This window comes from Macaca thibetana, chromosome 6, assembly GCF_024542745.1.
Source record: "Macaca thibetana thibetana isolate TM-01 chromosome 6, ASM2454274v1, whole genome shotgun sequence".
NCBI lineage: Eukaryota > Metazoa > Chordata > Mammalia > Primates > Cercopithecidae > Macaca > Macaca thibetana.
Window position 1 is genome coordinate 175642316 of NC_065583.1, and position 121896 is coordinate 175764211.

Genomic DNA, 121896 nt, shown 5'->3' on the forward strand with positions numbered 1-121896 from the left:
GGAACCCACCCCAGACAGGCCATTGCTGGGCAAGGCTCTGGGGGTTGGCTTGACTCAGGGTCTCAGTCCCAGCGGCCATTCCAGGGTGGATTCTGGGGGGCCCAAAGGGGGCAGCCCTAGCCCCTGGTTAGGGACCCGGAGAGGTGAGGTGAGGCCCCCAACACCGGGCAGGAGAGGTGGTCCCGGCAGGTTGCCTGGAGCACACCCTCTGGGGAGGTCCTCAGGGCTTGTGTTGACCACCAGGGCCAGTGCCTGCTTCCAACAGCATGGCGGACGTGCGGGACTGTGCGCCCCAGGTGCTAGGATTGTGTAGAATCCTGAGTTTCTGGAACCATCTGCCTGTTGCACCAACACCGGCTCCTTCCCCCATGCCCTTCAGCTGCTGCTGAGGCGGAGGTGCCCCAAGGAGGGGCCCAGGAATCCCCCTGTGCCAGTGGTTCCAGGCCCCAGCCTCCGGGTGACTATCAGCAAGGAGCAGGACAGCCGGGAGGGATCGTGTCCCTGCACATCCCCGTGGGTCCCAGCGTGTCCCCACGTGTCCCCTTGCGAGCCGGGACGTCCCTGTGAGTCCCTGTGTGTCTCTGCGAATACGGGTGCTGAGCTCTGAGTCTGTTTTGCTTTGATTCAGGCCTCCATCCCCCAGTCCAGGCCTTGCTCCCGCCCCCAGCCCTCCCCCTGAAAACACCGCCCCTCCCTGACCTCCCAGGGGGCCCCCGGCGGCCCTCGGACCACCCTCTGAGGTGAGGTTCCGTCCGGGACCCCCGGGCTGCTCCAATGCTGTCCCCAGGGCTCACTCCCTGAGCCGCCTCCCTGCTCAGACCGGCCCAGCCACTCCCCTTGGCCGGAAGGAGACTGCATGGGCCGTGCTGAGCTCAGCCTCCTCCTCTGCCCGCTTCTGCCACCCTCCTGCCGCCCTCCGCCCACCTGCATGTGCTGGGTTTCCCTGGCAGGGGCTCCGTGCACCTGTCCAGGTGTGTCTGCTGGAAGCTCCCACTGCTCCCTCTGGGCAGGCACAGGTAAGAATGCAGCACGCCCTCCCTCCCTGCTGCCCCCGCCCCGGCCGAGGAGGTGAGGGGACACACGTGCGCAGCCGCCCCGGCCGAGGAGGTGAGGGGACACGCGTGCGCAGCCGCCCCGGCCGAGGAGGTGAGGGGACACGCGTGCGCAGCCGCCCCGGCCGAGGAGGTGAGGGGACACGCGTGCGCAGCCGCCCCGGCCGAGGAGGTGAGGGGACACGCGTGTGCAGCCGCGGGCAGGGCTGTGGGAGGCCCCAGGTGGCCTCTCCTGGGGTGGGGTGGGGGCGGGCTTTCGCTCAGCCTCTCTTCCTCTCACAGTTCAAGCTCTGGGAGGGCCACGTCTTTGCTCCCCGCCCAGATACAGATGCAGGCGCACCCTGGGTCCTCCCATCCTCGCTGGGCATCGAGCCAAGACAGGAGGTGCCTGCCCAGGTCCCTTGTCCTGAGAGTGCCTCCTCCCAGCCAGCCTTGCCCAGTAGGTTCCTGCAGGTTAAGACTGAAGCAAGTGCTGTGGCTTCTGGAAGATGCTGGAGGGTCCTGGGCTGCCCAGGAGGCCACTTGATGGGAGCAGTGGAAAAGGGGCCCCCACAGTTAAGACTCCTGTAACCAAACGGGTGCAGTTCTGGGTGATTTTCCGCAGATTTTCTGAACCACATCCAGAAGTAAAGTTATGGAGGTGATATCAAAGCTTCTTGGGTGTTTAAACTTCCTCTTTCAGGGGAAAATGCAGAGGTAGCTTTGGCTGCCCCAGCTGGCGAGGGCATCCCTTGAGCTCTGACCCCTGACCCACAGGCTCTTCACCTGGGAGTCAGGTGACAGCTTCACGCCCAGGACACAGTGGGCTGTAAGGTTTCCAGCTCTGACGGCAGCAGGGCGTTCTTTTCCTCTTGAATCACCAGGTTTCGGGTCAGCGGTGTCAAGAGCCCGGCTCCAAGGTGCCTCTGCACGTAATCTCAGCTGGGATCTTTTCTTCCTGTTTAATCATGTCCAGAAATTACATCCCACCAGGGTGACCGCTGTGACTTTCTCTGTGAAACAGTGGGTGCCCCGGGTGTTCTCGTGTTCATCCGCGTGAGGGCTTTGGAAGCCTTGCCAGGGATGCCTGAGCAAGCGCGTCTCTCGGGGCCTGGCCGATGCCCCAGCTGGGCTCCTGGAGCCACCCTCCACCCTGTCTCCCAGGACGCTGTGGTTTCCCTGGTCCTGGTCCTGGACATCACAGGAAGGCTGAGGGGGCCAGGAGGGGAGGGCGCCTGGTTCTGTCCCTTACGCCAGGGGAAGCCCGGAACTTTCTGTGGCCCTCGTGGGCCTGGGGTCCCCTGGGACACTCCTGGTGGCCCTGTGACCACCTCCTTGCCTTGGGTAGCTGCTGAGGCTCTGTGAGACTGGACCTTGGAGGTGGGGGTGTTACCTGAACGTCCTGCGCACCTCTGACTTTCACTTGGAGCCAGGAGGCGTTGCTCCCTGCAGCAGCTCAGCCTTTGGGAATGGACAGAGGGGCCGGCAGCAGTGGCCGCTGGCTGAGGGAGGCCTCTTGGAGGGGTGTCCTCATGTGTCAAAGAGAGATGTGGCTGTCCCCGTGGCGAGGCAGGCCCTGGGCAGCAGCTGTGACCGAGGTTTGAGGAGAGGGGCTTCTAGAGGCCATCATACTTGGGATCCCAGCGGTACCCCCAAGCCTTGCAGGGGGTGGTGGGGTATGCTTGGCCATCAGAGAAAGCTGAAAGCAGAACTCAGTAGAAGTCGTGTTTGACGTGCGTGGGGATGGTGCACGTGGCAGGGAGCGGCGTGACTAAGGGTTCAGCTTGTGTGGGTGGATGGTGGGAGTGGGTCTGGTTTCCGCATGTGTGTGCACATACGTGTGTATGCAAACATGTGATCCGTTCTAGGAAAAGGCTGGGAGCCGTGTAGAGACCAGGCAGACTTGGGGCCACTCCTATTGGTGTGCATGCATGCACACACACACATACATGCACACGTGCTCTGCTGCAGCCTGTCAGGACTGGTAGTCACAGGGCAGACCCGATGCCCATGGGCCACCAGGTCTGTACCAGTCTCACTGGCCACCGCACCTGCTGAGCCTGTTATTTATCAAATATTTACTGAGCCCCAGTGGTCTCGGTGTGTTGGGGGCTGGGCGGCACTTTTCCTCCCTATGAGAAGACGAATTCTAGAACCTTCCATCAACCACATGAGGAAGGAAACCCCTGTTGGAGGCTCCATCTGTACCTCGGTATGCTCCAAGGTGTCTGGGTCGGCGTGAGATGTCCTGTCCTGCCTCCATGCGTTGCTGCTGGCTTTTGTTAGTCTGAGTCCGGCTTCACTTCCTGGAGCGAGGCCACCGGTTTCCGCTGGGCCTGACTGCCCCGTGAGAGCTCCAGTCCTGGGATTGGGATCTTGTGCTGCAGATCAGCGGGAGTTTACCTGGCAGCTGGGATTCAGCAACCCTGATCCCACCGGAGCTGGCGTGGACTTCCCACCAGGTTGAGACCACAGGTGCAGGGTGGGGGGTATGGTTCCTCAGGCACCCACCTCCCAGCCACGCCTACTCCCGGCCTTCCTTAAGGATGAGATCTGTTTCCTAAGTGAACTTGCCCCAGTGAATGCGTGAGAAGCTAAATGACACACATCCTACATTCACTGGTTCTGGAATAACCAGAGATCACGCGCCTGTCACCACCTCCCAGATGAAAACCAGGACGTCGCAGCCCTGAAGAATCCGAGCCACTCTTGGGACGCTTTCCGGGGTGTGGGCATCTCGTCATGCTTTATCTTCCCTTCCTTGGTGACAAGTGCTAATTTGATAACAGGAGTTGTGCAAGATTACTTCTTTTTTAAAATTCCCTGGAATACTTCAATGTAACTGGTATTATTTCTTCCTTCAGTGTTTGGAGGAGTTTACCAGTGAGTCTGTCAGACCCTGAAGGTTTTATGTGGAGAAGGGGGGCAAGGTTAGATCAAGGATTTATTGTCTTCATGATACATAGTACTATTGAGAGCTTGTGTTTCTTTTTGTATGGATTTTGGCAGGTTTTGTTTCCCAGAGAATTTGTCTATTTTATCTCCATTTACAAGATCATTATCACAGAGTTATTTGTGGTGTTTTTATATCCGTAAGTTTCCTCGGACTGCTGTGATTACCACACACTGTGGCTTCACAGATATGCCTTCTCTGTCAGCGGTGGAGAAAGGAAATCTGAAGTTCAGGTGTGGGCAAGGCTGCACGCCCTCCGGAGGTTCTAAAAGAGGGTCCTTCCTACCCTGTCCAGCTTCTGTGGCTCCAGGCATCCCTGGGTCTGTGGCCCCATCGCCCCAGCCTCTGCCTCTGTTTCTGTGGCCCCTGCCCTTTGCCTCTCCTCTGTGGCCTCAAACCTCTCCATATAAGGACATCAGTCGGTCAGGCGTGGTGGCTCATGCCTGTAATCCCAGCACTTTGGGAGGCCGCGGCTGGTGGATCATGAAGTCAAGAGATTGAGCCCATCGTGGCCTACATGGTGAAACCCCGTCTCTACTAAAAATTCAAAAATTAGCTGGGTGTGGTGGCACGCGCCTGTAGTCCCAGCTACTTGGGAGGCTGAGGCAGGAGAATCACTTGAACCCGGGAGGTGGAGGTTGCAGTGAGCCGAGATCGTGCTACTGCACTCCAGCCTGGCGACAAACTGAGACTCCATCTCAAAAAAAAAAAGACATCAGTCATTGGATTGAGAGCCTACCCTACTCCAGGATGACCTCATCTTCACGATACGATCCCATCTGCAAGGACCTACCACCCAGTCAGGGCCATTCACAGGTACCCATGTTAGAACTTCAACATATCCTTCTGGGGGAACCCAGCTCAACCCACTCCACTACCTTTATACTTTTGCAGGATCTGCAGTGGTGACCCTTCCCTTAAGCACAGTTTCAGCTGCATCTTACGGTTTCGATAGGTTGTATTTTCATTATAATTTAGTTCAACAGGAAGCCAAATACCGCATGTTCTCACTTACACGTGGGAGCTAAACGATGAGAACCCATGGACACATAGAGGGGAACAACACACCCTGGGGCCCACGTGAAGGCAGAGGGTGGGAGGAGGGAGAGGATCAGGAAAGATAACTAATGGGTACTGGGTTTAATACCTGGGTGATGAAATAATCTGTACAACAAACCCCCATGACACAAATTTACCCATGTAATAAACATGCATATGTACCCCTGAAACTTAAAAGTTAAAAAACAAAACAAAACAAAAACAAATCAGAAGAGAAAAACTAAACACTTCAAAATGTTTTAAAAAGTGAGTAACATCTCAGCCAGGCGTGGTGGCTCAAGCCTGTAATCCCACCACTTTGGGAGGCCGAGATGGGCGGATCACGAGGTCAGGAGATCGAGACCATCCTGGCTAACACAGTGAAACCCTGTCTCTACTAAAAAAATACAAAAAACTAGCCAGGCGAGGTGGCGGTGCCTGTAGTCCCAGCTACTCAGGAGGCTGAGGCAGGAGAATGGTGTAAACCTGGGAGGCGGAGCTTGCCTTGAGCTGAGATCCGGCCACTGCACTCCAGCCTGGGTGACGGAGTGAGACTCTGTTTAAAAAAAACCCAAAAAACAAAAACAGTGAGTAACATCTCAATTATATTAAACATTAAAAAGAATAGGCTGGGCGCAGTGGCTCACGTCTGTAATCCCAGCACTTTGGGAGGCCGAGGCAAGCAGATTACCTGAGCTCAAGTTCAAGACCAGCCTGGCCAACACGGTGAAACCCTGTCTCTACTGAAAATACAAAAAATTAGCCGGGCATGGTGGCCCATGCCTGTAATCCCAGCTATCAGCAACTTGGGAGGCTGAGACACGAGAATCACTTGAACCTGGGAGGTGGAGGCTGCAGTGAGCTGAGATCCCACCACTGCACTCCAGCCTGGCGTGAGACTCTGTTTCGAAAAATAATAAATAAAATAAAAAGAATAAGTGAATTCATGGGTTAATATTGTGTAAATATACTATGTGTATATTGTTAAGAATTAGCTTAATAACATGGGTGATTTTTTGGAAACATTAACAATTAAATTAATGAAGATATAACAACGCAGGCAGACAGGCTGGAGTGCAGATAGGCTGGAGTGCAGTGATGTGATCTCAGCTCACTGCAACTTCTGCCTCCTGGGTTCAAGTGATTCTCCTGTCTCAGCCTCCCAAGTAGCTGAGATTACAGGCATGTGCCACCATATCCGGCTAATTTTTGTATATTTAGTAGAGGTGGGGTTTCGCCATGTTGACCAGGCTGATCTCAAACTCCTGACCTCAGGTGATCTGCCCCCCTCGGCCTCCCAAAGTGCTGAGATGACAGGCCTGAGCCACTGCGCTGGGCCCAGGTAGACATTTTAACCATGTTTGATATATTTCATATTTTATCATTTGTCCAAAGTAATTGGGATCCAATTAGTCAAAGTTATAAATAAATTAGAAGAGTCTCCCGCCCTAGATAAACTTTCCAAAACCACTGAGATCGGGGCATTTTCCGCAGTACAATTTCTAACGTGCTGACATGACTGCAGATTCGATGAAAATACTACAATACCATTATTATGTATTATTTAGCATGAAAATACTAAAATAAACTTTAAAAGTGTGCCGTTTGACTTTACTTGTTTTTACCCATGAAGTGATGTTTCTATATGAAAGTTTTAGAATTAAAAAGAATTCACACACACACACACACACACACACACACACACACTCTTTAGTTTAAAACATTATCTCATTCCGATCATGGCTCACTCTTCAGCACGTGGGTTTCTCGATGTGCTGCAGTTTCCCAGGCCCTGGGGGATTTTCCGTTATCTTTCCGTGGCTGCTCTGTGCTGCGTTCCCAGCTGTCAGAGCTCCCCTCCCAATCCCGTGGTGCGGAGTACAGGCTGGGCAGTGGTTGGGTGTATTTCCACGTAGCTCACCATTAGGTCAGTCTTGCTCATGTGTTGTTCAAATCTTCTTTATCTCCAGTGATTTGTTTTACCAGTTACGGGGCGAGGTATCTTGAAATCTCTAGCTGTTCCCTGGAGCAGTGTCTGCTTCTCCTCCACTTCTCTGGTTTTTGCTGAAGTGGGGCCGTCATCAGGGCGTGAGATTCGAGGCCTGGTCTGCCACCTCGCTTCTCCGGGTAGTGCAAGCATGGTGTCTTTTCTCTTGATTATTTTGGATGAAACACTTTTTTTATTACTCCGTTTTCTCCCTGTGTTCGCTTGGTAGCTGTGTGTTCTGCTGTTCTCACGGTCATTGCCCTAGCGTCTGCCCTGCACAGACGCCCTTGACGGTCCAGGTCCACTGCGGTCAGGGACTCCAGGGCCTCCCTCCCCCGTGCTGGACACTGAGTGTTTAATGCATCCAGCACCGCAAGGCTCTTCACCTGCCCCGCCAGTCCGTGTTCTCTGAGCTCTGGATTTCAGCGTTTCCACCAGGAACCATTTTCCGTCCACTTGGGATAAATCCTCACAGTCGTCGTTTGTCTGGAAATGTCTTGATTTTGCCTTCATTTTTGAAGGTAGTGTTTGCTGGCACAGAGGTGGAGGCTGCAGCTGTTTCTCTGTACTTCGGAAGCACCCTCCCTCCCACGGTCTTCTGTCCTCTGTGTTCTCTCTGACCACTGCACGCAGCTACTCCCTCATGGCCAGGCGCTGGAGTTGCAGATCGTTTTGGTTTTTGTTTTTTAAATGTGCATTCCTTTTCTCCTCGAAAGCACAGTGAGGGTTAGGTGGTCTTTAAAATACTTTTCTCTTGGCTTGTGGGCGCTGATCTCTATGCTGAAGATCTCTGGCCTGTGAAGTGTGTCCCTTAGGACGGATCTAGCTGTTGCTAGTTGTTGGGGCAGATTGACTTGCTGTCAGCTGTGGGTTTTGCATTGCGAGGTCCATGGAGGTCGCTGTCCTTCAAAAGCAATCAAAACTTATTTTTAAAATGTATTTTTAACTTATCGCCCTGAGAAAATACAAATTAATGATTTGCAGTATTTGTACAGATAAGTCATTCTCCGTTGAGAGCGATGAATTTAGCAGCGTATTAGCCAGACTGTTCTCGTGATGTAAGCCAAATATTTAAGGTTTCAATGAGGCAATTAGACCAAGCGAGTTATCTCAGAAACTTAATCAAACATATTTCCTCTTCTCTCTTCTCTTAATGAAACAAACGAAGAAAGTCAAGAAAGAGAAGTGGATTTGGATTCCGTTTGCCAAGCAAAATCTGAAGCTTAAACCTTGAGGATATGCTGCACCAGTTTGCAACACTGTTTGATGGAGGCCCCGAGTCCGGCTCCTTGGCTGACACACACGACGTGTGTCCTCCAAGACCAGGACACTCAGAGAAGCTGACCGCGGCCCCCGGCCCCTTGGCGGGGAACGTCCACTCCTGTGCGACAGTCTCTGGCCGGCCTCGTTGCCTTGCTGAGCGGCTGCGCCTCCGTGGGCCGGGGGCCAGGTTGGGCAGCTTTATTCATTTATCTGGGGCCTTTGGCGGGGGGAGGCTGGACAGCTCAACGCATTTATCTGGGGGTTCTTTTGCCAGGAACCCCAGATGTGGGCTCTCATGCGCCTCCAGGAGCTGGTGGTGGTACCCGGCAGGGCTGTGCTTGCAGGGGCTGGGACCCAAGGGTTCGAGGGCCCAGGAGTGGACCCCTCCCCTCCTCGGAACCGGGGTCCCTGCGACCACTCCTGCTCTGCACACCCAGTATGCCTCTCTGTGCGGCTCCCGGAACCCACTTCCCCAGAGGGAAGGTGAACCCAGGGCAAGCCACCGCCTCCCTGGGGCCTCACAGAGTGACCTTGGGCACAGGCCACCCGAGACCTTATCCGAACCAAGTGTAAAAATAGGACAGAAATCACTGCCGGGAGCCAGAACGTGCCCTGCTTATCTTGGGCAGTGGCAGCGGCTCAGCCAGAACGATTAGGAGGTATTTTTGGCCAGATGATGCTGGTGTAGCCACCCCAGGTAACAGGACAGAGGAGCGTCGGCAGAAGGTCAGGCCCCGCGCCCCCAGGCAGCCACGGCGACGCCCCCAGTTCCTCCCAGAGGGCTCGTGCGTGCGCACGTGGGGTGCCTCACACATTTTACACATTTTCATTTTTACTTAGATATATACCTTTGAAGTTGTTAGCCAGCACTCTACAGAGGGGGAATAGCAACCCTCGTGCCCATCCGTGCATGAGTGGGTGAACAAAACACGGCCCATCCACGCAGTGGACACTTGACAGCAGAGAAAAGGAAGGAGATGCTGGCACGGGTTACAGCACGCAGGGGCTGTGTGGACGTCGTGCCGCAGGGCCCTGTCTGATCCCCTCCTGGGAAGTCCCTGGAGTTCCCAGATCTGTAGGGACCAAACACAGAATGGCAGGTGCCAGGCTGCGGAGAGGCCTTCAGTTTGGGAGGGCTCTGGAGACCGTCGGTGAAGGTGGACGCACAGCTGTGGGAATGTTTCTTCCGTCAGACACTTAAAGATGGTGAAAATGGCAATTTTACATATTATTTTACTACAATTAAATGGTTTTTTTAGAAAAAGGAAAAAGCAAAGTTAAAACTAATAAACATGTTTACCAGTTATCTGAGCTGGTGTTGAGAATCCAAGCCCCTTGAGGTGCCAAGTGCAGGGGCAGGGGCTGTGCCGGGCAGCCAGAATTTTTATCCCCACACTGCCTGGATGCTGGTGAGATTCTGACACCCCCAAATCCCGCCTGTGGAATGCATTGTGCTGGGAGGTGCAGCGGCTGTGAGCATCTGGCCAGCACCCCGTGGTGTCCCCGGCACACTGCCGATGGCGAGCGTCCCCGGGCGAGGTGGCGTCTGCACGTGCTCCTCCACGTTAGTTGGTCTTGGCCCTCTCGTCCAAAAGCTCAGTGAGATACCCGCACACCTCCCACAGCCCTGGAAGAAGCCACTAGAACCAGCCTTGGTACCTGCGAGGCTGCGGGGCCGGCGCATTTGATGTTATGAGCACAGTTGTTTGCTGTTGTCTGGGTCCCCCACACTCCCTGATTTTTCATCGGCTCCATTAGAAGTGGGTGAGGCCAGGCCCTCTGCGGCCTGTGTCGGGTCCAGGTTTTCTCCTTCTTCCTGGACTCATTCGAATTTCCTGGCAGGAGGCATCTCCCAGTCTAGAGAGACCTTTCATGCAAGACCTTTCACGCCCAAGGACGGCTTCGTCGGCCTTCACATTTGGCCAACAGCTCATCTGTGTCTGGCGAGGGCGTGGGTCTGGGTCACGCCTGTTTTTGGTGAATCCCTGGCGCTGCTGTCGGGAAGACTCTTCTGCCGGGTCTGCACGGCTGCCAGGCCTGCCCACGACGTTCTCAGACCGCACTGAAACGCTTCCCCGCGTGGGGTTTTCCTATCTCTCTCTTCGAGGGGCTGAGGCCCATGGACTCCCCGTCATGTAACCACCCAGTGGGTTCGCCTTGCCCGCTGCCCAGACAGAGCTGATTGATCAAGACAGGGGAATTACAGTGGAGAAAGAGTGATTCACGCAGAGCCGGCTGTGCGGAGACTGGAGTTTTATTATCACTGAAATCAGTCTCCCCGCGCATTCAGGATCAGGTTGTTGTTGTTGTTGTTGTTGTTTATTTTTGAGACGGAGTCTCACTCTGTCTCCCAGGCTGTAGTGCAGTGGCGTGATCTCGGCTCACTGCAAGCTCCACCTCCCGGGTTCATGCCATTCTCCTACCTCAGCCTCCCGAGTAGATGGGACTACATCTACGTAGTGATGGGCTCCCAGCCCATCACTATGCCCGGCTAACTTTTTGTATTTTTAATAGAGACGGGGTTTCACCGTGTTAGCCAGGATGGTCTCGATCTCCTGACCTCGTGATCCACCCGCTTCGGCCTCCCACGGTGCTGGGATTATAGGCGTGAGCCACATGCGCCCGGCTGGGATCCGTTTTTAAGGACAGCTTAGTGCGTGGGGAAGCCAGTGAGCCAGGAGTGCTGATTGGTCAGGTCAGAGATGAACTCACAGGGAACTGAAGCTGTCCTTCTGCGCTGACTCAGTTCCTGGTGGGGTCACAAGATCAGATGAGCCAGTCTATTAATCTGGGTGGTGCCAGCTGATCCATCTAGTGCAACAAGGGTCTGCAAAACATCTCAAGCATTGACTTTAGGAGCAGTTTAGGGAGGGTCAGAATCTTGTAGCCTCCAGCTACATGACTCCCAAACCACAATTTCTTTAATCTTGCGGCTAATTTGTTAATCCTACAAAGGCAGTCAAGTCCTCGGGCAAGAAGGAGGTTTATTTTAACTGTAAACTAAGTTCCTCCCAAAGTTAGTTCAGCCTACGCCCAGGAAGGAACAAGGACAGCTTGGAGGTTAGAACCAAGATGGGAGTCAGGTCGGATCACTTCCACCAACGGTGATAATTTTGCAGACTTGGTTTCACTAGTTGCTCCGTTGCTCCATCTCGGGCTGGCAGGAACCCCTTCCCTGGTGCCTCCCCGGTGAAGGCTGTGCCCCCACCCCTGCAGACCAGGCCCAGCTCACCCCAGCCTGCTCAGCAGTCTCTCACAGCACGCCCCCCACCAGCCTCCTGACCCATCCCTGTGGCTCTGGGGTTTGAGCAGGACCCACTGCGGCTCTGAGACAGAGCCAGCAGATCCCTGATCTCATGCTGTTGCCGGGGTTGGGGGCATCATTGACGAGGGCTGGCCTCGTCCTCTATACCCAGTTCTTTATGACGTCTGAGAGAGGATTGGCCTCGCGTGTCCTGGGCTCTGCTTCCCTTTCCCAAGGGCTGTGTGGCTGCCAGGTTGGGAGGTTCTGAGCCCATCGGGACCCTGGCACGGCCTTTCCCCCTGAGCTGACAGCAAACATTTGCCCACGGTTTACTGGAAAGAAGTCACCTGTGGAGCAGGAACGAGAGCTGGCAGGGGGTGGGTGGGCTTCTGGGCAGCTTGGACTTCAGAGGAGATGCGAACTTCCCTGTGTCCGCAGCTCACAGGCGTCTGAGTGAGATTCTGAGTAACATTACGTGAGTAACACTTTGAGAGAAGGAAAGCCGCACACGTGGTCTAAAAATCCTGGAGCCTCCTGAGTGAGGGGCAGAGTGTGTCGGCCTTGTCCACGGAATCTTCCAGAGGGAACTTGAGTGAAGACTCGGTGTCCGTGAATTACAGGACTGAGAGCTTTGTCGCTCAAGCTTGACCTTCTGTTGGCGTCACTTACAGTCTCAGACACAGATGGTCTCAGAGGAGCTCTGTTCCGGGGGGAGGCCCTGTCTGTTCCCAGATTCAGCTCCACGGGATGTGCCCCTGCCCAGCAGGCATAGGAGCCGGGAGGCTCAGGACTCAGGCCCCATGTACCTGGCCACTGTGCAGACGGGCTCCCCAGCACCAGCTGAGCCAGGCCCACCATCCACCAGGCCCAGGGCCCCACCCTGAGCAAGCCGGGGGTGCAGAGGGTGGAGGCAGCTTGTGGTGCCTGCCTGGGAAGAACCAAGCATTGTTTGCAGAACCCTTGGGACAGGGCTGCATCTTCAGTGGAGATGCGGCCGTGGGCCTGGGGCTGTGGCTGGGGTCTTCTATCATCGCTATCTACCACAGCTCCCTTCAAGCCCCCACAGGTGGTGGCGGATGTGGGGCTTTACGGCCACCCTGGCCATGGGCAGAATTCACAGCCCTGGTGGGACTCCTGGGCAGGGAGAGTGCAGGTCCCACAGGCGGCTGGAGCCTCTGCTTCTTCTGCGGGTGTCCACGCACCCCACTCTGCCAGGAGAGGCTCAACACACTTAAAAAAAAAAAGTTTTGTTTTTTAAAAATCACTTTAGCCTTGGGTAACTGGGGCCTCCCTTCCCTCTCCCCTGCCCACTTCCCATTCACCCTTCTCCTGCTTCTCCTTTCTCCCCTCTCTTCTAATCTGCCCTACTCCCTCTCTCCCCCTACTCAGCATGGGTGCCAGGCCAACAGGCAAGCACCTGGGTGGGTGCCCAGCCCTGCCAGGCAGAAGGCGGGTGGCTTTCTGGTGAGAAGGAGTGTGGGGCCTCCAGGGCCAGCCTCCCCCAGGTGTTCCCTTCCCTGGACACGGAGCTCTCCACGGACGCTCTGCCCACTGACCCCACCTGCATCCTTCAGCCCTGGAGGTGCGTCCTGCCTGGTACCTAACAGCAGGTTCCCAGCCCAAAAGGATGCAGATGGCACATCAGGAGATGAGCCCCCCACCCTAACAGGAAAGCAGAAGTGGACTGGGGGGACCCATGGACCTGGGGAGAAGCTCCGTGTGCAGAGGCACACAGACACCTGGAGGCAGCCTGCACCTGGTGAGAGCCCTCCCAGGCCACAGCTCTGATTCCAAGCCATGGGCACAAGCGGCCTCCTGACTTGGAAGCTGGCATTGAGCGTCCATCCTAATCAATTAGAAACTCCATGCCAGGGTGGCAGGCAGCAGGGACTATTCCGAGAATCTACAAACAGAATGTAACCACCATTGGCCACCTTCTGCACTAAATCCTAGGGTTCCCCTGGCTATGTCCTGCACACGGCCAAGAGGCCATCTCAGACGACCAGGCTCACATCATAAGGACGTGAGATTGCCTTTGAAGAGGCTCCGCTGGGCAAAGCTGGACACCAATGCTTGGAAAGGGCACTAATGGTGATCGACTGAGACCCACCAACGTGTTTCATCAGTGATGTATAAATACACTTGGGAGATCGTCAGGAACCAATTCACCACTGTGAAAACCAACAAGTGAGGGAGAGGCACCCTCGCCCTGCCTTTCCTATGGGCACCGTTATCCGGACGGCCAGACGAACAGGATGAGCCTCTCCCTCCAGTGAATTCCTGACGAAGCCACCGGGCACTGAAAAATCACTGTTTTGCTCCACGAATCTGTCATTTCAGACATCAAGCACCAACGACTGCTGACGGAGGGGCTACCACCAGACAGCGCGTGGCTCCCTCTGAGAGCAAGCCCCTGGCCTTGCCAGGGGACTGGACCCAGATCCCAGCAGTCCCCTGCCTCCAGATGCCCACTTTCAGGAGACACAGAGGCCTGCACCAAAAGATGCAACTCCAACCCAGGTCTCGGGCACCTCCACATGTCCGAGGGCCGGTTCCTACAACAGGTGCCATGTACAGAAAAGGACAGAGGGTTGGAGGTAGGTAGGAAGAGAGCACTGAAAGTCACACAATGCACATTTAACCCAAGGCTGCAGTGTGGGAGGACATACATGGGCGTGGAAACCCACAGAGCGAAGGAAGGAGCCACCAGGCCCCTAGGGATGGGCTATTGACAGGATGGGAGGGGCCTGCAGCGGCTTCTGGGCTCTGGCAAGGTTCTCTGTCTTGACCCGCGGGTGCTTACAGGGTGCTGATCTCTGTAATGACTCACCTAATTAGAATGCAAAAGGCAGACCTCACCCCCTACCCCAGGCCTCCCATAAGTAAGATCTAAGATTTAAACAAGAGGGAGCTTCAGCCATGGCCCTTGGTCCTAGTCAAGATTTTGTAATTACTGAGAAGACCACCCTCGGAGCTGCTGCAGGACCCTAAACTCCTGGGCCTCGGTTTCCTCCTCTGTAAAATGAAGCTGATGAGTCCCTGAGTCCGGGCGCTGGCCCTGGCCATAGACCCTCCAAACCAGCTCCTCTGAAGGTCCACAGCCAGTGTGTGGCGGGCAGCCGTCCCCACAGTCCAGGGGTGTGAAACAGAACTTGTACGTGCGACGGGAGCCCTGCACATCTGTTGCTCCTGCTGGCATCACTTGGGGAGGCCTCGTGCCCACGCTGAGCTCTGTCTAACCTTCAGGAATAGCACTGAGTGGCAACCAGGGTTGAATGTGCAGAAGCCCCTGTTGGGGTGACTGAAGAGAGGGTTTACCCAGCACCCTAAGTGTGAACCCTATAATTGACCCCATTGAGCACTTCTGTTCCCACCCCCTGGATCTTTTCAGCAAAGCCAGCCCTCCTCGTGAGGATACCTGGGGCCAGCCCTCCTCGTGAGGATGCCTGGGAACCATTTTATCTTCTGGGGAGGTGGTTTCCCACCTTCCATCCCACTGACCCAGGGAGACAGCTGACCTAGCACCACCCACAGCCCTGAGCTCCCTTTGGTGGGAGGTGGGGTGAGAGTGTGGACCAGGCACAGCTCCAGACACCCAGGCCAGAGGTACCTTCACCTCTGCAGAGGGCTGGTGCTGGATGGGGGACATTCCAGGAGGGGCCCAGGCCTCCAGCTTCTGCCCAGAAGAGCCCATGGGGCAAAGGGTAGAACCCTGGGCCATCCCAGGGCATGACTGGCTTTACTGGAAATGGCTGGAGAGGTTGGGCTTGCATTCCTTGATCCCACAGAGCCCCGTGATCCCACAGCCTGGAGGCCATCACTCTCATCCAGCTGCCTTTTAGGATTAGACAGGCATGCTGCTAAAACATGGCCAGGCCATGCCCATTTTCCATGTGACAAGAGGCTGTGGCCATGTTTGCCCACACCACCTGTGTTTCTGCTTTGTTGTTGTACAGCAGTTGTGGGTGATTACGAATAAAGGCTGATTCATTGCACCTGTGTGCCATAGCATTTTAGCCCAGTTCTCCATTGACGGACATCTGATTGTTCCGTTTTTCATGAGTCATTTGTTGAGAAATGTGCCAGGTGCTGGCCGGTGGTATCTTGGTGTACGCCTGGCAGGTTCTAGAACTCCACCTTCCCTGCACCACCCTGTGAGCTTCTGGAACATCTCCCAAGGAGGGAAGGGAGGGTTCCAGGGCAGGGGCCGCAGGGCACTCCTGGGATAGGCGTGGAGGAGACTGGGGTCTTCGTGGGTGGTATCTGTCATGGAGGGGGACACTCCCTCTACTGGGTTAGGTCCCTAACCTGGAGCTGGACCAAGGTCCAGAGGACCCCATCCCCAGACTATCCAAGACTCCTTCCACAGGAGATGCCTTCGCAGCCAGGCTGGGCTAGCCATGAGCCAGGCTAGGAGCCCAGGGTCTGAGCGGGTGTTGACCGCCTGGAGTGGGTGGGAGGACTGTGTGGGAGGTGGTGCTGGAGGATGGCAGGGGGGGCAGGGGGCTGGAGCAGGAATGGGGGGCAAGCAGGAGGGGGTGCCAGGGGGGGCCAGCAGGAGGGGCCCAGCAGGAGAGGGTGCAGGAGTGGTGGGGGGGGTTCCCGCAGGAGGGCGTGCAGGAGGGGCAGGGGGCTGGAGCAAGAGCAGCGGAGGGGTCGGGGTGGGGGTAGGAGATCGAAGAAGGGGACAAGCGGGGGGCGCAGGGAGGGGGGCAAGCAGGAGGGCGGCAGGGGGATGGAGTTTCCAGCAGGCGGGGCAGGGGGCTGGAGCAGGAGGGGGTGCAGGAGAAGGAGAGGGGATTCACTGGCTCTGCGAGGGTCGGGGGCGCAGGCAGCGAAGGCCCAGCGTCCTGGGTCGGGGCGGTCGGGCGGACGCAGCCTGGGTTGGGGGTCCCTGCGGGAAGTCGCCTGGCCCAGTTCCGCCGCGGGCCAACTTTTCTTGGGGCCGCGGGGCCAGCAGGTGAGGTCACGTGGCTCGGGCGGGGCGGGGCGGTCGGGGCTGGTCGGTCGGACCCCGCCCCTGCGCCCAAGTCCCGTGGCGTCGGCGGGAGCGGCGCAGCGCGGGCCGGGCCGGGGCAGGGACTGTGGGCTGCAGGCAGCCATGCCCACCAACTTCACCGTGGTGCCCGTGGAGGCGCGCGCCGACGGCGGCGGGGACGAGGCGGCCGAGCGGACGGAGGCGCCGGGCACCCCCGAGGGCCCCGAGCCCGAGCGCCCCAGCCCGGGTGAGCGCGGCCGCACCTGGCCGGACAAAGGCCGAGCGCCCTGAGCGCGGGTCTGGGCCCTGCATCCGGGAGGGGAGGTGGGCGGCGCGGTGGGGGCTGTGGCCGCGGCGGTGGGGCCGGGGTACAGGAGGCGCCCCTTCCCGCGCCCCCACCGCCTGATCTTCTCGGCCCCCCACGAAGGCCCCCACCCCACGTTAGTGGCAGGGCTGGCGGGCGAGGGGCTGTGGCCAGGCTCCGGGTACCATCGGCTCGGGTGGGACCGGGGGCGGAGGTGTGGACGCCGCTGCTGGTAGCTATGGAAACGGGGAGGGGCCGGACCGCGGCTCGGGAGGGAGCCCGGGCCCCTGGGTGGTCCCCGGTGGGACAGGGGTGGCGGTGGAGACCCGGGCGGTTCGGGAGCCGGGGCGTCCTGCGTCCCCCGCGCTCTCCCTTCCCCTGCGCCGCGGCCGTCCGGTCCCACTAGCCCGGGCCGGCCCGTCCTGCACCCGCCTGACCCTGGAGGAGCCGCCCACCCCCCAGCGGCGGAACAGGAAGGACTGCGCCCTGGCTGGGGAGTGGGCGGCCGCCGGGGCCTTGCTCAGGCCGCGTCCTCCCGGTTCCGGGAATCTGGAGGTTTCTAGCACTTTCACTTTCTCTGGGGGTTGGGGATGGGACTGGGGAGAGAATCCCCCAGCCCTGTTCCCTCCATCCTGGCTCCAAATCCCAGTTACTCCCGGGATCTCAGCCCCATCTAGAAAGCGGAGGCTGTTAGGCCCTTCCCTCCAGTCTCTGAGAAGGTGATGGGACTCAGTCCAGCCGCCACCCCGCGTGCTGGCCGTGCCCGCATGTGCCCGGGTCTCATGCAGTGGGTGGCAGCCTCCCTGTTCCCTGGCAGTGGAAGGAAGGAAGGTGAGGTCTATCCAGGGACAAGTCCGGCGGCAGACCCCAGATCCTTCCTAACCCACCATCCCCGGCAGGAAAGGCCAGACATCCCCTCCAGGCAGTTTAGGAACCCAGGGACACGAGTGGGGACCCACCGTGAAGGCACCCACCGAGGCGGGTGAAGAGTGGGCTCAGCTTCCTCTGCACGGAGGCCAGCCCAGATCTTGGAATTGGTCAGGCTGGATGCCAGGCTCAACACCAGGTGAAGTGCTAAGCAGGGTCCATGAGTCCAAACCCCTTCTCTCCAGCCATCAGGGCTGAGTGAGGAAGCACCAAGGAGGGTGGGCTCTGACCTGGTCTTTCTGTGTGAGCTTTATAGCAACGCCCCCGAAACGCACTCAGAAGGAGTCTTCCCGCCTGGCCGGCCCTTTCTCAAGGCTGATCAGGTTCACTTTTGTCTCTAGACTGTAAGTGTCGTTTGCTTTTAAGCCAGAGGGAATTTTGTGCTTGTTTGTTTTCTTGTCTCTTCTACTCTCAAGGCTGTTGAGCGGTACCCTGGGCCTCTGTCTGCCCGGGAGGCAGTGGCCCTGCCGGCGCACTCAGGTCCTGCTACTCAGGTCCTGCTACAGGCGTGTCAAGAGGCTCCCTGGCCCTTCATGAAATCGGAAACAGGAGGGAACGGGCCAGGTGTGGGCTTCTGGACACACTTGAAGGTGGCCTGTGGTGTGAGCTGAACTTGGGAGATTTCTCCGAATTGGCAGAGAACTTGCACCTGGGGCTTTTGTGCTGGCCACGCTTCCTCTTCCACAGAAAGGGCCCGGTGCCCAGCCACTGCCAGGCTGTAACGGGCATGCAGCTGCCCTTCGGAATCCACTTGATCACATCCTGATCTTCAGCCCACAGAGGTGTGGCGAGGAGTCCCGTGATGGGCACAGAGCCTGGGGAAGGAGGCACAGGCTTTGCTTTTTGGTGGCGGTGGTGGTGGTCGGGGGCAGGGGTCCTGCAGCAGCCGGAGCTGCTCCCAAAGGCCTGCTGCATGGGGTCCACGCCACAAGGTCACAGACCAGCTCCAAACCTGTCCAGCCACGGGAGTTACCGGCACCCAAGCTCTTCCTGACTCCATTGCCGTTCCCTCGAATGGTCCATGGAGGTACCATAGAGGTACTTCTGGGCTGGCGCCTGGGTGACGGTGAAGCAAGTTTGGGGGGCCTGGTGGGTTGCTCCTGGGCACTGCTAGGTGGGCGTGGAGAGGGCGTCCTGAGCCACCCCAGCTTGAACAGGGGACTCGGCGTCCTGAGCCCGGGTTGGGGGTTCGGGGGGAGGAGGGGTAAATGCTGCTGCCCAGGCTGCCTGGCTCGACCCAGAACCCAGCAAGGCCGTGTCTGCCCAGCCTGGCTCCAGGAGCCTCCTGTCCCCGACCCCTGCAGCTTCCCTGCTGCCTCTGGCGGAGCCTCTGCGGGAGGCGTCCTGTTCCCAGGATGGGCACTGTGCCCTCAGCACTTCTTCGGACAGAGCTTTTATTCCTGGTTTTATTTTTATGTGAAATGCCTCGTCTTGAAGTGATGGGACATGTTAGCCCTCAGTTTCTCAGTGGGGTGATTTTTCGAGTAGGAGGTGGGAGGACACTGCTGGGGGCCGGCTGTGTCTTGAGTAGGAATTGGGGGGACACTGCTGGGGGCTGGCTACGTCTTCAGTAGGAGATGGGGGGACACTGCTGGGGGCCGGCTGCGTCTCCTCTGACTTCAGGGTGGGTTGGGTTTTATAACTGACTTGGGGGAGCCCACTCTTCCTCCGTGACTACATCAGGGTAGACTCGCTCCTTCCCAGGTTATACGGATGCGTCGAGGGGTGTCGGGACCCAGGAGACCGTGGGAGGGGTGGGGAGGGAGGGCTGGCCGGTGCCCTGGCCTGTCTGGAAGGTGCAGTGTGCAGAGCCTCCGGCGAGGCCCCGCAGGCCCGGACCACCCACTCTCTAGGAGGGACGTCCACATGTCCAGGGCTCCCTGGGCTGGGAGAGGGTGGGTCCTGCCTGGCACCCCCAAGTCTCCCACCCTCAGCTGGGGCTCTCCCGGGTTTGCCGGGAGCTTTTCCTGGCTCGGGCGCCATTTCCCTCTTTGGGTTCCGTTTCTGAGATTTTCCACTGTGGCTGAGCTCGTGTTGGTTGTCCAGGGGCGGTCTCGCCTCCCTCTGCCCCTGGCCGCTGACAGAGGCCCGGTCGCACAGTCAGCGGCCTGCCTGTCCCTCCTGCTCCAACTACCTCCCGTGTCTGTGTTGGGAGTGCCCTCCTGAAATCTTAAATCTTAGGATAACAAGAGCTGCCACTTCCCGTCCCTACTCAGAAGGCCGTCCTGGGCCATCCTTGCCTGTTGGGTGCTGGGTGCCATGCTCTGCACTGGCCTTGGGAACGGCGAGACGGTGCACGCCGGCTGCACTGATCTGGGGTCCCCTTTGGGGATGCAGGGACTTGGGGGATCATGCATTACATAGGGGGACCATGCACAGAGCATCCGGGTTCCGTCCTTCTGAGTAGGGACGGACAGCTCTTGTTGTCCCCAGATTTCAGGAGGGCGCTCCTGACACAGACACGGGAGGCAGTCGGAGCTGGAGGTGACAGGCAGGCCGTTGACCCTGTGGCTGTGCCTGGGAACCCCTGCAGCAGCTGGGCACCACCTTGTGGGTATGGATGGTCATGGATATGTGGTGGGCAGGCAGGGAGGCTACGAGACATGCATTTTGTGTATCAGCTTCCCTTTTTGAAACCCAAGGAAACAAAAGATACACAGGAAGGTGGTGGCTGCTGGGTATCTAGGCTGGGGCCTGTGCTTCCTCCTGCGCCTGGTATACTCCCAGGCTGTCTCCAGGCAAGAGGCCCTCCTTAGCAGGCATGCGGTAAAGTGTGGTGCCTTCGATCAGCTGGCCGGGCGCATGTGTGCAGTCACCTGTGTGCCTTGTGAGTGTGCAGGTGTATCCATGTGTGAGTCATGTGCTTGCACCATGTATATGTGCACATGCATGTACACACGTGTGCACACATGAGTGCACTGTGCTCTTGCACAGCTGTGTGCTGTGGGCATGCTCGCGTGTGCGTGTGTGCGTGTGTGCGTGCACGCGTGTGTGCGTGTATGTGTGTGTGCGTGCACGCGTGTGTGCGTGTATGTGTGTGTGCGCGTACCGTGGCAGGTAGACAGGGACTGGGGCTTCCTTCGCAGCAGAGGGACACATGGCATTGGGTGTCCCTCTGGATATCCGTTCCTTTCCCCTGGGCTAGGCCGGTCAGTGAGTGGCCAGCAGCTCCCCCTCTTGGTGTGGCCTTATGTTCAGGTCTGAACCTGCTCCAGGGCCTCTGATCATGTGAGGAGACCTTTGCCTCGTGGACTTGGTTTCCTGTCTTGCAAAGCTCCCCAGGCCTCTCGGAGTGGGCAAGGCCAGCGGATTCCACAGTGGTTTTCTGTCTCGTGTTGGACACCAGATCCCCTACTTAGAGTGGGTGACTTCTCAGTGCCTCTCCGGTGGTCTGGATGGCCGTTGGGAGGGCGGTGCCAAGAGGAGGGCCAGGTGCTCAGGCCTGGTGCAGGGGGCTGGTCGGGGCTGAAGCCCCAGGCTTGCTGGGGATCAGTGAATGTCGGAGACCTTGCCAGGCGGGCTGGAGTCAGGCAGAGGCACCTGCGGGACCCTGAGGGTGAGTTGGGGGCTGTCCTCCCTCATGCCTGGCAGGAGTGAAGTCACCTCTGTCAGGGCCTCTGCCCTTTGGACGTGGGGCCACGTCCTGCAGAGCTCCTTGGACCTGACCCAGGGATTCCGGGATGGCCCAGGCTCCTGCATGGGGGATGGGTGGCCTTTGTAAATCACGGAAAGTGACCTAGGTGGGCCTCAATCACTTGAGAGGTTTATTTGCCAAGGTTAAGGATGTGCGTAGCACAGAACCACGGGAAACTTCTGTGGTCCGGGCTTTTCTTCTCAAAGAAGGCTGGGAACTTGAATATTCAGAGGGTAAAGCGTGCGTATTAGGGGAAGAAAGAAAAAGAAGAGGGAGGGCAGATAAGAGGCAGGCAGCATTTGATCAGCGTTCACTGAACCCGTGTGTCACACGTGGGGGTAGAGGAAGAACCCCTCACGCCTCACACTCAGTGAATCTGCACATTTACCTACGACACAGTCACCACAGGGTGCGTGAAGTGCTCAGGTATGCGTTTGCCTCTGGTGAGCAGAGCAACAACTCCTGGTTCTGTCCTTGGTCCCGCACCGTGAGGATGAGCTGTCGTTTCCACGGTCAGGGTGTGTTTTGTTGCAACTGCTTTAGCGTAAGGATCCTGTGGGCCCCAAAATGTGAGGGAGGCGTGTAGCTTCCTACCCAGGAAGAAAACAGAAGGCAGGTTGCGTGACCCGTTTCCCAGCGTGACTCTTGCCTGGGACTTAGTGGGTTTGGTCCTGAGATCCTGTTTTCCTTCCATACCTTGGACCAGCGAGCCGTCCCAGGGCTGCCGTCCTCGGGCACTGCAGACAGACCCTGACGTGGCACCGCTGGGCACAGCACTGGGAGTGGAGGTCAGCTCAGGGGGACATCCCAGCCATGAAGGGCACGAGTGGAGCTGACGCACCAGTGATCGATTGCCTCTGTGGGGCCGGCCAGCTGCCCGGAGGGCTCTCCTGTTACATCTCTGTTGGAATATGAATTTTCTTTTTTTTTTTTTCTTTTTTGAGACAGAGTCTTGCTCTGTCACCCAGGCTGGAGTGCAGTGGCACAAGCTCAGCTCACTGCAATCTCCGCCTCCCAGGTTCAAGCAGTTCTCGTACCTCAGCCTCCCGAGTAGCTGGGACCACAGGCGTGCAGTAGCACGCCTGGCTAAGTTTTATATTTTAAGTGCAGATGGGGTTTTGCCATGTTGGCCAAGCTGGTCTTGAACTCCTGGCCTCTAGTAGTTTGCACACTTCGGCCTCCCAGAGCACTGGGATTACAGGAGTGAGCCACCATATCTGGCCGGAATATGAATTTTCTAAGCTGTGCCTTAGACCGAGGTCTGGAGGGCAAAGTTTGATGTTTGATGTTAAGTATTAACCACAGTTCCTGGCTGGGTGCTTTTGATTTCAACCATCTCCATCAGCTGAGTGTTTCTGGGGGCGGCTCCCAGAGTCATTTTGTGATGGCCGCGTGGTGGGTGGGGCAGGAGTCCCTGGGTGCTGGGGAGTGTGAGACCCGCCGGGGCCTTGAGCGAGCGGCAGTCTGCTCCCTGTGGGGCCTGGTAACCCTGTGGAGCCTGGCGGAGCTGGGCATGGACGGCGTTCAGGAGTGGACCAGCTGGTCTTCAGGGCACTGGGCTGGGCTGGGGGCGTCTGGGGCCTGGTGAACAGATGACTGGGGGCCCTCCTGGTAACTGACACGGGGGGGGCTGGTCTTCTTTGGTCTTCCTTCTCAGAGGCTGGGGAAGTGCCGCCCAGGGACAAGGGCAGAGCACAAAGGGTTAATACCTTTCCTTTGTGAAGAGGAGGGAAACTCCCTTTTGGGGGCAGAGGCCTGTTCTGTGAAGATAAACCTCTGGCTTCGATGCAGCAGCCTGAACGATGAGCTGCCTGGCTGGCCATGCTGTCCAGGCCCTGCCTCTTCCCTTGTTCGTGGCCGCTGACGCCCCAAGGGTCCTGGAGCCTCTGGCCGGGAGTGCCGGGGAACAGGCCTACAGCAGGGTCCCCTTTGGCTGGTCGGTGACTGCAGGACCTCATCCCTGCGGGGAGGGGTGTGTGCTGCTGTTGCAGAGGTCTCAGGGTCTGAGGTGCTTGCGGCCCTGGGCTGTGACGCGGGCCCCCAGCCTGCCAGCCAGTGCCTGTTTCCGCTCTCTCCTTGGGCAGTTTCTTTTTGAGGAAACAGTTGTGGGGAGGAGAGTGCTGTGTCTGAATCACGTGTGAATCAAGGGTGGTTTGTTTCCTGCGTTCTGGGGTTTTCTCGGGCAGCACCCCACACGCACCTCCCTGGTGGGCCACTGAGAAAGGGAGGAGGTTGTGCCTGGAGATAGGGAGGCTGGTGGAGGCATCGCGATCTCAGAGGGGATTAGGCCAGCTTCTCCCTGCAGAAACTGCCCGTGAAGGCACCTCCCAGGCCTGGATCGGGATGGGTCAGGGTCTGACACGCAGACTCTCACTGCCTCTCTGGCTGGAGGGGCTGCCCTTCCTCTGGCCGGGACACTTGTGTGTCTGGTCTTCGCCCTTCCGTCTGCACCGCCTCCTTCGCTCTCGGAGTGAGGACACAGGCCGGTTGGACAAGCCCAGGAGGCTGCTCCCCAAGGGCCCAGCCCATCAGGATCTGTTTACTGACCATAGAGTCTGCATTCACTGTGTTGATAAGGTGTCGGAAAACTAATCTAGAGTGAAAAACAGACCAGAACTTGCCTCTGTGACTGGGGGCCTTGGCTGGGGAGGGAGCTCGGCTCTGTGGGGAGTGGTCCTGGGGTCTGGGATGAGAGTGAGGCCTGTGTTGACCCCTGGAGTCAGATTGCCATCCACTGTGCTGGTTCCAGTGGCTCTGGGAAGTTAGGGGGCTGGGGCCTGAGCTCAAGGCTGGCCATGGACAGCCGCACGCAGCATGCCCGTGTGCTTGGTTGGCGTGTCTGGCTGGTGTGTCTGCCATGGCCTGGAGCCGTCCTCATGGTGGGGTAGCCCCGCTGGCCCTTCCAGCATTCCTGTCCATTTAGACCCAGTGCACAGGGGATGTCCACCTTGTACATGTGCATTCGCGAGGAGGATGTTAAAGTGATCCTTGAACATTTGCTCCGTGCCTCAGTTTCCCTTGCCAGGAGCCAGCCTGTCACGAGGGTGGCAGTGGCCATGACCTCTAGTCTCCTTGGCTCTGTCTGCAGACCTCTGGCGCCAGCGGGTCGGGCCTGGGCTTTCAGGGAGGCTCAGAGACGCCCTGGGCAGTCACTGGGGAGGGATTGAGTGGAGTGGAAATCAGAGGAGGGAAGCGCGCCAGGCCAGGCCCCTCCTGGGTCCCCTCCACGCCACCAAGGGTCCCGACCGCAGCCCAGATGGAGCCTGTAACAGGAGCTGCCCTGGGACGGCCTGGCAGGTGCGCTGGGGCCCTGCCTCTCCCGCCTTCCTTCGTCTCTGCCCCTGCAGGCTGCCTGGGCCCCGAGCCTCTGGCACTAGGGGACCCCGTGGCCCCTCCATGGCTCAGACGTCACTCGGGCTGCTAAGGGAGGAGGCTGGACCAGGACCAGCAAAGAGCCACCTGACAGAGGGTTCGGGAAGTGAGTTCACCCGAGGCCGCCTTCCCACAAGCAGGCGTGTCCTTTAGATGGAAGGACTGTGGTCCCAGTGTGTGCCTGTGTCCTGGGCACCCCGCCTCATGGGTGGTGCAGTCTGGGGGCTGTAGCCCCTGGGACTTTCTGCAGATGTGTGTGCTGCAGATATGTGTATGTGTACACGTGTATGTGCGGGTGTTTGTGTGTGACTGTGACTGTGGTAAGGGTATGCACACGTGAGTACAGGTGCGTGTGCAGGTTTGCGAGGTGAGTGTTGTGTGTATGGATGAGTGGGGTACCGTGTGTGCGTTTGAGTACGGGTATGGAGAGTGTCTTACGTGTGAGCATGTTTGCATGTGCACGTGGAAGTGCCTGTCTGTGCATGCGTACCCATGCAAGTCTGTGTGTGTGTGAGTGTGTGTTTTGTGTGGCGGGTGTTCATGTGTGTCTGGCCGTAGCTTGCCAGGACCTTCCAGCCAGGCTTCCTTGCTCCCAGTGCCTCTTACGGTGAGCTGGGATCTCCTGGGCTCTCCTGGTTTACAGGATGCTGGCAGTGGTGTCTGCACAGACCGTTGGGAGGAGGGCCCTTCGGGAATGGGTGATGAAGGGCCTGTTTTTGCCTCAGAAGGCAGCACTGCTTTAGCCAGAAACTTGTGCTGGAAGCTTCAGCGCTTACCTGAAACCCCCGGGTCCCAGCCTGAACACTGGGCGGTTCTCATCCTGTGCCCCCGAGAGCCTCAGGTTCTGGATTTTAGGGGCAGAGGGAGGGCAAGTGTCAGGGGTCATCAGCTGGCGTTCGGGTCCTGGAACCCAAACACACTGTACTTTGGTGCCTGGTGCCATCACCAGGAGCCCGGCCTCCAGGCGGTGGGGGTGGGGGAGTGCTCCTGGGTCTGCGTCTTCACAGGGAGCCCAGCCTCCAGACAGTGGTGTGGGCGGGGGGTGTTCCTGGGTCCATTCAGTTGCGGGCTGTTCCCAGAGGCCATGTGGGCTGATACCACTGGGTCACCACGTGGACTGATGCCACTAGGTCACCACGTGGGACTCATTCTGCTGCAGGTGTCCCTGTGGCTCCAGGGGAGGGTGGCCCCCTGGACCCAGGGGACACACAGAGCCAGGCCTGAGCACCTCCCGGAGTGCAGGGAGCCGGGAAGCCTGGACCTGCTTGTCCCCTGCCCCGGGCCTGGCGCCTCTCTGTGTGCACAGGTCCTGTGCCGCCTGCCACTGCTCTGCAGGGCTGGGGAGCTGGACAGACCACCCACGCTGGAGGGCAGGAAGGGGCGGAGGCTGCCGGACCTGACTCCAGCTTCACAGCCCCTCCTGCCTGTCAGCTGCTTCCAGCTCTAAGAGGACGTTCCTGGAGCCCTTTTCGGAGAATGGCTGTAAAATCCCAAAACGCAGGAGGAATAGGGGGAGGGATGAGCCACTGAGAAAGGGAGGAGGTTGTGCCTGGAGATAGGGAGGCTGGTGGAGGCATCTCGATCTCAGAGGGGGTTAGACCAGCTTCTCCCTGCAGACACTACCCGTGAAGGCACCTCCCAGGCGTGGATCGGGATGGGTCAGGGGTCTGACACGCAGACTCTCGCTGCCTCTCTGGCTGGAGGGGTTGCCCTTCCTCTGGCCGGGACACTTGTGTGTCTGGTCTTCACTCTTCCATCTGCAGCCGCCCCCTTCCCTCTTGGGGTGGGGACACAGCCTGGTTGGACAAGCCCAGGAGGCTGCTCCCCAAGAGCCCAGCCCATCAGGATCTGCTTACTGACCACAGAGTCTGCATTCACTGTGTTGATAAGGTGTCGGGAAAACTAATCTAGAGTGAAAAACAGACCAGAACTTGCCTCTGTGGCTGGGGGGCTTGGCAGGGAGGGAGCTGGGGAAGTGGTGGGAGGCTTTTGGTAGGTCCGGTGAGCAGGGACAGGCCTTTGTTAATGCTTAGCAGATAGATGTTTTCTTGCCCAGGTGGCCGCAGCCAGAGAAAACTCAGCAAAGTGGCTCCAGAGGGCCACAAGGCTGCTCAGTGTCGGGGGCTGGAGGCCGGGCAGGGGCGGTGGTGGCCACTGTGTGCTGTGACATGCGTCCATGGGGTGGATCTGTGTGTGGATAGCTAGCACTGGGGGCGCACAGGATGTCTGCCCACTTGCTTACCTGAGGTCATTTTCATAATAAAATTAAGAGGTAGAAAAAACAAGATGAGAAAAAACTGACCTATGGCCAGCTCTCCAGGCCAAGGCTCGACCTCGCTGCCTTCATGGCTGAGGAGGAGAGCGGCATTGGTCAGCCTGGTGTGTCTGGTTGGGAGGGCTCCTCCAAGGTCTCAGGGGCCCACCAGAGGCCGTGGTTCTGGGGCCTGGACCCAGGCCGGGCCTGCTGGCCAGACGCTGTCAGTCCAGGGCCTGTCTGCTTGGGCAGGTCCTGTTGAGACCCTGGCCCCTGGGGATAGGTCAGCCTGGTGCATGGGGTTCATGAAGACACCAGACAAGCTGTGAGCAGAGCTGCTGCTGGAACTGCTTTAAACCTGGAGGGACGGGCGCTGGTGGCACTGGTCAAGGCCCTGTCCCAGCACAGGTAGGCAGGGCGGTTCACCCAGTGCCAGCTGCCTAGGGCCGCTTGGGGCAGGTGAGCAAGGAGGGGCCTCTGGGGAGAAGGCACTGAAACAGGCTGTTCCCAGGGACGAGGTGGGCCAAGGCCAGGGCTGTTCCCAGAGCTGGGAAGATGTTGGGATGGACGGAGCAGGAGAGCAATGCACACAGCTGTGGGGGAGTGGCCACGGGCGGTGGGGGGCTCAGCTCATTGAGGGCTCCTGGTGGGTGCTCACCACGCAGAACCACACCCCTCCAGGCTCGTGTTTCACCTCCTGTTTCCCGGTGTCCTTTGGTGTCCTTTTCTGTCCCAGGACACGTCCAGCATCCAGCGTGACAGACACCGAGTTCCCAAACCTCCTTGGGCTCCTCTTGGCTGTGACGGTTTCTCGGACTTTCTTTTTTTGATGACTCTGGCAGTTTTGGGGAGTCCTGGTCCATTTCAGAGAACGCCCCTCAGTTGGGAGGTGTCTGGTGTTTTCTCTCGTGGTTAGCCTGTGGCTGGGTGTTTCCGGGAGGAAGACCCCAGAGGACAGGCGCCCTCCCTGTACACGGCGTCTGGGCACACGCGTCAGCCGGACTGGGCGCCGTCTCCCCCTCCGTTACCCATGAGTGCAGCTCACCTTCCTCTCCCACCCCAGCCAGGCTTCTGGACCCTCATTCAGGGTTTGGGGTCTCGTTTTGGTTCCCGCTGTTGGATCTGCAGATGGGCTTGCCTTTGGGGCCTGCCGTGCTGTGGATTTGGGGGCTGCTGTGAGACCATCCAGCCTTTGAAAGGCTGTGGAAAGATAGATGACAGCAAGCGGCTGCAGGAGGCCCAGGGTCCGGGCGGCCTGTACAGGGGCTTCTTTCCCCGTGACTCTGGCCGGGTCCTGTGGATTTTTAATTCTGACGGCGTGTCTGCAGAATGAAGCACCGTACAAGCCTCGACAGGCAGCACGGACAGTACCAGCCCCTGCCGTCCTGATGCTGCCCGAGGGCGAGGGACATTCGTGGATGATTCACGGGCTTCATGAGCTATTTGCAGACATCCGCCCGAGTCTCCTTCAAGGGGAAATTCCTGAGCGGCCGCCTCGCCTCGCTGTTCTCTTCCGAGGCGTGTGGGAGCCCAGCCGGCCTGGTGGGAGGAGAGGGTTGAAATGCCGTGGCTGCTACTTCTCGCCCTGGATGCTACTGGCTGAAGGTGCCTTCTTTTAAAGCCTTATTGATCACGTTTCTCAGTGATAACAGGAACCATCACGCACGGTCAGGGTGCGAAGTGGAGCGGCCCAGGCCTGGGGGACCCTGGACTTCCTGCTCCACACTCCTGCCCCACACACCCGCCTGAGGGACTGTGGTGTTAGCGAAGGGGCCGTTCCCATCGCTCCCGACTGGTCACATGGTTGTTTTTTTTTTTTTTTGAGACCGAGTCTCGCTCTGTCGCCCAAGTGGGAGTGCAGTGGCGTGATCTCGGCTCACTGCAAGCTTCGCCTCCCGGGTTCCCGCCATTCTCCTGCCTCAGCCTCCCAAGTAGCTGGTACTACAGGCGCCCGCCACCTCGCCTGGATAATTTTTTGTATTTTTTAGTGGAGACGTGGTTTCACCATGTTGGCCAGGATGGTCTCGATCTCCTGACCTCGTGATCCCCCCGCCTCGGCCTCCCAAAGTGCTGGGATTACAGGCGTGAGCCACCACGCCCGCCTGGTCGCATGGTTTTAAGGTGTCCCGAGTTTTGCTGCACTTGGTTTTGGGGAGACCATGAGCTTGGCATGAACTGAGATTCCTGAGTCAGCCTTTCTAAACTGTCCTGGGCAGGCCACTGCTGTGATGTAAAATGTGAAAGGAGCAGGCCTTTACAGGGGTTTCTGTGAGGTGAGTTGAGTATTTCAGTCCTTAAATGTGGAGACAAATCAGAAATGGGTTTGTCTTCTGAGGAGGCGAGTTAGGTGGGGGTCGGTACCGTGGCTCATTATGTGTCCTGACCGGAACCGGGATCAATCCTCTGACCTGCCGAGATGCCTGCCGTCCCCCAGGGGAGACGGACCGGGTCGGGGCGCTGCCGTCCCCCAGGGGAGACGGACTGGGTCGGGGCTGGGTTGGTGTCTGTGCCGCTCCTGCCTGAGGCTGGGTCGGTGTCTGTGCCCCGCTCCTGCCTGAGGCTGGGTCGGTGTCTGTGCCCCGCTCCTGCCTGAGGCTGGGTCGGTGTCTGTGCCCCGCTCCTGCCTGAGGGCACGCGGTGTCTGGGTGCTGTTTTTTGGCCCACAGGGTGGATTTGGCTGGGGACACTTGATCTGGGTTGTTGGGCCATCCCTTGCCCCCGCTTCACCCAGCCTGTCAGAGGCCACCTGTGCATGGCGCCTGGGCAGGGGCACCGCCGAGGCCTGCCCTGAGGGTTAGACACTGTGGGCCGCCCGGCAAGAACCCTGCCCGTCTCACCCTCCTGCACCGCACACCCAGTCTTTCCTGTGTGTCCGTTTGTCCTCTGAGGAGCTTTCCGGTCATCATGAATGTGCAGAATGACGAGGGAGGAGGTGCCATCCCAGGCGAGTGGCCCTATCCCCAAAACACAGGCAGGGCTCGGCCAGAGGAAAACTCGCTGCCCTTCACAGCAGCCAGGCCTGCCGATGTCCAAGTCCAGGCCAGGGGAGCGCAAGGGACACAGCTGGGTGTGCAGAGGATTAGAGAGGTGGCTGGGTGTGCAGAGGGTTAGATGAGGGGGCTGGGTGTGCAGAGGGTTAGAAGGGGGCTGGGCGTGCAGAGGGTTAGAGGTGGGGCTGGGTGTGCAGAGGGTTAGAAGGGGGCTGGGCGTGCAGAGGGTTAGAGGTGGGGCTGGGTGTGCAGAGGGTTAGAGGTGGGGCTGGGTGTGCAGAGGGTTAGAGGCGGGGCTGGGCATGCAGAGGGTTAGAGGTGGGGCTGTGTGTGCAGAGGGTTAGAAGGGGGCTGGGCGTGCAGAGGGTTAGAGGTGGGGCTGGGTGTGCAGAGGGTTAGAAGGGGGCTGGGCGTGCAGAGGGTTAGAGGGGGGCTGGGCGTGCAGAGGGTTAGAGGTGGGGCTGGGCGTGCAGAGGGTTAGAGGTGGGCCTGGGCGTGCAGAGGGTTAGAGGTGGGGCTGGGCGTGCAGAGGGTTAGAGGTGGGCCTGGGCGTGCAGAGGGTTAGAGGTGGGCCTGGGCGTGCAGAGGGTTAGATTGGGGGCTGGGCGTGCAGAGGGTTAGAGGTGGGGCTGGGTGTCCAGAGGGTTAGAGGTGGGCCTGGGCGTGCAGAGGGTTAGATTGGGGGCTGGGCGTGCAGAGGGTTAGAGGTGGGGCTGGGTGTGCAGAGGGTTAGAAGGGGGCTGGGCGTGCAGAGGGTTAGAGGTGGGGCTGGGAGTGCAGAGGGTTAGAAGGGGGCTGGGCGTGCAGAGGGTTAGAGGGGGGCTGGGCGTGCAGAGGGTTAGAGGTGGGGCTGGGCGTGCAGAGGGTTAGAGGTGGGCCTGGGCGTGCAGAGGGTTAGAGTGGGGGCTGGGCGTGCAGAGGGTTAGAGGTGGGGCTGGGTGTGCAGAGGGTTAGAGGTGGGGCTGGGTGTGCAGAGGGTTAGAGGCGGGGCTGGGCATGCAGAGGGTTAGAGGTGGGGCTGGGTGTGCAGAGGGTTAGAAGGGGGCTGGGCGTGCAGAGGGTTAGAGGTGGGGCTGGGTGTGCAGAGGGTTAGAAGGGGGCTGGGCGTGCAGAGGGTTAGAGGGGGGCTGGGCGTGCAGAGGGTTAGAGGTGGGGCTGGGCGTGCAGAGGGTTAGAGGTGGGCCTGGGCGTGCAGAGGGTTAGAGGTGGGGCTGGGCGTGCAGAGGGGGGTTAGAGGTGGGCCTGGGCGTGCAGAGGGTTAGAGGTGGGCCTGGGCGTGCAGAGGGTTAGATTGGGGGCTGGGCGTGCAGAGGGTTAGAGGTGGGGCTGGGTGTCCAGAGGGTTAGAGGTGGGCCTGGGCGTGCAGAGGGTTAGATTGGGGGCTGGGCGTGCAGAGGGTTAGAGGTGGGGCTGGGTGTCCAGAGGGTTAGAGGTGGGGCTGGGCGTGCAGAGGGTTAGAGGTGGGCCTGGGTGTGCAGAGGGTTAGAGGTGGGCCTGGGCGTGCAGAGGGTTAGAGGTGGGCCTGGGCGTGCAGAGGGTTAGAGGTGGGCCTGGGTGTGCAGAGGGTTAGATTGGGGGCTGGGCGTGCAGAGGGTTAGAGGTGGGGCTGGGTGTCCAGAGGGTTAGAGGTGGGGCTGGGCGTGCAGAGGGTTAGAGGGGGGCCTGGGAGTGCAGAGGGTTAGATGAGGGGCCTGGGCGTGCAGAGGGTTAGAGGGGGGCTGGGCGTGCAGAGGGTTAGAGGGGGCTGGGTGTGCAGAGGGTTAGAGGTGGGCCTGGGCATGCAGAGGGTTAGAGGGGGGCTGGGCGTGCAGAGGGTTAGAGGGGGCTGGGTGTGCAGAGGGTTAGATGAGGGGGCTGGGCGTTCAGAGGGTTAGAGGCGGCTGGGTGTGCAGAGGGTTAGAGGGGGCTGGGCATGCAGAGGGTTAGAGGGGGCATTGGATTTTTAACAGTCTCTTGGGTGGCGTTTGAGGCATGACGTCCCTGGGACGCACTCTTGGTTCGGGTCTGACCTGGCTGTTTTAACCAGGTGGAAATGTTTGTGCGTCTCCCGAGTGGGCACGTCCATCCTGCTGAGAGCACACTTGCCGTGGCCTCCACAGAGACCAAGCGACACTCTTAAGAAAGCGAGGGGAGACGCGTTCTCTTCAAAGGCTTGAAGGTGGCCGGGCACGGTGGCTCACGCCTGTAATCCCAGCACTTTGGGAGGCCGAGGCGGGCGGATCACAAGGTCAGGAGATCGAGACCACGGCGAAACCCCGTCTCTACTAAAAATACAAAAAATTAGCCGGGGCCGGGCGCGGTGGCTCAAGCCTGTAATCCCAGCACTTTGGGAGGCCGAGACGGGCGGATCACGAGGTCAGGAGATCGAGACCATCCTGGCTAACACAGTGAAACCCCGTCTCTACTAAAAATACAAAAACTTAGCCGGGCGAGGTGGCAGGCGCCTGTAGTCCCAGCTACTCGGGAGGCTGAGGCAGGAGAATGGCGCGAACCCGGGAGGCGGAGCTTGCAGTGAGCTGAGATCCGGCCACTGCACTCCAGCCCGGGCTACAGAGCAAGACTCCGTCTCAAAAAAAAAAAAAAAAAAAAAAAAAAAAAAAAAAAAATTAGCCGGGCGCGGTGGCAGGCGCCTGTAGTCCCAGCTACTCAGGAGGCTGAGGCAGGAGAATGGCGTAAACCCAGGAGGTGGAGCTTGCAGTGAGCCGAGATCGCGCCACTGCACTCCAGCCTGGGCGACAGAGCAAGACTCCGTCTCAAAAAGACAAAAAAAAAACAAAACAAAAAAAACAAAACAAAACAAAAAAAAAAAAACAAAGGCTCGAAGGTTGTAGTCATGGTCTGAGGCTGCTTTTGGTAACAAGAACGTGCTGGTGGCTGGTAGAACATGCTCATGTGTTCAGTGCAGTCCCTACGTGGGAGGACCAGCCATACCCCGCTGGCGTGCTCCGTCCCCCTTTTCTGTGCGTCTTTGTGTTCTGGACTCATCGTCTGTGTTACTTTAGTAAGCAGTGAAAGGACAGACTCACGCCTCGTTGTCCCCACGTGTGGGGCTTTGTCGTGAGGCCGCTGGTGCACAGTCGGACACACGGATCCCAGGTGTGACCCTGTGGCGGTTACATGGTTATGTTTTCTAAGTTTAATGAATTGCTCGATATTCATCCAACTTGAACAAGTTGTTGCTAGTGCTTTTTTCCAACTGCATAGATTGCCTGTAGGAGGCTTGCATGTGTGTTTTTTGAGGTGTCCTTGGGGCCTGATAGGTGTTGCCATCTTCCCAAGCAGGCTGTGCAGAGGAGACACCGAGGTGAGCAGTGGTTGTTGCTGCTGGGAGTGTTGGAGGTGACGGGAAGGATGTTGGTCTCCTTGGTTTGAGTGAACGTGCTTGCTGTGTACACATTTTTCCTACTTGCGCGGTTCGTAGAAGTTCAGATAAACAGTGGTTGCTTGCTGAACGCAAACGTAGTTCCATGCTAAGACCCCAAACACCAGTCAACCCGTGCTTTCCAGAAGGGATGTGGGCCGAGCAGTGGAGCCCCAAGCTGCCCTCCTGGTGGAGAAGGGCAGGCAGGGCTCGGCCTCCAGAGCCGCGCACCCTTCCTGCGGGGAAGAGAAACTTGAACCCAAGCAGCTGTGACTTTGTCCAAGGTTGTATGTGGGGTTGGCTGCGTGGGAGGGAGAACCTGAAACCCTCGGGTCCCTCCCTCCCTCACTCCTTTCTTCCCTCCCTCTCTCCTTTCCTCCGTCCGTCCCTCCCTCCCTCCAAGAACAGCTGTACCAGGCTCCTGGTCCTTCATCTTCCATTGACTCCCGAAAGACTCACCAGTCACCGCTGATCTCTCTGTAAACAGTCGGCCATTCTGTCCAGACAAAGGGCCTGAGCAGGAATCCGCTGAAAACATGGGAGAGGAGTGGGGAAGGGCCCTGGATGGGGCTCATTTTGGAAAGACACCTATAATCCTTGGGAAAGACATTTAGACGTATTTTCTTAGTTGAATGTATTTGTAATTTTTATTTTAACCTGATTTTCATGGAACTTCAGATTTCAGAAAGGTTGCAAGACCAGTGTGGAGAACACCCACCCGGCCTTGGCCTTCGTTGCCCAAATATCAACCTCCTGCCGTGTCGGCCGTGTCCCTCCTGTTCCCCGCCCCGCCCCGGGTCTCCATCTTTCACCCTCACGTTGTTTCTGAACGGTTGGGAAGAAGCAGCTGAGTGGTGTCCCCCTCACAGGTGTGTCTCCTAAAGGCAAGCACGTTTCTTTCGGAATCTCTGCAGTGCAGTCCCCGGAAGCAGGGAGTTAATGATCACACACGAGATATCTTTTTTGGATCTCACCAACTGGCCCAAACACGGTCTCTAGAAAAAGAAAGTCTGAGGTCGTGCGTGCACTTGGCCGTCTCTGTCATCTGGAGCTTCGTCTGTGTTGTCTCCCTGATGTTTTTGAGGGGTGGGGCTGCTGTTCTGTGGTGCTGGCCTCTCTGTGGTGTGTCCCGCGGTCTGGGCGTCTGCAGTCGCTCATGGTCGCACCAAGGACCTTATACCCTGAGGGCTGTGCTTTCCGCCGTGGGCACCGTACTGGGAGCACGTGCTGCCCGCCCGCCCCGGGACGGCGATGCCCTCTTTGCTGGCATGGCCGGAACCCACCACTCCTGCAGCTGGTGCCTGTCAGCCAGCCAAGGTGGCCGCCAGTGGGCTCTGGCACATCTGAAACATACCATAGAAAATGCCCACCCTCCCCTTAGTGTTGTTTGCCACAGTGATGAGCTCTTGGCCTGCCCTCCTCCAGCCACCTCGCATCCTACCTTGGCCGTTTCTTCTGGACCCTCAGCGTCCCACACAGTTCTGTGCAGGGCTAGGGTGGCTGATCAAGGATGGGCTGAGCACCCCTAGGAAGGGTCCCGGCCTGGTCGTTCCCAGTCTGGGGGGCTGGTGTGCAGCTCATGGGGCAGAGGGCCCTGGGGTGCACGGGTGGGTGTGGGTTTGATGCCCTTCAGCTCCTCACCGTGCCTGGCTGGGGCATGTGCATTTGCAGACCCTGTTCTCCTGGTCATGGGCTGCTGGCTCGGGGGTCCCGGGCAGGCTGTGGTCTCTGCAGTGGCTTGTGCCGAGTTCCTTGTGCTGCTGTGACAGTCCTTGATGATGGGCAGGCTGTGGTCTCTGCAGTGGCCTGTGTCAAGGGCCTTGTGCTGCTGTGACAGTCCCTGATAATGGGCAGGCTGTGGTCTCTGCAGCGGCTGTGCTGAGGTCCTTGTGCTGCTGTGACAGTCCCTGATTCCCTGATGATTCCTGAAGGGCAGGTGATTCATGAAGACAGAAACTTCTCAGAGTTTTTGAGGCTGAAAGTCTCAGACCAAGGCCTGGGCAAGTTTGGGGTCTGGTGAGGGCCCTAGGTTCCCTGCCGTGTCCTCGCGTGGAGGGTGGGAGGGTGGGAGGGTAAGAGAGTTCTACTGCTGAGGGCTGGGTGTAGGGACTTTCATCCTTTCCATGCCTCACCACCTCCTACAGACCCCACCTCCTACAGACCCTGCCTCCTAACACCGTCACATGGGCCACTGGGCCTCAACTCGCCAGGGAGCCTCAAGTCCTCCTCCGCCCCAACCCCCTTGCTCATGCCCTCGAGCAGCTGCTAGGATCTACCCCCTGGTTCCAAGCCCTGGGCCCAGCCCCCGGAGGGGTCACCAGCCCAGCCTTCTTGAAAGATGCAGGAGTTGGGGGCTCATTTGCCTGGAGAGCCCGTGGGCGGCGTCCTCGACAGGGAAAAGTGGGAAATCCTCTGTGTCCCTCAGAAACGGCGGGTTAAGTAGCAAGGCCAGGAGGTGCAGCCTTGACTTTTGAAAGTGAGAATTTTGCCCACATTTGGCTGAATGAGAGATTTTCAATGCCAGAGGGAGGTGCCCTTGCCCTGGGCTGAACAGCTCACTTGCTGAGGCTTTCAGGGGCTTTGTCTTAAATGATAATGTGTGTGGGGGCTAGCATGTGCCCTGGGGCTAGCGTGTGTATTGGGGCTAGCGTGTGCCCTGGGGCTAGCGTGTGCATTGGGGCTAGCGTGTGCATTGGGGCTAGTGTGTGTCCTGGGGCTAGCGTGTGCATTGGGGCTAGCGTGTGCCCTGGGGCTAGCATGTGCCCTGGGGCTAGCGTGTGTCCTGGGGCTAGCGTGTGCCCTGGGGCTAGCGTGTGCATTGGGGCTAGCGTGTGCCCTGGGACTAGCGTGTGTCCTGGGGCTAGCGTGTGCCCTGGGGCTAGCGTGTGCATTGGGGGCTAGTGTGTGCCCTGTGGCTAGCGTGTGCATTGGGGGCTAGCGTGTGCCCTGGGGCTAGCGTGTGTCCTGGGGCTAGTGTGTGCTGGGGGCTAGCGTGTGCATTGGGGCTAGTGTGTGTCCTGGGGCTAGCGTGTGCATTGGGGCTAGCGTGTGTCCTGGGGCTAGCGTGTGCATTGGGGCTAGCGTGTGCCCTGGGGCTAGCATGTGCATTGGGGCTAGCGTGTGCCCTGGGGCTAGTGTGTGCCGGGGGCTAGCGTGTGCCCTGGGGCTAGCGTGTGCATTGGCAGCTAGCGTGTGTCCTGGGGCTAGCGTGTGCCCTGGGGCTAGCGTGTGCCCTGGGGCTAGTGTGTGCATTGGGGCTAGCGTGTGCCCTGGAGCTAGCGTGTATCCTGGGGCTAGCGTGTGCTGGGGGCTAGCATGTGCCTTGGGGCTAGTGTGTGCATTAGGGCTAGCGTGTGTCCTGGGACTAGCATGTGTCCTGGGACTAGCATGTGTCCTGGGTCTAGCATGTATCCTGGGTCTAGCATGTATCCTGGGACTAGCGTGTGTCCTGGGACTAGTGTGTATCCTGGGACTAGCGTGTGTCCTGGGGCTAGCGTGTGCCCTGGGACTAGCGTGTGCCCTGGGGCTAGCGTGTGCATTGGGGGCTAGCGTGTGTCCTGGGGCTAGCGTGTGCCCTGGGGCTAGCGTGTGTCCTGGGTCTAGCGTGTATCCTGGGACTAGCGTGTGTCCTGGGACTAGCGTGTGTCCTGGGGCTAGCGTGTGCCCTGGGACTAGCGTGTGCCCTGGGGCTAGCATGTGCATTGGGGCTAGTGTGTGCCCGGGGACTAGCATGTGCCCTGGGGCTAGCATGTGTCCTGGGACTAGCGTGCACCCTGGGAAATGCCCCTTTCTTTGGAACACAGATATGTGGAAGGAAGGGGTAGTGTCACCCTTAGCCACGGTTTGGAGGTGACAGCTGGTGGGGACCAGGGCCCTCCATGCAGGATCTGCGGTTGGCCTTCTGTGCCTGCTTTTAGTTTCTTCTATGCTGACTCTGAACTGTTTTCCCCTCACCAGGAGATGGAAATCCAAGAGAAAACAGCCCATTCCTCAACAATGTTGAGGCGGAACAGGAGAGTTTCTTTGAAGGGAAGAACATGGCACTTTTCGAGGTAACTTATTGGAAGAAGAAGGTGCCAGGGCCGTTGCTTTGATGTGGAAAAGTAAAGGAGCCCCTGGGGGCCCCCAGGCCGGGGCCTCCCACAGGACTGGACACCACGTGGAAGGAACTGGGGCCTCCCTGTCCTGAAGGCCATGGAGGGGACCCAGTCCCGCACCTGAGCTGGGATGTGGTCCTCGACGGGCGCCTTCTGGGGTCCTTCCTGGATCGAGGGTGTTCCAGCCCCACGGGAACCTTCAGAGCTGCTGAGTGCTGGCCATCCCGGGGTCCCTGCCATGGGTGGGTGGTCCCACTCAGTGAGGCCTGGAACCCCGGCCTCAGACTCAGACCTCCGCCCAGGTGTCCAGGCCTCTCTGGCTGGCTTCAGACCCAGGGGCGCAGGACCGGGCAAGAGCCTGAGCTCCACAACCTGAACATGGGGAGGCAGCCTGGGGGCCTGTGGCGAGGTGAGGGCCGCCTGTGACCCATGTCCACGCCGCACAGGAGGAGATGGACAGCAACCCCATGGTGTCCTCACTGCTCAACAAGCTGGCCAACTACACCAACCTGAGCCAGGGCGTGGTGGAGCATGAGGAGGACGAGGAGAGCCGGCGGCGCGAGGCCAAGGTACTGCTGCCCTGCCCATGCCCGGCCAGTCCCCACCCCGTGTGTCCTGGTAGGTCAGATCACGCCGGCAAAGCAGTTGCTTGTCAGAAGAGTTGCCCTAAGCAATAGTGTCGTGGCCCCGTCCAGCCCTTTCTTTCTGGGAGGACTTGATGGTGCCTGCCCTGCAGCTCCGGTCCAGCCCTCTTCCCTCTCCACTGTCCGGGAAGCATGACATCCCCCACACAGCTGGGCGGCCGGGTTCCCTGTCGAGAAACGAGCTTGGGCTGTTTTGTTCGTTCTGCGGGAGTGGCCCTGTCCCCTGCTGTGGAGAGAAGTCTGAATGGTTCCGAGAGGCCGGGACGTGGCCCCTTTCAGAGGGTGCTGTGGCCTCCGAGCTCCCGGGGGGCCACCCTCCTTTTCGTTTCCTGTCCAGGACACTTAGCCTGGTAGCGTTTTCCCTGCAGTTTTATTCCTTGAGGATTTGTTTCCAGGAATCCGTCCTAGGAAACGAGGGGGGTGCAGTGGGGATTCCGTAGAACGTTTTCCCCTGGGTGGTTTCTGTGGGCGACGAGGTGTGGAAACCCCTTGAGTGTCCTCTGGAGGGTTCTGCCGTCCCCTGCGCAGACAGGTTGCCTGAGAACCACCCTGAGGCCTGACGCCCTGAAGTGATGCTCACAGGCGAGAGAGACCCCGGACCCATGTTGGGAAAAGTCTCATGGGCGGATGAAACAAACGCTGTCCTCGCTGTGGGGGTGCGACAGGTGGCTCAGTTTCTTCTCAACTCCCTCTGCTGTTAAAATCTTCCAAATACGTGTGCATTGCTTTAGAATCATAAGATACAAAAAACAAACAAAAAATCCACCGAAGGAAACCGTGCGGCGCAGGCTCCGCTGTGAAGCCAGGCGACGTCCTCCCCCAGTCTTGACACAAAATTGTCATTTCCCGAGTCAGCCCTGAGCCTGTGCCCCACTCCTTCGGCAGACGGCTAAGGGCATGCATTGGCTTTTTAGGATGATTTTTAAATTCCCCTGTTATTTTCCCTAACTTTCTAACTCTAGAAATACTCTCAGGAGACCCCTGTCTTCTCAGGAGGGAGGGTTTTGTGGCACCAGGTAGGGGCCAGTGAGCAGGAAGGAAGGAGGGGCTGAACCGGGTGCCCACCAGGTCCAGGGAGGGTGGCCCCCCGGCTCTGACCTCCACCAAGTGGGGCGTCCCTCGGCTGGCCCCCTGCCCTCCCCTGCATCTGCCTAGCCTGGGCTCTGTGCTTTGCGTCGGCGCCAGCCCTGAGCGCCTCCTGCCAGCGTCCAGTGTTCAGCTGACCTGGATCCCACACAGCGATGGGGAAGTCAGGCCCCTGAAGATTTCTCTTTCCTTCCTTTTACTGTAAACACAGTGGAATTAATACTGCATTTCCAGGATACCTGAAGACACTTGGTTTTGTTTTTGAGAAGCATCACTCTGGGGTTGAAGTAATCAGAGATAAGTGAGGGACGTGACCGTGTGGCCACCTCGGGGTGGGGCCTGGCCTGACGAGGGCCCTCAGCCCTGGCTGTTGTCCCAGGACAGGGCAGCGGCCTCTTCGGAAGCTGCATCTCTGGACCTCTTTGTGGTTCCCCTGCTGGGCCCTTCCCGGCTGGGGGAGCCTGTGGCCACCCCGCCTGTCCATAGCTCGGCCAACCCTTGGGGTGGGGCCATCACTGCTGCACGTGGACGCTGCAGAATTGGGTGTTGCCATGCCGGGCTCAGCACTCAGCACCTCTCTGGGGTCTCATGCAGGCTGGGCACTACCTTGAGGCCTCATGGGCTCAGGCTGGTGCCCTGGCACCAAAACTCCGGACGGACAGGCCTTCCCTGTCTGTCCGCCTGCATGCTGGAGTTTGTGTCCAGGGAGATGTTGGCCTTCTCCAGGGAGCAGGTGCCTTCCCACGGGCCTGGTCCGAGTGCTCCGGGAACCGGCTTCAGTTCCAGCTCGGCTGGGCTCGGGCACCACTGACCTGGCCACCCAGCTCCAACCCCTCTGCCTGGTGGAGCCCAGCCTGCCATGAGGTGCCCATAGAGAGCACACCCCAGCTTCTCTCACCCTACGTGGTACTGAGACATGAGGGAAATGTCCTGGCAGGTGCGTTTGTTGACGGCACACCGTGGGCCAGGGTCCAGGAGGTTCCCACCTGGAGGGCTCTCCCCGGCCCTCCCTGGCAACCCTACCCCCAGGCCGGTGGCTCTCAGGCCTCTGTCCCTCGGGGTCAACATGCAGGTGCTCGAGGCTGGTGCAGCCTGCGTTTCAGTCGGGGAGGGACCAGGGCCCGTGACCCCAGCAGGCCTGTTGTGTGACGATGGCAGGTTTCGGTTGGCAGTGAATCCTTCAGCTCCCTTTGGGGACTGTGGCTTGGCCCCTGGGGTGGAAGGGCAGGGGCCGCCCCTCGTCCTCTTTGGCCAGGCTCAGAGGCTCATCCCCAGCAGACCTGCTCCCATTAAAAGGGCCAGGCATCTCCAGCCTCCCGCGCCTGAAATTGGGTCGGGTTGGGCCTTATAAGTTGCCTTTTAGGCGCAAACTGAGAGGCTAAGGCCAGCCATGCCCTTTCGTGAGGAGTCGGGATCCCCCGCCTTTGGCGGAGAATCAGCTTCTGACTCGCCTGTCACGGGGCCGTGGGATCTGAGGCTGAGCCTGGAGGGCAGGGTCCCCTGTGTGGACGGCGTCTCTGCCTGGAGCTCTGCCTGTCGGCTCCTGTGTTAGCTGAAGCCTTGCTGTGAAGTCACAGCAACAATTGTCCCCGGGGCCTTGCTGTCACCCCTGCCCTGGGTTCTCAGTTTTATCCCATGAAAATGTCCCAAAGCCAGTTCTCCTCCATCTCCCACCACGTCTGTCGTTTGCACCAAGAACAAGGCGTACCCAGATTTGGAGGGCCCAGCAGCGGCCCCCGGCCCCGTCACCCTTTCCTCTCCAGGGCCCCTGTCACAAGCAAGTTGCTCCCCTGTTGCTCCCCACCTAGGGCTCAGGGAACCAAGTGCATCCCCCAGGCTCTCAGAGCCAGAGCTTCCCATGCTCCCGGCTGCTCTCTTAAATTATTTTCTCCAGGGTCCTAAAGTCATTGGAGCCCTAGATCTCTGCTGAGCCCCGTACTCGGCCTGTCTGTGGGAGGCATTCCGGCACAATGACCCCGGAAGCCGCCCTGTTTGCTTTTGTGGTGTGGTGCTAAACGTGCTCTCCCTGGGAGCCGTCCATCACTTGGTCCCCTGTTCCCATCCAGCAGCCGGCCCCATCCCCAGGCCTGGGCTGTGTGAACCCCAGGATCGAACCCCCTCCTCAGCCTCCTCACGGAGCCTGTTCTGATCTGCACTGTGGCCGTTGTTCACAGGAAATGTCTTCAAAGAAAACCTTCCCCGTTTTCTACATTGACCTTGAGATGTTTTCCTGTTAAAACGTCACCTTGTGCTGGGGCCAGCCGTCCTCCAGGTCCGAGCCATGTGCCCCTGCTCATGGCGGGAGTGGGGCTGAGCAGGCAATGGGGACAGAGCTGAAACTTCTGCCCCAGCCTGGCCGGTCCCGAGCGGGGCTGGGGGGCTGCCTCGCAGGCACTGACCTGCTTCTGGCTGTGCTGCTGGTCCTTGCCCATGCGGGTTTCTTCAGGGCCACGGGGTGTGTCCCCCTCTCTGGCACAGGTGTCTGAAGCGGGCTGCCTGCTCCATCCTGGGGCAGGCGGGGTGGCCCCAGGGTGGATATCTGAACCTTTGCTGTTATATTGTGGTGACCTGGGCCAATGCTGAGCTGTGGATTTTATTTTTTTTAATTTAATTTTATTTTTTTTAGCTTTATGGGCAGCAGCCGTTTCTTCCTTCCGCCGGCTCTGCTTCCATTCCTGAAGTCTCAGGCTCTCCCCGGGTGTCAGGTCTGAGGCCCTGAGCCATCCAGGGAATGGAGCTGGGGGCCCTCCTGTTCTCCCTCTAGTTTTTCCCATAACTTTTCCAGTGTAACAGGTTCCCCTCCGTCGGGGAGGCACAGCAGAGCAACTGCATCTTGGTTCTCTGCCAACCATGTGGTTCTGCTCCCCTCCCCTAAGCCCCCGCCCCCGGGATGGTCAGGGTCCCACCCTGGGCCTCTCTCTGAGCCTCCGTCTGTTCCGGGATGGACTCCTGTCCCCTCCAGTCCCCTTCTGCCCCTTCCTGCCCCCACGGCCGCTTTGCCTGCCCAGGGCCTGAGTGCAGCCTGGGGAGGGGGCTGCCTTCGGGTGTGGGGTCCGAGCCCCCGGCACACGCTGTGTTCTGTCGCAGGCTCCGCGCATGGGCACCTTCATTGGCGTCTACCTGCCGTGCCTGCAGAACATCCTGGGCGTCATCCTCTTCCTGCGCCTGACGTGGATCGTGGGGGTGGCTGGTGTCCTGGAGTCCTTCCTCATCGTGGCCATGTGCTGCACCTGCGTGAGTCTCCCCGGCCAGTGTGGCTGTGCCTTCAGGCGGGGGCAGCCGGACAGTAGGGCCCTCCCCAGACACCCGTGTAGAGGTTGTTCAGCACCGTCCCCTCCACGAGAGCCGGGGCAGCTGCGGGGATGAGACACCGCACTGGCCGGGGTTAGCGCTGGCGTGTTTTTTTTTTTTTATTTTTTTATTTTTTTATTTTTTTTATTTTTTTTTTGAGACGGAGTCTGGCTCTGTCGCCCGAGCTGGAGTGCAGTGGCCAGATCTCAGCTCACTGCAAGCTCCGCCTCCCGGGTTTACGCCATTCTCCTGCCTCAGCCTCCCGAGTAGCTGGGACTACAGGCGCCCGCCACCTCGCCCGGCTAGTTTTTTGTATTTTTAGTAGAGACAGGGTTTCACCGTGTTAGCCAGGATGGTCTCGATCTCCTGACCTCGTGATCCGCCCGTCTCGGCCTCCCAAAGTGCTGGGATTACAGGCTTGAGCCACCGCGCCCGGCCCTGCGCTGGCGTGTTGATTGGCGCTGGCACCTCATTTACCCGTGTCTGTGGAAAGGCATCTCGGCCGGTGGTGGGTGTTGTGGGGTGGCCTCAGGGGGCTGAGGCTTCCAAGGGAAGGGACACCCTGTGTTTTGACGACATCACCTCCAGTTTGGAAGGACCTTGGGTACTTTCAGGTGTCCTTGTCATAGGGAAAGGGGTGGGAACCAGGACACTGCATGCCTGGTGCCCGGGAGCCTCCGGGTCCTAGTTTCCCAGCCACTCCATTGAGATGGAGAGCCCTGGAGCCGGGGGCTGACTTTTGGCGGGAGCCAGGCCATAGACCGCACCTTGGGAGTGTTGCGATGCCGGCAGGCTCTTGGAAAGCTCTCCTCAGATGGCCGCCTGTCTTTCTGCAGACAATGCTGACCGCCATTTCCATGAGTGCGATCGCTACCAACGGCGTGGTGCCAGGTAAGGGGTGCCTGAGTCCTGTTAGAGGAGTCTGTGTGTTTGGTAACTGGGAGGAGGCCGCTCCGTGAGGCAGGGCCAGGGGCTGCCTGGGGGTCACTGCCAGGCCTTCTGCGTGTTCTCCACTGGCTCCTTTGGCGTTTGAGCTGTGAGGTCACGGCTGTTTGGTTTTCTTCCCCATTTTGCTGCATGGTGACCGTCTCTTGCCAGGGTAGGCAGTGCCCACCAGGCAGCAGGCTTGGGAGGGGGAGGCACGGGCGATTCCAGTGACGCCTGTAGCCTGGCATGTGCCATAGGCTGAGTTCTTGGAACCTGTATCTCATGAGGGAAGGTGAAGACAAAACGCTGCCCTGACCTTGTTAATTAGTAATAAATTAATTACAATACGTAATAACTAGTGAACTGAGATGTTAATTAGTAATAAATTAATTACAATACGTAATAACTAGTGAACTGAGATGATGTTCATTAGCAATAAATTACAATACGTAACAACTAGTGAACTGAGATGATGTTCATTAGCAATAAATTAATTACAATATGTAATAACTAGTGAGCTGAGATGTTAATTAGTAATAAATTAATTACAATACGTAATAACTAGTGAACTGAGATGATGTTCGTTAGCAATAAATTAATTACAATACGTAACAACTAGTGAACTGAGATGATGTTCATTAGCAATAAATTAATTATAATACGTAATAACTAGTGAACTGAGATGATAATTAGCATTAAGTTAATTATAGTACGTAATAACTGGTGAGCTGAGATGATACTGTTAGTAATTAATTACGTAAATAGCTAGTGAACTGAGATGATGTTAATTAGTAATAAATTAATTGCAATACGTAATAACTGGTGAACCGAGATGATATTGTTAATTAGTAATAAATTGCAACATGAAATAACTAGTGAACTGAGATGATGCCACGTCTGCTCCCTAGTGCACATGTCCTGCGTGTGTTAACGGCCGGGCTTGCTCAGCACCAGGTCCTCACGCAGCTGGCCCCCACCCCCACGGGGGCATTGCGTGGTGCTCAGTGGACTTCCCCAGCCGCAGGAGAGCACTAGGGCCCTCACCGGGGGTCTCCCCCAGCAGCCAGGGGACCAGTCTCTGCTTCTCGATGACTGCATCCGTTAGGGCCCCTTCCTCATGGCCACATGCACTGCTCAGAGCAGGGAGAGCCGCGTTCTCCAGGCAACCCTGGGGTCGCTCCCAGCTTTCCCGTCAGCCATCGCATGCGTGGTTCACAGTCTACCAGAGAACTCCTGAACATCCTGGTTTCTCTTTTGCCTTTTTTATAAGCAAAACGTAGTGGAAGTGGGGGCTGGGGCTGCCATTGATGTACGCAGGCCTTTTTCCCGGACGTGCTGGGGCCTCCTGCCCTGACCTCACCTGGTCCTCATGTCCACGAGGGCACGGTCGGTGTGGAATGAGTGCCGAGCCTCGGGAGGGGAGCGTTTACCGTGGCAGCCGGACGTCTTCATGTGCTGCTTTGCGGTGGGCAAACACGCTGCCTTCGCAGAGACAGGCCTTCCTTCACTTATGAGCGACAGCGCAGGCCGCACCTCAAGTCTGCGTCCAAGCACGCCCCTGACCCGCGGCCGCCGCCTGTGTCTCCACAGCTGGCGGCTCCTACTACATGATATCGCGCTCGCTGGGACCCGAGTTCGGAGGCGCTGTCGGCCTCTGCTTCTACCTGGGCACGACGTTTGCAGGGGCCATGTATATTCTGGGGACCATCGAGATCCTTCTGGTGAGCATGCTGCATTGGAGCGTTCCCCACCCCACAGTCTGCGGCAGGACGCCAAGGGGCCCTGCCTGACCCGCTCTGTGGCACACACAGCACACGGAGCCCTCCCGACCCCACTGCCCTGACTGCCCCTGGGCTCTCCCTGGCGGAAGCCGTCGGCAGCGTCCACTCTGCAGCGACCTGGGTCCCCCGTGAGCACCATTGCCGCCCTCCGCGAGGGGTGCCTGGCATGAGCTGGGTAGACGTCTGGGCTGTAGATCTGAGCCCCACGTGGGTGCGGCCCTGCAGTCTGAGCTGTTTTAGGGGCAGGGTTGGAACTTGGCTCAGAAGAACCTCTTGCCAGGATCCCAGCCCCTTCCCTGCCTGATTGATTTGGGCACTTGGCCGAGGGTTACGGAGCCCAGCAGTGTACGGCCAGGTGATGTCATCACCTTCCCAAAACAGGCTCAAAGCACGCCCCACATCACCTGAGCACAGCTAAGAGCTGTGGCCTGAGTTCCTTGGTCCCCGTGGGGACAGGAACCGCCCTCTCTGGCTGCTGAGCACCACCCTTCCTGTGAGCTTCTGAAACCCACTGTCCCCACAGGGCTTCAGAGATGCCCACCTGAGCCCCCGTCCCCAGTCTTTCTGCCCCTCCCTCCGCTGCCAGACCTGGTTCCCGGCCTCCTGGGCTCCTGCAGAGAGCCACATGGCTGAGAAGTTTCTGAAACCTTTCAGTGGGGTCGCATCCACCTCTGTCCCACCCTGAGTCCCCTGGCCATGCCCCTCGGTCTTTCCTGCCCCGGGTGCCATGGCTGCGAAGACACCATGGCTGCCGCACTCCCCGGATTGCTTTTGGTGGGGATGAGTGCCGTGTCCTCCGTGCCTACTGTACCCCAGTCCTGTCCTGGTCTTGAGGGAGCTGAGCAGCACCGTCTCGCCTCTCCGTCCCTTGAATTTGGGCAGAACAGAGGTTGCACCCAGCTGGCGTGGTCAGACCCAGTGTTTGTCCAGGACGTCCAGCCGGGATGGGCCGAGCTCTCTGGGCTGTCACGTTCCTCTTAGCAGGTGTTTCTTTTGAGTGTGGACGTGCGGCCGCCCCGGGTCCTGAAGTTGCTTTACTCTCAGGTGCCCGGGTGGCTCCTGGGAAACGTGCAAGCCCCTGGCCGTCCATTGCCCGTGCGCTGACCCCCGCGGGCTCCGTCCAGCACGGATGCCTCCCGATGGCCCCAGCGCCTGTTGGGAGGAGGCCCCTGTGTGGCGCTTGCAGGAGGGAGGGGCGCTGGGGAGTTCTGTCCGGGGACGGCCTCCCAACCCGTCTTGTCCCTGCAGACGTACATCTCCCCGGGTGCGGCCATCTTCCAGGCAGAGGCTGCGGGTGGCGAGGCGGCCGCCATGCTGCACAACATGCGTGTGTATGGCACGTGCACGCTGGTGCTCATGGCCCTGGTGGTCTTCGTGGGCGTCAAGTACGTCAACAAGCTGGCGCTGGTCTTCCTGGCCTGCGTCGTGCTGTCCATCCTGGCCATCTATGCCGGTGTCATCAAGTCTGCCTTTGACCCCCCGGACATCCCGTGAGTCTCGGGGCCTCTGAGCCGTGGGTGGTGTGTGGGGCTGGGGCCAGGTCCCATGGGCTCTGCCCGCCTCTGGTCCGTCATCCTTGACACTGAGCTCCCCGCGAGGGGCGGGACTGGTTGTGACCACGGCAGGAACCCCTGTGGGCTCGTTCTGAGGATTATGGGAAACCCAGCCGTGAGGCGGGCCGAGGCATCCTCGTGGCCGGGTCTGAGCGTGAAGACCCTCCTCAGTGGCAGGTTTCAGGGGTGGCCGGCGGCCTGAGCACGGTCAGGTGGCACCGAGGGTCGTGGGCTCCCTTCTCCCTCCCAGAGGTGCTTGGAGAGTCTCTTTTCTTGTCCTCTTGGAGGAGAAGCTGGGAGGCGGCCCACGTCCTGGAACACGAGAGTGGCCGCCAGAGCCCTCAGGAGCAGGTCCAGAAAAGGCCAGCAGCCAAGCCCCTCGAGGTTCCCAAGTTTTTGCCGTCTCCGCGTGGAGGGAGCCCCTGAAGGAATAGCCTCATAGAGGCCTCAAAACAGAGGGAGGCAGAGCAGCCGCAACCCTGCGAGCCTGTTTTAGGGAAACACAGCTCTGCCCTTCCCTGGGGCGCCCGTCCTGAGACCCCTTGCTGATGCCTGAAGCCGTGGCCCCGTGTAGACTGTTTTCTACACACAGGCCTGGTTTACACACCAGAGGCGGCACTCCTGTGCTCTTGGCCGTTGGGACATGGCAGGAGGGTGGCTTGGACTCAGGCACTGAGATTGTGACAGCCGACCCGGCCAGGACACCGCCGAGGGCCTCAGGCAGGAGCGACTGCAGCGTGGCTGTGTCGGCATGGGGGGTTTGCGGGGTTCCACCTCACTGGTTTCCACTGCGCAGTGGAAAACGTGTGAATTGTTTATGTCTAGAACACTTCAGTTAAGCATGTTTGGACCATGGGTGGCCGAACCATGGATGAGGGGACGGCTGTACGGTACAGCATTCCTGCTGCAGCCTGGCCCGGTCCCGGGTCCCTGGTCCCTGGCATGATCCGTGACCCTTGCGTTCCTGCTGCAGCCTGGCTCGGGCCCAGTTCCCGGCGTGATCTGTGGCCTTCCTGTCTTGGGAGGTGCAGGGTGCCAGGAGCCACTCGCGGGTGACACCACGGGTGCCCATTGGAGGAGCCGGGTGGGGCAGTAAAAGCCACTTCGGCAGCAGCACACGGCCGTGCCTCCCTGTCCCGCCCTAGGGTCTGCCTCCTGGGGAACCGCACGCTGTCTCGGCGCAGCTTTGATGCCTGCGTCAAGGCCTACGTCACCGACAACAACTCAGCCGCCTCTGCACTCTGGGGCCTCTTCTGCAACGGCTCCCAGCCCAGCGCCACGTGTGACGAGTACTTCATCCAGAACAACGTCACCGAAATCCAGGGCATCCCGGGCGCGGCCAGCGGCGTCTTCCTGGGTGAGGCCCGCAGGGCTGCAGCAGGGGCTGGGGGTGGCGGCGGCCGGCGCTGGCCCCGGTGGACGCTGTCACCGTAGAGTCGCTCTCAGGGCCCCAGTTCCTCCTGCCTGGCCGAGCCCCTCCCCAGCTGCTGCTGACGAGCCTGGGGGTCCCTGTGCACACCCCTGGCAGAGCCACAGAAGCCAAACATAGCGTGGCGGGGAGATGGCCTCTGTCGTGGTCAGCAAGCTGGTCTTAAAGCCATGGATTTATGTCCACGACCACCTGGCAGTGTGTGTGGGGAACTTGCTGTGTTAGTGAGGGAGCGGTGGCTGGGCGGTGACACCCGCTCTGTGCGTCCTTCCCTGAGGAGAGGCTGCCCTGGACCCGCCCCAGGGGCTTGAGGGAAAGGACACCTGGCAGGGTACACGAGACCTGCTCCAGAACCCGAGACGGGAGGCCCAGGCTTCCCAGGAGTATGTTGTTCCGCACTGAGGCTTCTCTTTAGTGCTGACCTTCCTTCCGTAGACGCAGACAGGTAGCTTTCCCAGAGGTACCGTCTCAAAAAACTTGTTTGAATTGGAGCCTGCTTGCAGCGCACAAGCTGTGACCCTTCCCCTCCGGCCACCAGTGGGACCTGCCAGGGAGTGGCCTGCCCCGTGGTGTGGGCGCTGGACGGAAGGTGCCAGAAACCCATGGGATCTTCCTTGTCCGGCAGAGAACCTGTGGAGTACGTACGCGCACGCAGGGGCGTTTGTGGAGAAGAAAGGTGTGCCCTCGGTGCCTGTGGCAGAGGAGAGCCGTGCCAGCACGCTGCCCTACGTGCTCACCGACATCGCGGCCTCCTTTACCCTCCTGGTTGGCATCTACTTCCCCTCCGTGACCGGTGAGCCCGCCGCTCCAGCCGTCTCCTTCTCTTTCTTTCTCTCCCTCTCTTTTTCGCTCTGTCACCCAGGCTGGAGGGCAGTGGCGTGATCATGGCTCTCTGCAGCCTCGACCTCCTAGACACAAACATTCCTCCCACCTGAGTCTCCCAAGCAGCCAGGACCCCAGGCACACGGCACCACGTTCAGCAAATGTCTGTATTTTTTGTAGAGGGGGAGCAGCTGGGACCCCAGGCACACGACACCACGTTCAGCAAATGTCTGTATTTTTTGTAGAGGGGGGGTCTCCCCACATTGCTCAGGCTGGTCTCAAACTCCTGAGCTCAAGCCATCCTACTCCTCCCAAAGTGCTGGGATTACAGGCATCTTGAGTCACCGCGCCCGGCCTCTCTCCATCTTTCCCTTCTTCTGTCTCTCTGTCCATCTCTCTGTCTCTGTCATTCTGCCCTCCTGTCTCTCTCTCTTTCTCTCTCCTCCTCCCCCTTTCCCTCTCTCTCTCTGTCTGCCTCTCTCTGTGTCTCTCTGTCCCTCCCTCCCTCTCTCTCTCTCTCTGTGTCTCTCTCTGTGTCTCCCTCTCCCTCCCCCATCTCTCTGTCTCTTTCTCTCTCTGTCTCTGTGTCTCTCTCTGTCTCTTTCTCTCTGTCTCTCTCTGTCTCTCTCTCTGTGTCTCTCTCTGTCTCTCTCTAGTGTGTTTCTTCCTGTCCCTGCTTATCTTGCCTGTTTGGTTCAGGGGAAGCGGCTGAGGTCTCCGCTCTGTGTCCTGATGGATTCGTAAGACGCCTGTCTGCCGCTCTCCTGGGCAGGCCTGTGTCAGGAGAGGCTGTTGTAGGGTTGCTGAGAGTACATGGCACAATATTAGCAGACGCCTAGGAGTGGCCTCGTGTGAGCTCAGAGGCCGGGGACCTCGGCCCTCTGTGTCCTCCTCAGACAGTGGGCCTTGTTCTGACCGGGGGTGGGGCCCTTGGTTGTTCCCCAAGGGGTGGGGCCGGGCCCCGTGCTCCCCCCGTCACACGCACACGCCCCCGGCTGTCTCCACTCGGCCTTCCTGTCGGGATGCCCCTGACTGGCGCTGGCTGCTTGTGTGGCCTGGGCTGCCCTTCCGGTCCCTCCCACGTCTGCTCCCGGACTTTATCTCAGCGCATCTCAAAGCCCTGGAGCCCAGGGTCAGCCACAGGGCCTGGCCCAGCGCTGGCGTCTCGTGTTTACCTCGCCACCCCTGAAGGTGGGCCCGTCTCACCGTGGAGGGGGCGATCAGCCCGGGGACCTCTCCGTGTGCTTCCGCTCCAGCCTACCCCGTCCGTCTGCTCTCAGCGCCGTGGGTGGAGGGCGTGGGGCAGAGCCTCTGCGTGGCTCCGGGTGTCTCTATGCTCTACCGCACCGGATTGTGCGCTCTGCCGCCTTCCAGGCCACCCTGAGCACAGGCGCTTCAGGCTGTGCCTTGGATGGGACTGAGCCAGGCGTCAAGTGGCCGCCACCAACCCGGCTTCCCGGAGCTCTGTGGGAGCCGATTGTGTGGAAATGCCCGCGGCCGTGGCTCCCTAGAGGAAGGTGGTGCCCACGTGGCACTGCAGCAGGAGGGGTCACAGCGTCTGCCCGACCGGCTGGCTGGGCTCTGAGTCGTTCTGGGGTCTCATTCCGAAAGTGCTTAGGTCCTGGGGGGCCTGTGAGCCATTGCTCAGCAGCGTCCCTGGGCTGGCCCTTGGTCGTGGGATTAACGCAGGCTCCAGAGGAGCCCTGGGTGTGGGGGCCGTGGGGTCAGTGTTGGGGTCAGGCCTTGTCCTCGGTCCAGGGGAGAGGTAAACGTGCCTGGGCCTGCGTTCCCCCAGCCGTGGTCCTGCAGCGTGGGCCGGTGGAGCTTGGACTGCAGCCTCGGGAGCGGCTCACCCTCGGGGTCTCCCCAGAGACCACCTTTCCGGCTCTCTGGGCAGGGGCCGCCGTCACATGGCACTGACTCCTCAGATGGGTCTTGGCAGCATTTTCCATGTTCGCAGGTATCATGGCGGGTTCAAACCGGTCCGGGGACCTCAAGGATGCGCAGAAGTCCATCCCCACGGGGACCATCCTGGCCATAGTGACCACGTCTTTCATCTGTATCCTTGGAGGGGTGCAGGCAAGGGAGGTGCGGTTTCCAGCCTCTGCCTGGGGGGAGGCCCCCATGCCCTCCCCGGCTCAGCGCTGCGCCCTCGGCCACTGGCGTGTGACTTCCCGGGTGAGGCCGGGCTCTGACCACGTCATCCTCCCTGGGAGACGGGGCTGGGGCTGCTGTCAGGACCCCAGCTTCTTCGCCACTGTGTGATGCCATCGTAGATAAAACAGAAGCAGTCACCCTGCTGCCTGTGGACAGTGACGCGCAGCTGTGTGTGGTGTGTGCCATCGGCAGGCTGGGTCCGTGGGGCCTCTGGCTTCTCAATCCCAAGGCTGCCTCTTTCCAGCCGAGCATCGTCCCCTCAGCGAGGTCCCCTGCCGATCCCTGGCGGTCAAGCACCAGGCCAGGTGTTTCTCCACCACCCCAGGGCCCTGTTCTGTGATGCTGGACAGAGCCCCGGGAGGGTGCGCTGAGGACGCGGGGGACAGGACGTGCCCGGGATGGGACGGGGTGCAGAATGGTCCCTGCCCAACTGGAGCCAGCGCGTCCCCCCTCCTACCCCACCCCCCGTACCTGAGGACACCCACCTACCCCACCCCCCATACCCGAGGACACCCACCTACCCCACCCCCCGTACCCGAGGACACCCACCTACCCCACCCCCCGTACCCGAGGACACCCACCTACCCCACCCCCCGTACCCGAGGACACCCTCCTACCCCACCCCCCGTACCTGAGGACACCCACCTACCCCACCCCCCGTACCTGGAGCCTGGGGCCAGCGCGTCTCCCCTCCTACCCCACCCCCCGTACCTGAGGACCCTGCACCCGCAGACCCGCCTTTCCTTGACGAGAGCTGTAGATCTCTCCTGCATTGTGCTGTTTGGGGCCTGCATCGAAGGTGTGGTCTTACGAGATAAGTACGTTTCCATCTGCAGTTTTCGTGCAAAGCCTGTCGTCTTCATGGGTTTTCCTGAGGACGAGTTCGACTTTGAAATCACATCGCCCTAGGACTTCATGTCCGTGTACAGAGCTGACGCCGTCCTGGTCCCAGGGTTGGGATCCCCTTGGTCTGACGTGTGTCTCTTCCACTGGAGCCTAGAGCCTGGGGAACCGTTCAGAGCCGCCTCCAAGCGCTGATGCAGCTGGGGGCACAGGAACCGTTCAGAGCCGCCTCCAAGCCTGATGCAGCTGGGGGCACAGCTGGGGGCACAGCTGGGGGCACAGGCCCTTCCTGGGGAGGCCACAGGGGTGTGGACGGGTGAGGCTTGGCCCTGGGAGAGCCCCCAGCTCTGCTGCCAAGTGGAGAAGTAGTGGGGTCCCAGGCAGGTCGTCGCTGACCTGCATCCTCATGGGATGTGCCTGTCTGGCAGCCCCGGGGATCCTGGGTGGTCCCTGACTGAAGCTGATGCCAGGCTGGGTCTTCCCTGCTCCCAAGAGCGACCCTGAGGTGAGCAGGACCCGCTCCCCCGCTGAAGACCCTCCAGAGCATTCTGGCCGGGCAGAGCCTGGTGGAGGTTTCAGCCAACGGGGACTGGAGGTCAGGCCTCAGCTTTCCAAGGAGCCGCTCCCACCACACCGGGCCCCTCGGTGGGAGAAGACGTTTTGTCTGATTTAGGCACATTTCTGAAAACCGCCCGCCCGCCCGCAGGTTCGGGGAGGCCCTGCAGGGGAACCTGGTCATCGGCATGCTGGCCTGGCCCTCCCCCTGGGTCATCGTCATCGGCTCCTTCTTCTCCACCTGCGGCGCCGGCCTGCAGAGCCTCACGGGGGCACCGCGCCTGCTGCAGGCCATTGCCCGTGATGGCATCATCCCCTTCCTGCGGGTGAGCCCTGCGTCCTCGGGGAGGGGACCCTGGAAGGTCAGGGTCGGGCTCTGTTCCCCTGCGGGATCCTCACAGTGCCGTGTGTGGGGCACATGCCTGCAGCTTGGACCCCGTGGTGGTCGTTCTGCCCCGGCCGTTGCTCTGAGCATGGGAGTGGTGGGTGGTGAGTGGTGGGCAGAGGCAGCTCCAGCCCTCCTGCCTGCAGGTCCCTCCAAGCGCAGCCCGGGTGTGTCAGGAGCGGCTGTGAGGGCCCACGGCCTCGGGTCCAGAGGTGCCTGGTCTGTTGTCTGGCCAGAAGCCCCCTGCCTGCCTGCCACTCCTTTCTCTGTGTGGCTGAGCTCTTCAGCCCGTGGGAGGTGGCGTCACCAGCCTGCAGCCAGAGTGTGTGGCTGTTCTGAGGATGGCACAGACGCCCGCATTGGGTCCTGTCCATGTGCTGTGCCCAGAGCTGCCGATTGTGGCTCCTCCTGCCACTCGGGCCCAGGGGAGCTGTGGGAAGGTTGTGGATGGCAGAGCCGTCCTCGCCCATCGCCGGTCCCTCAGCAGGGTGCCGACCCACAGGGCCTTTGTGTGGTTGCATCTTGTCAGTCCCAGCCGGGCCTAGGGCCTGGTGTCCGGGAAGGGGACGGGCACACAGACCTGCATCTTGTCAGGCCCAGCCGGGCCTAGGGCCTGGTGTCCGGGAAGGGGACGGGCACACAGACCCCGTGGGCCTCACCTTCTGGGAGGTGAGGGCGGCCTGAGGGTGAGAAAGGTCACCACAGGGTCTGGGGAACCGTGAGTGCCCTGGAGACGCTGGTCCTGTGTTGTGTGGTCGGGGAAACTGAGGCAGGTGGGGGGCGGGCTGAGGCCACACAGGTTGCAGGCAAGCCCGGTGTAGACACAGCTCTGAAGCCTCCTGGGCTGCAGCCCTTTGTCAGGGCCTCTTCCCAGGCCAGCCGGGTGACGTCCCGGGGACCTACTGTGAAAGGCGGTGTCTGCTGGTCTTTGCCTTTAAGACTCATCTGGGCTGGACCTGACCAGACTGCAGCTTCTCTCCTAAAAGGGTGGTGTTATCTGCCCCATGTTCCTGCCCTTGTCCCTGCAGGTGTTTGGCCACGGGAAGGCCAACGGGGAGCCCACGTGGGCGTTGTTGCTGACGGTCCTCATCTGTGAGACTGGCATCCTTATTGCCTCCCTGGACAGCGTGGCCCCGATCCTCTCCATGTGAGCCCCCGCAGGACGGGGACCTGGGGTTGGGTGTATGGGCCTGGAGCATGGGGCAGTGTGGACGGGAGGCCCTGCTCAGGACAATCAGTAAACAGGCAGGGCCAGCCATGGGCAGTCAGGATCCTGCCGGGAAGGGAGTTGGGCCGGGGAAGGCAGGTGCACAGGCCTCCAGGCAGGCGCCGGCCAGGGTCTGCCCGGGACAGTGTGGCTGAACAAATGGCTGCTGGGGAAGGGACAATGGCCCATCTCTTGATGGACCAGGCGGCCACAGGATGACTGGGGCCTGAGGGGGCCTGATTCGGAGTCAGTCTGAGTCAGCTTATGTACAGAGACACGGGGAGACAAGACGCAGGTGGGAGGGACAGTGATGACAAGGGTGGTCTCCCAGGTTGCAGTGACTGGGGGCTTGGAGGGGCCCAGCCGGTGCGTGTCAGTGTCTGGTCGTCCCTGCAGGTTCTTCCTCATGTGCTACCTGTTCGTGAACCTAGCCTGCGCCGTGCAGACCCTGCTACGTACCCCCAACTGGCGTCCACGCTTCAAGTTCTACCACTGGTGAGGCCACTCAGCACGGGCGTCAGGAGCCCTGCAGGCTGGGACACTGGGTGCCTCTGCCACTGGGGAGGCCGCTCAGCACGGGCGTCAGGGGCCCTGCAGGCTGGGACACCGGGTGTCTCTGCAAGGCCAGCTGCCCTGGGCCTGAAGACCCCAGGCGGGTCCTCGACTGTTCCTTTGCGGAGTAAGCCCCTGGGCAGCTGATGAGACTGTGGCCTCTCTTTGCCTCTGCACCTGAGGAAGGCCTCTAGTTACGAGGATGCCCAGGTGTCTGTGTGCCGCCTTGTATCTCCTGTGGTCAGCCGGCCCTCCCAGACTTGGGGCGTATTCCATCAGGGCTGTGGGTCTTCTTAACTCCGCTCCTCGGGAATCAGGCGCTGGGTGGATGCTGCAGCCATGGTGTTGCGTGCACAGCCGAGGTGCTGTGTGCACGCTGGGAGCTGGAGCTGTGTACTGGGTCTTGGAGTAGCGTCTCCCACAGGGGCCCAGGGAGCCACGTCACCCCTCAGAGGTGGTTGGGTGCAGGCATGGTCATCAGGCATCAGTGACTGTTTTCCTGATGTTAACAGAGTTTCACTGAGGGAGCGGCAGTGTCTGTGTGGCATTGGGCCACCCCTGAGCCACTTGTCCCGCCCCCAGGACCCTGTCCTTCCTGGGCATGAGCCTGTGCCTGGCACTGATGTTCATCTGCTCCTGGTACTATGCGCTCTCCGCCATGCTCATCGCTGGCTGCATCTACAAGTACATCGAGTACCGCGGGTAAGCACCGTTAGTCCCCCTCACGGACCCGGTGCACAGGATTGCGGGCCCCTCTCACACTATGCCCAGGGCAGCTCCCTAGAGGGGCCTCCCTGGGGCCCGAATGTTGTGTGCCGTCCTGGGAGCAGCTGGGAGCACATGCAGGTGGGCTGTGCTGTGAAAGCCAGGGTTTCTCTCCTGCCCCTAGCCAGGCCAAGGTGCCTGTACTCGTGGACAGTGTCTCCAGCCTGGAGCTCTTGTCTCGTGCCGTCCTCAGCAGGCGGTGAGCCCATGGCTGACTATTCCTGCTACATGTCTCGCGAGGTGTCCCCAGGTTGTGCCTGTATTCACTTGGCAGCCACGGATGTCCTTCCCCGTGCCCCAGCGCCCATCCTCCCTCCCCTTGCACCCGCCTCCTTCCCAGGGTCCAGCCATTTCCCTGTCACAGGCCTTCTGCTCTCCACCCTGCGAGGAAGGCGCCTCACGCATGCTGGACGTAGACCTCATTTGCTCCATAGCCACGGCACCCTCTGACCCCGTGGCTCCTGGGACGGGCTCCCTTGAGGGCAGGGGTGGGCACGGAGGCCTCCCTCCTTATCCAGGGACTTTTTCCGAGGGTCCTGTTTGCCCTGACTCACCTGCCCCCAGAAGTCCCCTCTTTCCCAGATGGGCTGAACAAGCCCCCACTTCCTTTCCCGCAGTGCCGAGAAGGAGTGGGGCGACGGCATCCGCGGCCTGTCCCTGAACGCTGCCCGCTATGCCTTGCTGCGTGTGGAGCACGGGCCTCCCCACACCAAGAACTGGAGGTGAGCACTGCCCGTGCCCCGTGTTCCTCAGATGCACAGAAGAGCCGTTTCTGAGCTGGCCTTTGAGTGGGGACCTTGGAGTCTCAGGGGCGTCTTACCTTCAGCCGCTTGGGCACGGTCTGGGGTGTGAACACTGCCTGGTGCAGAGCGAATTGCACAGCTGGGGGCCTTGGAGCAGCGGGGGTGTCCCTGCTGCAGGGCGGGGGTGTGGGGAGCCGGCCCCTCTGCCGGCACAGCCCTGGGCTTGGGGTGGGAGAGGGTGGCTCCTGCTGAAGCACAGGCCATCTGTAGGAAGCCTCTGCCCCTCAGGGTCTCAGCGGGGGCCTCAGGCCTGTGCCCTGGGCCAGTGTCCCCTCAGGGTCTTGGCAGGGGCATCCGGCATGTGTCCTGGGCCATTGTCTCACCTGTCCAGCATGTCACCTGTCCCACCTGTCTAACCTGCCTGTTCACCTGTCCTGCCTGGCTAGTGCCCACCTGTCCATCGGCCCTGCCTGTCCCACCTGGCTTGTGTGGCCTGTCTCACCTGTCACTTGTTCAACTTACCCCACCTGTGTCATGTGTCTCCCCATCCCATCTGTGTCACCTGCCCCTTTTGTCACCTGTCCCGCCTGTCATGTGTCCCCCGTCCCACCTGTGTCACGTGCCCCAGCCGTCCCGCCTGCCCTGTTGATGGGCCGTGTGCGGGTGTGCGGGTGTGCGGGTGAGTGTTGCCGTGGTAACAGCCGCCCCACGCCCGCTGCAGGCCCCAGGTGCTGGTGATGCTGAACCTGGACGCAGAGCAGGCTGTGAAGCACCCCCGCCTGCTGTCCTTCACGTCTCAGCTGAAGGCCGGCAAGGGCCTGACCATCGTGGGCTCGGTGCTGGAGGGGACGTACCTGGACAAGCACACAGAGGCACAGCGGGCCGAGGAGGTGGGCAGGGCAGGGTCTGGGGGCCGGGCCCCTTTCCCACCTGGGCTGCACAGGAAACGCGCCCTGGTATGTCCTCATCGCGATGTGTCAACACGGTGCCGTGCATGGCGCTGCTGTGTTTCAGCCGTGGCGGTGGCTTTGAGCTCGGAGCAGTGTGCTGAGGCCTGGGAGTGCCAGCCGCACCCCGGGACGCTTGGGAGGCGCTGAGGGCCGTTAGCTTTCCAAGGGCGAACCCTGGGACCGCCTCCTCCCGCCGTGGGTGAGCCCCGTCCAGAGACGCAGTCATGGTTCTGCTGCAAGCTCAGTCTCCTCCGCTGTTCGAGCTCACTGGGGGCCGCGTCAGCGTGATGCCCGTGTGCGGCCGAACTTCTGCCCACTCAGAGCTTTGTGGGGAGGGACGGGTGAGTGCCCGGCGCGTGTACCGTGCTGCTACAGTCGGCTCCCCCAGGACATCGGGGCCTGAGACTTCATGTCTTCATTTCTCTGATTTTCAAACTTCTTATGGGAAGCTTCTCCCTGTCCAGAAATGGAATTATGACACCGTCAAAGCCCGCGGGTCCCGTCACGCCACCTGGAGTTACTTCTGTATTTCTCGCTAAAGCGGGGAGTTTCCGAGCACCCACCTGCATGATTTTCATGCCTTGAGCCTCCTTCTTCCCCCTCGTGTCTGTGGGAGTCTGTGGAGCCTACACAAAGTGCCTGTTGTGGTGGTGTGTGTCCGAGGCCCCTCCCATGCGGTGCCCGCTCTGTCCTTGCTGTGGGTCGGGAGCCAGCTCCGTGCTGTCAGGCCCCCACTGGGGCCTTGTGGGTGTGTCCAGGCATCTGCAGGTGGCCCCCGCTGTCCATTTCTCTGCACAACCACAGCCGCACTGAGGCCCGTCCAGATCCAGGCCGGTCAGCCTAGGGGTGGGAACGCAGGCCGTGGGCGTGTGGACGGTGGCAGCCTCAGGTGGCGTGACCTAGGGCCAGGATCCGTGGAGGTAAAACATGGCCCCCGCCCCTCCCGCCACCTTGGCCACGTGGACGGCTGCCCTCTCAGGCTGCTCCACAGGGTCGCTTTTCCAGGGAAGACAGGAGATGCTCTGGGCCTTCCCTTTCCCTGACAGTGGCATCGTGGCTCACCACAGGTTCAGGCGTTAGCTGCTATTGACTGTGAACCTGTGGATTTAGGTATTGTGGTTTTCAGGGGCATGTTCACAGTCCTGGTCCCCGTATGTCCCTTTCCGTGTTGCTTATCCCGTGCTGGAATGCTCTTAGGAGGAATCCTGGAGTTGGAACTGCCCCGATGGTGTGGATTCTAAGAATCCTGGCACCACCTGACCTCCCTGGAGGTGTGTGAAGGTGCGTCTGTGCACACGAGGGACAGGGCCAGGATTGCAGTGACTGGGGGACAGGGCCGGGATTGCAGTGACTGGGGGGATGATGGGACGGCCTGCCACACTCTGCCACAGTCATCACTGCCAAGGGAAGAGCTGCCCTCACTTTCACTCTCACATCTAATGCAGCTCACAGCCAGATCCTCTCCGGCTGACAGCCTTTCGGCTGGGGGCTCTGGGGCAGCCTCAGACAGGAGCCCGCTCTCGTGATGGGAGACTGAGCCCACCCTGCCCCTGCTGCTCTCAGCGAGCCTTTGGCTGTGACTTAGCTGCATTAGTGGTGAGGGCTGGAGCCAGCTGCAGGCCCCGCCTTCCCTTGGCTGCCTCTGGGGTGCACTGCTCTGGGGAGCTGTGTTCTCCTCCACTGTGGCTATGTTAGTGTGAAATTAGAGAAATATGGGCAAATCTTTTTTTTTTTAGTTTTTATTTATTTATTTATGTTTTGAAGCAGAGTCTCACCTGTTGCCCAGGCTGCAATCTGCAATGCAATGGTGCGATCTCAGCCCACTGCAACCTCCACATCCCGAGTTCAAGCAATTCTCTTGCCTCAGCCTTCCAAGTAGCTGGGATTACAGGTGCCCACCACCACGCCCGGCTCATTTTTGTACTTTTAGTAGAGATGGGGTTTCGCCACGGGGGCCAGGCTGGTCTCGAACTCCTGAGCTCAAGTGATTCGTCTGCTTCGGCCTCCCACAGTGCTGGGATTACAGGTGTGAGCCACTGTGCCCGGCCTGAGCAAGTCTGTAAAGCATAGACTTTTCTCTAAGAAGCGTGCGGCTTCGTGACTCATGCAGTCGCCAGAGGCTCACGCACGCCCTTGTGCTCGGTTCTGTGTGGCACTGATTGGCACGAAAGGGGTCCTAAGGCGCTGGCGTTCTTGCTCCCCGCTTGTAAAGGGCCCGCTGCCCTCCGGGTTGAGGTCTGTCTGCATGGGGGCCTCTGTGGCTGCCGCGCCGGGCTGGTGCGGGGACTTGTAGTAACAGGGCCCCCTGACACAGTGCTGAGTTCCTGCCAGGCCAGGGCAGTGCCGCGTCTTCCTGAAACCCTGTAGTCCTGCAAGGTGGTTTTCCCAACGGTGAGGCCGGAGGAGAGGGGAGATCCCCAGCTCCGACTCCTCGGAGCCAGCACGTGGGGTGAACACAGCAGCCGGTCCTGTGGGAAGTGGCCCCCGTGACGTGGCTCCAGCACTTGGAGACCCTCAGGGCCCCTCCAGTGGCTGCGTCCAAACTTGGCTGATCCTGAACAGCGCTTTCCCTGGGCTCTGGTTTCCGGCCAGATGGGGGCCCAGGAACAGAGAGCCTGAATTGCCCTGCAGAGGGGTCTCGTGGGGATGAGAAGCAGCCGCATAAAGGGGCCGCTGTGCAGCCTTTGCTGAAACAGCCGTGCTTCCTGCCGTCTTCCCACGTGACCCCTGATGCGGGCGCTTCCCGGCGCCTTCCTGCCCAGGGGCCGCTGTGTCCACCCCACAGCCTCCGCCTCCAGCTGGTCTCTGCCTCGCTGGGGCCCCTGCCTCTGCTCGCTGGCTGGTGCCCCTTGGGGGTAACATGTTCAGGTCTTTCCTGACCTAAGCAAAAGTCTCAAAGAGGAGCATATCTGCTGGCCCTGCACCCTGTCCCGTCTTGCCCCAGGCAGCTGGGCAGAAGGTGGAGGTGTCGAGAGCAGGGTGTGGGCGAGGGGTGCCCGAGGAGGAGCGGGGTTGTGGGAGAACATTGGGTGTTGTTTTGTGTATGGAGGGCTGGTGGAGTTCTAGGTGTGAGCCAGGGTAGGGGGTGAGGACACCAGTCAGGCTGACATAGGGGCCACTGGAATCTTGGCAAAGGATTCAGGTGGTGGCTCTGGTCTCTGAGTGGCCCAGGGCTGCCATGATGGGATAGAGACCACACGGCTCGCAGCAAAGGGCGTCTGTTCTCTCCCAGTTCTGGAGCCCGGGAGTCTGAGATGAAGGAGACCACAGGCCACGCTGCCTCCAGAGTCTCCTGGGAGGATCCTCACGCCTCCTCCAGCTCCTGTGGCCCCAAGGCGACCCTGGCCGCCGGTCCCTCTGCCTCTGTCCACGCCTGCACGCAGCCGCCCCTCCCAGTCTGAGAGCTCTTCCTGCCTTCATCCTGTAAGGTCATTTGTCAGTGGCTTCAGGGCCCAACTCTGACCCAGGATGCTCTCTCAAGATCATCACTTAATTACAGGGTTCTTCACTACATCCACAGAGACAGTTTTTTCAAATAAGCTCGCATTCTCAGGTTCCCGGGGCCGGGATGTGGGTATCCTCTTTTTGGGGGCCACCATTCAACCCACTGCAATTGTGCTCTGGGCCCTAAAATTCATATCTGATACACGTGTACAGTATGTTCACCCCATCCCAGCGTCTCCCAAAGTCTCAGCCCTGCACAGACTAGCTGAGTCCCAAGTCTCATGTAAATCTCATCGCTCAGAGCTCCCAAATCTCATCCTGTAAGCATCCAAACCAGAAGCCAGTGAAATGTGGGATCTGGTCCATCCTGGACAGAACTGCTCTGTCTGTAGATCTGTGCAAGCAAGGAAGTGGTTATCCCAGAACGCAGCAGGGGACAGTCCGGGAGAGGCATGTTTGCTCCAAAAGGGAGAATCAGGCGGGAAGGGGCCACTGGTACCACACAAGGCTGAGACCCAGCAGGGCAGGCTCTGGGGTTCCAGGGCTTGAGGTTGCCCGAAGATCAGAGGGTGGAAGGCCTGTGTCCACACACGTGTGGCTTTAGTGCGTGGCAGGCCCTCGGCCACGCTTGTGCAGCCCCCCCACGGAGTCGAGCCACTCAGACACCCCCGGGAGGAGACTGCACACAGCAGTGACCCCCACCCCCCCCGGGAGGAGACTGCACACAGCAGTGACCCCCCCACACCCCGGGAGGAGACTGCACACAGCAGTGACCCCCGACCCCGGGAGGAGACTGCACACAGCAGTGACCCCCACCCCCCCCCGGGAGGAGACTGCACACAGCAGTGACCCCCCCACACCCCGGGAGGAGACTGCACACAGCAGTGACCCCCGACCCCGGGAGGAGACTGCACACAGCAGTGACCCCCACCCCCCCCGGGAGGAGACTGCACACAGCAGTGACCCCCCCACACCCCGGGAGGAGACTGCACACAGCAGTGACCCCCGACCCCGGGAGGAGACTGCACACAGCAGTGACCCCCCCCCCCCCCCCGGGAGGAGACTGCACACAGCAGTGACCCCCCCACACCCCGGGAGGAGACTGCACACAGCAGTGACCCCGACCCCGGGAGGAGACTGCACACAGCAGTGACCCCCACCCCCCCCGGGAGGAGACTGCACACAGCAGTGATCCCCCCACACCCCAGGAGGAGACTGCACACAGCAGTGACCCCCCCCCACTGCCATTGTTCTTAGGGTTGCTTCATCCTGGACCTCACGGCCTCTCTTTAAAGAGTTGCTAGTTTGACCCTTTTTCGGGTGTTTCTGAGGCACCAGGTGTATGAACCTGGCCCAGAGAATCCAAGTGAAGTGGCGGGTGGGTCTAGAATGTTGTGGATCACCTCAGAGAACTGCCTGGCGTTGTGTGCCCAGAGCAGCCCTCCACATCACCTGCACATGCATCAGTCGCACCTGCTCTGTGTGTCTCTCCCCAGTGTGTGAGCGCGCGTGCACACACACGCACACACACACGCACACGCACACAGCGGCCTGGAGCACCGCAGCACACCATTGAGCTTTCGGGCCTTCCCTCCTGCTGGGTCCACGGAGCTGGTGGGGGTGCTCTGGCCACCGTGGGTGGTGGGTGTGGGTCTGTGCGCCCCGCTCCTTCTTGGGGGCCGTAGCACTAACTTGTCCTGTCTCCCACAGAACATTCGGTCCCTGATGAGTGCAGAGAAGGCCAAGGGTTTCTGCCAGCTGGTGGTCTCATCCAGCCTGCGGGACGGCATGTCCCACCTGATCCAGTCGGCCGGCCTGGGCGGCCTGAAGCACAACACAGTGCTCATGGCCTGGCCTGCGTCCTGGAAGCAGGAGGACAACCCCTTCTCCTGGAAGAACTTCGTGGGTAGGTGTGGCTGGTGGCCCCTTGGCATCCCCTCACTGTCCCCTCTGCATTCCCTCACCGTCCCCTCACTGTCCCCTCTGCGTCCCTTCACCGTCCCCTCACTGTCCCCTCTTCCTCCCCTCAGCGTCCCCTCACTATCCTCTCTTCCTCCCCTCAGTGTCCCCTCACTGTCCCCTCTTCCTCCCCTCAGCGTCCCCTCACTGTCCCCTCTTCCTCCCCTCAGCGTCCCCTCACTGTCCTCTCTTCCTCCCCTCAGCGTCCCTTCACTGTCCCCTCTGTGTCCCCTCACTGTCTCCTCAGCTTCCCTTCACCGTTCCCTCACTGTCCCCTCGCTGTCCCCTCGATGTCCCCTCACCATCCCCTCACTGTCCCCTCACTGTCCCCTCACCGTCCCCTCGCTGTCCCCTCGATGTCCCCTCGATGTCCCCTCACCATCCCCTCACTGTCCCCTCGACGTCCCCTCAATGTCCCCTCGCTGTCCCCTCGATGTCCCCTTGATGTCCCCTCACCGTCCGCTCGCTGTCCCCTCACCGTCCACTCGCTGTCCCCTCGCCGTCTCCTCGCTGTCCCCTCGCCGTCTCCTCGCTGTCCCCTCGACGTCCCCAGGCCTGTGCGCTGTCAGGTCCCGATGGGCCTCGAGGCTGCCGGCCTGAGGGTGTGTGCTCCGAGGCTGTGGAGGGCTCTGGCCTGGGGAGTGGTCATCTGAAAGCGTCCAGGCACTCCCTCCCCTTCTCCCAGAGCCCACGAGGGCTGGGGGAGTCCCTGGGCGCATGACCAGCAACTGAACTCTGCTGTGAGTCTCTGGCTGGGCCTTGGAGGAGCTGACGGAGTGAGGGTGGGGGCTTTGCGGGGACGCCACTCACCTCGCCGTGCCCGCCCCTGCGCCGGCTGTGAGTCCCGGGGGAGGCCAGACGCTTCCGCCCCGTCCCACACCCTGGCCTCAGGTGACCTGCGGACGGCCGCCTCTCTCACAGACACCGTCCGCGACACCACCACCGCGCACCAGGCTCTGCTGGTGGCCAAGAACGTCGACTCGTTTCCGCAAAACCAGGAGCGCTTCAGCGGGGGCTGCATCGACGTGTGGTGGATCGTGCACGACGGCGGCATGCTCATGCTGCTGCCCTTCCTGCTGCGCCAGCACAAGGTGGGGTGCGCTGGGGACGGGTGGGGACGGGGATGCACCGGCCGGAGCACGGCTACCCCCCGCGCCGCGGGCCGGGCAGGCTCCTCCGAGGACCCGCAGCGACGCCCGCCCCGTCTCCAGGTGTGGAGGAAGTGCCGGATGCGCATCTTCACCGTGGCCCAGGTGGACGACAACAGCATCCAGATGAAGAAGGACCTGCAGATGTTCCTGTACCACCTGCGCATCAGCGCCGAGGTGGAGGTGGTGGAGATGGTGAGGCCTGCGGCTTGAGGGGAGGAGGTCGGAGGGGAAGTGGGGAGGAGGTGGGGGTGGAGGGGGAGGGCTGTGGGCCTCGTGAGGTGGAGGTGGAGGTGGGGAGGAGAAGGTGGTGGCGATTGTGGTGGGGACTGCCAGGCCTTGTGGGGTGGTTGAGGAGGCTTGGTTTTGGAATCGTCAGGACAATGCAGAGAGCACAGAGCCCCGTTGTCCCTGTTGACACCTCGTGTAACCTGGGCGTGGGTGTTGCCCTAGAGCCGGCGTCGGCGTCTCCATGTGCCCCATGGTCTCATGTCCTCCTCGGCCCGGGGCCCTGTCCAGGACCTCACACCTCAGTGGTATTGCCATGGTGGGTGCACCTCTGAGCACCTCCCGTTTTGGGTGCTCTCCCCAGATGGGCTCAGTCCCATGGCTAGAAACCACACGTCAGCAGTCGGGACTCGGGGAGAAGGGCACTGGTCAGAGGGAGGCCGGGCCGCAGCCATCGCGTAGAACAGACAGCCCCTCAGTCAGCTGCAGGTGGGGCCTGGACAGAGACTCGTCCTGTCCTTCAAGCCTGGAGAGGACGGGGTTGATGGGCGGAGGCCTGACGTGGGAGTGCTTGCTCCGGGCCCCCAAGCATGAAGCTCTGGACCCTGGGGGTCTGGTGGGCCCCTTGTGCTGGATAGAACCATGCTATTGCTCCCTACCAGCCCACCCGGATCCACGGCTGTGCCTTCCCCTGTGGTCCTGTTGGCGGTCCTGGGACTTTGTGGGTTCTGACCCCATGTGGATCACACCAACTACACTGGCCTTGAAGTCAGAACCCGCAAAGTCCTGATTTCTTCTGGCTCCCGTGACCCCAGCGCACGGTTTTGCAGGCCCTCGGTGGCCTGGACTCCTGGAGGTGGGTGCTGGGAAGACGTAAAGCTGGATAGAGACTGTCATGCTGTCCCCCAGGAAGCCATCTGTGCCCCTGCAGCAGCCTGGGAGGTGCGGTCTCCGCAGCCCCCCAGCCCCTCAGCCCCCCAGCCCTGAGTATGGCAGAGGCCCCAAGCACCTGCTCCTGGTTTGTGTCTGGCTGTGAGAGGCCAGGCATGGCTTCGTGCCCCGCTGACAACCTTCTGTGTTTCTGCGTCAGTTCCCGTGGAGCTCGCTTGTCCCGTGGGGCTGCTTTTCTTCTTGCCCTGTGGGACCTTTCCGAGGCCGAGGCTGAGGCCTGCGTGACGCCCGGCGGTTTTCTGCCCAGTTTTGTACACTGGGCTTAGTTTGCACGTGGCCGTGTCTTCGGGGACGATGGCTGGAGTTTGTCTTGCTTGGACGAGGCTTTGCAGGTTCAAGGTTGTAGGAGTTATTATTGGTGCTAATAGTTGTATGAATAACGTTATTTCCAAGTCATAAAACCACTTAGTAAAATGGTAACAAAATGCTGCCTGGGAGAACCAGCCCTGCCAGGGGCCCAGGTGGGGCAGCCATTGGGGCCCAGAGGAAACAGGCAAAGTGAGCCCATGGCCCCTGCCGCACCCCCAGCCGTACCCCAGCACCCCTGTGGTGCCAGAGGCAGCTCACCAGCTCCTGAGCAGGGGTTGTTAGCTCTGAAGTCCGGGAACCTGCAGTTCCCAGCACCCCCGATGCTCCCGGCCACATCTCTGGCAGGGCTGGTGCTGCCCGCCCCCCGTGGCCCTGGCCCCAGGTACAAGTGTCACCTGGCTGGAGAGGGGTGTGTGGGCCGCTGCCATTCAGTCTGGCATGCTGTTTGTTTTTTAAAAAAATTTTTGAGACAAAGTCTCGCTCTGTCCCTGAGGCTGGAACCTCCATCTCCTGGGTTCAGGCAATTCTCCTGCCTCAGTCTCCCAAGTAGCTGGGACTACAGGTGCGCATCACCGCACTTGGCTAATTTTTTTTTTTTTTTTTTTTTTTTTTTATTTTTAGCAGAGATAGGGTTTCACCATGATGGCCAGGCTGGTCTCAAACTTCTGACTTCAAGTGATCCACCTGCCTCAGCCTCCCAAAGTGTTGGGATGACTGGTGTGAGCCACTGGGCCCGATCTGGTGTGCTGTTTTAAACACTGGTGCTTAACAGGCACAGCTGCTCCCAATTCCCATGAGCCAGGTGCAGCGGGTGAGACCCAGGGGTCCTGCACGGTGGGTACAGCGGGTGAGACCCAGGGGTCCCGCACAGGTGGATGCAGGGGTCCCGCACGGCGGGTACAGCAGGTGAGACCCAGGGGTCCCGCACAGGTGGACGCAGGGGTCCCGCACAGCGGGTGCACCGGGTGGACGCAGGGGTCCCACACAGCAGGTGCAGCAGGTGAGACCCAGGGGTCCCGCACGGCGGGTGCAGCAGGTGGACGCAGGGGTCCCGCATGGCGGGTGCACTGGGTGAGACCCAGGGTCCCACACGGTGGGCGCTGAGGTTGTGCTGTGGCTTCTCCATGTGTCCTGGGTGGGTTTCCCGTGGTGCCGAGCCCCCCTGAGCATAGACAGTGACACCTGTGGGCGTGGATCCTGCAGCCCCATGGGGCAGTGCCTTGCCCTGAGCTGCGTGCGCCGGGTTGGTTTGTGACTGTGGCCTTGTCCTCACAGCTGCCCTTGTGCCCGGTCGGAGGGTCCTGGGGAGGGACATGAGCAGAGTGTGTGTGCAGCGTGACTGCCCGTTGTCTCACACCTTCCTGGCCACTGGGCGGGGGGCCTGAGAGCCAGAGGGGGCCTGTGGGGCCCGGGACACATGGCCTCTCCCACCGCTCAGGGCAGCTCAGTCTGGGTGCCGGGGTGGTGGTGGAGGCAGTCATGGTTCTGTGCACACCGGGCTCACTCTGTGCTTGGGAACTTTCTAGGTTGAAAACGACATTTCTGCTTTCACCTACGAGAGGACACTCATGATGGAGCAGAGGTCACAGATGCTGAAGCAGATGCAGCTGTCCAAGAACGAGCGGGAGCGAGAGGTGCGTGGGGGCCGCGGCCACAGAGCTCAGACTTTCTGAGAAGTACAGCCGGCTTCGCTGAGTCTTTCCTGGGACTCTCTTGCAGCCCAGGAGGGTCCTCCAGGGAGCATTCCTCAGGTGCTGCGTTGCGGTCTCAGCCCCCGGTCTGCGTGGAGGTGGCAGAGGCCCTGCAGGAGCACAGGAGTGGGGTCAGAGCCAGAGCGCGTCAGAGCCTGGGCGTGCGGGTGCCTGGTTAGAGGAGCGGCGGCCTGCCAGAGGCACGCTCACGTACAGGAAGGGACAGGGCCGGGACCTTTGAACTTAGCTTTTCTGACTGAGCAGCGATGCAGGCGGGAGACGTGGGGACCCTCCCCAAGGGCGGTGCCCTCTGACAGGGTCAGCGGCTTCTGAGCCAGATGAGTGCCCGCATGCGTGCCTGCATGAGTGCCCACATGAGTGCCTGCAGCTTCTTACGATGGCTGCTTCGTCTCACAGCCTGAAACCCCAGAGCCCCTCAGCGCCCTTCCCCGCAGCGTGCGCAGATTCTGTCCTGTCCAAGACCAAGTGGGAGGGGAGAGTGTGTGTGTGGGGAGGGAGGGAAGTGAGCTGGAGAGGAGGTGCCACCACACCCTGCCACCAGTGCAGACCTGCTCAGCCTCCGCACATGGAAGCTGCTCGCCCAGCCGCAGAGGCTTGGGCTCCGTGGGTACCTGTAGGCTGCTGAGGATGTCCAGGTGTGTCCACCTGAGCTAAACTGGGCTGGGCCCCGTGGCCATTGTGAGACCCTGAGGGCAGGCGTTTCTGGGGTCACTTCACGCCGGAGGACGGTGTGGGGGTCGCCTGGTAGCAGGATGCTCAGCTCTGTGAGGTCACGGCCCCGTGGGGTCTTCGTGGCTCCCACCAGGCTGGCATCACACACGTGTCTGTGTCTGCAGACCAGGTGCAGGCGATGGTTTTCTGAGACTACAGTGGCAGCAGCGGCAGGGACAGAGGCTTTGCCTGCCCTGGGGCCTCGGCCTCAGCAGGAACCTGCAGTACACGGGTCTGTGTATGGGGCCATATGCGCTGCCAGCCGGAATCACTAAGCAGTGACCACCCTCTCCCCAACAGAGAAGCGCGGCTCTGCCCGCTCCCAGACCCTGGGAAGGTCAGGGTGGGCACAGATGTGGGAACCAGGGGGGATGCCCAGCTTGTCTGTGGACAGAGACCCCTTCCACGGCGGCCCGGGCAGCCAGGAGTGCTGGGAGGACCCACATCCTCTGTTTCTGTCCAGGCCAGGTCCCTGAGCTCCAGCAGGGTCGCCCTGGCATCACAAGGGTTCAGCCCAGGTCCAGCCAGGAGCAAGAATCCACCCACGGCTTGATGGGAAGTTCAGTGTGGAGAGTCGGCAAATGCTGAGCGAGGAGGGAACGGGGGCGGGAACGGCAAGCTCTTGCTCGAAGGGCGTCTGCTGGGCCAGGGCGGGGTTGCAGGTATCGCTGCTCTGCAGAGGCCGGGGTTTGGCTGAGCCACTGTGCAGACGCTGGCTGGGCACCCTCTAGTGCCCTACACGGTGGCCCTCAGGGCCAGGTGGGCGGCGCTGGCTCTGGCGAGAGCGGGCAGCCCTTGGGCTCTGGTTTCGCGTTCAAGGCCACGGGAAATTTAGGCTGGGCCGGGCTGTGAGGTGACTGCAGGGCCAGCCACAGTGAGTAGAGGCCTGGGGCCTGCTGTCCATGTCCAGAGAGGGAGGCAGCCCCAGGCCCTCCCCAATCTGTGCCAGCCTCTTCCCTTTCTGGAAGGACTGGCATCCAAGTTAAGCATGTTTATTTGGGGAGGAAGAACCTGGTCCAGTGAAATCACTCTGGGCCTTTGGCTTTTTAAAATCATCCCGGGGCTCACAGACTCCTGAAGCCCCCGGGACGAGCGGCTCCCCCGGGCTGCGGCACAGACTCAGGCAGGGCTCCAGCCACGGTGGGAGAGGTGGCCATTCCGGCACATGTGTAAATATCACTTCCAAGGTGGCACCCGTGTCTGGGAGCTCCCACTGGCCTCCCCTTCAGACTGGCCACAACAGCAGGAGGGCGTGAAGGGTACAGGGAGGGAGGGAGGACCCCGTGGAGGGTGTTCAACCACCAGGGACTGTGACGTTGGTGTGACCTCGCAGTGAGGGCACCACTTCCCCTTCGGCGCCTACAGCGAGGGGCGGACGGTGTTCTCATTTTCCTTGGATTATCCGAAGTGACCTATGGGGCCGGCCCTGTCATTGGCCCCAACGGTGCCCCACAGGGCCCCAGTCAGCCTGGCTGGCCCCCAAACGTCCCCTGGCTGGTCAGACACAGCCTGCTTCCCTGGGACAGGGCCTGGATGCTGGCACGGCCCCACCTGCCCCGAGCCTCCCTGAGACAGGGACGCCTGCATGCCGGTTGTGTGGGCGAGCGGGTGGTCTCGGGCGAACACAGTGTGTGTGGAGCCCCGCCAGGTAGGGGGAGACTCTCCCAGCACGTGTCCCCTCCTGTCAGCACGGGGTCGTGGGGCCTTTCTCTCCAGTTCAGGGCCAGGGCGGGACGGTGAGGGGGTGAAGATGGGAGGAGGAAGTGAGCGTTTGGTCGGGAAGCCTGGGAGGAGGGAGGCAGCCGTGGGAGCGGCGCAGGGCCAGTGTGGGAAGCCAGGCTGGGTCCCGGGTCAGGCACGCAGGGCCCTTCTGGTTCTGTGACCTGGCCTCGCCTCTGGCCTGGCGTCCCGGGTCGTTCTCGCCCGGGGGAGTTTTGAGACTGGCTGGTCTCAACGAATCCCGGTCCCACCAGGCCCAGCTGATCCACGACAGGAACAGTGCGTCCCACACCGCAGCAGCGGCCAGGACCCAAGCGCCACCTACGCCAGACAAGGTGCAGATGACCTGGACCAGGGAGAAGCTGATTGCCGAGAAGTACAGGAACAGAGACACCAGCCTGTCTGGGTTCAAAGACCTCTTCAGCATGAAGCCGTGAGTGTCCGTGCATGTGACAGGTCCTGGCAGTGCTGACCCGACAGTGAGGACACAGTCCCTTCCCTGACCACTGAAGAGCTTCGGGGCAACCCCACAGGCCAGTGGGCCCGTTAGAGAATAGGGAGCCGCCTGAGCGGGCACTGAGGGGTCCTGCTGCTGCCAAGGCCGGGCCCTGAGTTCGACCCTGTGGCCGGGCGCTGAGGGGTCCTTCTAGTGCTGAGGCCGGGCGCTGAGGGGTCCTTCTAGTGCTGAGGCCGGGCGCTGAGGGATCCTTCTAGTGCTGAGGCCGGGCGTTGAGGGGTCCTTCTAGGACCTAGGCTGGGCCCCAGTGTTAACCACACAGCTGGGTGCCAAGTGGTCCTCCTGGTACCTAGGCCGGCCCCGAAGTCAGCCCTGCAGCCAGGCCTGCTCTGCTCTGCTGTGCAAGCCTCACTGTGGCAGGCAGATGAGTGTTCCATGGAGGCGAGGAGGTGTGTGCCGGTGGGCACGGAATTCCTGGCCTTCACCCTGTGGGTAGTTCAGGCTGCTGTCAGGCCCCAGGGCCTGCCCCACGCCAAGGCTCCCACTTGTGGCCTTGGGCTGCGAACACCGGGGCTGGACAAGGTCCTTGGGGGTGTGGGTCTGGTTCTGCAGACGCAGCCTCTGAGTCCCAGGGTGACAGCACCAGAGACACCTCTCACCTGGGGTTGGAGCCAGATCCTAAAGCTGGATTCTCAGGAAGGACTGGGGGCTCCCAGGCCCTGTGGGGTGGGACGAGGTGGCCTTCTCCCCGGCAGCCGTGATGTCTGGAACAGCCCCGGTGCTCACCTCTGAAGTCAGTAACGCACTCTTGTTTTTCTCTGCTGCATAGAGAATGGGGAAACCTGTAAGTCCACTCGCTACTACCAGGTTGCCTCCCGGGCCCGGTTGCCCTGCATGCCTGTGTGTGCATGGCCTGTGTGTGTCTGTGTGTGTGTGTTCCAGGCCTGTGCTTGCCCTGTGCACGCTGGCCTGTGTGCATCCGAGTGTGGCCAGAGCTTACCTAGCGCTGCTGCGGCTTTCACATCAACTTCCTGTTGCCTTTGCTCCCCTCTGTTCACGGTGGCTCCAGCACACACCTGAAGCCTCTTCCTAAGTGAGGCCCAGGAACTGAGACCTGGGAGGTGGCCGAGCTGCTCCAGAGTGGAGGGGAGGCGCGTGCCTCACAGGGCCCGTCAGTGAGGCCCAGGAACTGAGACCTGGGAGGTGGCCGAGCTGCTCCAGAGTGGAGGGGAGGCGCGTGCCTCACAGGGCCCGTCAGTGAGGCCCAGGAACTGAGACCTGGGAGGTGGCCGAGCTGCTCCAGAGTGGAGGGGAGGCGTCCGCCTCGCAGGGCCCATCAGTCCTTCCACGTCCTTCTAGGTCGGGCGCTAGCTGAGTTGCGCCCCACATGGAATGCCTTCCATGTTAAAGCCGTACACCCTGGGGATTGACCGTTCAGTCTCCAGGCGGAGAGGGTTGCAGATCAGTTCTCTGTGTGGTCGGACCCTGGGGTGGGAGCTGCTTGTGTCTGAGCTCCGGGGTGGGTGGGAGGGAGCACCCTGGACGGACCCCCAAGCTGCTCCCTGGGAGTCCTCGACGCTGTCTCTGTCCCCTGCCTGCCCCTGCCAGTAACCGCCTGGGTTGTGTTTTCCTTGTGGGCAGGCAGTGCCTGGGGCCTGAGTGAGGAACGCCTTGGCTGAGTGGCCACACTTCCCTTTTTATCTTTAACCCTGAAATCTGAATTAATCAGACTTGAGAAACTGCAGCTGTGTGGGAGGCGTGTAGGGAATCCCTGTACTTCCTGCTCCATTCTGTGAATCTGAAAGTGCCTTCAGAATAGCGTATTAATTAAAGCTGCAGAATGAGGACGCAGACCCAGGAGTAGGGTTTGACACACACGTGCACGCACACTCGGGGACCTGCAGTGGCACCTGTGCCTCCTCCCAGCACCAGGGCTTGCCTCTCCTGGGCTGGGGCAGGGGCAGGTCCCCACAGGCCTGTAGGGTCAGGAGAAGGTGGGCCAGAATGGATGAAGCATGGGCTTTGTGTTCATGTGGGGCGTGCGTTTGGGACGGCACTGACTCTCCTGGCCCAGCAGTTCCTTGGGGTTGGGCTAGAAGTCCTCCGAAGATCTGGAGGTTGGGCCCTGACCTCTTCTGGGCAGTGCAGGTGTGAGATGTGCGCAGCTTACTGTGACGTCACTGGGAGCGCACTTAGGAATGTCTGTGCATTTGTGTGCGTGCTCGCATGTACCTGTCAGCGCACCTGCAGGTGGACATGTACCTGCCTGTGTGCGTGTCTGCGTACGTGTTAGTATGCATGTCTGCACATACTATGCATGTCTTACATGTTAGTGTGTCTGTACCTGTTTGTGTGCACATTATGACTGCACGCCTATTTGTGTGTGCATGATAGTGTGTGCACGTGTTTGTGTATTAGTGTGACCGCATGCCTGTGTGTACGTCAGTGTGTCTGCATGTATGTGTGCGTGCGTACACACATTAGTGTGCTTATCTGTGCCTGTGTCTGCACTAGTCCTCCTTGCTGTGGCAGCCGGCATACTCCACCAGCAGCCAAGGGACAGGTCCCTGCTCCCCCCCAGCACTCACTGCTGTAGACGTGCTGCCTTCTCCGACCCCCCCTTGCCCCTGGCCTGGTCTCACTTCCTGGCGTTGCTCTTTGTCCCCAAACACACTGGTAATTGTGGTCTATCCAGAAGTCGAATTCAAAGTTCCAAGTTCCTGTAACGAAAGCCCCTTGACTGTACTGTGGACAGAGACCCCATCTGTAATTAGACCAAGCTGGAGAGGAGATGAAAGGCCTCTCGGTGTTCCTCCTGGAAATTGGTGGTTGTGATCAGGTTTATTTGGCTTAAGGGTCAAGTGGATCAAAGGGCGTGAGCCTGGACGGCGTCCGTGGGGCCTCTCCGTGACCCTGCATGGGCGGGCTCTGTCTGTCCGCCGCCGCCCCTCTGCGTCCAGGGCACTGGTGACCTCCCCAGGGGGCCACGGTCATGACTGTGCTGACTGCAGCTGGCCTGAGACCCGCTCTGACTTGCAGGTCCACACACAGGCCGGGTTTTTCCAACACAGAAACGCGAGTGCTCCCCTAGGGCTGCCCTCTGCCGGCGTTTCCCGAGGTGGCTTCCTGGAATGCCAGTTCTGCTGCGGTTTCGGGGCCTGCCTAGGGAGGGGACCATGGGGTAGAGGAGGGAGGTAAGCTCTGTCCCGCAGGGGCCTGAGCACTGCACAGCATGATTCTGCAGTGTCCCCAAACCTGGTTGGCTGGGGAGTCTCCTGGGGGACCACGGCCGGGCCCAGGCTGCCAGGGACGCTTTGAGACATGGACTGGCCACGGCAGCTTCGGAGAGCAGACAGGGAGGGCCGTGGAGCAGAGCTGCGTTGTCAGTGAGGACGGAAGGCCGGGGCTGGACGGCCACACAGTGGAAGTGCTTGTCCTTTAGCCCTTGGCCAGGCAGGGGCAGGGTGGGCTGTGGGAGGGGACCCCAATAGTGGCCACTGTGAGCGCCTGTGCCTCCAGCTGAGTTCTCGGCAGACCCTGCCCCCCCGAGAGCTTCAGCAGCGATGGCTGCACAGGCCGGGGGTACCTCGGGGCCTTTCCTTCCTGAGCTTCTGGGCCCTGGACCCAGTCGTATCAGGACCCTCGGAGAGGAGAGGAGAGGACGGGAGGGGAGGGGAGGGGAGAGGAAAGGAGGGGAGAGGAGGCCACGTGTGCTCAGCCTGACGGGTGGTGCTTGGCAGCGTCTGACATGGGGTTTAGGGGCAACGCCATGAATGTCAAGAGAAATGTGTCAGCCTTGAAGGCGTCAGGCACACGGGACACCCAGACGGTTTCCACTCTGTTCTGCCTGCTTCGCAGACGTAGATGTAGTTGAGAAAGCGCTTGTTGTTTGTGTCGTGTGACTAGCCCTTAGAAGCTTGGCAGCCTTAGTGTGCTGAGTTCTAGGTGCCTGGAGGCCAAAGCACCCACTGCTGAACAGCCGCCCCGCTGCAGTCAGCGCCTCTCGCTCAGAGCGGCCGCCTCTGCATCCTTCAGGGTCAGAGGAACCGCCTGATCCTGACTCACACAGCCCTTTCCAGCGCGTGTAAATGTGGCTCATCAGGGCTCGGCTCAGCCTCATGTCCAGAGCGTGGGGCGCACCTGCTGCCCGCTGACCGTGCCCACCTCCCCCGCAGGGACCAGTCCAACGTCAGGCGGATGCACACGGCTGTGAAGCTCAATGGCGTCGTCCTCAACAAGTCCCAGGACGCCCAACTGGTCCTGCTCAACATGCCAGGGCCCCCCAAAAACCGGCAGGGAGACGAGAACTGTATCCTTCCCCGCAGTGTGCCTGCTGGGCATGTGGGCATCCCCTGGCGGCTTCTCACTGAGACCTGGGATTGTGGGTCCTGTGAGCGAGACTGGCTTCCCGCCTCTCCTTCAGCCCCAGGCCCTGGGAGCTGCGACTGGGATGCAGTGGGGCTCTGAGGCCAGTGGTGACGGGGCCAGAGTTGAGGCCAACCCTGCATTGGTGTGGGAGAGGGAGGACCCGACTACAGTACCAGCCCCACTGTCTCCGGGTGCTCAGGGCTGCCCTGGGGCTGGGAGGCTCCCTGTTGTGCACCCCCACAGCGGCTGTGCATTGTGGGACCTCTGCTGGGGCTCGGCCCCACCCTGCCCGGACGATGGTGGGAGGTGAAGAGCCCAGCTCGGCTTTAAGGCCCCAATTAGCCGCAGCTTTGGGAATTTGTGCTTTGTTGGGAAGGAGAACTCCGCGGTGCATCTGGGCGTATTGGCACAGACAGGGCGATGCCTGGCACATCCCTGCCAGGTCGGCACCAAGAGCTGGGGCCAGTGAGGGCATGTCCTCCACGGGTCCTGGTCAGGAGCTGTGGCCCAGGTCCCCTAGAGACTGGCAAGGACCCAGTCCTTTGGCTGGGGTTCCCTGTCGTGGGGTCAGCACCGTGGGCTCTGTCGCTGTCTGTGCTCATCCTTCCTGTGGCCACGGTGCTCCTTCTCTTTCCTGAGCACCGGCCTCTCTCTCCCCTGCCTTGCCTCTCTGTGCCCGGGGGTCTCTCTAATCCCCACCCCTCTTCTTACCTTGGCTCTGGCTTTCACAAATCAAATCTTAGCTAACTAGGAAGAGGATAAAACCTCGCTCCCAACACGATTTCAGCTACACACGCCCAGGTGAGATCAGCTCTGGCCTTAACTCTGTTGACCACAGACATGGAGTTTCTTGAGGTCCTGACCGAGGGGCTGAACAGAGTCCTCCTGGTCAGGGGTGGCGGCCGGGAGGTGATCACCATCTACTCCTAACGCCCAACAGCGTTGCGGCACGCTGGGACGGGCACGGAGGACGGCGTGGGCGGCCTGCACCTGGGCTTGGCCCAGGGAAACAGCAAACACACCTGTCCCCCAGTGATGCCACCCAACCTGCCCGTGGGGCTTCCTACGGAAGTTTCTAGGCCCGTCACCTGGGGCTCTCCTGTTCAGCAGCCTTAAACGACAGGCTCAACCAGCAAGGGCGCGGCTGGACGATTTCCTTGCGTCCGAGGGCAGACACTGCTGCAGGAGTGACCTGGACGTGGCCGGATCTTCTCGCAGGTCACAAGACGCCAGCGAGCCCTCGCCTTGGTTTCTGGAAGTTCTTTTCTTGGCTGGACTTACCCAGTGGTTAGGTTGCATTTCTACCCCATCCAGAACATTCTTGGAAGAGCACCCGGAGCCGAAGCTGTCCCTGGTGATGAAGGTGAAACGTCAGCCCTGGCCGTGGCTCCGCTCAGGGCCCTGGTCACCTCCGAGTCGCTGTGTTCCTTGACTGTCTTTGTGTTTCTGCACCTCAAGGCAGGGAGGCTGGAGGACTCTGTCCATGCCCGTGTCACCCTCGTGTGGGAGCATCTGGGCTCAGCAGGTCCGCGTTTCACGAGCTGAGGCGTGGGCTGGGGCCATCTGGAAAGGGAACTCAGCTTTTCTGGAATATGGTGGATCATCTGTTGTGTGTGTGGTGAACATGGTGTGTTTGTCAGGGCCTATGCTCCAGGAAGGAGCCCCCAGTTGTGGCTCTGCCATGCCGGGCTGTGTTCGTAGCCATCCGAGTCTCCATCCGCCTTCAGAAAACCAGCCACTTCTTTTCATAAGCACTGACAGGGCCCAGCCCACAGCCACCGCTGCCGTCAGTGCCTCGCACAGGTGAATGCACTGAAACCCAGGGGCACACGCACACGGAGTGAACACTGAGTTCCCTGTACGGCCCATGACAGCCAGGACTCTCCATCCCACCCCACCCCAGGAGCACGGCACATGGTTCAGCCTCTGAGCCGGCTCACATGTGCCATCCCCACCCGGGCGCTCCAGGGAAGGTGGACACGGCCCCTGCGTGGGAGGTCCTCGGGCAGCAGTGGCGCCTGGCGTCGGATCTGTCTGGCTGAGTCCCGGGCGTCCCCTCCATGGCCTGTGCCTTGCGTGGAGGCGGCGGCGGTGGTGGCACTGAAGAGATACCTTTCAAGGGCCCAGCACACTTTGCACTTCTGCTGTGTTTGCTTTACAGGCTGTGGTCACATTTGCAGACTGCGAGCAGTGGCACTGACTTGGGCCTTCCTTTGTGTGTGGCGTATTTATTTATTTAAACACCCCAGGGAGTTACATGGTAAGGAGGTTGTCCATAAAGAGCTTGCTTCTATACGGGAGGCCCCAGATGGCCAGGCCTCGGGCTGAGTCCGGCTTGCACGGTCTCCCGAGGGAATCAGCCCCATCAACGAAGTTCAAATCAGGGCAGAGGCTGCACTTGTGCCTCCAGACAGTGGTTTCCGCACCAGGCTGGCATTGCTGTAGAGTGACGGAGGCCTAGAGCATGTCCCGGACATCACAGCAGGGCTCAGCAGTTCCCACAGCCTCTGCCTGCCTTGGCTAAGTGTGAGTTAAGCAGCAAAACTCTCCTCCGTGTATGAATGGGGCCAGCAGGTCCTGTGTCCCCTGCACCTGGAGGAGAGCAGGCTAGAGGCACAGTGGCCGCTGGGTGCTGGCTCTGAATGTCGGTTGGTGGCTGGAGAACAGCCCTGTGTGCCGGATGCCTCTGAGGGCCGCTCAGTCCCGCACACCAAACGGCTCGTGAGGGCTCAGCTCTGCCTCCACCCTGGGCTGCAGCCTCTGCAAGCAAGCGACAGGCATCCTTTCTGTTATCAACTCCATGTAACCAGTAACTACGGCCATTTATAATTGACTCCGTTTCCTTTTGTAGGTTCCCTGTCTTTGTTCTTTGTATGATTTTGTTAGTAGAAAAATAAAGTCCGATGAAATCTGAGTATGCTGAAGAATCTCTTGAGTCTCATTCAGCATAAAAGTTAGACAACTGGAGAAAATGGTACTAGCCGCCCCTTCTCTAGCAGCAGCGTCAGGGCTGACCAGCCACAGCCAACGCAGGTGGCTGGAGAGTGACCATATGAATCGGATGAGGGCTTTAAATCATGTCATCAGTTTGGAACTGACCTTACCCCAAACTTCCTAGTGCTGCATGTTAAAATGACCCAATCTATGTATTCATTTTTGAGACAGTCTCTGTTGCCCAGGCTGGAATGCAGTGGCGCCATATCAGCTCACTGTAACCTCTGCCTCCCGGGTTCAAGCTATTTTCCTGCCTCAGCCTCCGGAATAGCTGGGATCACAGACATGCACCACCACACCCAGCTAATTTTTGTATATTACTAGAGATGGGGTTTCACCATGTTGGCCAGGCTGGTCTCGAACTCCTGACCTCAAGTGATCTGCCCACCTCAGCCTCCTAAAGTGCTGGGATTACAGGCGTGAGCCACCGTGCCCAGCCATTTGATTTATAATTTATATAAGGATGGAGGCACCAGAGAGTTGACCTGAGTGGGGACAGCACGTTCTAACGCGGTGAGATGCCACCTCACGCCTGTGATTGGCCACAGCCAAAACAGTGGAGAACCACGGTGAGGACGTGCGGAATCGGACCCTTCTTGCGGGGTTGCAGCCACATGGGAAGGGCCTGTGGTTCCTGAAAGTGCGAGACAGAGCTGCCCCTTCCCCAGCAGGTCCACTCCTGGTGTGTGGCACGGCCTCAGGAACGGGTGCACGCAGGTTCACAGCAGCCAAACTGGACGCGGTCTGAGAACATGCTGAGTCCATGCAGGCTGTGCCTGCTGTGGGCCTCATCCAGCTAGAACCAGGAGCCAAGCTTGGAAGCCTCTCGCTCTGGAGGAAGCTGGACACAAGGGGTCTCACGCTGCGGGACTCCACTTAACGCGAAATGCCAGAGCGGGCCAGGCACAGAGGCAGGGTGTGCGCTGACAGGTGCCGGGGGTGGGCTGAGGGAATGGGGGAGATGGGGGATGGGGGGGGCTGCTCATGGGGTATGGATTTCTTTTTGGGGTGAAAATGTTCCGAAATGGCTGTGGTGAAGCTTATGTGACTGAACGTGCTGGAACACTGCCTCGTGTGTGTCGAAGGGTGAATTATGTGTGTGAAGCTGTTGGGCACCGTCTCCAGAGGGCCTGACACATGGTGGACAGGAAGGGACACGGCACAGGAGGGTGGCGGGTCCTGCTCTGGCTCTCAGGCCACAGGAGAGTGACCGTGAGAGCAGCGTTGTCCTCAGACCCCTGACGGGTGAGTGCTGGCTGCACCCAGGAATCCACACCCGGGACTTGGAGCACAGGAGTGGCCAGCTGGGGTGGGCCTGCTGTCCTGAGGGCCACGTGCTCACAAATTCCAGCAGGGAGGTTTGAGGACCCACTGATACCCACACGTCTGGGACCAGGGCCCAGTCAGAGACCCCGAGGTGTCCCCTTCCCCGGGAACCCGAAAACCAGGCTGCCTCCTCGCCTCAGTGGGTGCTTCCCAAGGAGCAAGAACTCGGCTAGAGCAGTCACCCACTGGTTCCCTCGTTCCCTCATTCACTCACCCAGTCGTTCTCCCACTCATCTGCACACTAATTCACTTACTGCTCATCCACCCGTGCCCCGCCTCACCCATTCATTCACCCACTCACCACTCACGGTCACCCACCCCATTCATTCGCCTACTCGTACTCATTTACCCCTCAGCCCCTCACTCATCGCTGTCATTCACAAACTCAGTCACTGTTCATTTATTCACCCATTCATTCATTCCCTAACTCACCCACTCATCCTTCACCCATTCACTCACTAATTTACACCAGGTCACTCCCACTCATTCAGATACAGGCTGGTTCAGCTACAAGATCATCTGCTAGTCAAAGTCTACACAAACGTAAGAAAGAACAAAGCTCTTGGTTTCTGTGACACAGGCCTCTGTCCTTGTGTCACCTCTGTCACCCGGTCTCCTGCAGCAAAGCCTTCCTGGCGCCAGCATGGTGGGAAGACCTGGCCGAACGGCAGGTAGAGCTGCCCCAGGAGCAGGCTGTGTGCCGGGAGTCCTCCGAGGAGCCTCCGCCTCTGTCTCGCCTGCAGTGATGCATGGCCTTCCTTCTAGTGGCACCCACGTCCCCCGACGGGTGTGACCCGGGAGCCAGAGCAGGACCTGATGCCATCCTGTGCTGTGTCCCTTCCCATCTGCCACGTGCCAGGCCTGCTGGACATGGTACCCAACAGCTTCACACACACACAATTCGCCCAGGCCCAGGCCAAGCTGCTGCAGCATAACTGACGAGACACACCAATCTTTACACGTGGGTGTTTAATGAATGACACCCATTCAGCACTGGCTCACTTTCTGTGCATGTGTGTTTTTTGCAGGGTTTTTTTTGGAGGGGGTTGTGGTTCTTGTGTTAGTCTGTTTTGCATTGCTATAAAGGAATACTTGGCACTGGGGTATTTATAAAGAAAAGAGGTGTATTTGGCTCCCCGTTGTGCAGGATGTACAAGCACGGTGCCTGCATCTGCTCAGCTTCTGGGGAGACCTCAGGAAGCTTCCACTCAAGGCAGAAGGCAAAGGAGGGGCAGGGATGTCACATGGTCAGAGCAGGAGAGAGAGGGGGAGGTGCCAGTTCCTTTAACCCAGCAGTCCCCAACCTTTTTGGCACCAGGGACTGGTTTTGTGGAAGACAAGTTTTCCACAGACAGGGGGTGGGGGGATGGTTTCAGGATGAAACTTCCACTTCCAATCATCAGGCATTAGATTCTCATAAGGAGCACCCAACCTAGATCCCTCGTATGCGCAGTTCACAGCAGGGTTCGAGGGCCCACGAGGATCTAATCCCCCTACTGATCTAACAGGAGGTGGGGCTCAGGCAGTCGTGCTCCCTCACCACTGCTCACCTCCTGCTGTGTGGCCCGTTCCTAACAGGCCACAAACCGGTAGCAATCCACAGCCTGGGGGTTGGGGGCCCTTGCTCTAAAGAACCAGATCTCCCACGAACTCAGAATGAGAGCTCACTCATCACCATGGCGAGGGCGCCAAGCCATTTGCCAGGGATCTACCCCCGTGGCTCAAACCCCTCCCACAGGCCCCACCCAGCACCGCGGATCACATCTCAACATGAGACTTGGAGGGGACATACACCCAAGCCCTGTCCATTCCCCTTACCTCGTTCAGGCTCAAGTGTGGCACCCTGAGGCACCAAGGGCCCTGCTGGGTGAGGCAGGCCCCAGCAGCTGGAGTTGGCAGTGGTGTCAGCGACTGTTTCCGGGGCTCTTTGAGCACCAGACCAGAACAACTCTGCTCCTGTCTTGTGTTTGCTGGAGTTTCGTCTGCACTGACAGTTTTCGTTTTTAACACAAGGTTTAGAGGCAAAGCAGGCTGAAGCCCAGGCCTGGCAGAGCCTCCCTGCTCCCCAGTCGGTTGGCTGAGCCTGGCCCAAAGGGTGTGCAGGGATCTCCAGTCGGCGATGTCACTTGGGGTCTGATAGGTCCTCCGGGACTAAACAAACAAGGTCCCCTCCGCGTGAGGCCACGTGTGACATCACTGCACCCCCAGATGAATCTTCCTCGTGTGTCATCCCCAAAGCAAGTGCCACATGAGTGAGATGCAGTCATCGCCAAACCAGGGGCTGCCAGGCACCAGGCCAGGCAGTGCCTCCAGGGGCTCGGAAGTGCCTGGAAACGCTGTGAGCGCTCTGGCCTCAGGAACCCCGAAAATCCCTCCCTGTGCTCACAGGAGACACCACTGGGCAGTCCCGAGGGGTCTGTAAACACCCAGGAGCAGGGCACATTGTCCACAGAGAAGCAGCAAATAAGCTGGCAAAGGCCGTGGCTTCTCCACAGATTCCTGTTCACACAGAGCCCAGCTTCTCTCCATAAAGCTGGGTTCGCGCAGCCTCGTGTTCCTGTTACCGTGAACTGAACTTCGGGGTTTTCTTAGAGCAGTAAAATGGAAAAACAAAAAAGCCTACCAATAATTATGGAGTTGTGTGTGTGCATGTAAATTTACCGTCCTCTAAGCCGAGACGAACAGGCGCACTTCCTCCCAGAGCCCCGCGCAGGCAGCCTGCTCTCCACGCCTTCGGCCACGGGCTGGCGGAGGGGACCGACCGACCACAGCACCGACCATCTCTCTCTGAAAAGCTTGTTTTAATACAAGGTGTGGCATGGTACAAAATGCAGATATATTTATTAGGCCTGAAAAACATCTGTCACCAGTTGGCATCAATTTGCTTTATCCTTAAAAACAGAACGAGGAATGTAAACGCAAAACTGCTGTGCAGGCTTGCCAGATCCCGGAAAGCGCCCGCATGTTCCTGTTTGGGGTAACCACGTGGACCCCTGCAGGCTGCAAGACTCAGAAATGTTGGCACGGGCCCACCAGATCCCGGAAAGTGCCCGCACGTTCCTGTTCGGGGTAACCATGTGGACCCCCGCAGGCTGCAAGACTCAGAAATGTCACTGGGACGTCCTTCAACCCTGCAACCCTCTCCTGACCCTTGCAGGAGGACACACTTTTCTCCAAAGCTGACACGTCACAGAAGCCGCCCCGTGAGTGTTGGACAGTGAATGTTCAAGTCCCCGTGTTCTGGGCCGCACCAAGTGCAAGCCTCTGCCTCTCCCCAGCATCTGTCGCCCTGCCCCTCCCCGCCTTGACTGTGGCCTGCATCCACCTGAGCTGCTGTGGCTCCGGGACCAGGGCCTACCTCCACCGCCGCATGCTGCCCTGTGGCCCCTCCTCGCTCGTCGGGGCTCCCTGTGCCCTGTGGTCCCTCCTCGCTGGTCTGGGCTCCCCACTCTGGCACTTCTTTCTAGTGCTGCTGCCTTCTGCTACGTCTGCTGCTTGGCCTCCTGCAGGGAGCCGCGGATGCTCCCTGCTAAGCACAAGCTGCTTCCCCTCGGCCCTGTCCCCTCTGACCTCATGATGCACAAGCCAGGCAAAGCTTCAGCTTTTCCATTCGCTCCCGGCCTCGCACTGGGACAGCCTACGGACGCCACTGCTTGAAGCCCGGGAGGAACACCCACCCCAAGCATCCGGGCGTTCCCTGCGCACTCTAGGACCTCATTTTGGAATTGTAAAGGAAAGTAGTTTTATGGGTGACACAGATGAGCCTTAGAGCCAGGAAATGCAGCGGCCCAGATGTGTTCACCGCCACGTGGCATCGAGGGCAGGAGAGCAGAGGGCCCCTGGGCCTTGTCCGCGTGTCCAAGCTGTGCCGCCTCCGTCACACCAGCACCTGCAGTCGGTTGCTGTTTGCGGTCGGAGGTTGGGGGTCCTGGGCTCCCCGTCCCGAGGGTGCGGGCTGTGGTGTGCTGGAGCGAGGTGTGCTTGGCGGCGGCACTAGGACGGGTGGAAGTGGTGGTGGTGGTGGTGGTGGTGGTGCTCGTGGTGGTGGTGGTGTTCGTGCCGCTGGATCACCGGCACCGCGTAGCCCTCTCCCGCTGGCGTGGGCGGCAGGTCCCGCACCACCTCGTGCTCCACTGCGGCAGGCTGGGCGTGTGGGGCCTTGAGTGGCGAGTGGCCCTCCCTGCCCTTTTGGCGGTACCGCTTGTGGCCGTAGGGTGGCGGTGGGGGCTGCGGGGGAGGCTGCGGGAGGTGGTGGCCGTCCTGAGGGGCCTGGGGGGACAGGACGGCCGGCAGGTAGTAGCTGAAGGCTTTCCCGGACTTGCTGCTGGCTGGCACCCCAGGCGGCTTCCCGGAGCCCTTGGGGGACTTGAGGAACTGCTTCTCCGGCCCCTTCGGCCGGGGCTGTGGGTCCAGGGCCCGGGCAGCAGTTTCCAAGGATGGCACGTGTTCCACCAGCACCTGCGACCTGCGGTGGTGCACGGCGTGTGTGTCCGGCTCTTGGGAGCGGGACCGGGCCTGGAGGTGCGAGGCCCTGCCCTGGGGCTCCTGCTTGGCTTGTACAGGAGGGGACCCTGCGGACACAGGTCAGAGTGTGAGGCCCTGGGAGTGCAGGCCCAGGTTCCCATCTCCTCCGAAACGGCCCAAGGCCCACTGGAAGAGCTGTGCCAGGTGTCCCATCTGAGGCCAGCCTGTTAGCCAAGTCTGCAGTCAGACGGCCACCAGCCCTGAAGGGAAGGGGCCCGGCCACCGGGGATGACCTGCCTGGCTCCACAGCTCCCTGCAAAGGCCGACTCCTCTAGCCCCATCCCCACTGCGTGTCCTGGGAGCGGAGCTTCTCTCCTCGCACAGCTGAGACCCTGCCTGGGGCCCCATGGCAGAAAGCCAGGTTATGTCAGGGAGGGCACCCCCAGGATTCACGTCCCCTAAACCCTCATTACAAAACAGATTCCAGAAGGACCCAGGGCTTCCACCTTCACAAGGTGCAGTGCAAGCCCCATGCACAGAATGGCCCAGTTCAGCGTCAGCACACAGCACACCGAGCCCGTGACCCCGATCCAGCTCCACCCCTCCTGCCCCTGGGGACTCCTGGAGCCGGGGTTAGGAGAGGGACTTGGCCCCAGTCCTTGGGAAGCAGCCTGGGCTTTAGTCCAATAATCTCCATGCAGGCCACACGAGGGTGCTGCTGGTCAGAAATAAATGGGTGCTGGGCAGGCTGCCAGCTGTCTACGCTGCTTGCCATCCACACTGCCTGCCGTCCACACTGCCTGCCATCCACACTGCCTGCCGTCCACACTGCCTGCCGTCCACACTGCTTGCCTGCCATCCACACTGCCTGCCGTCCACACTGCCTGCCGTCCACACTGCCTGCCGTCCACACTGCCTGCCGTCCACAATGCCTGCCGTCCACACTGCCTGCCGTCCACACTGCCTGCCGTCCACACTGCCTGCCGTTCACACTGCCTGCCATCCACACTGCCTGCCTGCTGTCCACTGTCTGTTGTCCACACTGCCTGCCTGCCATCTACACTGCCTGGTGTCCACACTGTCTGTTGTCCACACTGCCTGCCTGCCATCTACACTGCCTGGTGTCCACACTGTCTGTTGTCCACACTGCCTGCCTGCCATCTACACTGCCTGGTGTCCACACTGTCTGTTGTCCACACTGCCTGCCATCCACACTGCCTGCCATCCACACTGCCTGCCTGCCGTCCACAATGCCTGCCGTCCACACTGCCTGCTGTCCACACTGCCTGCCTGCCGTCCACATTGCCTGCCGTCCACACTGCCTGCCGTCCACACTACTGGACAACCCCTCTGCTGAGTGAGCTGGTGATTCGACCCTAAAATACTGACTTCTCACCCCAAGGCAGGGTTTTCCTGAATGCAAACCCAACGTCTTCCATCTCACTTTGAACCAGGTACTCCCCCTGCCATACACACACACCTGGACGGGGCGCCCGCCTTGCTTTTGGGCGGCACCAACAGGTAGCCAGGAGGCAGTCACGACCAACAGGTAGCTGTGGAAGGACCTGGGTGCCAGGCGGGGCGGGGCAGGGTCCCCCTGCACTCAGGGCTGCAGGAAGCAGGACCTTCAATGGGCACCCACAGCCGGGGCCTCGCACCCAGGGTGGCCTCCAGGACATACCAGGGCCGAATCTGGACGTGTAGTTCTCAATCCCGGCGAGGTCCAGGTAGTGGTTTCTGCGCTCCGTGTTCTCGTCCACGCAGTAGGGTCCCCGCTCTGAGCAGGGCTGGGGGTCAGCGCTGGGCCTCCTGCATGGAGCACAGAGAAGGGCCTGACCGCCGCACAGACTGGGCGGCACGTCCCCGAGGATGGGGTACCTGCAGCAGGCGGCGGACGTCCGGGGTGTGTCCTGACCAGCACCCACCTCCTCGCAGAGCAGGAAGAGCGGACGACTGGGCGCAGACACAGCCAAGTGCCGTCCAGAGAAACAAGGTCATGGCCGCCCCCCGGAACCCTGTGATCTCTGTCCCAGGCACCAGAGCTGCAGGTGCTCTAGGGAGCGGCTCATGCTGTAGTGGCCCCTGGTCACCACTCTGGGACCACTGTAGCCACTGCACCAGCCACTGCCCAGCCACCCTCAGCCACTGCCTGAGCCATCCCCAGCCACCCTCAGCCACCCCCAACCATTGCCCCAGCCACTGCCTAGCCACCCCCAACCACTGCCCCAGCCACCCCCAGCCCTGCTGCTGCCAAAGCTGCTGAGTGGAGCAACAGGGAGCCACAGCAAGTCCAAGCTGAGGGTGTCAAGGCTGCTGCAACTGCTGCCCCTCAAAGCCCTCTGCTCAGACAGACTCGGGGGCCCAGCTCAGCCACGGTGCCAGATGCTGGAAGGGCCCGTGCCCCACAGAGCTGCCGGCCCAGGTGCCCCCAGCAGGTCTGACCTAGAGGACAATGCATGGCCTGTGGCCTGCGGGAAACGGGTATGGCCAGGGTGCCTCTGCCTAAGGCACAGCCCCACCCTGGCACCCCAGCCCTCACCTGACGTGTGCAGACAACCTCCTGTCGGCCACCCTTGGCTCCTCTGGCAGTTCACTCTCTGTTCTGCAACGGTTGGGCTCCCGGTCTGAAAGGGGGGTCCTGCTGTCACTCACTCACTCCCTTCTTCATTCAGCACTAACTCATTCACTCATTCATTAACTCACTCATTCACTCATTCATTAACTCACTCGTTCACTCATTCATTAACTCACTCATTCACTCATTAACTCACTCGTTCACTCATTAACTCACTCGTTCACTCATTAACTCACTCGTTCACTCATTCATTAACTCATTCACTCATTAACTCACTCATTCACTCATTCATAAACTCACTCATTCACTCATTCATTAACTTACTCGTTCACTCATTCATTAACTCACTCGTTCATTCACTCATTAACTCACTCGTTCATTCACCCATTAACTCACTTGTTCACTCATTCATTAACTCATTCACTCATTAACTCACTCACTCATTCACTCATTAACTCACTTGTTCACTCATTCATTAGCTCACTCGTTCACTCATTCATTCATCTGCTTACTCACTCACCCATCCATTCACCCACTCACTCCTCCATCCACTCACTTGTCCCTCCCTGTCCCCAGCACACAATTTAGGCCCCTGCCAATGTGGGGTAGGGTCCTGCGTGTGTGCTCAGGCCTCGCTCACCCTGGCCGGCAGGAGGACCCTCCTTCCTCTTGCTGGAGGGCTCAGGGCTGACGGTTAGCTTCACACGGAGGGTCTTGCTGCTGCCCGAGGAGTGGTTGACCGAGGCATCCACGACCTCATAGATGGTATGCATGAGGCTGGACATGTCCTGGGGCCCAGCATCGGTGTCACTGACAGAGCAGACCCCAGGGGATGCCACCCGCCCTCCCTGCCAGAAAACACACCCATCCCCTGCCCCTCCCCGCACCATCCTCGCAGCTGCCGACAGACCTCAGGGACCAACACAGGCGTCTTCTCTGAGCAGCCTGGGTCTGCCTAGGAGGCCCTGTGAGTGCCTCCAGTGCCCTCAGGGCAGCCCTGCCGTGTGGGAAGCACAGCCGCAGAAATGGGCGGTGCAGGCTTGGCCCAGAAACACATGTGAATCAGGCCCTGGGGAGACGCAAGCCCAGCTGGCGTGAGGACCTCGCCGCAGACAGGTCCCCACCCGCCCCTTGAGGTATGGCGAGGCCAGCACAGTCCATCTGTCCCTCCATCTGTCCCCCAGTCTGTCTACTACTGGGCCCTGTGCAGCCCTTCCTGTAGACCTGACACAAACACAAGCTCACCTACCTCCCTGGTGACCTTCCCACAGTTGTCAAAGTCGTAGAGCGTGAACGTCCACTCCTGGCGGTCGTCGTCCTCCACCGAGACATCGCACTGGAGTGCCTGCGGGGGACATGGGGGCTGGGACCTCGCCTCCTACCGACACCAACACGCCCCATTCCGTAGGGGGCAGGATCTTCTGGGGCCTTTCCCGGGGGTCCCTCATGCCAGCCAGGAAAGGGGGAGCCTAGAGGGCAGCGTGGCTGGAGCCCAGGCCCTGGAACCAGCAGATCTTTCTTGTCCGTCTTCGGCCCTCCTTGGGGGGACCCAGCTTTGTGCTCCGTGACTTGGTTTCCCCACAGTGACACCTGTCTCAGCTCATACAAGCACTCCATGTCCCCCAGAAGGAGAAGAGGACACGCTGGCCGTCAAGTGTTGTCAATTCCAGAAATCTTGACTGGACACGGAGACCCCACCCCTCCCTCAGCCCTCCCGGGAAGCGGAAGCCCAGTGCCCTGTGCCTTGGGCCCGGTGCCCTGCCTCCAGTCGGGCTGTCCGTCAAATCAGCTTTGGCATTACTCCTGTAGTGCTAAGGGTACCAAGGCTGGGAACGCGGCTCAAGTTATTTAATGCCAGACCAGTCAGTTTTGGCCAAATTCACAGCAACATCCCGCACTTGCTGGCTCCTGCTGACTTTGGCTGCATATTCAAGTTTTGCTTCAGTGCTTTAAATGGGGTGAACTGTGGGGAAAACTGAGTGAACTACGTAGTGTCCACAGATACCCATTTTAGGGCAACACACGCCTGTCCCTGTGCCCCCGGCCCCAGGGACGTGTTCCCGCAAGTGAGGCCGGAGAAAGACCTACGTCAATGTTGAGGCGCTGCCCGCCTCGTCCTCGTGGGCCCTCACGGTTTGCTGCCCTCTCTCCGTCATCTGCGCTGAGTTGTTGTCCTGGGCGCTCGCGGCCCTCAGCTTTCTCAGTGGGGAGTGCCACTACGGGGACAAGAGGTGGCGAAGGGGCTGGCAGAGGAGACATGGAGGATGTGGCCTGCCGTGGGGGGGGGCGTCGCTGCCCTCCCCTCCCCGCACCATGATCCCATCCAGACGAGCCTGAGCCAAGAGCCTGATCTTGGGACCCCTGCAGAGGGGAGAGAGGCCCCATCCCAGCCAGCCTCAGCCAGGTGTGCCCTCCTCTCACCAGCCCACAGTGGCTCCCAACTGCAACCACCACCTCGGGGCTGGGGATGCAGCAGACTCCGAGGAGCACAGATAGGGGAAGACAGCCTGGGCCTCCAGGAGATGCTCCCTGTGTCATCATCAGGCCCCCCTCCCCGTAGACACAGTCCCTACCGCCCTCCACTCCAGAATCCTGGCACTGAGCCCACAGGCCATGCAGACCACCTGTGCACTGAGTGTGTCAAAGGCGGCCCCCTCCCCCAGCCTCTGGGCAGGATGGATGAACAGCACTCAGGTTTCTGGGGCACAATTATTCCATTATTCTCTGGCACTTGCAAGCCGCGTCCCCAGGATAGGAGCATGGGCCTGTCCCAGCTTAGCACCTGCAGACAAGTGCACGTCGAGCCTGAGCTGGGACGACACTCTGGGCCTGCCTTCCCATTGAGGGGGGTCTGGGTGCCTCTCTTGGCTTCAGCAGCCATCTGAAGGTGACCCGGCTGGCTGACCTCCCAGCACCCTCCCACAGACCCACAGGTAAGCCAAGTGTCGACCTGCCACACGCCACAGGTAGGACTGGTGCCACGGAGACACACAAGTGGCAGGGACTTAGGCTGGGCCAGCATCTCACACATCCTCTGACCCAGGGCTGACGTGCAAATTCACAGGTCACCTTTATACAGAGCCACCCCCATCCACAAACACAGGCTCACAGAGACTCCAAACACATAAAGGTGATGCTTAGGGCTCTGGCCATGGGATGTGGGATGGGCCTTTTTCATCTCTGCTGCCAGATCCCAGCTGCCAGTCCAGCGAGGACCCTGCGAGCTGTGCTGCCAAGCACGTTTCAAGAACAAGGTGCGTCTGAGTCTGGGAAGCGCCCCTTGCCTCACACACAGGGGGGTTTTAAGGGTGGTTTTCTGGCGTTGCCTTGGTACGGGATGAAGTCTGCGAGGTTTGGGGAGGGAGGGCTGCGGGAGCTGCACTTACCCTCTAGGGGACACTGGTCCTCCCGGAAAGGCCCTTCCTTGGGGTTCCCATTGGGCAGCTCCTGCAGGAAGAACGGGGCAGTCGGCGGCCACACAGCTCAGTGGGCAGGCGGGGGAGACGGGCAGGAGCTCTGGGTGGCTGGACTGGAGCCTGACACTCGCCTCAAGCCTCCTGGGGCATCTCAATCTCTGGGTCCAGAAACACCAACCCTCTGTGCCCCACTCAGCCTCGGATTTTAGGAAGCAAAACACACAGACATTCCCGTGTTGTCAGGTTCCCCAGAGCATTTCCAGGTGGAAGACGCGGCTGCCTAGAACGACCCCTTCGGTCAGTCCTGCCCTGAGGATGCCCCTGGCCAGGGCCCCACGCTGGATCACCCTAAATACAAGAGGAGACACGCCTGCCCCTTTGCTCTGGGGCCTGCTCCCAGCACTGCCCCCCGGAGCCTGACACGAGGACTCCAGCCGCTGCCCCCACGGCTGCCCAGCACCCCAGCGTGCCTCTTCTAGGGCTGCCGGCAGAGACCAGTTACAGAAAATGGGGAAAAACTTCAAACACATCCCAGCGGTGTTTCTGCTGAGCCAAAGCTCACAGGGTCCTCATGAATTAGCTACAGCCTTGAGGACACGGAGGAGACAGACCATGGTCAGGGCAGGGGCCTTGCGTGGCGGTGGAGATGCGGCGTCCCTCAGCCCAGCACTCACCGCCCTGGAGCATTTCCTGAGAGCAGGCAGCTCTCGCACAGGCGGGCTGGAGGGATGGGCAGCTGTGTTTTTGCTTCTGATTCCAGGTCCCTGGAAAGCCGTGGAGAGCCCGCAAGGAGACAGAGCACAGAGCTGAGTCCCGTCCACCTGGACGGCCAGAGCCTGACCCTGGCGATGACTTTGGTGCGAGTTGGTGTCTCCGTGGGTGGACACGGGACCCCAGGGCTGCCCTCATGGTCCCAACGCTTCATCCTTTCCTCCTGACCGGGGTCACATGCCCTTCATCCCTTCTGACCTCCTGGGGGGCTACCGGCCCCACTGGGGTCCCTGGGGTTCCTGGAGTCTGGCCCGGGCAGGAGGCCGAGAGAGGTCGCCCTCGAGGGCACCTGGACCCCCCCAAGCGCCTCCTGCCACCGTGGTCATTGGCCAGGGGCCAAGCAGGGTATGCTGGAAGGTTCCAGGCTGGCTGGCTGCCACCCCAGACCTTGGGCAGGGAGAAGGACTGGACCCCCATCCACACATGGACACTAAGGTGACGCTGCCGAGGCTGAGTATGGTTGAGTCAGACCCAGGCCCCCAGCCCTCCTTGTGGCTGAGCCAAGGGCCCCCTGGAGCTAAGGTCTCCTGCCGGTCACCCAGGGAGGTGCCAAGGCAGGGTAGGCAGCTCCCAGTGGGAGGCAGGAGAGCTTGCCCTCATTTTAATAAGAAACAAAACAGCTGATTATTAAAAAGTAGGCCTCCCTCCTGGGGGCTGCAGTCCCGACATTCCGGGACTGGCTGCTGCGGAACTGAGGGGCCCTATGAGCCCAGCCTGGCGAGGCCCTCGTACATCCACACAGCAGGGAGGCACCGCTGTGAGGTAAAACTCTGTCCAGGTGGACACTGGCATAAAACCAAATCATCTCTAAAACCCGGGCTGTGGTTATTTATTTTTTTTCAAAATCAGAATAATGGATGAGGCTGCAGTCGTAGGCTTCTGTGGAGTGCAGAGCAGTGCCCAGAGCCCCAGAGGTGCAGCCCCCATAGGCACAGCATCCTCGTGGGAAGGACCAGGTGCCGGGAGCTCCAGAGCCCCTCAGGTGGACTCGTCCAGGTGCTTGGCGGCGGCTGCCAACAGAAATGGTGTCATGAGGGCAGCCAAGGCCCCCCAACGCCCAGGCTGAGGGATGCAGGCACTGTCACTGTGGAGGGCTGGTAGGGAGGGGAAAGTGACCCTAAATGCTGAGGTGGGCGCCCCAAGGCATCCCTGTCCACCCCTGGGAGCTCCAGCCCAGACCTTCTCTGGGACGTGGGGAGGGTGCTGGGGGGCTGCACCACGCAGGGTTCTCAGTCCCCCCACCCCACTGCACCACAACCCCCCACCAAGTGCCCAGTTCACCTCCCATCAGACCAGCAGGCAGAGCTCAGGCCTCCTGCATGGTGCTGGGTGCCCCAAGCCTCTTTACAGATGGCAGTGAGGTGCCCTGGGGCCTGAGGGCCGGCACGCACAGCACTCCTTGCTAAAGAGCCCTAAATGAAGTCACTCATGGAGGCCACATTGCTGTCCAGATGGGGGCAGCAGCAGCGGCTTCCTGGAAAGTGCCAGAACTCATAGGAGCAGCCGGGCAGCGAGTTGGGTGGGGTGGAGTAATTTTTAAGGGATTTTTAAGTGTTTCCCACGATTTGCTGAAAATGACAAGTGAGAAATGGCGCATCACGCACTCCACGCATGATGTCAATACAGCGAACATGCAAACGCCGTCCATGTCATGTGTCTAAAAATTCTGAGTGCACTTGTGGGGGATTTCTCTTTTTTTTTTTTTTTTTGAGACGGAGTCTCGCTCTGTCGCCCAGGCTGGAGTGCAGTGGCGCAATCTCGGTTCACTGCAAGCTCCGCCTCCCGAGTTCACGCCATTCTCCTGCCTCAGCATCCCACGTAGCTGGGACTACAGGTGCCTGCCACCATGCCTGGCTAGTTTTTTTTGTGTGTGTGTATTTTTAGTAGAGACAGGGTTTTACCATGTTAGCCAGGATGGTCTCGATCTCCTGACCTCGTGATCCGCCCACGTCAGCCTCCCAAAGTGCTGGGATTACAGGTGTGAGCCACCGCCCGGCCACTTGTGGGGGATTTCACTGGTTACAGACAGGAGTCTAAACTTGCGAGATGGCAGGAGGAGGGGTGCAGCTGTTCAAGACAGAAATCTGCACAGACCCGTGGTTTGATTTCTGGAAACGCTTCCCGCACTACACCAACCAGTCAAGCTACAATAACCAACCAACACTGTAATAACCAACCAAAACTACACCAACCAGCCAACGCTCCACCAACCAGCCAATGCTACACCAACCAGCCAATGCTACACCAACCAGCCAACACTACACCAACCAGCTAACGCCACACCAACCAGCCAACACTACACCAACCAGCCAACGCTACACCAACCAGCTCATGACCGAGTTCCTAACACAGAGGAAAATCCCATTTAAAAAAATCCACTTATACCTCAGCCCTAGAATTCTCAGCCCTCGAATGCACAGTGTTTTTTCTAAGCCACAAGTCAACAGCTGCCTCCGAGATGCAGAGAGGATCAAACGGGAAGAAATATTTACAGTCAAAGCCACACCGGTCTCTGTGGCTGGTGATTTCATCGAATCCGTCCTGGTTGCATAAAATTGCCCTTTAATCTATGCTGCCTCGGTTAACTAGAAGGCCAAGAGCTTTAATTGCAACTTATAAAACCTGCCCCCGGGCCACTGGCCAGATGTGCGGCCCCTCCCCACTGGGGAGACTTCCTGAGAGTCCAAGTCCGCACTTGGGACCCCGGCAGGCCTGGCCCAATGTGCCCCAGCACCCACCAAAGCCTCAGCTTCCCAGGGCAGGCGCCCCTCCCTGAGATGCAGCCCCCACCTGGCCTCGCCCTCCCGAGGACCCACCCTCCCCTCACTCCCTCCCAAGGGCCCAACCCCTCCTCAATCCCTCTCACCCTGCCCCCAGTGAGAGCCTCCTGTGACCCCCCAACCTGTTCCACCCCCGCCCCGTCCCAGCTGCACTTCCGGCTTGGGGTGCCTGGGCACCTCCTCTAACCTGTCCCACTGCCCTGCATCCCTGAGAACCCTCCTTGTCAGCAGCAACTCCACGGCTGGCCTTCAGGCCTCCCCATGCCCGCTGTCCCCTCCTGCCCACGGCATCCTCCTGCAATGCTGGGCGCTCTCCTGGCCCCTGGGAGGACAGGGAACCCGACCATGGGCCTGCCCCGTGGGGCCTCATCCCATAAGGAAAGCAGCCGCATCTGCCTGAGCAGCTCGACCCCACTCCCTCACTCAGCATCACCTCAGATTTGGGAGGAGGGTCTGACCCCAGGCCATGGAGGCCAGAGCCCACAGCCTCACAGCTGCATGAGCGGCAGGTGTCTGTCACACGGCGTCAACAACAGGTGGCCTTTGCTCCAGGTCCCATGGCCCCGTGGGACGCTCACAGAGGTCACTCCGGTCTGTGGGCCAACAGCCCCAAGGCCACTGTCCATGTCCCTGCCATGACAGTGAGGACATCTGCTCCCCGCCACAGGCACCAGGCTGAGTGCTTCGTCCTCCCAGCACCCAGCTCCTGTCCTGGTCCCAGCCCAGATGGTAAGATGCAAACCACAGCCTCCACAGGCGGCCAGCCATGGAGAGACGCTCACAAAACAACTCCCAGCTTCCTTAGAAAAGTCAAAAGGAGCATGTTCCCGTGTCCCGTGTGCCAGCACTCGGCAGCGCCCAGCAGCTGCAGCACCACTGGCCCCCAGAGCTGCCCCGTCTGTCGAAACCCCTGGAGGGGCGCCAGGCAGCTGCATCACAGGTATCATCCTAGTGGCCTTCAATCTGGAAGTGCCGGTGCAGGCGCCTCTGGAAGGCACCTGGAGTGGGCAATGTCCTCTTCCCAGTAGACAGGCGGGCACGGCCAGGCACCTTTCCCAGGTCTCGGAAACGCAGGGAGGTGCCGTCCCCTCCTGGGCCTCGTGAGGGCAGCTGTTGGCCACAGCCCTGGTGGAACCCCCAGCGGAAAGCACACGGGTGGTCCACAGTGAAGTCATGGCCCCTGGGTCACGACCTAAGCCCTGGTCTAGGGTTCTGGAAATACCAACCCCGATAAACAGGCAAAGGCTGTGGCATATCCAGGAGGCCAGGCTGGGAGCATCCCCTGGAGCCCACCGTCTCCCCACGAGTTGGGAGGGTGGAGGTGATGGGAGCCGAGGCAGAGGAGAGGGAGCAGGGAGGGAGGAGAGAGACAGAGAGGAAGGCTTCGGAGAACGGGGTGGTGTGTCGGGCAGCACTTTCCAGAACTCGGGGCTCCCAGGTCCCTCTGGAGTGGATGTGGAGCCCCAAGTCTGGGGCATTGTCCAAAAGGCGCAGCTCCTGCTCCACCCGACGCGGGACGGGCCTCTCCTACAGCGTCCATCACCACCAGCAGCGCCTGGTGCCCCTGGATCCACAGGTGCCTCCCGTGCTGTACCCTGGCTCTCCAGTGCCTCAGCCACCTTGCACTGTGGTGGGGACGGCCCTGTCGGGTGGAGCCCCTGGCTGGAAGTTCCTACCACTGGGGAAATGGCCTCGGTGCACCTCCCTGTCTTTGGCAGGTCAAGCAGTGGCTCTGGAGTTGCACCCAGGGGGCCTCCAGGAGCTGAAAGGAAGGGCCGAGGCGACGGCCTGGCCCATGTCCTGCGGTCATTGCCGCCACCCCCGTGGCCACCCTGTTCTGCAGGCTAATCCTGCAAACTGGGCTGCCCTTTTGCTGCGCAGCAAAGGCCCGAGGCTTCCAGAATTATGGGGCTGTCGTGGCATCGAGGGCAGGTTTGTGGGGCTCAGGCAGGACGCCAGGTGGTAAGGAGCGAGGTGGGCACCTGCCAGGCTTGGGCTACAGCCACCACTGCCTCAGGGCAGTTGGGAGGTGCCTGGAGTGCAGCTGGTCAGGACCAAGGCCATGTCCAGGCCAGCAGTGACCTTCTGCCTCAGAAGCTGCGAGAACGCTGGACGTGGTGGGATGAAGTGAGTGCCCAGCAGGCGGCTCAGGGAGGGGAGCTTCAGGACATGGCACACGGGCTGGAGCTGGGCCTCTCGGGAAAAGGCTGAGGGTGATGCCAGGATCCCAAGGAACCCAAAGGGCTGGGACACCTCACAGCAGGTGGGAAGAGCAGGGACAACAGGCTGGGACACCCATAGCTGGTGGGAAGAGGAGGGACAAAGGGCTGGGACACCTCACAGTGGATAGGAAGAGCAGGGACAGCGTCACTGGCAACTGGCGGACAGGAGCCAGCAAAGTCAAGGGTGCAGGTTCTGGGGCTGAAGGACAGCCAAGGACCCCTTTTTGGCTGGTGGTAGGGGGAGGGTGGGAGGGCACCTTACGAGACAAGGTGGAAGGTGAGGCCGGCAGGAAACAGGAAGGAGGCGGGTTGGGTCACAGCAGGCTGCAGGCGGCCCTGGGGGAGGGGCCAGAGCAGCAGGGAGAGGGCCTGGGGCCTGGTGGGGGACGGTGGTTTCCAAGCATTTGTAAATGCAAAGACCACCACCCCACCCGCCTCCTCCCTGCTGGGAGCTCAGATGCAAAGATGTCTCTCCAAAATGTCACCGTGGGGGGGACCTGCCACCAGCGTCTGCAGAAGAGTGTGTTTTCTTACAAGGAGGTGCTGGGGCCCACTTCTGCTGGGCCGCCATGGGATGGAATTTGACTTCAAGGTGATCCGCCAGCACGCCTGTCTGGAAACCCTGCAGCCGGCTTTGAAGTCAAAGTCTCGGTTTCAATGGCTAAACAGTTTCAGATGTGACAATGTAGTTTTATGGGCTTAATAATTCCGACACATGTGCAGCTGGGGCCCACAGAGGCTACAGTAACACCGCCTGCTGCCGGTCCCTCCAGGCTGTGCTTGCTATTCCGAACTTCTGGTTCTAAAGTGAAAGATTTAAGGACGATGAGACTGAGGCCCTGTGGGGAGGGGCTGGGGAGAGCCAGGTCGGGGGGAGGGGCAGGGGGCCGGGTGGAGGGGGGCCGGGCGGAGGGGAGGGGCGGGGGGACTGGGCAGGGGAGCCAGGCTTCCCACGCAAGCCCAGGATACATTCAGACGGAGCCTCCGGATCTGAGAGGCATTTGCAGATTTTGCCCATCCGTTCTTCTGGGTTAGGACTGATTTGAGAGATCTTTTAATAACCACATGTGAAATTTATATCTAGAAAAGCAGTAACTTTGGGGTCAAAAGGCCTCCTAAAATACTCAGATGTCCTCATAAGCTAGAGTTCTGCTGCAACTTAACTACCTGTAGGCCCAGAAAATACAAATGTTTCCGTCTCCCTCTTCATCCTGCCTCACAGCAGCTTTTCATCATCTGGATCGTTTAAATGGAGGCGCCACATTCCCCACGCCCCTCACTCCCTCACTACAGGGCTTTTGTGTTGGCATCTGCCCCCTCACCCAGTAAATGCCCTGAGCCCAGGGAGGGTCTCTGCAGGGCCTACCCCTGCCACGAGGGTGGACGCTCAGCCTAAGGGGATGACTGACCACACCAAGGGGTCAAGGGGCACCTAGCCCAGCCACGGCGCACCCTTACAAGTGGAAGTGAAGAGATGAGTTACAGCGACAGGCCCAGGGCTGCCCTGCCCATGAAATTAACTCCAATCTAAACATATGCAGAGAAAAAAAAAAACATGACAAGCAACACGTGGTCAGCGAGACCTGGCTTTACAACCAGGCAGCCGAGCTTCCCTCCCCCCATGTTTAGAGAGAGGGACTCAGGGAGCACTTTACCCGCATTAACCGACTTGGACGGGAGGGGGAAGGCGTCAGCGCCGCTGAGCCCACACCTTGGCTCAGGAATGGGAACCCACAGCCCTCCCAGAGACTCCACTGTCAGCCAGGTGTGGCTGAGGCTGAGCAGGGTGACCAGGGCCAGGGGTGGAGAGCGGGTGCCTTGATACGAAATGTTTTCAGCTCAGTTATTAAATACAGACCTATGTACGTGTGTGTGTAACCTGTATACATGGATGTATACACGCGTGTACTCACATATGTGAACACATCACACATACATCTACATATACACGTGTGCCTCTGCCCAGATAATAGAGGTGTGATCATAAATTCTGCCGAAACTTTATGCCCTGCTTTTTACTCTCAGCATCCTGACGTCCTGACACTGAATGTTAACAACCATTTCACAAACTCATCTGCAGGTTTTTCTTCTCCCAGTCACGCCTGCTACTGTCTTTGTCTTCAGAGCTAATGATCCCCAATGTCACAGAAAAAGGAAAACCAAGGGTGAAGACCTTCCAAATTCAGCTGCCACCCTCAGCTTACATCCAGGCCACAGAACACACAGAATAAAACCATGACTCAGGCCCTGAACTTCCGAACGGCTGCACCCTCGGCCGCCCCAGTCAGAGGAGGCTGAATTCCAGCGGGATTGAAAGCAGACCCGAATCCACTTCCCTTCTATCTGAATTCTTCCCCGGGAAAAACCCACCGGACGTTTTTGTTTTCTTTCATTCACATTAAAGCCTCATGTTTCCTATTTCAAAGGAAGATTAGTTCCAAAGCTGGAAAGAACCCTGCTGCTGAAAGGACACAAAGATAGATGTGTACCCGCCCCCACCCGCTACACCCTTGTTCTGCTCTCTAATCTTTGCACATACCAGAGATTTCGTAAGTTCTGTGAGTACCTGGTTTTCTGCACGTACCAGAGATTTTGTTTTGCACATACCAGAGATTTTGTAAGTTCTGAGGCAAGGTCACAAGACGTGTTTAAGTAAGATAAACTCTTGCTGCCATAAACCTGCTCTCCCGCCTCAAAGTTTGAACCAAAATATCAGAAATGGCGGGAACCAATCATAGTTAGCCAAATCGCCTTGTTCAAACACTAGCCAATCATATATCTGATTTGTATAATAACTCTATGCCCACTTTTCTTAGACTATATAACACTGCTCGGAGCTCAGTGGGGGAGCTCTCCTGCCCGTCTCGTTTCACGAGCGAGGGAGAGTTCCAGGTTCGAACCTGTAATAAAGATCCTTGCTGCTTAGCTTTGACTCTGGACTCTGGTGGTCTTCTTCGGGGAATAAATGGTCTGGGCATAACAAATGGGGGCTCGTCCGGGATTTCCCCCAAGCCCACCAGACCCCCAAGTCAATGGATCTTAATCTGTAGGTAAGCCGGCTTTGTCACTGTCTCTGTCTTTGTCTCTGTCTGTCTCCCTGAAATTTCGCGAAATCCGTAATCTGTAATCTGTATTGGTCTGTTTTATAAGTGGCATGGTCTTGGCGGACGCGCTAGAAGACAGCCACTCGGGACTGGTGGGAGACGTTCCCCAGTGCCCATCTGGGGGCCTCCATCCTTGGTTGCCCCGTCTGACTCAGGTCGGAAGTCCGACATGCGCTCGCGAAGGCTCATCGTTTCTCACTGTCTGTCCGTTATTGTTAAGTGTTAAGTGTAAGTCCAAAACGAAACATAAAACCTTTTCTTCCCCTTCCAGGACCGGACCTGTCGGATACTCCCCTCTGCTTCACACTCATTTTCGTCCCTCCTTCTCTTTGTAGGAGCAGTCCAAAGATGGGCAACAACCAGAGCACGCCGCTCTCACTCCTTGTTACCAATTTTAAGGATGTGAAGGCTCGGGGGCGTAACTTAAGCGTAGAACTAAAGAAAGGAAAGCTAGTTACTTTCTGCCGTTCGGAGTGGCCCTCTTTCGGCGTAGGGTGGCCCTCCGAAGGAACTTTCTGTCTCTCTATTATTACTAAGGTAAAAACTAAGATTTTCCTGCCAGTGCAGTCAGGACATCCTGATCAAATTCCTTATATTCTAGTGTGGCAAAATCTTGTGGAAGACCCACCGCCCTGGATAACTCCATTCATCCTTGAGCCTTGCAAGGTCCTAGTAATGCGACCTACAAGACAAAGGACTCTCTCTGCTCCCTCGGCCCCTGTGCTGCCAGACAGCCAGGACCCCCTAACGTTAGAACCCACACTTCCCCCACCATATCCGCACCTTATCCCGCAGGACCCAGTCCCCCAGGGTGGTGCTTCCGTAGAGGGAAACCGAGAAGCGGAAGCAGCCAAGAGTGAAAGTAACCCGGGGGGGCCGGCCGGCCGAACGCGAGGCCGCGTACTGCGGGACCAAGCTTCCCGACTCCCTGACTCCACCGTAGCCCTGCCTCTCAGAGAAATAGGATCGCTCGATGATACCGGGCTCTCCCGTCTCATGTATTGGCCTTTTTCCACTAGTGATTATACAATTGGAAGTCCTAAAATGCTCGGTTCTCCGATAATCCCAAAGATCTAACCTCGTTGTTAGACAGTGTCATGTTTACTCACCAGCCAACCTGGGATGACTGTCAACAGCTCCTCCGAATCCTGTTCACAACGGAGGAGCGGGAAAGAATCCAAGTTGAGGCCAGAAAGCTGGTTCCAGGAGATGACGGCCAGCCAACTGCAAATCCTGACCTCATTAACGCGGCTTTTCCTTTGACCCGGCCCAGATGGGACTACAACACGGCAGAAGGTAGGGGACGACTGCTCATTTATCGCCAGACTCTAATGGCAGGTCTCCGGGCTGCAGCTCGCAAGCCCACCAATTTGGCTAAAGTATATTCTGTGTTACAAGGTAAGACAGAAAGGCCCGCTGTGTATTTAGAGAGATTAATGGAAGCTTTCAGACAGTATACCCCCATGGACCCGGAAGCACCGGAAAATCAGGCTGCGGTAGTAATGTCCTTTGTAAACCAGGCAGCATCAGATATTAGAAGAAAACTCCAGAAATTAGAAGGTTTAGAGGAAAAGCAGATTTAGGACCTCCTTCAGATGGCCCAGCGAGTTTATAATAATAGGGATACTCCAGAAAAAAAACAGTTCAAGGCAACCAAAGAAATGACCAAAGTTTTAGTAGCAGCTTTCCCCCAGGCAGGGAATGGCCAAAGCAGAAAGCAGACAAAGCAAGGCTCTAGGCAAGGATTAGAAAAGGATCAGTGTGCTTATTGCAAGGAACGTGGTCACTGGATTAAAGACTGCCCAAAGAAACGGAGACCAGCTAACCCTACCTCCGTACTCGTTACCCAGGACTCTGACTAGGGAAGACGGGGTTCGGACCCCCTCCCCGAACCCAGGGTAACTTTGCAAGTGGAGGGGTCCCCAGTTCGCTTCTTGGTCGATACTGGGGCAGAACGCTCAGTCCTAACCAAACCAGTTGGAAAAATGTCCAAGAAAACATCCTGGGTGCACGGGGCCACAGGCATCAAAAAATACCCCTGGACAACCCAGAGGACTGTAGACTTAGGAATGGGAAAAGTCTCCCATTCCTTCCTAGTCATCCCAGAGAGCCCCTGCCCTCTACTAGGGAGGGACTTGCTGACAAAAATGGGGGCCCAAATCCACTTTGAGCCAGAAGGGCCCAAGATAACTGATTCCCAAAACAGGCCAATATCTATCCTGACTGTCACCTTAAAAGATGAGTACAGACTCCATCAAGAGCAAAAGCCCCCCGGATCAGGAAATTGACTCTTGGCTCCAGCGTTTCCCTGAAGCGTGGGCAGAAACTGGGGGCTTAGGGCTAGCTAAACATCGACCTGCCATATTTGTGGAAGTTAAGCCAGGGACGGACCCGGTTCGGGTTCGGCAATATCCTATGCCCCTGGAGGCAAAAGAAGGAATTACGCCCCATATCCGCCGACTCCTAGACCAGGGAGTCCTACGGGCTTGCCACTCATCCTGGAATACTCCACTGTTACCTGTTCGTAAACCCAACAGTACGGACTACAGGCCAGTACAGGATTTAAGAGAAGTTAATAAAAGGGTCATGGACATACATCCCACTGTGCCCAATCCATACACCCTTCTGAGTGCCTTACATCCCGAAAAACAGTGGTATACCGTTCTTGATCTAAAAGACGCTTTCTTCAGCCTTCCTCTGGCTCCCAAAAGTCAAGGACTCTTTGCATTTCAATGGACGGATTCTGAGAGGGGCATCAACGGTCAGCTAACATGGACCAGGCTGCCACAAGGGTTCAAGAACTCGCCAACCCTGTTCGATGAAGCCCTTCATGAAGATCTGGGTGAGTACCGGCGGCAACACCCTGAAATAACTCTTTTGCAATATGTTGATGATCTCTTAATAGCAGCCAGATCCCTGGAAACTTGTGTTCAAGGGACTGAGGACCTCTTGAAGACTCTGGGGGAGCTAGGCTACCGAGCCTCAGCAACAAAGGCTCAGATCTGCAAGTCGGAGGTAACTTATCTGGGGTACCTATTAAAAGGGGGGCAACGCTGGCTAACTAAAGCCCAAAAGGAAACAGTCCTACGCATCCCTAGACCCCAGTCGACACGGCAAGTGAGAGAATTCCTGGGGTCGGCAGGGTTCTGTAGGTTATGGATACCCGGATTTGCTGAGTTAGCCAAGCCCCTATACCAGGCAACAAAGGAACGGCAGCCCTTCAATTGGACGGAAGAGGCTGAGCTGGCCTTTCAACAAATCAAAACTGCCTTGTTATCAGCCCCCGCGCTGTGGCTCCCTGATGTCTCCAAGACCTTACACTTATACGTAGATGAAAGTAAGGGTGTTGCAAAAGCCGTGTGTTAACACAGTACCTAGGCCCCTGGCAGAGGCCAGTTGCCTATTTGTCAAAAAAATTAGATTCAGTGGCTGCTGGCTGGCCACCCTGCCTGCGGATAATCGCGGCGACCGCCCTAGTGGTCCGAGACGCTGATAAACTTATCATGGGGCAAGAGTTGCGCGTTATAACCCCGCATGCCATTGAAGGCGTCCTCCGGCAGCCGCCGGACCGATGGATGAGTAACGCCCGGCTCACCCACTATCAAGGACTGCTGTTAAACCCCTCAGAATAACTTTTCTGCCCCCAACCTCTTTAAACCCTGCTTCACTGCTGCCAAATCCAGACTTGGACGCCCCGTTCCATGAGTGCACTGAGATATTGGCTCAGGTGCATGGGGTGCGGGAGGACCTGCAAGATCGTCCGCTCCCCGACACAGAACTCCCCTGGTTCACTGATGGCAGCAGCTACGTCCACCAAGGCCAGCGGTATGCAGGAGCGGCTGTAACGTCAGAGACTGAGGCAATCTGGGCGGAACCCTTGCCTCCAGGGACATCGGCCCAAAGAGCCGAACTGATAGCCCTCACACAGGCCCTCACTCTAGGGGCAGAGAAAAAACTAACAGTATACACGGATAGCCGCTATGCTTTCGCTACTGTGCACATACATGGGGCCATCTACAGAGAAAAGGGACTATTAACAGCCGAAGGCAAAGAAATAAAAAACAAGCAAGAGATCCTAGCTCTATTAACTGCTTTGTGGAAACCAAAGAAATTGGCTATCGTACATTGCCCTGGGCATCAGAAACCAACTACGCCAATTGCTCGAGGCAACTTCTTAGCCGACCAAACCGCAAGGAGCATAGCAAAAGCTCCCAGTCAGCTCCTCGCGCTCCAGCTCCCTGATCCTGGCCCGCGAAATTTGCCATGTTTTCCCGACTATACCGAACAGGATCGCGAATGGATGAACACGCTTCCCCTAAAACAGGTTAAAAATGGGTGGTGGACTGATATAAATGACCAAACCATCCTACCAGAAAAATTAGGACGGCAGGTGTTGGAACACATCCACTGGACAACCCACCTGGGTGCCCGGCGAATGATGGACTTAATCAGGCACGCCAAGTTTAGAATCAGGCGCATAGCTGAACTGGCCAGCGATGTCACAACAAATTGCAAAGCCTGCCAACTAAACAACACTTGCCCCCAAACCCAGACCACCACAGGAATTAGGTGTAGAAGAACTAGGCCTGGTATCTATTGGGAAATAGACTTTACTGAGATAAAGCCTGGAAAATATGGGTATCAGTACTTACTTGTCTTTGTAGATACTTTTTCAGGATGGACAGAAGCGTTCCCAACTAAGAGAGAAACTGCTCAGGTTGTAGCAAAGAAAATTTTGGAAGAAATCCTCCCCAGGTATGGCTTTCCCGTCCAAATAGGGTCAGACAATGGACCAGCCTTCGTTGCTAAGGTAAGTCAGGATTTGGCTTCCATTCTTGGGGCAAACTGGAAATTACATTGTGCTTATAGGCCCCAAAGCTCAGGACAGGTAGAAAGGATGAATCGGACTCTGAAGGAGACCTTAACTAAATTGACCATGGAGACTGGCACTAATTGGGTAGTACTTCTCCCCTACGCTCTGTTCCGGGCCCGAAATACCCCTTACAGACTGGGCCTCACACCATATGAAATCATGTATGGCAGACCCCCACCCCTGGTCCCCAGTCTAAAAGATGACTTACTCAAACCTGAAACTGAAAATGTCTCTGAGCTCCTGTTCTCCTTACAAGCCTTACAGAAAATTCACCAGGAAATTTGGCCCAGACTACGAGAACTATACGAGGCAGGACCTCCGCCGACGCCTTATCCGTTCCAGCCGGGAGACTGGGTCCTAGTCAAGCGCCACCGGCAAGAAACTCTTCAACCCAGGTGGAAAGGACCACTGCAAGTACTCCTGACTACTCCCACCGCTCTCAAAGTAGAAGGCATCGCTTCGTGGATCCACTACACACACGTCAAACCAGTGGACCCAACATCCGACCTTCTTGAGCCGTCTGGAGCACCGGTTACATGGACTGTAGACAAAGCTAAGAACAATCCCTTAAAGCTAAAGCTAACCCTGCGCCGTCACCCACATAGCCGTAACCATGTCTAGCTTGCCTATGCTTTTATGCCTTATACATCTGACTCTCCTAACTGCTGCGCCGTCTAATCCCTATGTCTGGAGGTTCTGGCTCTATGAGAACAAAACTCACCCCAGGGAAACCCCCCAAGCGGGTAAACTGCTAGCTAGTGCAGACTGCCCCCCCTCCGGGTGCAATACTCCAATTTACCTCAATTTCACTAATTTCCAAATTGCCCAACTGGGGATACCCATGATTTGTTTTGAATATGATCAGACTGAATATAATTGTAAGAATTATTGGTGGCACCAGAATGCAGGTTGCCCATACCACTATTGTAAAATGCACTCAGCCAGGGTATGGGACGAATACCCGAGAAAGTCTAACCTCCTCAGGACTCGCTACCCGACAGGGACTCCCAACATATTCACTTGGATAATAACAGATCCAGGGCACTCCCGGTGGACATCGCCCCAACATGGGGCAGTCTACTACAATGCCAGTAGTAGCTGGCCTAGTAGCCACCTGTACTTGTGGCGGAGTCTAGTCCAGATTCGACCCTTAATCCATACACAAATCCACAGACAGGAAACCAAGCTATCACAAGACTTGCAGCCCTTCTCCTGGCTAACCCTATTACAAGAAGGGCTAGCATTCGCCAACCTCACCGGTTTGGGCGACCTGTCCTCTTGCTTTATGTGTGCAACCTTAGGAAGACCACCATTAACCGCTGTTCCCCTTTCCTCCCCACCCACAAACTATATGCCAGATTCTAATTCATCAACAGTTGCAATACCTGATATAGCCCTGTACCGTGACCCATACCAAGAGAAATACCCATACTGTTATTCAGCATTTAGTAGCAGCCTCTGCAACCAGACGGCTACATACCCTAATAGCCCCATACGTGCTCCCCCTGGTGTGTTCTTCTGGTGTAATATGACTCTGTTAAAAACTCTGTCCAAAAGCATCTCTGACGGACAGTTGTGCATCCCTGTTACACTAGTTCCCCGACTGACCCTGCTGACCCCGGCAGAGTTCATAGGCTGGGCAGGGACTGCCCCAACTGAAACTGCGTGACATAGACGAGCAGTTTTTCTACCACTAATTGCCGGAATATCCTTAACCACCTCTGTCGTCGCAGCGGGGTTAGCAGGAGGGGCCCTACAACACTCCATGATAGAAAACGACAAGCTGTTACAACAGTTCTCTGTTGCTATGGAAGACTCCGCTTATTCCCTAGCCTCCCTTCAGCAGCAGCTCACCTCCCTAGCACAGGTCACCCTTCAAAACCGCAGAGCCTTAGACTTACTCACGGCTGAGAAAGGAGGTACCTGTATGTTCCTCAAAGAAGAATGCTGTTTCTATATAAATGAGTCAGGGTTAGTTGAGGAAAGAGTCACGCCTACACGAACTAAGCTTAGAAATGAAAAAGCAACAATTCACTACAGCTGCTAACAATTGGTGGAGCTCTTCAATGTTTTCCCTTCTGGCACCCCTTTTAGGCCCCCTAATGTCTTTACTACTTCTATTCACTATAGGCCCCTGTGTGGTAAATAAAATTTTACAATTTGTCAGAGAAAGGTTTGATACCATCCAACTAATGGTCCTCCGTAGCCATCACCAGCCTCTCCTGCACCCAGAAAGTGAGGCTATATTATAAGACTCTGGAAATCCAAGATTGGACATCCAGTTACTTATGAGAAGGGGGAAATGAAAGGACACAAAGATAGATGTGTACCCCCCCCCCCCACCCGCTACACCCTTGTTCTGCTCTCTAATCTTTGCACATACCAGAGATTTCGTAAGTTCTGTGAGTACCTGGTTTTCTGCACGTACCAGAGATTTTGTTTTGCACATACCAGAGATTTTGTAAGTTCTGAGGCAAGGTCACAAGACGTGTTTAAGTAAGATAAACTCTTGCTGCCATAAACCTGCTCTCCCGCCTCAAAGTTTGAACCAAAATATCAGAAATGGCGGGAACCAATCATAGTTAGCCAAATCGCCTTGTTCAAACACTAGCCAATCATATATCTGATTTGTATAATAACTCTATGCCCACTTTTCTTAGACTATATAACACTGCTCGGAGCTCAGTGGGGGAGCTCTCCTGCCCGTCTCGTTTCACGAGCGAGGGAGAGTTCCAGGTTCGAACCTGTAATAAAGATCCTTGCTGCTTAGCTTTGACTCTGGACTCTGGTGGTCTTCTTCGGGGAATAAACGGTCTGGGCATAACACTGCATTTCAGAGTTTTCTTTTTTCTCATTTGGAAGACACCACATGTGAACATGCAACGTCGATGTCCTTACCAGGGAGAAACAGCGGGAAATGCTGGTTGAGGGGCTTATATTTGATTACAGCTCCAGACCCTGGAGACTGAGCTACTCAAACAAATAATCAAGGCCTTTTCTTTCTCTTAAGCACCCCCGTTGCATGCCCTGCACATGACAATCTCAGAACTTCCACATGGGCCCTGCTGTGGCTGGCGAGGGGCTCCATGAGATGAAAGGAGGGCCTGGTGCCCACCTGCAACTTTGCTATTGGCCGAGGCTGCAGAGGGCTCTAGGGGGCAGGGGCTATGCCTGGCAGCTGCCATCCACACGAGCCACAGCCCACTCTCAGGGGAGAGTGGTGACAACCCACGCATGAGAGGTAAGAAGTGTTCAGAGGAGACCACGCACATCTTTGTTACAGGACACACAATCTCATCTCAGGAAGGGCGCTGGGCCCGAGGCTGCAGGGTGCACAGGCTGAGCTCTGAGCAGCACACAAAGCCTTGGGGTCACACTCCAAACTCGAAAGAGGAGAAGCCAGCATGGGGGGTGCAGATGGGGGACATAATTGGCAGGGGAGGTGCAGGCAGCCAGGACCACTGCCCCGGTCACTAGAGCTAGAGGCAATCACAGCCCTGCCAAGGGGACAGCAGGAAGGTGGCACTCTGGCCTGGTCGCTATGCCCTTTTGACCCAGGACTCACCGACAGGGCTCTGAGTCTCCCAGACTGAGCTGTGGACAGAGGCGCAACGTCCCCACCTGCTGCCCCCAAGATGGCCCAAAGCAGGGGTGGTGCTCTCAGCCCTTTCAGAGGTCAAGGACGTTCCTCTCCGCGGACCCAGCTTGCGCCACGCTCTCCCCACGACAGGCAAACAGACCCTGAGAACAGGCCTCCGGGGCAGTTTCCCCTGGGCAAAGCCAGGTGGTTGGCATGGACAGGGCTCCCCTCATACACAAGACGCCTCCAAGCAAGGCCTGGCAGGGTCCTGACCACTGGCCAGAAGCATCCGGGCCACCTCTGTGCTCCGGCCTTGGGCCTTTCTGTTGGGCTTGGCTCAGCCTGTGGGGCAGCTGCCAGTTCTTGCCACCTCCCCGTCACCCTGGGGACAAGCGGGCTGGGTGTCACCATCTGAGCACAAGCCCCCGAGTCGCCCGACTGTGACCAGCCTCTCCCAACACACGTGAGCTGGCTGCCGCCTAAAACGCGTCTCAGGCCTGGGAAAGCTCATGAAACACCCGCGAGAGCCTTCCCCAGGCCCACATTCGCTTTGTTTTACAGAAAACCTAAATCACTTGCAACAAATCAACAGCAGGAGAGGAAGGGCCAGAAGCCCCTGCTAGTGGCTCCACCTGCTCCACAGACGGGAGGACAGGCTCGGAGCCCAAGGAATGTGGCTCGCAGGGTGGGTGGGGGTCCTCCACCCTGAAGTGTCACCCGAGGGTCATCCGGCAGGTCTGCAGCTGTGGTGCTCCTCACAGACACCAGGTCTGGCCTCCCACAGCACAGAGACCAGTGCACACCTGTAGGCTGTGCCCATGGCTCCTTCTAGGCAGAGGAAGATGGGTGGGGGCCGCCATTCTTCCTCCCCCCATCTCCCGCAGCCCCCTGCCTGCTACTGTCCCATCCTCCAGGTCTACTCCTCAGGGCCTTTACACTGGCCACCCAGCCTGGAAGCCTCCAGGGGGCCACACTTCCTCCATGCCTCCTCACCACACACTGTCCTGACACCCACAACAAGCGGCAGCCCCTACTCCTGCCCGGCCTCTCCCACACCCCAGCCTGGCCTCTCTCACACCCCAGCACCCCAGGCCCTGCACCCCAGCCTGGCCTCTCTCACACCCCAGCACCACAGGCCCTGCACCCCAGCCTGGCCTCTCTCACACCCCAGCACCCCAGGCCCTGCACCCCAGCCTGGCCTCTCTCACACCCCAGCACCACAGGCCTGACCTCTCTTACACCCCAGCACCACAGGCCCTGCACCCATGCCTGGCCTCTCCCGCATCCCAGAACCCAGGGCCCTGCCGGCCTTCCTTCTGGCAACCACCATCAGGTTCTCCCAGCAGCCAGAGAGCAGCTCAGACCCTGGGGCAGCAGGGCAGCCCGGTGGTGGGGGTGCGGGCTTTGGTCGGGGGGCTTCTGGGTTGGGGTCCTGGCTCCGGGACTCAGCTCTTCTGTTTTTGTTTCCTCCTTTTGAGGGCGTGCCCAGGACAAGCCTGTGACAGCAGCACAAGGCAAAGACAGTCCCGGAATCCCATGGCCGGAAGCCTACGGCAACGTTCTTTCATGTTACACCACAGCCCTCAAGAGCAAAATCAGAGCCACTGAAATGGCCCCTGCTCCAGCCCTGTCTAGGGTTGGCTGGTCTCAAGCGTGAGTGGCTGCCCCAAAGGGTGCAGGGCACACGGACCTGGCCATTGGCCTGGCAGGGCCCTCAGGACGGATGAACCGGGTACATCTGGGCAGCCAAGAGAGCAGGCAGCGATGGCACGCAGAGGGATGTGGGGTGACGCTGAGGCCCAGACGCCAGCCACCGAGGGCCAGGCTACCCACGTCCCCGGGGCAGCAGGGAGGCCACCAGGGGCAGCAGCTTTGCACCATGTCCAGGCAGGTCCTTGTGAGAACTAGGATAGGGCCGGCTCCTTTATCCTTTGTGGGAACTAGGATGGGGTCGGCTCTGTTATCCTTTGTGGGAACTAGGATGGGGTCGGCTCTGTTATCCTTTGTGGGAACGAGGATGGGGTCGGCTCTGTTATCCTTTGTGGGAATGAGGGTGGGGTGGGCTCTGTTATCCTTTGTGGAAACGAGGGTAGAGTCGGCTCTGTTATCCTTTGTGAGAATGAGGATGGGGTCGGCTCTGTTATCCTTGTGGGAACGAGGATGGGGTGGGCTCTGTTACCCAAAAGCAGCTATAGCTCTTGCCATGTCCCCCTTAGCGGATGTGAGAGGCCTCGTCCTAGAGGTAGGTCCATGCAAGACCACAGCCTTAAGGACAGGTGGGAGCCCTGGAGGGTCCTGACAGCCACCGATGTGAGTGCCATGGAACCTCACCAGAGACAGCAAGGAAGGACCCCCCATTTCCATCGGCCTCCAGCAAAGCTCTCAGTCCAAATCCACCAAGACACTTACCATTAAAATAATCTCCAATTTGAATGTTTGTATTACAATATTTCATGCTTTTTGGCTTCTCTGATTCTGATGCGCAAAACTATGTACAATTTCCCTGGAAAATTCTGCAGAACAAAGGAAAACAAACCTTCCCCCTCCGGCTGCCGAGGGCTGGCCATCACCGCCAGTGAATTCCAGCTCTGCGCAGGACAGGATCGAACAAACCCAATTTGTTTAACGCCAGCGTGAAAGGTTGCCAGAGGGTGCCCTGCCAAGTATTTGCCAACATGAAAGCAAATTAAAGCTCCCATCAGCTAGCATGGGTGCAGCTCACTGTGAGAGCGGATCAGACCGCGGTCTCTGCAAGGCTTCTGTCCCAGCATGTCCAGGCTTCGTAGCCCAGAGGCGGCAGCCAGAGGAGCGGTGCTGACCCAGGTCAGCACCATGTGTCCCTCCAGGCCAGCACCACGAGCTTCGCCCCACGCTGGGAAGTGTCCGGCATGTGGGGGGATCCTGCTACCTGAGCAGACCCCTCACACACCGCGCCTTCTCCTCCCCATGGTTCCAGCGTTAACCCAGTAGCCCTGTGGGAAGGGCTCCTCCAGGGACAGCTGATGGTCATGATCTGTGACAGACAATGGCTCAGAAGGTGGCAGGGACTGAAAGCTCTGGAGCCCTTGGAACTGATTAGGGGTCCTGGGCTTGGGACCCCTCCCCATGTTCAGGAAGGCAAGTCCAACAGGAGAGAGGCCATGGTTGGCAAGACTTGTGAGAGGACAGAGCCACAGGAACCCTCCAGCATGAGTGCCCCAGGACGCAGCACAGGCCCCCTTGGGTTCCACACATGGACAGGCAGATCCGCAGTCCCGCTGGGAGCAGCCCACCCTGAAATGCCGGCAGCGGCATGAGCAGGCAGGACCACCCCTAAACGCTGACCTCACCCAAGCAGGGGCTCCTGCTTCCTCCTGCTTCCTGATGCTCCTGAGGCTTCCCCAACAACCTGGGGGTGTCATGGGCCTTTCTTCATAACCCAGGGACTTTCTGATGCAGGCATCTGTCTGAGAGCCCTGCAGGAAGGATACAGGGCTCAGCCTTCAGAGCTCCAGGGACCCAGTGACTTGGCAGGTAGCTATCCACAAATTCTGGGGTAGGCTGGGCAACTCCAAACTCAGGTATGTCTGGCCTCAAGAACTGCTGCTTCCGTAAAGTGTGGCTTTGCCAACTCAAGAACAGCAGCCGGGAGGCCAGAGCCTTCCTCTCTACAGGAAGGAGGGCAGACCCCCCTCCCACCCTCTGGCCTCTGCTCCCACCACACCTGGCCACACCGGGGAGGCTGTGGGCATTGCCAACCAGTGAGAGCTTGCTGACAGCTCAGATGACTGTGCGGTACAGGTCGGGCCCACAGCATCTTGGCGTGAGCTCATGGCCTCATGCACCCCTCTGGCTTGGAGCACCCTGGCACTTGGGGAAAAGCCCAGCAAGGGGCTTGGCCACACCGGGCTGCTCTCCAGGTGGCCCTCGCTGCCCGGCCTTATGGAGTGTGGAGCTGTCCCTTGTCTTTCCTCACAGGACCACAAGGGGAAGCAGGCGGCCCAGGCACGAGGGATGTGGCCAGGCTGTGAGTGGCAGCACTGGGTCCGGAGCCGGGTCCAGAGGCTGTGAGCCACCCCACAAGCCGCCTCCGCTAACGATGGGATGACAGAAACCTGGTACTGACGACGGGGCCCAGTCACACGTAAAACGGCCACATGGTGGCTCCCAACTGTGGTCTTTGACCAGGACATCGTTCACAGCCTCTGTCAGGGCTGACCAGGTGGGTATCCCTTGGCTGCAAAGCGAGGGTGGAGGACAGGAACCCTTGGCCCAGACTCCTGACTTCCTGAGAAATAGAAACAGCCGAACTCCCAACCCCAGCCTAGACAGGACAGTGGCAAGGTGCGCGTTTCCCCCTGCCGGGGCCTAGACCTGGGGTGGCCATGGACTTACCGCCTGCTCAGGCAGCTCTGAACAAGCGGTGGCCACCTAAGGGCAAAGGAGAGCCAGCCACTCCTATGAGGCAGGTGAAACTGCACTTCCAATCTCGCCATCACCTTGCTGCTCACACGGGAGACATGCACAGCAGGGGCCAGTGCACCGAAGGGCACTCGTGGACGGGTACTTGAGACGGCCCTGCCCTTTCTGGCACAACCGCCTTGGCCCACACCAGCCACAGTTCCCGCGGCTCCCAGGAGTCGCACGTGTGTCTGATGGACCCCCAACCCCCTAAAGCAGGCACAGGGCGGCCCGAAGCTGCAGGGCTGATGACCGGTTTCTGAGGATTGCAAACCAGCCTGGGTTTTTTAAGAAAAGGAAAGATGTAAGCTCTTTAGCCAAAACAAGATGAAAACCTCAAAGGAATTCAAATTACTCAGCCACAAGAAGGAAGGAAGGAGGACGGAGCAGCACCAGGCTGAGGTTCCCACTGACGAGGGCAGAGCGAAGCCGCCTGTCTTCTTTCACCTGCAGAAATCTAAACCTTCAGCTCATTCAGCAGCAGAATGGCCAGTTTTAGCTTGAGGAAGCTGTTTCGGAAGTCCAGGGGTGACGGCTGCCCCAGATGCAGCTGCGGGCTTGTGGGCTCTTTCTTCGGCCTTGTCTGTGAAACCCCCAGCTCCAGCCCCAGGCCCTGCGGCAGGGACGCCCTGCGCTCCAGGGCCTCCATCCAGACACTTGCCTGGCCCATGCGCAGGGCTGTCAGGATGCACTTCACAGACACAGGGGCCGACATAAAGTGAGGTGGCTGCCAGTGAGAGCGCACACCTGCACTGTCCAGGCGCAGTGACCTGGGCGGGCAGGACCATGCCACCGGCCAGCCTCCGGCCTCCACCATGGGCAACACAGATCTACTGGCCCAGCCTCATGGCCGGGCACCGGCAGCAGCCTCTCCCAGTCAGCACCCCAGAGCCTCTGCTGCAGGACAGGGGATGCTTGTGGCTTGGTGGAGAGCTTGGGGGCACACATGGCCCTCGGTGGCCCCAGGGCCCAGGCTGGCGCAGAAACTACATACATGGTGTCCAGTCTGTCCCATGGCTCTCAGGTGCTGGGCATCAGCTGCCATTGGCTGCGTGCCCAGAGGTGACCTCGATGCCCCCCACAACAAGGGGGGATGGCCAGGTGGCCTGGCAACTCCCTTCCGCTCCCTCTGTGCCTGAGCCTCTGTGCACGTCTGTGCTGGCCTTGCCACATGGCCGGACCACATCCCAGGGTAGGAACACAGCTGCCTGTATCCAAGGGCCAGGCATGCAGAGGGCACCAAAAAGAAAGCAAAGGGCAGCCACGACATACTGCAGCCGCCGCCGGTTCTGACGCAAGGCCCCATATGGGCCTCAGCTGCATGAGGCCACAGGGTCCTGGAACACGGGTCACAGAAGACAGAAGGTCGGCCCTCAGTGTCTGTGCTAGAGGCATCCCCAAGTGCCCCTGCTCCCTTTGGAGGCTGCCGTTCTCCTGGACATCTTGGAGTGGCTTGCACCCTCAAATGCAGAGCTGGCTGGACCGGGCACCCACAACCTCTCCTTCTGTGTGGAACGTGGCCGAGCACCAAGCAGAGCATGGTCCATGTTGCCTTGTCTCTGGGCACATGTGTGCTGGCCCGAGTCTCTCCTGCAAATGTGTATCTTGTCTCCACCCCGTATCTCTGTGTTGATGTGGTAGTGTCCAGACTGTGCTCGAAGCCATGAAGAATTTCCCAGGATCTTCTACAAGAAACTGCTCCCCCTGACCAAGAACTGGGCGTTCCACTGCCACATCCAGCTCTCTGGCCCTACAGAGGACAGGTGAGCGGTGGCTTCTGGGTGGCCAGGAGGGGCAGGGAAGGGGCAGCCCCACCCCTGCCTCTGGGGGAAGGCCAGCTGCAGTCCTCAGCGCTGTGGCTGGCTCCAGTCTGAAGGCATCAAGTCATGTAATGGGGCTGAGCCCCCAGTTCCTGTGAGCAAGGCCATGCCGAGGGCAGACGGAGTTTGCTGCGGGAAGCCAGAGGCCAGTGCAGGTGAAGGCCTGGGCCCTGGCCTGGAGCTCAGCCCTGGACAGAGCCAGCATGTCTTGCAGCTGTGCTCTTCCCGGCTCCCTTCCGGGAAACATGTACCATGTTAGCACATTCAGAAGGGCCATGGCATGGGGGTGGGACCGGCGAGTGCATCCTGCAAGTTGGGACCTGCCCTACACAGGCCAATCAGAGCTGTGCCCATGGCCTCCCGCAGATGTGGGCAGGAGCCCCCCATGCAGGCCAGGGCCACGGCCTCCTCAACGCACAGGCTGGTCTGTCATGAGTGTTCACTCCAGTGTTGCCTCTGGAGTTACCCCAGTGCACCTTCCTCAGCGCTACTTCATGGACGTCTGTGCTCTGTTCACAACATTCCAGTTAACAGTGACTCTTGTCTTTGAAACTGTTTTCTGCCAGCCTCAGGGAGCACCGTGGAAACCAAAGCTATTCTGCAGACCAGATGGTGAGGGTGAGTGTGCAGGGGCAGCCTGTTCCCAGGACTGAAGCCATCCTCCCCGCAGTCACTACCACTTTTAAAAACAGCCACGCAAGTGCACTGCCACCATGCACCACTCCTCACCCACGCACAACCTCAGAGACTCCGGATCCCTCACAATCCGCTCTCCAGACCTTCATGGCACCGTCACTAGCAATCCCATGGCCCTGGCCCTTCAGGGACACTCGGTGATGAAGCCGTGCGGGCCCCACCAAAAGCAAAGTGTGGCGCTCCGCAGAGTCACCAGGGAGAGCCACGTCAGGGGTGCAGAGAGACACCTGTCTGGGAAAGTGCTGCTGTTGGTGTTTTCAGACACGTACAGAGGCAGGAGCCAGCACTGCTCACAGAGAATTAATAATGGCCAATCTCATTTGTGTTATTTTGGTGGCTGGGGAGAGAGGGCAGGTTGGAGGTCTTGGCTCTTAGTGCACCCAATCTCCACAGGGTTCTCTGCCACCGTTCTGTGGCATCCAGGATGCCTCGCACGGAACCACGAGGTGGATTTTGGAGAAGGGAAGGAGCGAGTCCCCTCGCTGGCCCCAGCCAGGCATCACGAGGGGTGCCTTGGGTGACTCAGAACTGGCCCTCCTCAGTGGATACCACCTGGGAGGACAAGGATGATAGGCAAGGCTCTGGACTACACAAAGAAGGAAGAAAGTAAGAGCCAGAGGGACGCTGGACTCAACACCTAACTTTTGGCCAGACACTTTGCTGTGGTGGCCATGGCTCTCCCAGACCTGGGTAGGATCTGTCGCCGGGGGCACGGCTGCCAGGTGAGAGGAACAGCAATGTGGCAGGGAGGGCACCTGGCCAGGTGAGGGCGCACCTGGGCCTAGGGGTCTCCATGCCAGGTGGGCGGAGTCACGGCCAGAGGTGGAAAATACAGAAAAGTAGCACTTTTGTCTGAAAGCTGAAATGTATTTAATTCACAGGCTAGCCTTTGATTCTGAGTTTATTCATTTTAACTCCGAAAGGAGTTTTCTTTCATGAAATGATGGCAAAATTAGAAGGTAACAATCCAAGCAAGCCTCAACCCCCAAACTATTCTCTAAAGAAAACGTCCCAGTGGAGTGCCGGGTCTAAATGCCCACAAGCAGCCTTCACGTTGACATCGTAGCCACACGGGGAACACGTGCATTTTCCAGAGCGCACTGACCTCCCGCCGTGGCCCTGGGAGCCGCACTTCACGGTGGGGGCGCTGGCTCAGGGATTTTAAGGTTCACGGTGCCGCACCTCCCAGGGAGAAGGCCCCAGGCTGATGGGCCAATGGACAGGGGCCGGCCAAAGCCCTGACCTTGAGTGAGGTGAACACCTGGCCACCCCAGGTGCTCACACCACTGACTAATCATACTAGGAGAACCTGGCTGCTAAATGGCACCATCCACTCACCAGCAAGCCCCTGTGCAAATGTAACTGGCAAAGAGAGCCAGATTGGGGCAGGGGCAGCTCCCTGGATGGCCTCACCCTGGTCTCCCTATCCCGGATGGAGGCTCACAGGACCACCCAAGCTACTGTACCTTAGAGCATGCTTCCTACCGTCACAGGCGTTAGTTAGATGGTCACTCTCAGGAAACACCAATCCTAACTATTGCGTCTTAATTTCCAAGCACACCTAAGCCCCTTCTCAAGACAGAGCTGCAGAAAATGTCTCCAAACACGCCCAGAGCTTTTTTTAATCAACTGCCAGAAGAACATCTTTCCAAAAAAGAAACTGACTGTGTGTCCCAGCATGCTCTGTCTGTGTCTGGGGACCTGTGGGGACAGTGGGGGAGGAAGCACGGGGCAAGTGTGGGCCTGGCCACCTGGTGGGCCTGTCTACAGCGATCCTGTTCACACTGACACTGATGACCACTGAATGTTAGCTTTCTCACACTCAGCAAACATGCAGGTCTAATTTACCCCAGACCCTTCCAGGATGCCAGACCTGGACAGTTCTCTGCTCCTGGACATAGAACCTTCCTCACCCACACTCAGGGCCACCTGGGTCCTAAGCCAGCCTTGCAGTCTGGGTGGCCACAGCTGTGCAGATGTCCTTCTGTCTCCTGAGCCTCTAGCAGGCCTGTGGTCACCCCCCCGCCCCCCAGAGATGGGAAGCACCGCGGCCTCTGACTCTGGCCGTGTTTGCTGAGCGAGCACTGAGGCTCTGGCCAGTGATGCCCCAGGCCTGTACCTCCCACCCCTCCTCCAGCTCCTCCAGCTCCTCCAACCGGGGTACTGCATTCCCGCTTCCCAGGACCCCCAGCCCGGGACGTCTAGGTCCAGCCCCTCCCGCTCCCCCAGTTCCTCCAGCCCGAAACATAGAGCCCCCACACCGCCCCCAGCCTAGGACAAGGAATTCCTATTCCTCCACCCACCACCCAGCACGGGACACTAGCAAGGCCTCCCCTACGGGACCCCCAGACGTCCTGGAGGCTGGGGAGGGACGGGCTCTCCTGGCCCCTCGGTAACTCGTGCGGCCATGGCGGCCCACGTCTGGCCTGTCCGCGGGTGGGCGCCAGGAACAGCTCTGACACTGCTCCCTGTCCCCAGGCGGGTGCGCAGCGCGACCCAGCCGTCGCCCCGCCGCCTACCTGCTTGTCCCGCGCGCGCCGCTCCGTTTCCTCCGCTCCTTTGCGGCCGCTCGCGTACGCTGACCCCACGAAGCTGTCCCCTGCGGCCCGGGGGCGGACGCGCGGGAAACCCGCACCGAGTAGGAAAAGAAACGCGCCGTGAGCCCCGCGGGCGCTGCGCCTTCGCTGTGTCCCCATCTCCCGGAGACCTCGCAGGGGCAGGCGTGCGGGTCCCGCGCGCTCCTGGAGACCCGCGGCCCCGTCCCCCCACCGCTGGCTCCAGGACAGGGCGCGCGCGGGCTCCTGGCTCCGAGGGTCCCGGCCGGGGTCGCCGCCCCCCGCCCCGCCCCGCCCGTCCGCTCGCCCGCTCACCTTCCGGGCTCTCTCTCCGTTTGCGGGCGGCGGCGGCTGCGGCACGGCGGGGCGCGGGGAGAGGAAAACGACAGTGAGAGGCGGCCCCACGCCCGCCCGCCCGCCCGCCCTCCCGGCCCGCGGCTCACCGTGCTTGGACTGCAGTTTCCCCATCGCCGCCGCCGCGCCCCGCCGGGCCCCGCGCTCAGGTGCAAGGCTGAGTTCTGGAGCTGATGCCGGGCGCCCGCGGGGGCCACATGGGCCGGGAGCAAGCTAGGGTTCCGGTAGAAGGTGAGGGAAGATGGCTTGACGCCGTGCCGGGGCCGGGGGAGCCGGGGGCCGCGGGGCGGATATGGAGGGCACCGGGCGCAGAGCGCGGGGACAGCAGCGGCGGCGGCCCAGCTCTCTCTGAGCGCGTGCGCCCGCGCCGGGGCTTTAACTGCGGCCCCCGCAGCGCCCCCGGCGGCCGCTGCCCGCAGCGCATCGGCCTCGACCCCCGCCCCCAGCCGGAGCCCCCCACAGCGACGAGGACCGGGCCTGGCCACCCGTAAGGGCGGTCAGGGGCTGCAGCAGAGCCTGGCGGGAGTCAGCTCCGACCCCTCACCAGGCCGTCCTGGGTCAAGACGTCCAATTCCAGAGGAGCCTGAGGGCCCCTCCCTTTGAAGGGGAGGACCCGCCTCCCTTGGCTGCTTGAGAGGGGGTGGGGGTGTGGGCAGCCCAAAGTGGGGGGGTCTCCGTACAGGACTAGTTCCCGCCCTCTCCTGGCGCTCCAAATTGATGAAGAACCAGCGTTGGCCCCCCCCCCGGCTGGAAGCGCCCTACACCCCCTTACTTTGTCTTTGGTTTGGGCAGGGTCTCCTCTGATCTGTGCCTTGAGGGTGTGGGAGCCTCCCAGGAGCCCTAAGCCTGGTCACCTGCGCTGCCTCCTCCACGTGTCCAATTCAGTGGCTTCAGCTCCCTCCCTGGCCTCATCTCAAGATCCTCCGGCTGGCTCTGGAAACCACTCCCTCAGGACCCTGCCCTGGACCCCCTCTCTGCCTCCTACCCTGCTGGGTACCTTGGGGCTCTCTTCCTTATTTACCTTCAGAGGAACCATCTTCCCTCACCTCCTCCTGGAACCCTAACTTGCTCCTGTTTCTGGGACATTTCTCCCTTCCCTACCCATGAATCTCCTCCCTGACATGCACTGTTGCATTGATACATTGTATCTCTCTAGCCTTTCAAGAGCTAGCTCAGCATTTTCCCCATGGGCTGTTGCCACACCCACGTCTCCAACCTCAGTGGGTGACCCCACTGCCAGGGCATCTCCTGTCCCTGGTGGAGGAGCTCCGAGGCTGGCGGTCGGGGACCCCTCACCTGCCCAGCTCAGGCCCTGCCAGGCCTCCACTGAGCTGGCCCAGGTCCCACCCCATCTCTCTGTTCCCACTCCCCTGGCTGGAGCCCTGTCTCCCAGCTGAGCAGCGCAGTCCCGCGGCTGCTCAGCGCTGACCTACACCTCTGGATCTGACGTCCAGCCAAGCCCTTTCAGGCTAATTACTGCCTCCCATTCTCAGACGATCCTCAGGGCAGATGCCGCCATCACTCCATTTTACAGAGACCTAGGCTGCTCAGTGGCAAAACCGGAAGCTGAACCAGAGGCCAGCCCCCACCCCAGCAGACCCCCGTGCTGGCTGTTTGCGGATACCTGAGCTGCCCGTGAGCCACCAACCCTGCTGGGAGTAGTCTTGCCTGCGAACCATTCCCAGCATCCTCAGAAGAACCCTAATGGAGGGGCCACTTCCTGCAGGCAGACAGCTCTGGCACCTGTAGCAGGGTTGCACCTGGCCAGGCCCTGCCTGGGATGGGCTCAGAGTGCCCTTGGGTGTAGCGTCCAGGTGTCCAGCTTCAGGGCCAGGGCCACCCTCCCAGGCTCTTCCGGCCCCTCCTCTCTCCCTTGCACTACCCCATGTGGACTTTAACTCCCAGTTTGGAAAGTAACGATGTCACCTGTGGTTTCAGGGTCCTAGTGAGTGTGTGAGAATAATAGTATTACATGTTATGCAAAGTAGCACAGCCTGAGGATTGCAGCCATTTCCATGCCTCTAAATCCTGCCCCTACTTGAGGACTGGTGAGCCATCCTGGGTGACGATCTGCTGGTGGTCTTGTGACCCTTGTGTGGCTGGGAGCCTTGCCTCACACACTCATGGGCACTCCTCCCAAGACCCTGAGAAGGTCTCACTGGGGGAGGTTGGCTATTGTGGGCCATTGTGTCTCACTCCTCAGGTGGCTGAGCTCTGGTCCTGGCTAAATGCAGATGTCAGGAGGTCTGGGGAGGACATGTCCTGGGAGGGCAGGTGGAGCTGGGAGGCAGGGGTGGGCTGTCAGCTCAAAGGGCAACCCTATATGGTCCCTATGCCCCCAACGCCCACTGGACTCTTCCTCTTATGACCATTTCTCCTGGGTAGGGCAGAGCCCACCTGAGGTTGTTCCAGAGCTGGAGTCACCAGCTCCAGGCCCTGCAAAGCTCACCCCCGTGCCAGTTCACAATCCCTTTACATAACATGTAACACTATTATCCTCACACGCTCACTAGGACCCTGAGACCACAGAAAATGACATCGTTACTTTCCAAACTGGGAGTTAAAGTCCACAGGGGATAGCGCCAAGGGAGAGCCCCTTGAGATGTTTGCATCACAGGGCGGCCTGGTCCCCTCAGCCATTTCAGGAGGAAGGGGTTCTCTTTGCTCCCCTTGATGTTCCCTTCTGGCGTGTGCATGCCCTTGCCCTCTGCGGGGCCAGTGGGCACCCACCACGCCTTCCTAATGCTGCCTCAGTGATGGCTGCTGTAAGGTGCCCATCTACTTTTGTAGAGGCCTTGGGACCAGTGTGGTTTGCTGGACGCCCTCCTCACAGGATGCCAGCCCGGGTGTCCTCTCCTGGGCCTGTCTGTGGGGCAACCCCCTGCCTGCCTCTTCCAGGGGCCCTGCAGGGACTTCCAGGTTCCTCAGGCCCGTCCCCGCCTCGCCTTTCTCTCTGCGTCTGCCCGGGACAGCCCGAGCTGGGACCTTCTGGCGGGAGCCGCAGCTTCTCAGGGCAAGTGTCCTTGTCCCTGGGGAACGGCCAGTGTATGCGGGGACACTTGCGGCCCCAGCCCACTGCCGGCCTGGAGGAAAGGACGCGGGGGACCCCCACAAGTGACCAGAGGCTGCAGCGTGGCTCGGGCTCACAGGGGGGTTGCTGGAGCAGCCTGGACCCCCGATGCCCGCACGTCCAGTCCGGGGGTGCTCCGAGGCTGAGCCTGCAGGGGGCTGGTCCGGGGACCATGGTCGTCCTCGCCCTGCCTTTCTCTGGGCCACGGAGCTTTGAGGACAGTTTCGCCTGCTGATAAAATCCGTTCCCAGCACTTTCAAAGGGCAGAGCGGGGCTGAAGCCGTCCCTGGAGGTTAAAATGCGCGTCCTCCTCCTCGCAGCTTTTCAAAACAGCTTTTCCTTATCTCATCAGCAGCGGGCGGGGCAGGGGCCTGGCCTCCAGGCTGGGGAGGTGCGGCCGCAGGACGCCGAGGCATCCGCCGTGTGAGGAGCGTCGCGGCGTGAGGGGGCGCCGCTCCCAGCACGGCCGCCTGGGCCCGCCCTTCTCTGCACCAGCCCAGGACCCGCAGGCTCCGAAGCGGGCGGCGGCGTGCGCGGGGCTCTGTCCTCCCGGCCCCTCCACCTCAGCGGACACAGCCGCGGGGTCCCCACCAACAGCGTTCATGGGGCACCACGGACCCCGTCTCCCTCCGTGGCCATTGTCCCCGCGAGGCCTTGGCGCTCATGCGGCCTTGGGAACAAAAGCGCACCCGCGCGCTCCTCACTCGGGTTGGGACACCCTCGTGAACTCAGCCTCTCCCACCGCGACTCCACCCTTCTGGGAGGCGGGGCTCATCCTGTTTTGCGGTTGTCACGGTGGCCATGGCTCCTCCTCTCCGGTTTAGAAGGCAGCGAGGTCGGGGTCCGCCGTGTGAGGGGCGTGCGCAGCGTGAGGGGGGCATCCGCCATGTGAGGGGGCGTCGAGGCATGTCCGCTGTGTGAGGTGCGTCCGCGGCGTGAAGCGGCGTCTGCAGCGTGAGGGGCGTCGGAGGCATGAGGGGCGTCCGCTGATGGTGAGCGTAGCGGCGAGGGGCGCCCACCGTGTGGGTGAGCGTCGCTGGGAGGGGCGCCCACCGCGTGAGGGGGCGTCACGGCGTAAGGGGCGTGGACTGCGTGAGGGGGCGTGGAGTGCGTGAGGGGGCGTCCGCGGCGTGTCTGCAGTGTGAGAGGGCGTATCCGCGGACAAGGGGCGTCCTCCGTGTGTGGGAAGTCCATGGAGTCAGGAGGCATCCGCCGTGTGAGGGGCGTTGCGGTAAGGGGTGTTTGCCATCTGAGGGGGCGTTGTGGCGTGAGGGGGCGTCTGCAGCGTGAAGGGCGTCCGCCGCGTGAGGGGCGTCTGCCGCGTGAGGGCTTCGTAGCGTATCCACTGTGTGAGGGGCGTCTGCTGTGTGAAGGGCGTCGCGACGTGAGGGGCATCCCCTGTGTGAAGGACGTCCGCGGAATGAGGGGTGTCCGCGGCGTGAGGGGCGTCCCTGTGTGAGGGGCATCCCTGTGTGAAGGGGTGTCTGTGGCGTGAGGGGTGCCCCGTGTGTGAGGGGCGTCCGCGGCGTGAGGGGCGTCCCTGTGTGAGGGGCGTCCGCGGCGTGAGGGGCGTCCCTGTGTGAGGGGCGTCCTTGTGTGAAGGGGTGTCTGCGGCGTGAGGGGCGTCTGCGGTTTGAGGGGCGTCCACGGTTTGAGGGGCGTCCCTGTGTGAGGGGCGTCCGCGGCGTGAGGGGCGTCTGCGGTTTGAGGGGCGTCCGCGGTTTGAGGGGCGTCCCTGTGTGAGGGGCGTCCGCGGCGTGAGGGGCGTCCCTGGGTGAAGGGGCGTCCGCGGCGTGAGGGGCGTCTGCGGTTTGAGGGGCGTCCACGGTTTGAGGGGCGTCCCTGTGTGAGGGGCGTCCGCGGCGTGAGGGGCGTCTGCGGTTTGAGGGGCGTCCGCGGTTTGAGGGGCGTCCCTGTGTGAGGGGCGTCCGCGGCGTGAGGGGCGTCCCTGTGTGAGGGGCGTCCGCGGCGTGAGGGGCGTCTGCGGTTTGAGGGGCGTCTGCGGTGTGAGGGGCGTCCGTGTGTGAGGGGCGTCCGCGGCGTGAGGGGCGTCCGCGGCGTGAGGGGCGTCCCTGGGTGAAGGGGCGTCCGCGGCGTGAGGGGCGTCCACCGTTTGAGGGGCGTCCCTGTGTGAGGGGCGTCCCTGTGTGAGGGGCGTCCGCGGGTGAGGGGGGCGTCCCTGTGTGAGGGCGTCCGCGGCGTGAGGGGTGTGAGGGGCCCTGTGTGAAGGGGGTCCGTCCCGCGTGAGGGGCGTCCGTGGGGGGCGTCCCTATGTGAGGGGCGTCCCTGTGTGAAGGGGCGTCCGCGGCGTGGGGGGCGTCCCTATGTGAGGGGCGTCCGCAGCGTGGGGGGCGTCCCTATGTGAGGGGCGTCCGCGGCGTGGGGGGTGTCCCTGTGTGAGGGGCGTCCGCGGCGTGACGTCACGGTGTGGCATGTCTGGAAGGCATGGTGTAGCCAACTCAGACCCTGGGGTCAGGAGCCTCTTTTGAAGACACTGTCTTGGCCTGAGGCTGTGGCTGGAGTTGAAATAGGCGCATGCGCGGAGCCAACACCCACTTTGGTGCCCAGCTTTGTCCCCATAGTGCGAGCAAACCCGTGAGCCTCGAGACCCGAAGTAGCCGGCAAGACTGAAATTCACACACGGGCTGGTCTTCGCGTGAGCCTTGGGAACTTCTAAGAAAAGCACTGCCTAACATGGGATAGAACGCTACTGTGGCACGTCACAGG

General features: G+C 59.7%; 2 protein-coding genes across 9 annotated transcripts; one reads left to right on the top strand and one right to left on the bottom strand.

Annotated features, from left to right (window-relative positions):
- Window positions 1-16545: 16545 nt before the first annotated feature.
- On the top strand, window positions 16546-77043 carry SLC12A7 (solute carrier family 12 member 7). Of its 4 annotated transcripts, none has more exons than XM_050795175.1 (24): window positions 16546-16741; window positions 37294-37388; window positions 37880-38002; window positions 42251-42397; window positions 43291-43345; window positions 44972-45102; window positions 46411-46652; window positions 47861-48072; window positions 48770-48937; window positions 50927-51025; window positions 51884-51941; window positions 52673-52847; window positions 53935-54053; window positions 54510-54608; window positions 55248-55367; window positions 56048-56152; window positions 56895-57063; window positions 62278-62473; window positions 63448-63617; window positions 63738-63869; window positions 66689-66796; window positions 69559-69737; window positions 73937-74070; window positions 74968-77043. In XM_050795175.1, the coding sequence occupies exons 1-24, from the start codon at window positions 16618-16620 to the stop codon at window positions 75057-75059; spliced, it is 3252 nt and encodes a 1083-aa protein (XP_050651132.1). In that variant the 5' UTR covers window positions 16546-16617; the 3' UTR covers window positions 75060-77043. The 4 variants fall into 4 exon arrangements, with proteins under 4 accessions (XP_050651132.1, XP_050651135.1, XP_050651133.1 ...); XM_050795176.1 differs by lacking the exon at window positions 16546-16741 and adding an exon at window positions 22864-22970; XM_050795177.1 differs by lacking the exon at window positions 16546-16741 and adding an exon at window positions 34154-34205.
- Window positions 77044-82162: 5119 nt separating this feature from the next.
- On the bottom strand, window positions 82163-116431 carry NKD2 (NKD inhibitor of WNT signaling pathway 2). 5 transcript variants are annotated; one of them, XM_050795208.1, is made up of 10 exons: window positions 116189-116431; window positions 116061-116096; window positions 115710-115789; window positions 88875-88935; window positions 87577-87704; window positions 86738-86833; window positions 86129-86276; window positions 85453-85537; window positions 84595-84722; window positions 82163-83020 (listed from the first exon to the last, which is right to left on the bottom strand). In XM_050795208.1, exons 1-10 carry the CDS (start codon window positions 116211-116213, stop codon window positions 82443-82445), a joined length of 1365 nt encoding a protein of 454 aa, XP_050651165.1. In that variant the 5' UTR covers window positions 116214-116431; the 3' UTR covers window positions 82163-82442. The 5 variants fall into 5 exon arrangements, with proteins under 5 accessions (XP_050651165.1, XP_050651163.1, XP_050651164.1 ...); XM_050795206.1 differs by having other exon boundaries at window positions 84595-84791; XM_050795207.1 differs by having other exon boundaries at window positions 87577-87731.
- Window positions 116432-121896: the final 5465 nt, after the last annotated feature.

Excerpts from the sequence above, each read along its gene's own strand:
- SLC12A7 (XM_050795175.1), top strand. The coding sequence starts at position 16,618 with ATGCCCACCAACTTCACCGTGGTGCCCGTGGAGGCGCGCGCCGACGGC. Across the intron at positions 42,398-43,290 it reads TGGCCATGTGCTGCACCTGC|ACAATGCTGACCGCCATTTC; the intron begins GTGAGTCTCCCC and ends GTCTTTCTGCAG. Across the intron at positions 74,071-74,967 it reads CCGGCAGGGAGACGAGAACT|ACATGGAGTTTCTTGAGGTC; the intron begins GTATCCTTCCCC and ends TGTTGACCACAG.
- NKD2 (XM_050795205.1), bottom strand. The coding sequence starts at position 116,213 with ATGGGGAAACTGCAGTCCAAGCACG. Across the intron at positions 88,936-115,709 it reads GGCGCGCGCGGGACAAGCAG|GAGCTGCCCAATGGGAACCC; the intron begins GTAGGCGGCGGG and ends TTCTTCCTGCAG. Across the intron at positions 85,538-86,128 it reads GGGTCCTCCTGCCGGCCAGG|ACCGGGAGCCCAACCGTTGC; the intron begins GTGAGCGAGGCC and ends CCCCCCTTTCAG.